The 144,179-nt window shown below is 42.3% G+C and overlaps 1 protein-coding gene across 5 annotated transcripts; it reads left to right on the forward strand.

Annotated features, from left to right (window-relative positions):
* Positions 1 to 10,992: 10,992 nt before the first annotated feature.
* Positions 10,993 to 109,554, forward strand: APBA1 (amyloid beta precursor protein binding family A member 1). Of its 5 annotated transcripts, XM_074855678.1 has the most exons (14): positions 47,636 to 47,652; positions 48,365 to 48,467; positions 68,077 to 69,281; positions 80,091 to 80,192; positions 83,604 to 83,643; positions 87,773 to 87,918; positions 93,177 to 93,209; positions 94,305 to 94,391; positions 94,977 to 95,162; positions 98,631 to 98,810; positions 99,595 to 99,807; positions 103,827 to 103,946; positions 104,611 to 104,751; positions 106,144 to 109,554. In XM_074855678.1, the coding sequence occupies exons 3-14, from the start codon at positions 68,130 to 68,132 to the stop codon at positions 106,213 to 106,215; spliced, it is 2,472 nt and encodes an 823-aa protein (XP_074711779.1). In that variant the 5' UTR covers positions 47,636 to 47,652; positions 48,365 to 48,467; positions 68,077 to 68,129; the 3' UTR covers positions 106,216 to 109,554. The 5 variants fall into 5 exon arrangements, with proteins under 5 accessions (XP_074711778.1, XP_074711782.1, XP_074711780.1 ...); XM_074855677.1 differs by lacking the exons at positions 47,636 to 47,652; positions 48,365 to 48,467 and adding an exon at positions 10,993 to 11,128; XM_074855679.1 differs by lacking the exons at positions 47,636 to 47,652; positions 48,365 to 48,467 and adding an exon at positions 11,022 to 11,180.
* The last annotated feature ends 34,625 nt before the right edge of the window (positions 109,555 to 144,179 follow it).

Consider the following 144,179-nt stretch of genomic DNA (forward strand, 5'->3'; position numbering starts at 1 on the left):
GAGGTGAACAACAGTTCTTCCATGTTAAATTTCTTTCAGGCAACAGACAGCTGGCTGTAGTGTCTAGAGTTGCAGAACTTGGACAGCTGCATGATGCTTATGTTTCTGTAACTTCTTTAAGTTACAGCATGTTGTTCAGTGACATGCTTGCCTTTTTTTAAAATCTGAAATAGCTAGAATAGCTTATGCCAGCCTTTCTAGGGTCCATACAATTTCTGTGCTGTTATAATTGAAGGGAAAACATTTCACAGATCTTAAAAGCAGGTGACTGCCCTCTTATGTTCAAAAAGTATACTTTGTTTGATTCATATTAAAGAGAGATATATTATAGAAGCATGGTACTTTGATCCCAGTTGGTTGCCTTCAGACCATAAATTTTGCTATATAAATTTTATGAGACTACCTGAGGAAGAATCCTCAGGTGACCTGTAATCCAAACTGGATACAAAGATGCTTGAGGTATGCTCATTGTTTTCATAAACTTTCTGATTATGCAAATACATATACATAAACACCTGGATCCAGTGTCCAGGTTTCAGATCTGTAGCTAAGCTCCTCAAATAGCATTCTACTTCTTGTATAGTTTTGTGCTTTCATTTACCGAAAATTGTTCATTGTTTATCAAAAATGACTTACATGTTAAGATGTCTTTCATAGACTTCAGTTAATGCTGCAGTAAATTTGCTGTCAGTCCTTGTGTATCAGGGCAATCAATAGCTCTCTAAAGAGCTTTCATTCCAGGCTGTTACTCAAATAGTTCTGAGGTTTGTACAATTTAAATAAATGTTTAATAACTTATTACATTATTAAATATTGGTATAAAAGAATATTGAATTATTAACAGAATGTGTGGTTGGGCTTGGTTTTTTTATGGCTACATTAGGATATTTAACTGTATGTAAAAATTCTTCAAATAAAGTTAGTTGTGTATTTTAGATATTTTGCAGTGCAGGTAGGTCAAATGAGTTTACTTAAATGTTTCTTGGATTCTCTTGTCATCCTGGTATCTTGTTCATCAGATACACAAGCAGAGTAGTGAGCTAATAACACATATGAAAAGAAATTTAAAATGTCATGTGTCATTCTATTCTACTTGTACTTAGTTATATTTATTTGTTCTCTGGTATAGGGCTTCACATCTTCCACTGTTGTCCAATTCCAATAAATACAAATGTTCCCCAGCTACTAATAAGCATATGAAGACCTCCAGAATTCCTTTGCTGGATGCCAGAAGGCAGTGGTGGCATTGTCTGGTTTTTCAGCAGTATGAAGCATCTGGCTGTTACCCTGCACTCTGTTTGGGGTTGCTACACCTTTGAAAAGCAAGCCAGGGATTCACCGCTTTTTGTAACCAGACCCTTGAAGCGCCTTTGAGAACTACTTTTCTGCAGTATCTGGTAAAGAAGTAAAAAAAGAAAGTGAAAATGTCATGTCAAGAAATACCTCAGCAGAAAGGGGTAAGTTGGTGGGGCACTGCCTGAAAAAAAAGCACAACAGAAGCAGTTTTGTGGTTTGGCTAACTAAGTCTTACTGTCGCCTACATGAGATGTATCTGACGTGTTGACAAGCTGGGAAAGCAGCGTCTAAGGCAAGAAGACAGCCTTTTGAGGGCAAGTGCATTTCAACATTTGAAGTGGAGCATTTGCAAGGGAAGTCTTCTCTTTTACTGTGAGGGCAGCTTTTTCTGTTTCTTTTGCATATATTCTCAACTCAGACATGTCCTGTAGTATCAGTATTTCTTTTGCCAAAGTAACCTTTCCTGGTGGCTTACAGCTCAAAAGACAAGGTAGATAACAAAGATTTGTAGCTGCGGAACCCATGGGGTTTCAGAGGTCTTGCTTGCTTTCTCCATGTAAGCTTACTTGTTTAAACAGAAGTATTAATCTGCCTGGCAGCTCCATCTGATTGGAAAAAGTGACAACATTGAAAATGCACTTAGTGGTTTCCATGGCAATTGGTGATTACCAAGTGGAGTCAAATGGAAGGCAGGAAGAGAAAAATAAGTCCAGCTGTTTACTGTCGTTATCCACCCTAAAGCTAAAAGTATACATGTTTAATTAAACACATACAGGCACAAAGCAAAGTAAAACTATAAGGCATCCCAGTTCTTTAGTGTCACTTCAGGTTAGCATACCTGTGTATGCACGTTTAGCTGTATGGGAGATGACTGTTTTTAGCCAGGGAGATTTATCAAAGCTGCAAACAAATCAGTGGAGCCATGAAAATTTAGTAGCTACTAATAACCTGTTGACCGTAATTTCTTTCCTTGTTGGGGTGGCTTCACCCCCAAAGGCCAAGATGGCTTTTTCTGAGGAAAAGGGAAATAGGAACCTTCCTCTCCATGTGTAACTGCTGTCTTTACAGTGTACTGTCTGGCCCCATTTTGCAGGTGACTGTCACTTTTTGTACCCTTTGCTGTCTACCACTGTTTTGTTCCTCCCCATCCCTGCTCCTGCACACTCCTGCATCAGTCTGCAGAGCTCCACCGACCCCCTCGGGCATCTTGGACCCTCAGGTTTGCATCCTCATCAGTTGTGACTTTCCAACTTCCCGATGTGCCTTTGGTCTCTTAATAACCCATCAATTAGTGTGACTGATGAGGTCTGTTTCTTGCCTTTGTCTGTGTTTGTTTGTCTGTTGGATTTGTGTATCTGTGTGTTCTTGTTTATGGCTTCCCCTTTTACTTATTATCCCCTTTGGTATTGAAAAAGTCCTTGACCAGATACCCTTAAGGGAACAGAGGCTCTCTCCTTGCACAAACAAGTTTGCCTGTTTTCAGGGAACTTGAAAACCTTGTGTTTTTCACCTCTCCAAATAACAGACATCCTTAAACCTGACCCAGCAATCTTTGCAAGAGGAAAAAATGTCAGTGGAGAGGCACTGCATGAAATACATCATCCTTCAAATCTATTGGACCTTACATCTCATTTGTAGCTGCCATCTACCATTTGGTGACCAGTGTTTATGCATAGTCTCCCATTAAGTGAAACTATTCCAAATGGAAGGTATAAAAGGATCTGTCTATACTGAACATAACAGACATACCTGAACTTGATCTAAACAAGCAGGCCTCCTCCTGGGCTAATTTACTTTGACAAGGAGGATGTTCCATTTTCAGCATACAGAGTAACACACTTAACATTTAGAAGTTGATTTATCTCTATGCTTCGCCATCACCTTAAAAATGTGTTATAACAGACTTCAGATACATTAATAGCTCTTATAACTTTAATGAATGCAAATATTAGCATAAACACAAATCCAGATAGACCACTGTTTTTCACGTAGTCTGTTCCTTCTGTGTCCTCAGAGAACGTGAAGACTCTCAATTTTCCACAAGGCTTTGTTATCCAACTCTACTCATCATTAAACCCCACAACTATCCCTGACTACTACTGTGACAGCTTCTCTTGTGTTGGGTCTGCTAACTCTTGTATATTTCGATTGCTTCATATTTCAATAAAATCTGTTTACTTTTTCATTCTTATATTTGCTATCGAGGCTACCACCTCGATGATTTCCTCATTGATTTGGAGTAAGTTAGGCTGGGTTGGATTTTTTGTTTTGTTTTTATGTAGATACTGAGCTTTGGACTTACATTACATTCCTCTGATCAGCAAGGCCTAGGTATCACACATTACCATGGGACTGAAACTTGAAAAGGGTGTCACATACAATTAGTAGATACTTTAAAATGAAAAAAAAAATAAATCAGTTTACTGGCACTTCTCTTTCAAAGAGTGTGTAAAGGAGCACTTCCAGTCCTGCCAGGCAGTGTGGTGAGGCCTAAGATGTAAACAGTTGCAAGGTACTCAAACAACAGGTGTGATGTAATGTGATACACTTTTCGCATGGGATAGCTACCCCTGCAACATTTATGTATGTACTTCAAAGAAGAGAGGTAAAAGATTAAACCTGATATTTGTCACCAGCTTCACCTTGAAAAAACAAGGCTTGCACCATGTTCTGAAAGTCTCCACTTGCAAGTGATCTCCTGGATCCAACAGATTGTTTGCAGGAGGGAGTTTGTGCCTCTGAGGATCCTTCACCAGGAGTGTCGCTTTCGCTCTCTGTTGGACTCCTTGGGGGTACCAGTGGAAGTGCCTCAGACAAGGTTCTTCCAACTTGCCGAAGTCCAATCCCAAAGCTGTCATGAAGGATACCAGCGCCAAGCCATTAATTTGAAACCTGAAATTGCAGGCAGGAGGCTATGGATTAAAAAACTGGAGCTGAGCCTAATTCTAGCCTGGTTTTGCCAAGCAGTTGGGCTGATGCCATGACTGCTTTCTATGGTATCACATGCAGTGCTAGAAGTACCCGACTCCAGGAACCAGCCCACCAATGATGGTACCATTTGGCTTGTTGCTAAAGTGACAAAAAATCCCCACAGAGAAAAAAATCCAGTTACCTGATTAATGTTAGAGTCATTTGGGATTTTTCACATTCTGTAGAGCAAGCATTCCTAACTGCCCACATTCCCTGCAGGTGGCTTTGGCAAGGGGCTTCGCCTGCCTTACCAACAGATGGAACAGGCACTGACCCTGCCAAGTCTTACACTTCCTTCAACCTTGCAAATCACACACCACTGCTGCCTTCTCTAAATTAGGCTTTAAACTCATGTCCCTCTCCTCGAGACACCTCAGAAACTGCACTGTAATGGAATGACAAAATGGAGGTGAAGCTATTAGCAAAATCACACTGCTAGAAGACACAAGTTCCAGAAGGTCTCTAAACTTTTTTCCCCTGTATAGCTGAATCTGAACTGCAGATTGGGACTCTGCAGAGTCACTGTTAGAGAAGGTCATTTGGGTGGACTGACAATGTCCTGTCTCCATCTGCTGCTAGGTCTTAGATGGAGAAGAGCAAGGTAGTATTGAATTGTCCCATCCACTCTGTAGATCTCAAACAGGTAACTTAATGTATAAAATTAGCAGTGGAGCTATTTGGTGCAGTTTGGCAGCGTGCTGGTGGAGATTTCCAAGGGAGGTAATTCAGGTTTGGAAAGAAAGGTCTGGAAAATGGGAAGTCAAAGAAAAAGTGACATTGAAATGTCCTTGCTAATAAGCTTAACACAAAAGATATCCAGAAAGAAAATGCTTGTGTGTCAGGGGTTTTAGGTGAGGGCAAAGAGAAGTCATTTTCAGCAAGACCTTATTTCTTTCTCTTGCCTGAAAAATGCCTTTGTACCATACAGCCCCAGGGAGACAATGGCAATGCTTGTGGTTGTCATCAGGAGTCCCAAACCTCCACTCTTGGTTCCAGCAGCTGCAAACAATCAGGATGCTGCTAACAGGTCAGCCCCTCAAAATCCTACCTATGGAGGTAGCTGAGGAGTGTAAGGTAAGGTAAATCGTCAGTCTTCTCCAGGCTCTCTCTTCCTTTCCTACTGTTTGCATGTGCTAGCTCCTGTAGCTTACTAAAGGTCTATCAGGGTAAAACTACAAGGGCAACTGGAATAATTAATTTATTATAACTTTTTTATTCCTTATCAGAGGTTCCTGATGTGTAAGTTTTGCTAGAGATTCCCTTCTGCACCTATATGAAAAATATGAAAAATCCCCGTTGAGTGTACTAAGTGCAAGATACTCTTTCTGAATTCATTCACTTCAGTAAAAACCACATTCTGTTCAAGGCTGCTCTGAGAAAAAACAGCCAAAGCAGTATGAAGCCGGGTATTTTACATAGATGAATTCTTCAATCTGATTACGAAGTAAGGTGCTTTACACTTAATACACAAATACTACTTCTGACTGTTATACCCGAAAAATACATTTTATTTGCCATCACTGTGGTCACTAAAAGTCCTAGGGTGTTCATGTCATAGTCTGAATATACATTATAATCTATAATACAAAGGAGGTTTTCTCAAATTGTCTTTAAACTGTTACAGCTTTTTAGAAAATGATACAGTTTTGGGTTATTCAGTAGTTCTATATAAAGAACCACTGTCAGCTTTATTGCTTATCTATGCTTATGTCTCAAAAAACTGTAAAAACAGTATGAAAATGTGACTGATTCACTAGTGAAGGGGAAGGGTGAAGCAAAATTCTCTGCAGTGTGTAAAAAAAGTAGATAGTGAGAGTGACCTTCAAGTGGATTATACTCCTTTAGCCTATTTCCAAACTTCCAAAATTGGCTACTTCAGTGTGTTGTTGCTGATTTGCTCAAATACTACCACATATCATGATATTATCCATATGGCTGATTTCTGACTGATCATTTGTTTCCTTTTCTTATACCTTAAGCTGTCAGAATTTTTTTGTATCTTTGGGATTTTATTTATTTTGTGATTAAGTCTAATGCCTAGTATTCTGGAGGGCATGGCAGTTTTACATTGTACTCTGAAGAGCTTTCTCCTTGCCAGCTGTCTTATTTAAAGACTCTTCATAGAGAAGGCTGCATTCTTTATAATTTAAATGAATTAAATATTTAGTATATGGATCCTCAGGCAAAGTAAATGCTTCAAAGCATAACTAGTGATATACTATCCCCTCATTGTTATTACATTAGAAAAGGGACAACCTGTTCTTACAGGCTATGGGTGGGCAGACCCAACAGAAGTGAAGTTTTCTATTCTAATATAGGGAGTGCCTGTTCCAAAGCTTCACCAATGGGATGATGCAGAAGTCTGCATTGATCTTCTGGGGAACAATGACCAATGCTTGAAACAGCACTAGGAGACTTCAAAGGATGTTGAATCCCAGTTAATTAGAGGCTATCTTGCTGGTGTGTCATAAGATATAATCACAGAAAAGGGAGAAAAAGCATTTACAGAATAAAACCTTTGAGATCTTCCAGTACTACCTTAAAGACTACACCTATTCAAGTAATAAAGAAAATGGCAGGCACCCTCCTTGTGCACTTTGTCTAGTGTGCAGGAGTGCTCGAAGATATGTTAAGGTATCATTCCCTGACATGGGAAATTGCTTTATGAAGGAAAACGCCTGTGGAACCTAAATGCTTGTTGTGCTCCTGATGAGTTACAGACTGGATGCAGACACACACGGTGATATTTGACAGGTATGTTATACGGGAAGTCAAAATAGTTGACAATACTGGTGACTTCTAGGCTTGAAAACCATAGATCTGACTCCGTACTCCTGATTTAGCTATTTCAGACCAAGCTAGTCAAGAAGATAAGCTGGTTGAGTCTAGGAGTTTTTATTCATAAAACTGCTTTCCTTCAGTTCATTGGTCCAGTATCAGAATTTGAAAACGTTTCCATTTCTGAAAGCCACCTGCTTCAGTACCAGCAAGCACCTCTGGAATAGTCCACACTCTTCTAGCAACAGGTAGTTCACACACCACTAGAGTCAGAGATTAAAGCTGTCTGACATATGAAAGCTGTAGTCCCGAGCTTTCAGACAGTAAAAAGCATTCATTTCTGTCCCTCGTGGATCTTGAGCTATCTGACCTTAAAACTACGTCAAGTCTGCACTGGTCTTTTCAGCCTGCGAGAACTGTTTTGTCTTTGGCCCATGGCTGAGAACAAAAAGTCACAGACCTAAGATCATTGTAACGTCCAGTTCCTGAAAATACATACAAGCTACCTAGATTAGTAGACTTAATGTAGTAAAAAGCATCTTGAGTTACCATAGCCAAGGCTTTTATCTAGGCTAATGGGTATATAAGTAGAGGCAGAACGTAGACATGCTGAACCCATTGATATGGTGAACTACATTAATATGTAGTTTACAGAGCGTAGGTTTTTTTCTGAAAAGAGAAAACTTCAGTGTAACTTCTTCGCTTTTGAAATATCCAGGCCCAGCTAATGAATGACATGTCTGTATGAAGCCTGGGCCAGGCTCTTCTCTGTGAGATAGATGCTTTGCTGATACTCACATAGCAGCTTGTGCCAAACGACCCTAAAATATTACAAAGAACAAAGGCAGACTGTGGCATTGTGGAGCAGATTGAGAAACCCTGTACAACTCTGTCCATGAAGCCCAGAGGACCTCTGTGTGTACTCAGGAACTAGGGGGAACAAGGGCTCTCTAAAATCTGACAGTTCCGTCTGCCTTTCAACATTCCTAGCAGTGCTGAGCAGCAAGCATAATCACAAGCCGTATGTTGTGGGACTTCTGGGAAGAAAGGCCTGTTTACATCCATTTTCCCCTAAGCTAAGCATCTCTCGGACACTGGGGGTGGGGGGTGCCGGTCCTTAAAAGCCATTGACACATAGGAGGATGCAAATGCTTGTCTTTAAATAGAAATACTGGATGAGGGGAACCCAACTATATACAATGAATAAATGGTTCAGTGTAAATAGCACTGTTTAGATAGCAAGCGTGTCTGAATATGCCAGAAACTGGGTGATTTGCCTTTGTTACATGTTACCACAATGACAGAAGATTGTCACCCTCACAAGGTTATCATTTAATGTCCAGCAAATTATATAGAGTCATCCACAGCATTACTTCATTTTATAAATGTTACAGATTAGTCTTGGTGCTTTTGATACTAGTTTTTCAGTCAGGCTTTACTATATTTAAATGTGAACTGCTCAGTTTTAAAGGGCAGTTTACATTTGTCCAGGAAGTTAATTTCATGTAAATGTGGTTTTACAAAACTCAAAATTGTACATTTTCAGAAAGAGCTAAACCAAAACTGTGTTGCATAAATGAAAGCTTTATGTGGAAAACAAACAGACCATAATTCCCAACATTCAAATTGCAAAAATCGAAAGAGAAAAAAAATTACTAAATAATGATGATCAGATTGAAAGCATTCCTGAAGGTCATCAACACTAATGCAGTATACTAATACTGTTGCATTAGCAGTAGCTTCAGGTTCACAGACAACTTTTGTGCTAGAAGACCTGTCATGATGCGCTGTCAAACACTGGGTAAAGTGGAGCTCTGGAAGAAAAATTCTTTTAGGATATGGAACTTTTCTTGGATATAATTTAGCAGTCATGAAGACTGCTATTATCAGTCTTTTGAAACTGTAAGAATGAAACAGAATAAGGTAGGTCGAGAGAGACCTCTAGAGATCATCTGGTCAAATCTCCCTCTTAGGGCAGATTTAGATCACATTCAGGCCTAACTGCTTCATTATTTTGAGAGGGTGATACAAGGAAATGATCACCTGCTTTGCAACTTATTTACTTATAGCAACTTCTAATGATTTCTGAATATTGCTTAATAATCCTGCTTGCCCTGATTGTTCTGTGGAAACTTACCAAGGACTACTATGTTCGACAAAAATAAGAGACATGTCCTTGGAAAGCAGATGGGTTCTAACAAGTTGAGTCTTTGTAGACTATATATGGACAGTAGAAACTAATAAGCTAGTGCTTTTAGTAAGATAGAGGTGGTAAACCGGCTGGAACTACTCTTGTTCAAGAAATTGGCTAAGAGAATCTGTGCATGCTCCAAGGAAAAGTACAAGGTGAGGAGGACTGTGAGCCTTCCTCCAACAGACCCCCGGAGACGCCCACCAGGAGGCAATGAGCAGGTGCAAAGAGAACATAAACTGCTGACACCAGCCTCTAGAGCTAACCCAGCCTCACTTATGCATATGGATGTTTGTGTTATGTAATCCAATGGATATGTATATCCACACTCTAGAAGTTTTTGGTAAAATGTGCTGGGGGTGTGCAAGCTTTGTGGCGAAATCCCCTTGCACCCCAGCGCTGGAATAAACATACCTGCTTTATAACTCTCTCCGAGTTGTAGAGTTTGTTTCTGTGCATCAAGGGAGGACACAAAGAAGGAACTTAATCACAAGTAAAGGGGTTTACCTAATGCAGCTATCCAAGAATCAATACTTTTGGAAGTCTCTCATGTGCATTCTACTCGCATTCTAGACACCCTAAATTGTTTTTATTTGCAGTAGCAGGGCTATGTATCCGGGGCATAGGGAAGAATCTCCTCCAGCTTTTGTTATTTTCACTGCAAAAGTTGTCCAGGATAGGAGAGAAAAGCATCAATGAATAAAAACTATTACCAAAGGGGGAAAAGAAGTGAAGTGTTGCAATGTCTTAAAAACAGAAGGATATTGGCAGCAGTTATCTAAGCAACAAAAGTCACTCATACTTTCTTGACTTCTTATTTTTCAAAAATATTTTTTTCATACTCATTTTCAAAGTCTTCATTTGCAGAGTACTACAGTATTTTGGCTAGGATATAAAAGTGCAGCTGTGCTTACAGAGTGGCTGAACTATATCGTAATCGGAGAATAGGTGCTACCCTATTATCAAGAACCAGAAAGTCTCTTTCGAATACGTTTTTGGAAGGGGAAAACCAGAATTATATTCCAAACTAGCACCATGTTATCATAGTAATTAATTACAAGCCTTTATATGTATGGATTACTTATGATAGTTTGCAGTGGGGTATGCCTAAACACTTCACAGATGTTTATCATAATCTCTGAAAAGACAAATTTACAATACTGTCAAAATGCACCAATTTAGGTTGCAAATACTACATTAGTAGCCCTCTTTCAGGGAAGAGGCGCTGGTTAAGAGCTTTACAGCGGGGAAATGAGCCGCCCCTCCCCCGAGGCTGCTGGCACACCGTGGTTAGGTGGGCAGCACCAGGGTCCCTGCAGCTTCTCCGCAGCCGTGGAGGATGCCCAAGCCCGGCTGGCCACTGCCAAGGGGACGCGCTGCCTTGGTACAGCCCCCCGCACGCCTCGCCGCTCCGCGGAGGGAGCGCGCTCTTCTCTCCCGGGCGAGCCGCGGCGGCGGGCCCGCGCGGCGGGAAGGTTCGTGCCCGGCGGGGCCTCCCTCGCCCTGCTGTACCCACGCAGGAGCCGGCCTGGCAGCCAGCGCGGAGCCTCCCACCAGGGGACACTTCCGCGCCGCCCGGAGAGCGACGCTGCGCGGCGCGGGGGGCAGCCGGGCCGCCCTCCCCGCGTGGCCGCCCCGCAGCCCGCCCCGGCTGCCCAGGCCTCCGCCCGCCCCCCGCCCCGGCTGCCCGCGGGGCGGGGGCGCGCGCTGGCGCGGGGCGGGGCGGCGGGCGGGGCCGGTGCTGGCGGCGGCGGCGGCGGCGGCGGCGGCCGGAGGAAGATGGTGGCAGCGGGAGGAGCGGCTGGCTGCCGGGCTTCCCGCCCTGCGCTGCGCTGCGGCCCCCCCCGCCGGAGCCGCCCTGCCTGCTGAGGAGGCGGCGCGGACCCGCACCAGGTGCGGAGGGGCCGCGGCCGGGAGCGGGGCCGGGGTCCGTCCCCCCGCGCCGGTGTGTGGCGGGGAGGGAGGCCGGCGGGCCCCCGGGCCCCGGGCGGGGGGGGGGGGGTGGACAGCCCACTGCCGCCCTGGCGGCGCCTCCCGGGGGCGGCGGGGGGCCGCGGCGCTCCGCGGGTGTGCGCCCGTCTCCGAGCGGGGGGGGCGGCGCCGCACCTGCCCCCAGCTGCGGGGAGCGGCCTCACCGCGCACACCGGTGCCTCGGCGCCAGCCTCCGGCCGGCGATTTCGTGCTTGTGCGTTTCACCTATTTATTTATTTTACTTAGTGTTGGTGGGGTAGGCGAGGAATAATGCTGCGGGGAGCTGTGCATGCCCTAATGCACTGGTTTGCTGGCTTTGCTTTTTTAAATTTTTTTTTCCCCCCACCCCGCATCTCTTCTGTGGGGAAAAGGGAGGGGAGGAAGGGGGCGGGGGGGATGTGGCGATTTCGCAGCCGCCGATCGCGTGGTGACAGTCGCGGCAGGACGGGGAGCAAAGCCTTCTCCTGCCGGAGGTGCTGCCGGGCGCTCTGGCCGCGTCCCGGTTTGCAGAAGGGAAGCCAGCAGGGCCTGGAGCTTCCCATCTTCTCTGCGGGGGGGCAGCGAGGTGCCTGTTCAGCTCTCCATCCCTGGGCTGGGGGGGAGGTGACATCTGCTACCATCACGTACCGGCTTCAGGCAAGGGAAGGCGTCTTGATCTCTTCTTTCCGGAAAAGCAGTTTGATGTAACGATTGCCTAAATCACAGTCGTGGTCAGTGCAGCCGTATGTGCTGCATCTGCTTTCTGGAAGGATCAGTGTTAATAGGACCAATGTACCAAGACTTGTTTTATTGCTGTCATCTAGAAATCTGCCCTTTAAGAGAGACGATAACTTGGGCCTAGGCTGGAAAATGCAGTATCTTTTTGCTTTCCCCTGTTGTGGCTTTTTTGGGCTGTGGAATTGCAGTTTGCTGTAGCGAGCGTGTTGCAGATTCGACTGTTTTTGTAGCTGCTGAGGAACGAGAAGGCAGAGGAGATGTTTGCCTGACTCTGCATATATTAAGGGTGAGCTAATGTGGGTGTAGGGCAGATCAGGCATGTAGCATTTTTCTTGTCTATGACGTGCATCATGTTATGCCAACTGATAAGAGTACACCCAGCTGGCTGCAGTTTTGCGTCTGCTCTGTGACTGTGACCCGTGGGGTCCCAACCAACTTGCCCTGGAAAATATTCCAGTCACAGTACTCCAGGTTCTGCTGCATTGCTGTTAAAATTTGGACTGGCTGCACCTGGCTTTGCAGCCTGTGGCTGGAACAAGCACGTGATGCCTGACTCCCCAAACACTGATGGTGACATAGAACCTGTTTATTCTCTGGGTGCTACATTTTAGTGGTATGCAGATTGCCAGAAGTGAGGTGCACTAATGTGGGGAGAGGAGGGGGGGTGTGAAGGGGAAGGATAGGATGCCCAGAAGCGCTGTTCGAGAGTGAAGGACAACAGTTACTGTTGAATTCTGTACATTTGTGTGTATTTATACTGAAAAATTAAGTGTCCAGTAAATAATAATGCAGACCACAAGAAACTCTGCAAAAGCAGAAAATTTAGTGTTCTAATGCACCTTGGGATGGATGTTGTGGATGTCTAATGAGTGAAACATAAATGTGAGTGAAACATAAATGTGAGTGAAACATAAATGTGAGTGAAACATAAATGTGAGTGAAACATAAATGTGAGTGAAAGCTTGCCTTCATTGGAGAAATGTGATCTGAGATTGAGAAATCTATGAACTTTTAGGCCAACCTGATTGCTACAAAGTAATGGCAGTTCAAGGTTGGTTGTGTAGTATGAATCATATAATTCATTGGTCTTAAGTTTTCTTTGATGTTTCTAGTTGTAGCTCAAAGTGATACTTTTATCTTACATTAATGCATTGTCCTCACTTAAAATAGCAAGTTTTCTGGCTGCTATTCTGTCTCCTAACAGATGCAAGGCCAGCCTTTTGGAAGGCTATTAAAATAAAGGTATTCACAGATTATAGCCTTTGGCTATAAAAAGTAAGAATGCTGGGAACATGATTTGGTACATCTAAGAAGATAGATAGTCTTGGTGTGTTGGAAAGGAGGGAGAGACACCAAAGGTTTTTGGTGTAACTCTTTTTGGTTACTTAATATTATATCATTTTCACAATTTCTTGAGTTAATAATTAATTCTCAAAGATTTGGTTTTGATAAATTTGCAGTTCCTTACGTGTTTGGACGAGTGTAAACGCATTTCTAATTTTTTATTTGTTAAACTGTCTTCAGGTGTTTAAACCATAGGAAGTAATGCTTTGGAAGAAATCTTGTGATACTGGATGTGGTGGCGTGGTGGATGCCAGAGGTGAAAATCTTGGTGTAGTCCATCGTGCCTTTATTCTTGTGGGACAGGGAAAGCAGGTGGGGATTTTTGGAGATAAACCTGAACATCTTGTTTATTCTATGTGTATGTAAAGGCTCCATAATGCTTTGAAATCAGGGCCTGCTAATTTTGCAGCTAATGTTTGTGTCATCTGTCTAAAAAGCAACACTAACCAGAAAGCTGAATTCTTTGCTTATGAGATTTGAATGGATTTTAACTGGACCAGGAATTGGCTTCTGACGTCTTTGATAGCATTTTAAGCCACAGTCATATACAATGCTTACATTCTTAAAAAGCCTGCAATATGAGGATTATGTGCATCTTTGAAATGTAGTTAACCTTTTTATAAGCCGTGCCTACTGGCGCTAGACCTGACATGAAAGACATACGGGTGAAAAGAAATGGCATCTCCTGTTCAGCTGCTTATTTTGTATTTTTAACAGCCCAGTGTGGGAAGTCATTTGCAGTGGTTTTGTTGTTTGGCTTTAGGTTGTCTCAGTGCACAGTAGTGTTTATGGCAAACAAAATCAGGAGAAATTAATAGTGAATCCAGAAAAGGTGGCTGGCAAAATACACACTATGTTGGTTCTGTGGTGTTACTGCATGTGTGTGAGTTCAGGGTTCATATCCAAAATTAATGATCATGTTAAAAAAAAGAAATATATAAAATAAACTTCAGAGTCATCAAGTAAACAAAACAAAGGAAAAAAACAGAGATCTAAAACTTTTAACTTGCATCTCATGGCCTAGATACTTCAGACCGGATTCAGCATTTTTTCCTCGGCACATGAATTGTCTGCTATTGATCATAGCTGTTCTGGATTTATATGAGATTATGAATTAGAAGAAACAGATCTTTTGTGCTCAGAAAAAGAAAAAAAAAAAACTTTAAAAAAAATGAGAGGTGCTTTGCATAGTTTGATACATGTTGTCCATAGGCAGTGCAGCTTGATTAATTAAGACCTAACTTTGAACAGGACCTTATTACTGTAGGTTTAAGTCAAGTCTTGATATTCCAGTAATGCATTTTTAAATGTATTTTTCTGGTTTTACAGAAGGTGAGGATTCCTGCTTAATGAGAGATCTAGGAAACAACCCTCTGCTCATTTATTTCTAATAGATTGCATGTCATACATATTGTGTAGGGGTTAAAGGTTTCAGAAAAACAGATTGATTAGGTTTGCTTCATAGTATTGATTGATTTGATGAGCTGCTCAGAGCAGTGTGATAGTATTTTTCTGTTTCCACTGCGTGAGACTGCGTTCTTCTAAAAAAGCCGTATGTTTGTTGCTTTACTGAAGGGGCCGAGGGAAACATCTTTATTTGCTGCTTTCAGATATGCAGGCAAATAATGATGATAATACTTGTCCTAATTCTGAATAAATAAATACAGGAGCAGTGTGATGGGTATGTTACAGCCGTGGATGGCAGGGGACTTGGATAAAGATACTCTAGGACCTTAGGATGGTATTTTTCCACTAGGCCCTTTCTGCTGGACAGGGTCCATCCGTGGGAGGAGGAGTGGAAATGGGAGTGCAAACCCGTTTCCAAGGAGCCAGTAGGGAGATGCCACTGGGAAAGTGGCATCTCACCTGGTCCGTTGTGTTGTCCTTACAGGATCATATCCTGCAAGGTGTTTCCTGTTCTGTGTTCTGTCTAGTTGCAAATAATTCCCAGGAACAGTTTCCATCATCAAGTAAGCCTGTGTAAGCAACTGTTTTGTGGCTGAGCAGTGGGGTTTTGTACATCATCAAGCAAACTAGTGAAAGAAATGGATTATAGAAGTATTTAAAACAATACATAGTCTAGGTGAGGTAGACCACACTGGGAGCCTCTGTTTTTCTTGTTGCCTAGCAAAAGGAGGAAGAGATGTTCAGTGACATTTAGCCATTTATTTCAGACCGTTTAAAAGATTTAGAGTGTTTAAATTTATTTTTTGTTTTTGTTTTAGACATGTACCCTCCCCCCATGCTGTCCAGCATGTTCTTGGATTATCTATTTGGTCCGTCAAATCTTGCTTATAAACCAGCAATTAAGCATTACTTGCTTCTTTCGTTTTAATGAGCACTTCAATAAAAATTACTCTCCCTAAGAAGATGACCACCTTGTCACCCATCTGAGGAAAATGTGAGAGCAGGGAGTGAAGAGACTTCATTAAAAGTCTGTGGGTGAATGTGACAGATGAGCAGCACGTCCTTGGAATCTGGGTTGAATCCTTTTAGTGGTGATTTGTTTTTTCAACTAATTAAACTCTTCTGAACCTCTGTGGCACCCTTTTTGTGCATCAAGACCATCCCTGTTGAATTTGATATTCAAACTTTCAACTCTAAAAGATGAGCACAGAGCAGGAAAACACCAGGAGAGCAGAGCCGTGAAGTCTACAAAACTTGGCCATCTGCTGCCAAGATCGATTGAGCAACTACCGTGCATTAACTCACTGTTTTATTTTTGCCATACTGGGGATGTATGTCAGGGGAAGAACTGCCTTTCTGTGTATGTGTGATTAAGGTACTGGCTTCATACCTAGGAGATACAGGTTTGGTGTCCTATATTGATCTAGATAAATAATTCTGTTCCTCTGCAATTATTTTCATTTTTCTATGTAAGAGAAAAGGTTTCTGATCATTCCTCTTCTGGTCGTCAGAATTTTTTTTTGACAAGAAACATTTTGGTTAAAAATTGGTGGGTATTCAGGTGGGCAAGAGCTCAGGGGCTGGGTAAGAGAAGGTATTTTTAAACAGAAGGAGGAGCAAAAAAAACCAAAGTGGAAGATATAAAACATACATGACAATTTTTTCCTAACATATGCTTAGGTTTTATTAGTGAAATTTATTTATTTATTTATTTATTCTGATATATGAATTGCAATTCTTGCCAACAGTGTTACTGATACTATGTATTTACAGTGTCTGTTATATTGGGACTTTGATCATGTTTGAAATCTTGGTGCTTTGGAAATCTTAATTATAACTCTTCTTTAGACTAAATAAATACAAATTAGAAAAACATTTTTAAAAGAGCAACTGAAAGTAATATCTAAAAAAGCTCCCACCAAAGCAGGGGAAGGCAGTGGAGGGTAAAAGCTCTTGCTCTAGGTCTTCCCCACACTTAGATAAGAAGAATGCTTTAATTAACACTCTTCAGCCCCAAAGAACAGGCAAAACCGGTAGTTTTCTGTATGTTGGCTGTCTCAGGTGAATTTTGGGAGCATGGGTACTGCCTCCACCATTGGAAGGAGAAACTTGTACATTTTGTGTGATGTGTGTGAAGCTGAGGGTTTTTTCCTTCTCTTTTCTTAACAGCTTTCTCGCACCAGCTTTTTTATGATCGCAGAGTAACTTGGGTTGGAAAGGATCCCTAAATGCCATCTGATCTAAGCTCTGCTCAAATCGGGTGACTAAGGCGAGGGCTGCACATGCCACGTTTGTAGCTCTTGGCTTAACTAAAGCAGGAAGCTCTGAAGCCCAGGCGCCGCACCTCTCATGGGTTTCAAACACAAGAGTTTGCAGAAGGTTTTGCTTACCACCCCAGCAGGATGGGTCACAGCTGCTGGAGGCAAGCCTTCCTCCAACCTACCCTCCTTCTCTGCTGGCCAAACCACCATGCAGAGAGCTGCTCGCTCTGCTGCAACTGTTGGGGCGACAGGAGTGTTGGGATGAAGAGTGTCTGCTGTGTGACAGAAACAGCGATTACCTCCTGATGGGTGCTGGTTTTTAAGTCCTGTCTTTCCACGGTCATTCTACTCAGGAAATGGATGAAATATGGGCCTTTTGCTATATTAGCTTATCTAGTGATCTGATCATTTTTAACTCTTTTTTTAATTGTATTTGTAAAGTGGTCAAAACAGAGCAAAGTAACATCCAGAAGTTTAGAAAACTCTTTTACCTAATGAAGAAAATCTCCCCCAGTAACTTTGTGGTGAGCTGACAGAAAGTTGTATTAAAAGAGTCAGTGTAAAACCAGTCTGTAGCTTTGTAATTCCATCACATTTTCAGCGGACATTTTACATACCCTTTCCACAAACTTCACATGTATTTCTGATATCCACAGATATTGTACCTTTTGTTTCAGAGTGATAAATAGGGATGGACTCAGGGTTCTGCTCTTGCTCAAGAATTATCTTCCCTTGCTGATAAATGATTAATGTAATCCACTTATGAGATTGCCATGACATCATTCAGATTTTGGCATGCTTAATTTTATTTCATAACAATGAGAAAGTCCCAAAGTCCTTGAAAGCTTCTTCATGCAGGACCATGCTAAGGCTGCAAGAGAGATGTTTGAGCTCGATGCCTTCTTGGCAAGGAGTTGGGCATTGCTCTGAGGGGACAGCTCTGTAATGCATAATGTTGGTTCTGTGTTAGCTTCAACATCCAGGCTTTAGACTTTTAACTACAGCCTTAGGATAATTAGTCCGATTGCTTGGACAAGACTTTAAACTAGGGCTAAGTCAGGCAGTTTTAATGGGTTGTATTTTGAGTGTGGTACCCTTTGGGCCACACCAATTTTGGAATCAGCAGTTTTAGTTACAGTTAAAGTTTAGTTAGGGACTGAACACACTCTCACATATCTTTTTGTTTCTATACCTAAGAAAACTGTGAAGACTGAATGTCTTTATTTCAGCTTAGGTCAAACTGATTTGGAATGCAAATTTAAAGGTAATTAAGTCTACAGAAAACATATCTATATTTTAGGATTTACACTTAATGCTTTGATATACAATATATTGAAACATGTTCTGGAATCAAATCTAGCTATTAAAAAGAACTAGTATTTCTAGTTAGCTACTCACTTGATCATTTCTGGTTTTGGCGCTGATATCCCAGCCTCTTGAACAAAATTTTTGTCAGGAAAGCCAAATAAGTAAGCTGGAAGGAGAAGAGTAAATTGATTAGGATGTTTATAAACTGCATGTATTGCTGCTTATTTTAGATGAAAAATAGTCTCAGTAGTGTATCAGGTAACTCTTTGAGTTACATGGTTATTGCAGATGACATGGAGCATCACTTCTGCTGCACTGGTAATGCGAGTGCCTGTGTCACTGGGATCCAGTTGTTAGCTGTCTTCGACCACGAATAACAAAACATTTCCTAGAGGACATCTGGTTCTCTGTCAGACTCCCCTCGGGATAAATTCCCCCCTGATAGCCAGTAGAAGCATTTTGAACTGAATGGTAGTATGGAAATACAGTTGCATGAAAAGTGAATATTAAAAGCACAGTCCTAGCTTTTATACAGTTAATATCCATATAATGAATTTTTTAAAAAGCAATAAGTTCTCTACTCCAAAAATAATTCCCTTTTGGTGATTCTCTGGAAATTAAAACTGCAGTGAACAGCCTTTCTGTGCATGGAGCAAAGGCAATTTTCATGTATCACATTTTTGTTATGCAAATTCATATTTTATTGAAGATACTTTTTCTTCAGCATCTTTATCCATGAACATAATGACTTCTTAGGTGGAGGTCCAGAGATATTTTTGATTTTTTTTTTCTTCCAGTATATAACTATGTTGAAACCTGAGCAGATCACAAGTCAATTTTGATCTGCAGTGTTAAACTCTGTGTTATGGTCTGGTAAGCAGTGGCATCCACAAGCACTGTGGTGCAGGTTTATATACATACACTAGATGCTGTCTGGTTAATAGAATAGCACAAATAGCAGTGAGGTAAGAGTTTCTTTTTTATTAAGAAACAGCACTTTGTTTATTTGGAAAAGGAAGATTTTTTTCAAATGGCAGAGTGTGTAGAACAGGAACCTTAGGGCCATTGGGCACTGGAAACACTGAGGGATATGTACTGTGCTTTTGTAGGTGTCTTACACCTGAAACGAGAGGGTGAAATTACTGGGGAGAATTCACAGGGTGGGGTTGAGTAATTCAACGCTTTTTGTGGAGTGAGGAAGAGGAAGATACTTTTTCAGTCAGTTAAAATACTTTTAAAGTCAGTCTGAAGGTTTACTAATCATATGAACTGCAAGGACTCAATGACAGTACATAAAAAAGCTGCTGTTCTTCTGTTCTTACAATATTTGTGTCTTAGTTATTAATGCTTAGCATGTCAGAAAATCAGACACACACCCCTTAAAGACTCACCTGTCCAACTAGGTGCACATCTACCATCACTTTATTTACACTGTCTGTTGAAGACTTTGCTTCTCTCTGATGTCTGACAGGAATCCTGTGGCTTTACAGCCTTTCACAGTATCTCACACAGTTATTACAGTATAGTAGCATACAAACCTTGGTCATATCCTTTTTGTGTTGGCTTTTCAGATGGAGTGAGGTTCTGAATAGTGGACATACCTGATAATCTGGATAAAACTCACTGCTTCAGTGGCTCTGAGAAGAATCCAATGAAGTCTTTTGGTGGATTTCATTGGTCTTCACCTGGCAACTGTGGGGGTTCATGCTAGGGAGAAAAGACACATTTGCAAATACAAAGTCATCAAATCTTTCAAGTATGAAGTGGTGTGCTGTGAAGTCACCTGTAATTATTCATACTGAGTTTGAACAGCATGGGAGATCCAGCTGAAATGCTGGTGGGTTTTAGGAAGGAAGACTCTGCTTGCAGAGAAGAGTCACTCTATGCAAGGCAGTAGTCTGTTGCTGCAGCTTCCCTGGAAACCCACCCATTTTCCACTGGTACCACCTGATGAGGAAGATGCCACTCTTGCGGTCGATCTGTCCCGCAGCAGCAGTTTACAGGTGATGTGTGCTTGTGTAAGGGGGAGAACAGGGGAAAGGGAGGAGTCTAGTTAATTCTTTTTTTCCCCCCTAAGAAGACAAATTGGGATGTTGAAAATGCAAAAAAGTATCAGTCATCTGTTAAGGCAGTGTCAGGGGATCTTGCTTAAGGTTGGTGTCAGGAGTGAATTATTTAGGAAAGAGATAAACTTGCCTGAGACTTCCAGTCTTGCATAATTCTGTGTTCACCGTGGTCAAACTGGCCCTTCTTGAAGCCTCTCAAGAACTATGGCAGTACAGCTTTGTAAAGATCAAGACCAAATTTTACTATTAGTTTTGACAAAAGTAATTGGAGCAGTGATTACATGTCAGCAGGTAAATAGTTACCAGAATAAGATTTTCCACACTGGCGCCTGTTACTGGTTTTTAAAAGTTACATCCTGTTTGGAGGAGAAGAGTGGGGAAGGGAAGAGACTTTGTGTAGTTGGAGCATCCATCTGGTGCAATTCGATGACACAGCATGTTAGTGAGTTCTCTCATACTTGCTGTAACCAAGCCAAATACATGACAAGGACTTAGCATACAGTATAAAAATGTTGTTCCTGAATATTATATATTCAGACTTATAACTTCTGAAGTCTGTTTATTCCTGTACTCTTGTTTATTAACTGAGTCTTTGGAAGATACCCTCAGATCCCATGAGCTGTTTAAGAACAACATTCATGAAATACAAACTTTTTTTACCAAGAGAACGGAATCCCCCTAAAGGTCTCCCATGCTTTTATTATCCAAAGAGCAAATCTTCTGGCTGCAGTCCTGTCTGAAGAGAACGCCTATGCATCAACATGTTAAGTGTCAAGGGTGCAAATCTGGAAGCCATTTTCTGCTGAGGAGAGACTAAAGCCTTAGAAGTTTAGTCTTTTGTTCTGTTGCTTATCAGCTGTGATATGCTTTCCCCACAGGCAGTGGTTTCTGAATTCTCTTTTAGTGGCTCCAAGATCTGTTCTTGCTGATGCTTGTAGCTTACCAAGCACTGACACAGAGAACTGATGAGATTTTTGACACTTTTACTTGAGAGGAGGCGTTTGAGTGTCAGAAGCAAACATGGAGTGAAAATATACCAATTTCAATTTGCATTTTAGGAGATGGCAGTGGTATTGTTGCCAGTTTTTGTCTGGGGACTCAGGATGGTAGCAGTGCTTTTATTTGTATTTCCAAGGTTATCTTTATGACTGTGGATTCTTCAGCTTCAGCCCCATGTACCTCAGAGGAGACTTTCCTGTGTGCTAGTTATAATTTTATTTTTCCTGTCCCTAAGTGTAGCATGTAAAAATTGAATTTCTCTTGTTATCCTTGAGCTCCATCTGCATGTGCACGGTGCTTGTGACAAGGTCTGGAAGGTAATCTCACATACACATTTTATTTTGCGTCTGGTGTGTATCTATTCTGGTTTTGCTGTGGGTACTTTGTATTTTATATGTCTTTGAATTATATGTGGTGAGGATTTAATCCTCTTCTTTTTCTCTTCTCTCCCATCTGTATCTGGTTTGTAAGCCACGTCATCATGTTTTCCACTTGTTCTTTGTTCAGAGGAGGCTAATTCTTCTGCTTCTAAATTTATCCCCATTCATGAGTTCCCAGTATATGTGACATATTCCCCAAGAAAAAGCAGTGATGTAATAGTGGATTTTGCCAGGGGTTGAGGTTAGATAAAACACCTTTGCAAAGGATCTGATGAACCTGTGGAGGACACATGGGGACAGAGTTGAATGAGTTCATGTCTGGATGTGCATTTAATCTAGAAATATATATTTCAGAAAAAAAACTATCTTTTGGAAATTATAGGAGAATCATGGACTGGGTCAGTGGGAAAACCTTAGAGCTTAAAAATTGACAGATGCTTCACCATTTTGATAGAAACAGCTTTGCAGTCCACAGTTTGGAGCCAGTGGCCCACAATGTCTAAATAAATCTTTGTCTCTTCATGATAAAGGCTTGTCAGTGGGTGGTTACCATTTTGCATAGCTCTGATACTCCAGACTCAGGGAGAGTCTTTCCATTTTCTGTGGCCTAGTGAATATATGTTTGGTTTTTTATTAATGCTGAATATATTGTTGGGATGGTATCTGTACATACATGAATAAGATGGCATCTGGTATTCTTCTACCACACTATATTAGATGCTCAGTGAGTTACACAAATAGAAGACCTCCTTGTGACAGCCGTGGACACAGTTTCTGTTATCATCTACATATCAAGTACATGGCACTTCTGTAGCGTTTGGTTAGTAAAGGAAGCTACCCCATTGTTGCTGCTGTGATTGTACGCTGCTTTATATGAAGGTTTGCGTGGGTTTATCGATTCATTAGAGACAAATGCATTCCTGGATTGCAGAAGCAAACTTTCTCCAATTTTCTTGGTAAACCTTGTGCTGTCAAGAAAAGAATTACAGTAATTTTGAGCAGAAATTGGGTTATTAGTCTACCTTGTGGAAATTACATTTTGTTTCTACATCAGTAAATTTTTTTTTTTTTTTGGTTCAATTCTTTGAATTGAGACATGACAGAAGTCCAGGTTCAGTGTTTTTTGATGTCTCTTGGGAGAGAAGGATTTCACTCTGCCAATTTTTGGCCTGTTGAACAGAGACAGTAAGGAATACAGGGACTGAGTTAAGGGTAATGTTAGAATCTTAATAGCAAGTTTCCAGTGTTGGAGTTTAACTTGCCATTAAAACTCTTTGCTTTAAAAGAATTTACGGATCTCTGCCTTGGTTGTGTGTCTTGCAGTGTGGGTTGTTTGTCTTGAAATAAGTAACACAAGTATGTTCAAAGAATGATTCTTAGTAAATGGAGAGGACTGAAATGTTATCTCCCTTCTGTTAATAAAGGGGAATAATTTTACCTCCTAACCGAAAAGCCCTCACAGAAGCATCAGGAAACAAAGCTATAATGGTAAGAAGGACTTAACTGTGAATGATGGGGTGAGGTACAGAAAGGAGAATTAAGCGTTGATGTCTGCTAGACTGTGAAATAGTCTCCCAGGGAGTAAAGGAAGATGCATTTTTGGAGATGTGAATACTCAGTGGTGCAAGGGGTTCAACAATACTGTAGGGAACAATCCTCAACTTGAATAATCTCTTTCTGAGGGATTTAGACATGGCTTGGCTTTTCACGATCTGGGATGACTTCATCATTGAAACTGACATAAGCAGATTTTCTTTTCTTCTTTTGTTTCTCTCCAGATGTAGTTTTATAATACTGTTTTTTTCTATGAGAACAACCATTTGGAGATGTGGTAAATTATTTTCTGTTTTAGTTTTGCCCTTGAAGCAGCATTCCATGACTCTTTGGTGGTCAACTGCTTTAGGTTGATATTTAAAGTTTGATTAAAATATAGTAATGGTTAGGAATGAACATTAGCATATTTGATCCTTGCAGAAGAAGGTCAGAAGTTACTGGTGGGTCAGTATGACCTGTCCTACAGATGACTGGAGTGTAATTGCATACAGTCGTGCTTCGTAGTGATTTTTTTATTTCTTTGCAAGTGAGTGGAATGCTTGTAACAAGTGCACCCTGTACCAATGGGTCTATCTTTGATGTATCACAGAATCACAGAATCGTCTAGGTTGGAAAAGACCTTGAAGATCATCCAGTCCAACCATTAGCCTAACATTGACAGTTCTCAACTACACCATATCCCTAAGCGCTATGTCAACCCGACTCTTAAACACCTCCAGGGATGGGGACTCCACCACCTCCCTGGGCAGCCCATTCCAACGCCTAACAACCCGTTCTGGAAAGAAATACTTCCTAATATCCAGTCTAAACCTTCCCTGGCGCAACTTGAGGCCATTCCCTCTTGTCTTATCGCTTGTTACTTGGTTAAAGAGACTCGTCCCCAGCTCTCTGCAACCTCCTTTCAGGTAGTTGTAGAGGGTGATGAGGTCTCCCCTCAGCCTCCTCTTCTCCAGACTAAACAACCCCAGTTCCCTCAGCCGCTCCTCGTACAACCTGTGCTCCAGACCCTTCACCAGCTTCGTTGCCCTTCTCTGGACACGCTCGAGTCATTCAATGTCCTTTTTGGAGTGAGGGGCCCAAAACTGAACACGGTCATCGAGGTGCGGCCTCACCAGTGCCAATTCAGGGGTAAGATCACTTCCCTGTCCCTGCTGGCCATGCTATTGCTGATACAGGCCAGGATGCCATTGGCCTTCTTGGCCACCTGGGCACACTGCTGGCTCATGTTCAGCTGGCTGTCAGTCAACACCCTCAGGTCCCTCTCTGACTGGCAGCTCTCCAGCCACTCCTCCCCAAGCCTGTAGCGCTGCTGGGGGTTGTTGTGGCCCAAGTGCAGCACCTGGCATTTGGCCTTATTGAACCTCATACAGCTGGCCTCAGCCCATCGCTCCAGCCTGTCCAGGTCTCTCTGCAGAGCCTCCCTACCCTCGAGCAGATCAACACTCCCACCCAACTTGGTGTCATCTGCAAACTTACTGAGGGTGCCCTCGATCCCCTCATCTAGATCATCAATAAAGATGTTAAACAGGAGTGGCCCCAAAACCGAGCCCTGGGGGACACCACTCGTGACTGGCCACCAACTGGATTTAACTCCATTCTCCACAACTCTTTGGGCCCAGCCATCCAGCCAGTTTTTTACCCAGCAAAGCGTGCGATCATTCAATCCTCAATGTTGTTCTACTTGCCTTTCTTCCTTAAAAAATACAAGGAAAGTAAAATTTGTAGAAAAATCGATTTAAAGTGTAAGGATCAGATAGATGCACAGTGAGTGGCAGAGGGAGCACAATACAGGTGCTGGATAAAAAGAGATTAAGAGAAGAATGGTAACACTGTACAAGTACCCTTAACGAAATAATGTCCAGCATGGGTAGGGAGTGTACTCGTTTTGGCTTCAACAGAGGTAATTTTTCTTGAGCTGGGGGAGTAGGACACAGCTGGAGCAATGGACCCAGATTTTGGCTGGGATAGAGTTAATTTCTCTTGAGCTGGGTGGGGGAACAGCTGGACCTGGATTGGCCAGTGGAGTATATCATATCATGTGACACCATGCTCAGTATATAAAGGAGGGGTGGACGGGAAGGAGGGGATTCTCTCTCGCTTCAGGGATTGTGATGGCAGGATCTTGGTTCTTTTGGGATCGTTGACTCGGAGCAGGCTGGGTATCAGTCAGCCGATAGCGTGCAATCTCACTTGTAAAAAAAACCCCACCAAACCCGTTTGTACTTTCTATTATTGTTTTGGTTTATTCCAATTACTAAACTGTTTTTTAATATCAACCTATAAGTCTCCTTTTGTCCCTCCAGTTCGTCCCCCCATTCCCCAGGCTGGGGGAGGGTGAGCAACTGGCTGTGTGGTGTTTGGCTGCTGGCTGGGTTCTGACAGTGGTAAAAGAAAGAAGGATGTTTAGAAGTTAAAGGTGTTAGAAAAATGTTAGGAGAAATTGTGATGATAATGCTGGATTAACTGAAAGACTGCTAGGGAATATGTTTGGAAGTGATTCATAGGATTTGGGAGTTAATATAGATTGACAAAGAGTTTTTTAGGTTCTCATTGTTAGGTTTTCCTTCCAGGGAGAGTATCATTTCTAGCTGAGGTGTCTTTCCTGCCACATCAGTCTATCAAAAGAAGGTACTGTGTGTTTGTACCCAAACTTTTTGCTGGAAAGATGAAGCAGGTACTATGATTGCAAAGTGCCTTGAGCTATTTCAGAAGATCTGTCCTTGCTTCCCCACAAGCGGTCCAAGCAGTGCCACTGTAGCCCTGAGGATTCTCATTGTCACTTCTCTCCAAATCTTGTTTCCCATGCTCTTAAAATCCGGTATTATGGCAAATGCTTGTTAGTACCTGAAGGCTGATTAACATTATTTCTATAGACTATTACTGTCTCGGTAATTGTCCTGAATTTCATGATGTGCTTTATCATGTACCCACATTCACACATTTTACCCATCGCTGTAATACCTTCAAGCATGTGAAGCGGGCAGTGCTGCATGTTGAGCAATAACAACCCGTACTTGCACAGGACCAAAACTCAATAACTAAGCATCAAGCCTGACTCCATTGAGTGTTGAGGTTTTGATTGCAAAATCTATGGTGTGATTGCAGTTGTATAGAACTGGTGTTGTGACTTCAGTGGTACTCAGAACTGAGAAAATTATTGTACTGCATGTCATTGAATTAGCTGATTCCTTGGATGTATTTTCCTTGCAAGTATTTAATGGTCTATTGTACATATTGTTTCTCCTTCCCTTCCTCCCTTAACTTTTTTGCTAAAGAGGAGGCTAATTTTTGAGTCAGAGCTGAAAAACTGTACAATCTCCAATAAAGTAGCTTCCATAAGAGGTATACAGCAGATACTGATATATTTTTGTCTAAGATCTTTTTCCTGCTTTTGAAAGCTGTGTGGAATCCATTAATTTGCCAGACCTTTCCAGATCTTTAGAACTGGAACAGCAGTGAATTTGGGTGGTTCTAGAAGGTAGTGTAGTCCTCATAGCCACGTGCTGTGCGTGGGTTGTTTGGTATGGTGCAGTGACCCAAAAGACTGCTGCAGCAACCGTTTCTTATGTGGAAGCCTGTTCAGTGAAGCAGAGAAGTTACCTGCTGCACTGGCGGTCTGCCTGTCAGTTGTGCTTCACCACTGCTGTGCTTTTTGTGTGTTGTGTTAGTAGTTGGAGGAGTTTGAAGGCACACTGTAAAACCTGCCAGGGAACTGTCAACATTTGGTTTTAGTTTTTGTGTCTAAGTTTGATAATAAATTACTGATGTTGTTGTGTTGTTGCTGTGTATGTAACCCAGATCACAAGTCACTGAGAGTGGTGGAATGGTAGGGCATCTCCAGTGCAGAGTCTGTGACTGCCAGGAACTTACTAAGGTTTAGAATAGCAGTAACTTTTATCTTTTCAATGAATACAAAGCATGTGATTAAACAACTACTGCCTGATGCCTGTGGTTTGTTGTTAAAGGCAGTTGACAGTCTTTCATGTCTTTTGGCTAAATTCACTGAAGCTTGTGCAAAGGTTTAACTTGCATGTGTATTGTGTGAAAAGTGCTACAAATACCTGGAAGTTAAAATACTGCTAGGTGGTGTTCTACTTGTTTCTTTCTGTGCAGAGCAAACAAAAAAAAAATTAAGGTGACATCACTGCTTCAGTGTTGGGGATGTAAGGGTGTAAGTAATGAACTGATAATCCTTTCTAAATGTGGGAGGTGACCCTTTTTGTTTAAAGTAGCACTTAGTTTATTTTGATAGTAGTTATTACCCTGTCTGCTTCTGTTTACTTTTTCACTAACTGCACTAGAATAGCTCTTAGAAATGCCCCATAGAGATAAGCACGCTGGCATTTTCTGAGCAATGAATAGACTAGCAGAGTTCCACATTGTGGAAGCCCTGCATAGCAGCTGAGGCTATGCTTTTGAGCCACAACATCCAAATTCTCTGAGGTGGAGATTAGTGAAAGTGAAGGGTATTAGTGTTCTTTCTCAGTTTAGCTATATCTTCCCTAAATGGGATTTTTTTCCTAGGGATCCCAGGATTGCAAATCCTTGGGAATTTGAAAAAGTACAAGAGCAGAAAATAGAAAATATCTAACAGTCTCAATGATTCTTTGATTTAGCAGGTCTCACTGCTCTGCTTCTAGCATAACTAGCCAAGTCCCAAACAATGATTTTTTTACTTGCTTCAGGAATGTGGAAGAAACAGTATTTTTAATGAGAAAAAAAGCAGTGTAGAGGCATCTGATTTAAATCTCTGTAGTTCTGCTGTGATCTTGTCAGTGCAACAAAGAACAAAGCTGTATTCAATTTTGTAGAGTTATATTTATTTAGAATAAACTGGAGGTCTATAGTATTCAATCCATGTGTTTGTTACTGTCAAAGACTTACTTAGGAACTGAACTGAGGTGGCACTGAGGCGTTGTGGACATCTCTGGAGGATATGCCCGTATTCTATTTGGAAGCAATTTTGCTACATAAGTTGCCACATTTTGGTTTTTTTGTACTGTTTTCAAACAAAATCTGTTTAAGTAGCTCTTTTTTTCTAACTGTAAGCTGTATACCATACTCTTTGTCACGCTTGCACTCTTTTAAATTCAGAATGACTCAGTTGATTTTTCAACTCTTTGATGAGCTCAAAAGCAAAGATAACTTTTTAAAATTTTGTACACTTGCTTGTAGTTGGAGGACAAATACACCCAAAGAAATCTGTAAGAGAAGAAACATGATGAATAAGTGTACTGTTACTTAAATAGTGCTCTTATCCAAATCTTTCTTCAGGCAAAGTTACTTTATTACTCTTCTGTCTCCTCTCCTCATGTTGTGTTCTTGCTGGAAGAATTTGCTTCTTTAGGTTTTTTTCCTTTTGTTTTGTTAGGAGATCTATTGGGCAATATAGTAAAAACAAACAACCAAAACACATCACCACCAAAACAGCCCAAACCCAGAAATTAGTCAGTTTGAACTCTGGACAGCTATTTTAAGGCAATTTTGGTGCTAGTAAGGTATTTTTTTATTATGAGCAACTAAAAATCATTCTCCTCTAATTTACAGATTTATGAAGCTTGAGGGAATTAAAAAAAAAATTGTTTCCTAGCGAGATCATATTTATGGGAATGTAGGTAGGGTGAAAAAAGTATTCTAAATCAATAGTAGTTTCTGAGTAAAAGACTGAGATATTTTATATTGCCTGCCTTTAATAATATGGATACATTTCTTTAGCTGATTTACAGAACCTCCCAAAAGCTTTTAATTATTGTTTTGTTTGTTTATGTCTAAGTTTCCACACAATTTATTAAGTGTTTTTGGCATTAGTAAGCATCATGAGAGTTTCTTGTACAGGATTCTTCAGTAATTTGTCTAGAGTGACAGAATGTATAGCTCAGTACAAAAGCCAGTAATGAAATCCTGTGTATGCTTTTGGGATGGAAGAGGCACCATTTAGCCTTGTTTTTTGGCTATATTTTTATCTGCTTGGAACCATCAGGTGGATGGGAAAATGCCCTTTAAAGGAATTGCCACTACTGGATCTGCATTTCTGTATTTGGGAAGTGCTCTTGTGCAGTTACTCCTGTGCTTAATCTTTTTGCTTTCTGTCATAGTTTCTCCTTATTTGATGGTCTTGTCAGAACCCAGCAAAGTTCAATATGCTAGGCAGGTTGTGAGATTCAGAAGAAATCAGTCCTTGAGTAAAGCCAAGCAGAAGCATCATTTATCAAAGAAATGATTGCAAAGTGGCTAGATTCTGTACACTGGGAAGGAACTAAACTTTTGGGTGGTATAATGTTTGGACATTTTTATAGAATCTCTTATATTAAAACTGCGCTTGATAAGGTTACAACAGACAAACGCAGTATCTTCCCTTGTATGACTTAACTGTTGCATACCTCCTCCACTGCCTTGGCATCAGCACCTGACAAGCAAAGGTGGGATGCCTTCAGATCCCTGTTACACTGGTGTAAAACTGTGTCAGCTCCAGGTGTTTAAAAATTTAAAGCCTTTTCAGTTTCTTGTATAATTCAAAGCAGCAGACCGTCTGGACTACTCACTTTCACAATACAGTTAGTTTATGTTTGGAGATGATTGAAAGTGAATTTGGGAAACCTGGCACAAGAGTGGCTAGCACAGCTTTTCTCAGGGAATGGGCACGATCCCCTCCCCCTTCCCCGCCAGAGACCAAATGGCCTTTTTTTGACCTGCACATGTCCCATGGAGAACCCTTGTGTGTCTCTTGAATATCACTTCCACGTGGCTCTTCCCATGGGATTTTTGGGGTGTGATTTGTAATCTTTGGCAGGTTTATTGTGTAGCATTATGGAGAAGCTGGGGAAGGGATGGGCAGGTCTTCTCGCCAGCATCAGGGCTACCCTATAAGTGTCAGGTGAGTGCTAGTTTTTAAAAATGGACGTGAAAGCACTGCTATGGGGAAAAGCTTCCATGAGAGGATCTGGGAGCTGGGTCTGGTCTGAAGCCACGACTGATTAAATTAAGAGAGTCTGGCATTGGGGATCTTTGTAATGCACTAGACAGCCACAGGACTGTGATTTCCCCTGGTGCTTTGGAGAAGAAAACCCTTAAGGAATTACAGAAGCACAAGGACACCTGGAATCTGATTTTCATAAGATTCATAAGGATTTCATATGTCTGGCTTTCTTTTACTGCTCTGTTGCTTTCTTGTCCCACTCCCTACATCCTTACTACATATCTCCCAAGAAAGCCAGGAAATCCTGTTGAGAAGCAGAAGAGGGTGAGGATAATGTCAGGCTGAAGACCTGCTGAACTGCTGGCCTGGTCATGCCCGCAGGTCGGTCTGCCAGCCACTGCCAGACTTCTGCTCACCTTTCCCCTACTGGGAGGATGAACTGGGATTGCCCATGAAGCTCAAATGAAGTCCATTATTTTGAGACTCTTATAAAATAAATATAAAATTGGCCAGTGGCTGAAAAGTTAAGGATGAGAAATAAAGAAATATTTAATCACTTTAAAGTATTGTTTGTGGATTATCAACCTAATAAAAGAGCCTACCTTCCAGGCTCTTTAATCGTAGAGTGTTTTCTTTCAGCACAATATTATGCTTAGGTTATAAATCTTCTAAACTTGTGTCGTTCTTTTGTTTTCTTTTTGGTAAACAGTAATTGAAAATCAGCAACATAATATATTAAATCTTTAATGAAGCTTTAATTATGTCTGTACATTTTTATTTGAGTGATATCAACTTGTATAAAAACATTAGGCATACTTCACATGTGATACTCCACAAAATGCTCACATATAGATAAAATAACATTCATCTGGTTTTTATTTTATAAAAGTTCTTTTTTGGTAGTGGCTTTGAACATTTGTGTTAGTTTGTTTAGGTTCTGTATGGGTCTTTAAAGTGTTGATGCTATATGAAGTATAGAATTTGGATTAATGTATCAAATAATAGAGTTTAAATGTTTGGCTTTTTTAAAAGAAAATTTCTTTTGCAATTCTGAATACCTATATATCAGACTATGACTACTACTTTTTCCTTTTTTTGCTTCCCTTTTTCTTTCTCACAGACACTTAAGTTATGATTAATTGAATAAACAATTACTGAAGGAGATTATTAGAAATCTTATATGGCTTTTCTTAGTTTCAGCACTTGTAATTTTGCAGTTGCAGTGATCTTTCATAAAAAGTTCATGCAGTTAATAGTAATATTTTTACTTGCACAGTGTTTTACAAATGAATGAGCTCTTCAGGAGAGTATTTTCTGTTACTTTAGAAGAAATATAGAACTTTGTGATAATCAGACTTCTGCTTTTTTAAAGTATTTTCTTTTGACATTTTTCACTAAACATTTGAAATAATTTTGAATCCTTGCCATCAGTAGTGGTTGTGCCACTACTGTTGTACAATGAAAAGTAGTGGTTTGTGGAGAGGAACACTCACCAGTTAGAAGTAGGTTTGCTAGACAGTGGGCTGATTTCACATATGACCTTTTCACTGCAATGAAACAGAATTTAAGCCATCAAAATTAATGTATTAGCATAGCTTAGTAAAAAGGGACAACATTTAGACTTCCTTTTTGTATTTTGTTTTCTATCTTCAATATTATCTGAATTGACAGATGAAAATACAGTGGACATTTTTTATTCTCATCAGTATGATGATAACTGGGTATATCTGTAGCCAGCGTTTTCATCTACCTTATAACAATAAGACAGCATAATTTCTCCATAGTTATCCTTTGCCTTCAAACCATGGTGTTTTTGCTGTATGTCTGATTACTCACGTAGACTATGAAAGAACTCTGACATATCAGGAAGTATGCAGTTGCTATGAAGGCTCTTTACTTTGGGGTGGGGGTGGTGTTGGGGTTTTTTGGTGTTTTGTTGTTGTTTTTGTTAGGAGTTGAATGCTGAACTTTAGATTGAGTACTAAGCTTGTTTGGATCTCAGAAGATTTGGGTTTCTTTAATTTTCTAGTCTGTGCTTTGACCTTCTACTCAATTTCCCATTATTCTTTCCCAGTTGATAAATTTCCATTCAGAAGTTAATCGTTATTAATTCCACTTAAGCAGGAGACATAAGAGCACCAAACAATAGCCACACTCCGTCTTTGTAGGAACAGATAGAGATCTGTCTTCAAAAGTATACCACCTTGTGTAAGTGTTGCAATTCCTGTCTGATTTGAAGAATGACTTGCTGGTTTCTTTGATGCCTCTCTCAGAGGATGCTTTCAGTATTGTTCATGGAGGAGCTCGTACTTCATTACATCTCAGAAGTCAGGAATGCCCCTTGGTGGTATCACACACTAGCGCTCTCTAACTACTGACGTTTTTACTGCTGGAGCACAGAACCAGGTATGTATGCTATGGTGGGGTTTACTGGCTGAACCTGAACTGAGGCATTTTGTCCCTGTTTTCTCACGTCTTTCATGAATGAAAACTTGTTTCTTAGAATGGCAGAAGAAGGGATTTTTAGCCTACTGCTAGTTATTATAAATTAGTGTTTGTTCTGTGAAGTGCCTGTGTACTAAAGTAATGGGAGTTCTGTGTGTTGCTGTAGTGAAAGAGTGTTTCAGTCTGTAGGAGTTTTAAAACAGGATGCATCACATTCTGTTGTATTTAGCATTGGGCAAAACTACATGGGCCTTATGTTGGTACAACACAGTGCTTTCAGAGGTTGTGAACTGTGGAACAAGGTTAAGTAGCTTAAGGAGATGTATGTGTTCTTTGTCAATGCTGAATCAAGAGATTTACTTTGAAAAGCAGGTTAAAGATGTAAGAAAGAATCTAATCATAGTAAGTTACTCTTTTTCCTTTTAAAAGAATTTTAAAGATTGATTTTTATTTTATCAGTGTATGATTTTATTAATCTGTTGCTTTCTACATTTTTAATGCCACTTCCTGAGGGAGAATTTTTCAAAGACTATGATTGTTTTCATGAATGATTATTCTGGCAATGTTTTTAATTTTTTTTTTCTTCATAAGTGTGAGGTGCGAAGGTATCCTTGTCCTACAAGTAGAGTCAACTTGTTTTGGGTGATTTTTTTTTTTTCAAGTTTTAAATTTAGTAATTTTCTTCTCTTTGCAGAACACTTTCTGATATGCTTCTGGTCTAGATTTATTTATTTGGTTCAGTGGCAGTGGGAGGAGGGTGGGTGAATTCCATTTTGTGCTCCCTGCAAGATTCATTTTTCATCAACCATAGAGAGGAATCTAGTAACTCACTGTTGAAATGAAACCCTGCATCAAGGTGGATTTTGCAGGATTTTGTCAGTAGTACTCAACATATTCATTAGAGGTGTGAAAACTAGAGGAAGTCTGAGGGACCCACCAGGGTGTTGGAGGGCAGAAAAACAACCACTATGTGTCTTAATAGGGGTAAGGGAAAGGGAGGTGCTCTTCAGCAGGGACTAGAGCAAGGTGCATGGTACTGCGGTGAGGGAGCACCTGGCTAAGTAGCAAGTCTGCAGAAACTTCTGTGGGGATTGCAGCTAATGTAAGACGATGATGACAGTGTAAGATGGGTTATCAGTGATGTACTGTTACTGAAAGGTGGTTGATGCACTGAGAGAACAGGAATGTAGCCTTAGGAGAGGCACGAAGGATGCTCAGTGAGGGGTCAGATGGTGTATCCTGTTTGGCACGCTGTGTTGGAGAGAGCTGGAGAGAGTTCAGAGGAGAGTACTCGAAGTCTGTAGGTGGGCAGGCAAGACCGTGAAGAGTGAACCCCACTACTGAGTAGGCATTGCGTAGGCCAAAGAAGAGAGGGTATGTACAGGCACTGAAAATAGCTGCAGTAAAGACGTGGTGGACAATCTGTGTTTGGTTTGTCAGGACTGGGAATAGCTAACCAGCTTCCACCAAAACAGTGAAGAGTCAGATGAGATCTTGAGTAAACTTTACCAACAGTAAGAATATTGAAACATTCAAATCTGACCAAGTAACCATGGATGCTTGGAGGCCGTTGAAAATGAGTAAATACACATATTGGAAATGTCGTCAGTGTCACTGATGCTGACTTCAGGGACAGGGACATTGAGATGATTGTGTCAGATGGCATCTCAAGATATGACTCAGTGATTGCAGAGTTTTTGGTATTGCTGTCACATAACTGTGTGGTTTGATTGGTTTTCTAGACGTAGGGGTAAAATCAATCCACTGGAGGGGGTTTAAACATGCCTGCTCTTTTTTTTTTTTTTTCCTTTTCTTCTCACTGACTTGGTATTATAAAGAACTAGACAAATTTACACAAGCCTGCATTTTCCTTTTTTTCTCCAAGCAGTACCTGTGCTGATTAGTTCCAACGAAATTTGGAAGAAGAGTGGAGACCTCAAAAATAAAGCAAGCTATTCATTTTTAATGAAACTGATGATCAGATAATGGGAAAATGCATTCCCTTTCTCCTCTGAGAAGATGACAAGCTGGACTTATTTATATATAAATTTGGCAGTCATCAGTTGACTACACAGCTGTGTGTATTGGACTACCATTGCTTGTGTAGGTCTGGACTCGTAGATGGTTCTGTTTCTTGTCTGATCATGATTTCTTCAGGTGTTAGAATTAACTTCATTACAGTAATAACAGAAGGTGGTTTAGAAGACAATAGAAAGCTATAGGGATTTGAGCTTCTTTTGAGTTGTCTGCACAACAGAATTGTTTTAATTTATCAAATAGTAATCCCAAGTGTTCATGGAAAGAGTACCTCCATCACAATACTCATATAATTTTATGACTACGTTTATAGCTCTTGATTTTGTCCATTATTTTTCCATTTGCACTGGTTAGATTTCACATGTAATCTGTAGCAGGCAAGGTAAGAACCATGTATGAGAATACCAGTGGCTTTGTCAACACTGTAACCGATGATTTCCAATACATAATTTAGACGCTGAGCTGAAATCTACAACATATACCTAGGAGGCATCTGAAAAGCGGGTCTGCTTACAGTTCATGGTTTTAAGTGAGGGCTGTAAACCCAATGTAATGGCTGCTTGTTTACTAGTGTTTTAAACCTGTTAATTTGTATTCTATATTGAACGCTATCTGTCTCCCGTGTTGGTTAGAAATTGTAACACATCTGAACACCCTCTTTACACCGGTAATCTGTAGGTGGAGTGGAGGGAGTCTTGCTTTCTTGCTTTTCAAGTAGATGTGAAATGCCAGAAAGCTCATATTGGCTGAGCTTCTCTGTCAGAATCTGAAGCCTCTACACTTCTCTGACATGGATCTTGTGTGGTTGCTAGTCTGACAAGAAGCTTTGATTTATGGTGGAGCATAGATTAGGTTAGGACACATTTACTCTATGAGCTGTGATTATGGGCTTGTTTCCTGCCTGTTTCCTTGTTTCCTTTGAATGCAAGTTCTGTGATGCAGTTTAAAAGGAGAGTAGATGTTTGCAAATTAATAATGTCAAAGCCACAACTGAAGCTTGAAGTAATCATTCCTGTAGGCTGATGTTGCTGTTGCTCAATTTTCCTGGGTGTTGTCTCTAAAACCAGCTCTGCTCTCTTTTTTTGCTTATTGAGTGATTCGACATTAGGGAAAATGTCCAAGATAATTCCCAGAGGAAATGAAAAACTTTGAAGGAGATTGGTTTGGTGCGAAATACTGTCATATCTCTAAGTAATTGAGAATAGCAATATAATTCGGTTCATGTCACAAATAGAACAGTATGCCTGAGAGAACACAAATGGAAATTGCTTATGCAGGAAGGGGAAGTGAACTGCAGCATGTTGGGTACTATTTTGCAAATATAATCCACAAATCCATTCTGCTCACATTCTTATGCTATGCCTCTTTCTGTAGTATTACAGAGGGCCTCAATATAAACAAATGGGTAACGTAATTAGTTTATCTGAGCATTTCTGTATGTTGAATTTCAATCCAAATTGTACCTTGGCACATCCTGCTGTCTGGTGTGGTATAAAGTTACTAGAGCTTTCAGAGGGAATGGTATAGTTAAATTTATGAAAGTGTTTCAAATTGGAATCAAGCTTCGTTTACAGTACAAAAGCAAAACAATAATATGTCAAATCAAAACAAAGTAAATGACTGCTAAAAATGAGCAATCAGGAATTATTCTGGTTCAAGTACAACTGTTTTCTATCTCTTTTTTTAGTTTTTGGGTGGTTAGTGACTACACAGAAGTAATTCCAGAAATCAAGTTTTAATCTAGAAGGATTTGCATGGCTGTTCTGACATCTTTGAAAGGTCACAGAGTCACAGATTTGTCTAGGTTGGAAAAGACCTTGAAGATCATCCAGTCCAACCATCAACTCAACATTAACAGTTCCCAACTACACCATATCCCTCAGCGCTATGTCAGCCCGACTCTTAAACACCTCCAGGGATGGGGACTCCACCACTGCCCTGGGCAGCCCATTTCAATGCCTAACGACCTGTCCTGTAAAGAAATGCTTCCTAATATCTAGTCTAAACCTTCCCTGGCGCAGCTTGAGGCCATTCCCTCTTGTCCTAACACTTATTACTTGGTTCAAGAGACTCATCCCCAGCTCTCTGCAACCTCCTTTCAGGTAGCTGTAGAGGGCGATGAGGTCTCCCCTCAGCCTCCTCTTCTCCAGACTAAACAACCCCAGTTCCCTCAGCCGCTCCTCGTACGACATGTGCTCCAGACCCTTCACCAGCTTTGTTGCCCTTCTCTGGACACGCTCAAGTAAGTCAATGTCCTTTTTGTAGTGAGGGGCCCAAAACTGAACACAGTCATCGAGGTGCGGCCTCACCAGTGCCAAGTACAGGGGTAAGATCACTTCCCTGTCCCTGCTGGCCATGCTATTGCTGATACAGGCCAGGATGGCATTGGCCTTCTTGGCCACCTGGGCACACTGCTGGCTCATGTTCAGCCGGCTGTCAATCAACACCCTCAGTTCCCTCTCTGACTGGCAGCTCTCCAGCCACTCCTCCCCAAGCCTGTAGCGCTGCTGGGGGTTGTTGTGGCCCAAGTGCAGCACCCGGCATTTGGCCTTATTGAACCTCCTACAGTTGGCCTTAGCCCATCGCTCCAGCCTGTCCAGGTCTCTCTGCAGAGCCTCCCTACCCTCGAGCAGATCAACACTCCCACCCAACTTGGTGTCATCTGCAAACTTACTGAGGGTGCACTCGATCCCCTCGTCTAGATCATCAATAAAGATGTTAAACAGGAGTGGCCCCAAAACCGAGCCCTGGGGGACACCACTCGTGACCGGCCGCCAACTGGATTTAACTCCAATCACCACAACTTTGGGCCCGGCCATCCAGCCAGTTTTTTACCCAGCAAAGCGTGCAAACATCTAAGCCTCGAGCCGCCAGTTTTGCCAGGAGAATGCTGTGGGAAACGGTGTCAAAGGCCTTAATGAAGTCAAGGTAAACTACATCCACAGCCTTTCCCTCATCCAATAAGCAGGTCGCCCTGTCGTAGAAGGAGATCAGGTTTGTCAAGCAGGACCTGCCTTTCATAAACCCATGCTGACTGGGCCTGATCATCTGGTTGTCCTGCATGTGTTGTGTGATGGTACTCAGGATGAGCTGCTCCATCAGCTTCCTGGGTACCGACTTCAAGCTGACAGGCCTCTAATTTCCTGGATCATCCTTCCGACAATCCTTTTTGTCCCTCCCCTATTTTACCAGAGTGGGGCGGGGGAGGTGAACGACCGGCCACGTGGCATCTGGCTGCCGGCTGAGTTCAAACCTCCACAGAGTGGCTTCTGGAAGGGAGGAGAAACAGAGGAGACATGTGGCTGGAGGTGCACTCTTGAGAGGAGATGACCCACACTGGACCAACAACACTCCCAAGGGACAGCAGCTCCCAAGCAACACAGGCTGGGGTAGGTTGCCCCAAGAGATCATAGGTCTTGCAGGACCCACACCAGGGCAGGGACACACCTGACAGACTGCAGCCCATGGAGGAACTCAAGCTGGAGTGGAGGAAGTAAGTTAGAAAGAAGCAGCAGTGGAGGAAGACAAGTAGGAAGCAAGAAGCAGCAGAAACAAACCATACAACACTGATTCCAACATCCCGCGTTGCCTGTTGCTTGACCATAGGAATTGGGAGGGACTAAATGTAAGATGTAGTGAAAACAAGAGCAGTTGATACTGGGAAGGAGAGGAAAAGGTGTTGGACTGAAGTCGAGCCTGGAGAAGGGAGAGGAAAAGTGTTTCCCTAAGTGTTTAATTGTTTATGGTTTTTTCTCCATACCCAAATCAGTAATCAGAGGTTTGTGTTAATTGTCAATAGGTGAAATGAAGTAAAATCCCCCGAGTCAAGATTGTTTTGCCTGTGACAGTGCTGCAGCTGCTGTGTGATGCAACTGCTGAAAAGCCAACTTGTGATACACCTTTTATTACTGGAGAACTAAGTTGCATGTTGTGAAAATGTTGATCACCTAAATATTGGTCAGTTAAGTGTAAGCTATATACAACTACACTGCATTACTCTAGCATTTTTGCAAAAATCTAACAAAACTGCATTGATTAAAAAAAGCCTATGAGAATAGTTCTGCAATGTTAGTAAAGTCGATTATCCATGTGTCCTGTTTATAGCCATGAATGCTTAGGAAAAACTATAAAACCAGAGAGAGTATGTTGTGATGCTTTCTCAGCCTCACAGCATTTCAAGAACTTCCTCATCCAGAAGTACAGATTTATCTTTTCAAAACAAGGAGAGAGGGAAACTTAGGCAGAGATACCATGTTACAGCAATTTGGTGTGTTTTGACCAGTTTCTGATGTCTCAGATGATCCCTTACATAAAATTTTTGTGTTTTAAGAACAGCTAGGGTTGAAGGTTTTTTGTTGCTTCCACTAGAACTCCCATTTGAAAGCTGCTGCAGAATCAACTTGTTATTTCCTGTCTAGATTTTATTTATGCCTATTTGTCCCTTTACCAACATCATTCTTCAGTTTACAAAGGTTGGGCTTTTTTATGTCCAACTTTTCAGGTTTTTGTTTTGTTAAGATCAAGTTTGGCTGTCCTAGACTCTTTTTGTAAGGAACTAGAACGCTTGTCCTAATTCTATCCTTGTGCATTGCCTCTGTGCCTGTTTGTTGTTTCTGACTGTTAGATTCCAGCTGAGGTCTGAACGAGGTCTTGTTGTTTGGTTGTGAGTTTGTTTGTTTTGCTGCTTGAATTCTGATCTTGTTTCCTGGGAACTCCAAACAAAAGCAATCCTAGGCTATGCAGACCAAGAGAGCCCTCTGTATTGAATATATGTAACTATTTTCTCTTGGCCCATGAAGATGTGTTTACAGCATTTAAAACTGATGCCTAGTTCTCAGACAGTAAATCTTAAGATGCACTAGTCTAGAGGGCATTAGAAGTGTTCTAAAATATGCAAAACCCAAGCAGTCTAAATGATGAAATCAATGCAGTTAGATGTTTAATTACTCTAAACTGTATCTTTACCTTGATTTTCCTGGCCTTATAGGTCCTTACAGGTTTTCACATTTCATTAATCTTTTTGCAAATTTTGTACTCCTCTTTGTGCCTAGTAACCTTTATCTGAAATTTAAACTTTGATCCTTTGGGGGCTTTTGTTCAATGCTGAACTTGTACATAAAATATAGAATGGAATGGCAAAACACACTTGCATTCAGAAAAACAGTCTTCAGTGTATTTCTGAAGTTAGAGCCAAGGAGGAGGAAGAAAGAAACTGACATCGTTTTTTGCAATGTTATATTTAAGCTGCTTCATGTTAAAAGTATTTCAGACTAAACCCCTGGTATTAAAGTACCTTTTCAGTTTTCCCAGGACACTGCTGAAAAGTATGTTGTGAAGGCATACTTAAAATTAGATGAAAGAAATCAGAATATTTTTTTTCCAATGTGTTGGTATTTGCCTTGTGTAGAGCTAGATGCTGTGCAGTGTAAGGTTCATACCTTGTTGGACTCTTGAATCAGAGGACTACAAGAACAGATCCTTCCATGCATGCATGGAGATTTGCTTGTTTATAGCATGGGCTGTGGGGTCCACTTGAGTGACTGATGTCATTGGGGCTGGAGTTTGCGGACTGAGGTTATTTTGTCGCTCAGCTTCATTTGAGAAATGTGAAATGGATAGACTTGGCCTTGTAAGTTTTTTGGTAAAGCATGGTTGTCTATACACTGCAGTCATTCAGCCTGCTAGTGCGCCTGCAACTTTTGATCCTAAATAGTTAAAATACAAATTGTTTTATGTATCGCCGCATGCATTCAGTTCTGGGGCTGTCTGCTGAGAAACCAAATGTGTGGGTGACAACCTGTTGTTTGTACCTTAAAAAGTCATATGCCATCACTGGGGACAATGCACAAGTTTGCCTTGTGAAACAGCAGTCTGTGTTTCAGGAAGCCAACTGGTATGCTGCCCATAATGGTTCCACCAACATCCAATCCCTTGGGATTATGTAGTTAACTGAGAAGCTGGGACTGATATCTCTAATTACTGTTTGGAAGGAAAGTTCTGATCCTTTTTTCCAGGAACAAACTCTTAAGCTTGCCTTACTTTTTTTCTGATTACTTTTTTTTTGATTCTCTTCCCCATCCCACTGAGAGGAGGGGAGGAGTGAGCAAGCAGCTGTGTGGCACTTCGCTGCTGGCTGGGGTTAAACCACAACAACTATTTTATAAGCATACATAATTTCAAGTGCTGTCCAGTTTGATTTAAAGGAAATAAAATGATCCTATTCCTAACCTTCTGCATATCTGTCAGGGTGCACAGAGAATTTGGTGATACATTTTACAGTATAATTCACGGTCCCTATTTATAGATATTTAAATCTCAGACAGGTGCAATACACCTGATTTAACTTGCAGTGAAAAATTCACATCACATATAATTAATGTGCTCGATATATGTTTAATTACTGCTGTTGCATGTGCTTATGCACCAAGTACACAATTCTCCCAGATTATTATCTTCAGGAAATTTGTTTCAGGATGACATCGTTTCTGTCTGAGCGTTACACAATAAACTGAGTGTTTAAGTAGGCTGGCCTTGTTTTAAGCTTTATTTTTGTCCCTGCAACAAAAATAAAATAGATGAAGGAAATAGGGTGTAACTGTTCCCTATGTTTATAGAAGTTGTATGTCAAAAAAATTGTTTCTCTTCCTCTTCCTGACTGTTTCATGTTGCCAGTGCTGTGTCATTTTAGAACTCCTCGCTGATGCAAATTGTCCTTTTCACTTTCAGAATTCACAGCAAATGAGCACTAATTAATTTTCACTGAAGTCTAGTATGCTGATAAATTTTTGTGTCATGCTATTTGTGTATTACAGATAGGGAAACTAAAGGAGAGATTTTATGTCACTTGCCCACTCTCAGGAAGGGATTAGATAGAAGTCAAGAATTTCTGACTGCTAGCTGTGTTCTTGGAGCATTCCCTTCTGTCTCAGTACAAATATAACCAAAATACTACAAACCTGAAGCAGTGGCACAAGGTTTATCATAGAAATTGCTTAAGTATTGCAGCTACCTATTTCTTTGTTAGTCTTAATGGAGAAAACTGGACTCTTACAATGTTTCTTCAAAAACACTTTTCTAGTGATGATTGGTAGAACTACTCCGTATTTGTTAACACTATTTTACCCATAAGAAGTCAAACTGATTTCGATTTAGCTTGGTAGGAGTACAGTGTATGGCTTGCATATTGTGTTTATAGAGCAGGTACAGTCTTGTCTAGACTTGGTTTAATACTACACTGTTAGAGAAAATTAGATCATGCTGGATCCAGCAGCCTGAGGAAGGTGAGGCTGCTGCTGCTCTGTGACCCCACATCCATCCAGTAGCAAAGCAGAGTCTGTGTTCCCAGTGGACACATGCATGCCGCACATGTAAACACCACATGTATACACACAGCCGGATCAGATGGACACACACAGCACTCACACAAGCACAGACAGCACCAGGGGCGTCATCCTTCTCTCTCTCTTGCAGCAAAGGACTTACACCTCCATCTTCTTTACTGCTCCAAGTTTCCACACCCGTTCCTCACCAAATCACCTAAATCCATCCCTTTTCCTGTCTTCGATTCCTCCACTAAACTTCCTGTAATGAGTCCTGTGCAAACACCAAATGCTCTTCCTTGCATCCCATAATGTGTCCAACACCCCTGGACAGCAGCCCCACTCAGTCTGAAAGGTGATCCAGAGGGCTGCTCCTGATGACTCATCTTCATGGGTTTCACACCTGGACACAGGGGCTGAGGCTCTCCCAGGTCAGCTCTAGGAGGGACCCAGACAGGTGTTCCTTCCTTAGGAGTCTGTCGTTTGGGTTCCCGTCTGCAGTTGTGTGCCCCTGTGCTCCTCTGGGCTTGTGGACGTGGGTCTTTGATGGGCTGATGGCTCCTGGAATGGGCCTGGGTTCAGCTGGGACAGGGTATTATTTGGGCTTCAACCCTGCTGTTGCTTTGCTGTGCTGCTTCGTGGGTGAGATTTTATCATGTAACATCACTAATACATCCTAAAAGAACTTCAGAAATAATTGCTATGTAGATACATTTCTGTTACTGCCAATCTGTTACGGCTATTCTGTTACTGTTATGAAGAATCCCTTTAGAACTGAGACTTGAGACTTAGCTGATGTGAACTATTAAGATGTTTACTGATTAATGAACACTCTAAGTAGGTAGAACAGCAAAATAATCTATGCAAAATAATCTGTACTCTATGCAAATATACCAATTTACAATTTTATAATGATTCTAAGGAATCATGTGATTACTACTAAATTACACTTTTCTAAGTACTGAGGTTTAAATCTGTTTCCTGCCTCCACCCCACCCTCCCCTGCCCTGCTCAAATCTTAAGAACAGAAAACTGATGGAGAGTCCAGCATGTCATCCAAGGGGATATTCTCCAGCCTCCTCATGGACTGGAATCTTCCTGTCAGCATTACTATCATCTTATGGTGTCCACACATTGAAAGACCCATCTTCCTTTTTTCTCTGCTCGATTTGGCATTTTGTTCTCTATGTGGTATTTTCTTCTTTATATTTTTCTGAGTTTTGGCCCAGCTTTTCATTAGCCTTGCACCTCCTTGTCTTTGCCAAAATGTTTCCCAAGTATACAGCCCTCTCATAATTACTTTTTTGACTTTGGTCCCAGTTTTGCTACATCCATATCCTGATTTCATATTTCATATTGTTATACAGTCAAAGTAAGCCTTACGTAGTGTTATGAACAGGACTGACTCGGTGTGAGTGGCTTGGTAGCCCCAAATTCACCTGTTATTACCAGCTTGGACTGTTCAGATTTGGCTTACACTTTTCAGTTACTAGGTATAATTATTCTATTTTAGCCATAGGACTCTACCTAGATCCAATTCATCATAGAATCACAGAATTGTCTAGGTTGGAAAAGACCTAGAAGATCATCCAGTCCAACCATTGACCTAACACTGACAGTTCCCAACTACAGTATATCTCTAAGCGCTAAGTCAGCTTTACTCTTAAACACCTCCAGGGATGGGGACTCCACCGCTGCCCTGGGCAGCCCATTCCAACGCCTAACCACCGGTTCTGTAAAGAAATGCTTCCTAATATCCAGTCTAAACCTTCCCTGGCACAACTTGAGGCCATTACCTCTTGTCCTATCACTTGTTACTTGGTTAAAGAGACTCATCCCCAGCTCTCTGCAACCTCCTTTCAGGTAGCTGTAGAGGGTGATGAGGTCTCCCCTCAGCCTCCTCTTCTCCAGACTAAACAACCCCAGTTCCCTCAGCCGCTCCTCGTACGACCTGTGCTCCAGACCCTTCACCAGCTTCGTTGCCCTTCTCTGGACACGCTCGAGTCATTCAATGTCCTTTTTGCAGTGAGGGGCCCAAAACTGAACACGGTAATCGAGGCGCGGCCTCACCAGTGCCGAGTACAGGGGCAAGATCACTTCCCTGTCCCTGCTGGCCACGCTATTGCTGATACAAGCCAGGATGGCATTGGCCTTCTTGGCCACCTGGGCACACTGCTGGCTCATGTTCAGCCGGCTGTCAATCAACACCCCCAGGTCCCTCTCTGACTGGCAGCTCTATCATGATTAGCTTCTTACTGTATGTGCTAGAGCACATGCCAGAGCAGCAGGGTAGCATGTTTTTCACACTTCTGCTGTGGGCTCCCACGGTTTCCTACTAGGGCCTTAGCTATTGCGAGGCCTCGTGCTCCAGTTTGACTTCTTACTCACAATTTCCTTTACACACAATCCATTTCTTAATTGTTTCTGTTTAATTTACTTGGAAATAAATTAGTACCTTGGTGAAAGATGTAAAGCTCAATCTCTTGATTTTCTTGTCTTAAAGAAACCTATAAATGTTTTAATAAGCAAGAAAAGCTTACTGCTGTGAAATCTGTGTATCACTAATGTGAAAGTATAGGGCCAGAAGGTTTTTCCAGACGTGAAACTAATTTATTCCTCTCTATATAGGTATGATGAATCACTTAAGTCATCCTTGATTAGATATTTTTCTAATCTCTTCTTAGGTCTCCACATAAGGAGATGAGAGATTTCACAGCCTCCAAAACTAATCAGTTTTAAAACTTCACTGTCCTTTAAAGTTACAATTGTATGTTTTGGGTTTTGCTCTTTTTGTTTTGGTTTGGTTTTTTTCTTCCCTAAAATCTGATCTCAGTAAGTTGCCTTTTTAGGCTGGTTATTTTCTCTCCCAGGGGAATGGAGAAACCCATTTCCTTCAGTCTTTTCTCAGAGGCCTTGTATTCTAAGCATCTTGTAATTATTTGTTCTTCTCTGGTGCCTCTCCCAAGTCCATTGTCGTCATCCTGTCACACTCAGAATCGTGCTGTTTGTACAATGCTAAACTTGTTTTGTGCTTGTGACATCTCAATTTTCAGCACTAATTCTTCCATATTGAGTTAGAATAAAATGTCCTTTCCTAGTAGCCTTCTCTCATTTCTTAAGCAGCAAGGATCCTTCCATACTTCTAGTAACTGTGTTGCATTGCTTTCTCACGCAGTGCCTGAGTTAATGAATTCTTGTATTTTACCCTGTCATATGCAGTCTTTTGAGTAGTTGAGATAACTAGTTAAAAAAAAAGTCAGTATTTGCTTCAAAATTTGAGAACCTGTTTCACCTCAATATTGCCTTTGTTGTTTTCTTCCCTGCCTTTCATCTTAACTTCAGTCCACTCTTCTATATTTTCTTGAATTGCAGAATAAATGCACTGTTCCTGAAGTACAATATTGAATCTTATTATTCTTTTCTTCTTGCCATGGTTGTCCTTCATGAACAAGCTGTCACCTACTATATTACTATTCTAGCTGGTTTTAGTGTCCCACAGAGTTTAATGGTGCTGTGTAGGACATACTGCAGAACTTCTCAGATGATTTGGTATTTTGGGCATTTGTGTTGACATCACTGGTGTTTAGGGAACTGTCTTTTGACATTCTGTCTTTATTTATTCCCTAATCTGCTTGCAATTTCCAACTTCTTCCTAGAGTCTAGTTCTAAGACAAAGTTACTGTTGTCTTAACCTGTAAGGGCTTTTCCCGTTAGTTTCCTCAAAACCTAGTTTATTGCATTTTGCTGTAGCTGAGCTAGTATTCTGAACAGCTCCTCCATCTTTGCAGTTCTGGGCCATCCTTCATTTGCCAAACAGGCGCTCTCTGTTGAAAAAATTAAAAACTTTCTGCTGATGTTGTTTGTGCAGCCGTGTGTTCATTTCCAATTAATGCATCTGCCCATGCTTGGGTCTTTACACCTGACTGGGGCATGGAAGAGGGATCCACCTGTGTCTCTGACTACTTCAGCAGTCTCCTAGAAACTAAATATTTCTGACTTGTTACTGCCATATCTGGCAATGTCATTAGTACCAGTTGACTAGGTAGCATAGGGCAGGAGGGTCCCCAAAGGGGACAGTAGAAAGGTAGTTAAACTGTTTGACACAAATAGTCTTTTAATATCGCAGAACAGAATGCTACAGGTTGGTTTGGAAGCTTTTACTCTCTTAAAGTCATGCAGTATTTAAGCTTCCTATATTGCTTTTGAAACTGAGCCTTAGGCAGTAGTGTTCAGGTGAGTGCTTCTGAGTATGTCTGTGGTCTTAAGCCCTATTTCAGAGCATGAGCGCAGAGGAAGTACTATTACCTTTATGTTCTCAGTCTGCGCTCTGCAGATTAATTGGGTAGTCTGTGTGGTTTCTTTTTTTGTCCACACACTTGAATTGCAGAGACCTGAGACACATTTCTGCAATGAGATATTTGCAGACAGAACCATATGCAGTGATCTGTCATCTATTTCGTGCAAGAGTTACTATTGTGTTACTCTGAGGTGTCCTAGAAACCATATTTTACCAACTGAAGCTTTTTGGAAATGCTGTTGTTTTGTTTTTCCTCTTGCTGAAATAATGTGTAGTCACAGAATAATTAACCTCTTGTTGTTTAAAGAAATACAGAAACATAGAACTGCTTAGGAATGGATTTGAAGGAGAAACTGGTTTCCTCTAGCAAACTGGGTAACATTTATTTCTGAAAATTTAGTATGCTGACTTAACTTCAGTGCACCAGACACCACATACTGGAATAAGGAAAAGTATATAGGTTTTAGTCAAGGAGATTGTTAGTTTGCTCCAGTTGCATGAATATATCAGTGATTTGCAAGTTGCACCAGTGACTCTTTACACAGTTAATGAAAAGGCACTCAAAACATAACAACAATTTACATGAAAAATGTAAATGAAAACATGTTGGTCTTCACAAACAGCAAATTGGTTTGTAAAAAGTATTGTTACAACAAAAGTTGGATATAATACATTATTTAGGTTGAGACATTGTTGAATAATTCATCAGATTTGGACATCAGCTTGGCGTTTTGTATAATCTGATGTTCCTTACAAGAAAAACTGAACTAAAGTTAGGATTTTGGACTTCTGTGGAATTCTGTGCCTTGCTCCAGAGGATGTCGAACTTTTACTCAGTAGAGTCAGTATGTTAACTCTAGCTTGAGTGTAAATTGTTAGTTTTATCAGGATTAACTTCCTGGGACAAAAATAACATCTTTGGTATTCTCAGTAATGCAGTCTATTTTTAGTAAGTCCTACCAGTATGAAACTAATAAGTGACTATATTGCTGATGATGTCTGTTTTTAGCACAGTGTATGATGCTTGCAGTTCAGCAATTTACTTAACTGATACAAAATATTGCAATTCTCATAAAAGGAAAGGATAAATCTGGGCTTAAAATTTTTATTTAATTTTGAATTCTGAAAGTTCTTTCTGACCTTTTCATTTCTTTTTGCAGTTCTATTATGGTAACATTTATGTTGCTGTCCGAGGCAGTTGAAGGTCACCAGTAACATAGAGCAGCCCCAGAAGATTTTGAGAGTACTGAAGATCATGGTATTTGTGTTTTGCTGCATCTGAAATTCAAGAGAAACTTTCTATTAAAAAAACACAAAGCAATCCTGCATGGAAGTATTCCCACCTATGATAAAATGGCCTGGAGGAGAGAGTAGTCATAAAACATGCAGGAACCACGTGAGTTTGTGGCTGCACATCTATGCTGCTTTTGAATATATTATAGTAAGAAAGCACAATGGCTTTCCCTTTTTCATAGTCCTACACTGGATAGAACGGTTTCACACTTTGTGTTTGAGAGTCTTGTGACAGAAACTGTCTTTAGAGCTGAAAGTATACAAATGTATAAGCAAACCATACTCCGTTTAGATTTTAAGACAAGACTTAGCCCTCAAAAAACCAGACAAGAGTGTAGATAAGGATTTTGCGGATTTAAATCACAGATGTTGCTGCTGTATAATAAGCTAGGAGAGGCAGTTTCAGAGGGTTTTTTTAAATTTATTTCTGCAGTGCAGTCTGTAAAATTGGCTTTTCAGTGCCAAAATAGTTGGAGGATTGAAAAAAAAAAAAACAGCACACCTCTCAAATCTCAATGCTGTTGATATTTTTGTATCATTTTTACAAATACCACCTGTGGAAAAAAAAATCTTCAGAGTATTTCTGCACTCTACCACCCTTTCCTGTAATTTTAAATTGTGTACCTGTTAGCAGTCTCTAATCCAGATGTCTGTTTTCTTCTGCATTGAACAAAGAGTTGTGAAGGCTTGGTTTGAGAACACTTCAGAGGAGACCCTGGTTACCTACTCACATGTTATTCTCCTCATACCTGTATTGAATTAAAGAGAATTGAATATATGTTAATACTTTTTTCTTAATTACTCTTTTCTTTCAGTGAGCATGTGGTGGGTTGACGTTGTCTGGCTGCCAACTCCACCCCCAGCCTCACTCCCCCTCCTCAGCAGGACAGCGGGGAGAAAATAACATGGAAGAAGCCTGTAAGTTGAGATAAAAAGATCAGTTGCCAGTTGCCATCATGAGCAAAACAGACTTGGGGAAAATTAGTTTATTGCCAATTAAAATAGAAGCATGGTGAGAAACAAAGACAAAAACTAAAAACACTTTCCCTGCTCTCCCCCCATGCTTCTTCCCAGGCTCAACTCACTCCTTTGTTTCTTACTTTTGTACCTCCTACCCCCACTGTGCGGTGCAGGGGCATAAGGAATGTGGGTTGTGGTCAGTCCATAACAGCTCCTCTGCCACTCCTTCCTTCTCACGCTCTTCTCCTGCCCCAGCATGGGTCCTTCCCACGGGCTGCAGTTCTTCACAAACTGTTCCAGCTCCAGTGTGGGTCCCTCCCTTGGGGTATAGTCCTTCAGGAATGGACTGCTCCAGTGTGGGTCCCCCACAGGCCGCAGCTCCTGCTAGAAAACCTGCTCCTGCGTGGGCTCCTCTCCACGGGCTGCAGGGGAATCTCTGCCCCAGACCCGGAGCACCTCCTCCCCTCCTTCTCCACTGACCTTGGTGTCTGCAGGGCTGTCTCTCAGACATTTTGCCTCACCCCTCCCTGCCGTGCAGTGTTTTTTACCCTGTCCTAAACACGCTTTCTAAACGGCGGTGCTGCCCTCTGTCCTGCGCGGCCCAGCCCTGCCCTGCGCGGGGTGGGTCGGAGCCGGCTGGAACCGTCCGCTCCTCACAGGTGCCCCGCAGCCCGCGCCGGGGCGCTGCACCCCGGACAGAGCAACTGCGGGTAGTTAGCTCAGAGGGGAAAAGTGAGGTGGTCTCTTCTTAAATTATGACTCAGATTTGACAAGTATTTGTACTGGGAAACTGAGAGCCTGGAATTAGTTATGGCAGCGCGTAGCTGAAGAGTTGTGGGTGGCCTTGGGTTCGCTTAGGGAACAGATGGGTGGTTTTGGGGTTTGCCAGGAGAGAGCAGTGCAGCTGCCTGGGACTCTGGATGGGGGCTTTTTGTGCTGTGACAGGAGAAATACAGGTCTTGGGACAAAAAGGATAGAAAGTCTGATTTATTGGAAAAAATTCACAAAACCCCCACCTTTGTAGGAAATCTGGGGAATTTAATGTGCTTGCAGATGGTCCTTTGATACCATCATCAGAGCACTTAGGTTTGTGGTTGGCAGTGCCCCTACACCAGTCAGTGCTGCAGGTGTCAGTCCGGACAGGACTTCTCCTGTCCCTGATGACCCGCTAAGCTGTCACAGAAGGGACCCATATTTCCCCACATGTGTACACGCATAGGAAGAATTGCCTGGCAATTATTTTTTTCAGGGAGGGGGGAACAGAAATAGTTTGTTTCCACATTTCTTTAATACTGTTATTTCCAGGAGTTCAGATTCCTCTGGGCAAAACAGGCAGCAAAGGCTTAGAGCCACAGCTGCATTTTCTAAAATGCAGGAACAAGTCTGAGATCAGGAAAACCCAGGTGGTGATGCTAAAGAGCCTGATACCAGCAAAGCTGACCCCTCTGGGACCTACAGGGAACGTGTGGGGATGGGATTTAGGTGCGCTTGACATGGCTGAAACCAAGGCAGCTGTCATATTGTCACTGCTCAGCAGCCTTTGGCTGCTGTTTTGTAGTCACTCAAATGCTGTTGTTCCCTGTGTGGTCCCAACCAGTGCTTTCTTGCTTATTTTCCTTTAATGTTTTTCAGTGGTTTAGTTCTTCACAGTAGGTATGGATTATTGATCTTGAGCTTGTTGACTCTCCAGTTGACTTTGCTTTGTTATGCCTTGAGTTGGACTAGTGGGTTTGCTGATTTTTTTTTTTTCATTTTTTGTAATATTCAGGTTTCCTGGATGAGCCCTTTAAAATGTTTGTCTGCATGCTGTTGCTCCTATAAGCTGAAAAATAAATCTGTATTTTGGCTTCTCAGCATGTTTGATTACCTGAATTATATTGTTATTGTCATTCCCAAACCTTTTGGATTTAAATACCATAGTACAACAAATTAATTGGGGTTTTTTTGAACCTTCAGGGAGGAAAGGGATTTTCTGTGTTCTTTTTTATAATGTAGCAGTTTTTATGTCACTACAGTGATTTCTTTCTGTTAGGTTTGTGCTGTTAGGTTAGGTTTATCTATTTTGTGTTTTCTCTCAACTTTGCTAGAGCAGATATTTGCATAAGATGTATCTTGCTTTGTTCTGATGTGTTTGGAATCATATTCAGAGTTGGGAATCTTGCTTTGCTGCTGTTATTTAGGTCCATTTCCACACATGATAAAAGGATTGAGGTCATAGCTTATCTGTACAGTTTTCTATTGCTCACCTTTTTCTAGCTTTCAGTGTTTTCATTTATGGTTACACACTATCCCCTTGAGAAAATCATCAGCCTTGTACGTGCTAATTTGCATTCTCCTCAATGACTTTGCACATCAGTATAACTGATGCAGAATGTTTGCTGCTTGCTTCCAGACTGTCTGATTTAAATACTTGGTATTTTTTTTTATATACTCTGGCATCATACCAATGTGTGCAAAAACCTACTGCCAGACTCTCCAGTCCAGTTTGAGCTATGCAAGGAAAAACTATTTTTACGCTTTGGGTTTTTTGTAACCTGCTTTTAAGAGAAAGGTTTTGAATGCTTGCCTCTGCCTTAGAGCTTTGTGGGGGTGTGTTTGCTTCTGTAGTATTTCTCATGTTTGTGGCTGTGAGTAGCTTAAATATGCTGGGTTTGCAAAGACATGCCCAGAGAGCAGCATGGGAGGACATCATGAGATTCATTTTCATGTGAATGTCAGAGGTTTTGTGATGTTGGAGTTCATTCCTCTGTTGCATGTTTGCTCCATGAAATCCCTAGTTAGAAGGTTTGCAGGAAAATCTAAATGGTCTGTTCCATGTCAGTGGAACTGCTTTTGAGGAGTCAGGACATGACATAATTCGATCCATTCCCATTCTCTGACCCATAGTGTCCTGCAACTTTTCCTGTATGTGTCGGAATGCCTGTCTCATTGGATTAAAATAACCTTCTGACGTCAAATTTCACCAGTACCTTCCAAATGCCTGTTATGCACTTGTAGTCTCTTGGTTTGTACATTTATCTTCCAGCCTGATCTGAGGTTTGCACATACATGCTTTGATTAATGTGGATTGGACGCACTGCTTATCTCCACTTTGGAGCTGGTAATCGCTTAGAGTGTGTGAAGTCGTTAGTATAAAGATATTTGAACCAAATTTGATACTGAGCTTTACAATAGCTGAATGTTAGTAAGTGAAATAGTAAACAATTTAGTTTTATATGGAACACCTTACTTTGTTACTGGAGATAATTCTGAAAATATCACTGAGAAGGGAATAGGTCACATAAGTTCTGGAATTTAGTTTTTGTTTTGATAAATATAATTCTACAAACAAATTACATCAGAAATGTCTGTATTTGCGAGGGTCATTCCTACATATTAACAGAAATTATAGGCAAATCTTGTGTTGGCTGTTACTAGTCTGAATACAGATTCATACATCACTCCATTTTTCCTGAAAGAGGTTTACACATTTAACAATCCTCTTGTGATGCAGCTAGCTATAAAAATACATTTCCAGTGGATGCAGGCTTGAAAAAAGGGCTTTTGTCTGGGATAGAGTTATAGAAGCTACATCTTCAGCACTGAGCTTAGTTTCAGCTCATTTTTTGTAGAATCCTAGAATGGTTTGGGTTGGAAGGGACATTTAAAGATCATCTAGTCCAATCTCCCATGTTGTCACAAGGATCATATAATCTGGGGACTTGACCTGTGGACAGCGTTGCCTTGTTCATATTGCCAGATGACACACTACTGTAATCTTAGTTGACAAAAAGTGAGATGTGGTTATATTAAAGCAGCTATCTGTGTGCATTTCTTAGCACAGAACACACAGAAGAGTAAAAGGATTCAAACACCGCTTTAAAAAAGTTAGTACTATTAAAAAAGACATGCATCTTTGTCAAATCTTAAGTAATATTGAAAGACATCACTGTCATTAGCCCTAGTTTGCTTCATAGACAAGTCTTTTCTACTTGTGCCTTTCCTGAGGGTTTTTTTTGTTTGTTTTGTTTTCAAACGTTTGGTCTTTCGGCAAAGCTACTTGGGATAACTTGTGTGGCAAAGTATTCTACTTTTAAGCGTTCATCTAGTGGTGGATGTTTTTCTTTTGGAAAGGTACAGCCTGTCTTTTGATATCCTGTTAGATTATTTTGGTAGAATTTGAAACGGAATCTCTGACTCTTATCTTCCACAGTAAGAGTAAGAGATGCAAAAGTTAAAACTCACAGGAAAATATTTTTGAACATGAAATATTTTTCAAAATCCATTTATGTCCATCAGTGATTGTTAAGCCAGCGTAACAAAGAAGAAAAGAAAGAAGAAAGAGTTTTGAGAAGCAGTTTTGAGTGGCGTGGTTTTCCTCTCATGGCAAAACATCATAAATGGTTTCAAGTTCTGCACAACGAGCCATGCTCCTTCATTCTGCATAAAGGGTTGTGGGGATGCGTGAGAGAGCAACAGAGCAATTGGTGCTGCTGGTTCAGGGGTGAATTTTTTCTGTTGGACACTACTGCATTTCCTTCCTGTGGGACATTACTGTTGGACATTACTGCAGTTTTCTTCCAGCGGTTCAGAGGTAAATTTACTTACAGAAGTGCAGTGTTGAGAGGTGTTAGATCAGACCCTTCTGGCAAATTACAATGCCTTATTAAGGCCTGTAGGTGGGGGTTTTTTGAGAATTACCTCAAGGCTACTCTGAAGGCCATAATTTTGTGCTTGTACAAGTGGAAGAGTCATTAGACTGTGCGCAGCTTCATCTTGCCAGCACCAGTAGTCGTTTTAGGGAGTGGTACGAGTATGCTTAGGAGCCTGTAAACAAACCAACATGTGGACAGAGTTGCTCTAGAATTACAGGGTGAATTTTTTTTGGTCTGTAATATGGATAAGATGGTTTACTGGTCCACTTGGTCCTAATCAAAAATCTGTGTGCATGCATGCAGACTAGTGCTTACCTTTCAGGAACAACAGCATAAGAGAGTTAACTCAGAAAACTATTTTGTTCTTCAAGTAGTGAAAAACGCCCTCTTGACCATAACTGAAGTGTTACATTGGTTACAACTGGTACACTCTACTCTTGTACCCTGTGTGTTTGCATGGCAAGGTTTTTGGCAAACAGGGTGGCTTCTGTGAGAAGCTGCTAGAAGCTTCCCCCATGTCCAACAGAGCCAGTGCCAGCCACGTCAAAGCCGAGCCCATCAGCAATGGTGGTAGTGCCTCTGTGATTGGGTATTTAAGAAGGGGAAATGCTGCACAACAGCAGCTGAAGGAGAGGAGTGAGAATATGTGAGAGAAACCACTCTGCAGACACCAAGGGCAGTGAAGGAGGAGGGGGAGGAGGTGTCCCAGGTGCCGGAGCAGAGATTCCCCTGCAGCCCCTGGTGAAGACCATGGTGAAGCAGGCTGTGCCCCTGCAGCCAAAGGAGGTTAATGGAGGAGCAGATATCCAACTGCAACCCCACACCAGATCAGATGGACATGCCCGAAGGAAGCTGTGATCCCATGGAAGCCCACACTGGAGCAGGCTCCTGGCAGGACCTTTGACCCCATGGTGGAGAGAGGAGCTGTGGTGGTTTAGCCCCTGCCAGGGTCTGAGACCACGCGGCTGCTGCCCCTCTCCCACAAAGGGAGTGAAATACAAAGCCCCGGGGCTGAGATAAGGAGAGGTTTAATACAACAGAGCAACAGCAACACAACAAACAGCAACAATAAGAATAACAGTGATAACAATGAACAGAGCAAAGTATATCTACCAATACAGGAGTGAGAGGAGCAGATGTATAAAACCACGCGCCCCGCGCTCCCGCGCCAGGATGTGACGTCCGCATGGTATCTGAATAACCTGGCTAGAGCTCCCCCCCCCACTGCTGGGGAAACTTAACACTATCCTGGTTAAACCAGAACAGGAGCCCACAATGAAGCAGGTTTGCTGACAAGATTTGTGACCCTGTGGGGACCCACCCTGGAGCAGTCTGTTCCTGAGGGACCCATGTGAGGGACTCACGCTGGAGCAGTTCATGAAGGACTGTAGCCCATGGGAAGGACTCTCGTTGGAGAAGTTCATGGAGAACTGTCTCCTGCAGGAGGGACCCCACGCTGGAGCAGGTAAAGAGAGTGAGGAGGAAGGAGCAGCAGAGACAATGTGTGATAAACTGATGATAACCCCCATTCCCTGTCCCCCTGTGCCCGGGAAGGAGGTAGAGAAGTTGGGAGTAAAGTTAAGCCCGGGAAGAAGGGAGGGGTGGGTAGAAGGTGTTTTTAAGGTTTATTTTATTTCTCATTATCCTACTCTTATTTGATTGGTAATATTAAACTAATTTCCCCAAGTTGAGTCTGTTTTGCCCATGATCACAGAATCATTCAGGTTGGAAAAGACCCTTGGGATCATCAAGTCCAACCACCAGCCCAACTCTACAAAGTTCTCCCCTACACCATATCCCCCAGCATCTCATCTAAACGACCCTTAAACACACCCAGGGGTGGTGACTCCACCCCCTCCCTGGGCAGCCTATTCCACTGTCTGACCACTCTTTCTGTGAAAAATTTTTTCCTAATGTCCAGTCTGAACCTCCCCTGTTGCAGTTTAAAGCCGTTCCCTCTTGTTCTGTCACTAATTACCTGTGAGAAGAGACCAGCACCAACCTCTCTACAATGTCCTTTCAGGTAGTTGTAGAGAGTGATGAGGTCTCCCCTCAGCCTTCTCCTCCTCAAACTAAACAGTCCCAGCTCCTTCAATCTCTCCTCATAGGATCTGTTCTCCAGGCCCTTCACCAGCTTCGTTGCCCTCCTCTGCACTCGCTCCAGCACCTCGATATCTCTCTTGTATTGAGGTGCCCAAAACTGGACACAATACTCCAGGTGTGGCCTCACCAGTGCAGAGTACAGGGGGACTGTCACCTCCCTACTTCTGCTGGTCGCACCATTGCTGATACAAGCCAGGATGCCGTTGCCTTTCTTGGCCACCCGGGCACACTGCTGGCTCATGTTCAGCTGCTTGTCAGTTAGAACCCCCAGACCCTTCTCTTCCAGACAGCTCTCCAGCCACACCTCCCCAAGCCTGTAGCCATGCAGGGGGTTGTTGTGGCCCAAGGGCAGGACCTGGCACTTGGCCTTGTTGAAGCTCATCCTGTTGACATTGGCCCACCGATCCAATCTATCCAAGTCCCTCTGTAGAGCCTCCCTATCCTCATGCAGATCGACACTCCCGCTTAACTTGGTGTCATCTGCGAACTTACTGATGATACACTCTATGTCCTTATCAAGATCATCAATACAGATGTTAAATAGAAATAGTCCCAACATCAAGCCCTGAGGAACACCACTTGTGACTGGCCACCAGCTGGATTTAACCCCATTGACCACCACTCTCTGGGACCATCCAGCCAGCCAGTGCTTGATCCAGCAGACCGTACGCTCATCCAGGCCATGGGCAGCCAGCTTTTCTATGAGAATTCTATGGGGAACTGTGTCGAATGCTTTTCAAAAATATCCACAGCTTTTCCCTTGTCCAATAGTCGGGTCATCTTGTCACAGAAGGAGATCAGGTTTGTCAGACAGGACCTGCCTTTCATAAACCCATGCTGACTGGGCCTGATCCCCTGGTTGTCCATCATACGACTTTTAATGGCACTCGAGATGACCTGCTCCATGACTTTCCCTGGCACCAAGGTCAGACTGACAGGTCTATAGTTTCCTGGATCCTCCTTTCTGCCTCTCTTGTAGGTGGGTGTCACATTTGCCACCCTCCAGTCCAATGGGACCTCCCCAGTTAGCCATGATTTCAGGTAAATCATGGAAAGCAGCTTGGTGAGCACATCTGCCAACTCTTTCAGCACCCTTGGGTGTAACCCTCCCGGTCCCACAGACTTGTGTGCATCCAAGTGGTGTAGCAGGTCTCTGACCACCTCCTCTTCAACTGTGCTGACCTCACTCTGCTTCCCCTCCCCATCTCCCAGCTCATGAGGCTGGGTGTCCAGGGAACAGCCAGTTCCACTGCTAAAGACTGAGGCAAAGTAAGCGTTGAGCACCTCAGCCTTTTCCTCATCCTTTGTTACTCTGTTTCCCTCTGCATCCAATAAAGGAGGGAGAGTTTTCCCTAATCCTCCTGTTGCTGGTAATGAATTTATAGAAACATTTTTTATTATCCTTAACAGCTGTAGCCAGGTTGAGCTCTAGCTGCGCTTTGGCTCTCCTAATGTTCTCCCTGCATAACTTCACTACATCTTTATAGTCTTCATGAGAGACCTGGCCCCTCTTCCAAAGGTCATAGATTCTCCTTTTGTTCTTGAGATCCAGCCAAAGGTCCCTGTTTAGCCAGGCCGGTCTCCTTCCCCTCCTGCTTGTTTTTCGGCACACGGGAATAGCGTGTTCCTGTGCCTTTAAGACCTCTCTTGCAGTATGTCCAGCCTTCCTGGACTCCCATTTCCTTCAGGGCAGCCTCCCACAGGATTTTGTCAACCAGTCTTTTGAACAGGTCAAAGTTAGCACTCCAGAAGTCTAAGGTGACAGTTTTACTAACCCCTCTCTTTGTTTCTCCAAGGATCAAAAATTCAATCATCTCACAATCACTGCACCCTAGACAGCCTCCAACCTTTACCTCCCCCACAAGCTCTTCCCTGTTCACAAGAAGCAGGTCCAGGAGGGCACCTTCCCTGGTCGGCTCACTCACCAGCTGTGTGAGGAAGTTACCCTCCATACATTCCAGGAACCTCCTGGATTGTTCCCTCTCTGCTGTGTTGTGATCCCAGCAGATACCTGGGAGGTTAAAGTCCCCCACAAGAACAACAGCAAGTGACCGCGAGATTTCTCCCAGCTGTTTATAGAAATCTTCATCCACCTCACTGCTTTGGTTGGGAGGTCTATAGCAGACTCCCACAGCAAGATCTGCTTTCTTGGCCCTTAATCTACTCCAAACACTCTCAACCCCATTATCACTATACTTGATTTCTGAGCTCTCATAGCATTCTCTTACATATAGGGCCACTCCACCACCTCTCCTTCCCTGTCTGTCCCTCCTGAAGAGCTTGTAGCCATCGATTGCAGCACTCCAGTCGTGTGAGACATCCCTCCATGTTTCTGTGATATCTACTAGTTCTCGTGCTGCATCATGGCTTCAAGCTCGCCCTGTTTGTTGCTCATACTGTGTGCATTGGTATAGATGCACTTGAGATGAGCTAGTGAATCCAACACCTTTTTGTGAGTGTGGGCCCCATTCCCTACCAGACCCTTCTCAGGTGCTTCCACGGTCCCTAAACATCTTTCCCTTCTCTCAAATGAAGTGGCAGAGGGAGAGCCCTCACCAGTCCACCATCCTTCAAGCTTTGGCATGCTTCCCTTGAGCTTGTTCCTAACAGGCCCAGTTATCTCCCCCTCCCCCCTCATATCTAGTTTAAAGCCCTGTCAATAAGCCCTGCCAACTCCTGCCCCAGAATCCTTTTCCCCCTGTGGGACAGCTGCATCCCACCTGTCTCATTTGTCGCCAGCAGACAAGGTGCCTTATAAGCCTCGCCATGGTCAAAGAACCCAAAATTCCGACGGTGGCACCAGTCTCTGAGCCACATGTTAATCAGATATGTTTTCCACCCTCTATCAGTAGTTTTCCCTTCCACTTGAGGGATTGATGAAAACACGACCTGAGCTTCCGAGCCTTCAATTAGCCACCCCAGTGCCTTGAAGTCCTTTTTGAGTGACTTAAGACTCTACCACCTCATTGTTACCTGCCTGGATAACCAACAAGGGATAGTAATCAGAGGGTCGCACCAGAGCAGTGACCTTCCTTTTAATATCTCTGACCCAAGCCCCAGGGAGGCAGCAGACCTCTCTAAGGTATGGGTCTGGTCGACATATGGGCCCCTCTGTACCCCTCAGAACAGAGTCACCCACTACAATTAACCTCCTTTTCTTCTTACTTGAAGAAGTCGCAAGTCTTGGGGCTGAGGGACAAGCTGTGAATGACTAACTAGATGGGTCCTCATTTCCATCTTCATTTGGCTGGCCGTCTAGTTCCAAAGCCTCATACCTATTGTATAATGACAACTGGAAAGGTGAGGGGGGTCGAGAAGGTTTTCGCTTGCCTTTCCGAGGAAGGACCTGACTCCATTCCCCCCTGTCCCCCACAAGCCCTCCTTCTGCCTGGTGAGAGGAGGGGAGGGAGTCATGTATTTCTTGTAGAGCCTCTACCTGCTGCCTTTGTCTCAGAGTGTGGCTCTACCAGTCAGTCTCATTTTCGCACTCTTTGATCGTTCTCAACCTTTCTACCTCCTCCCTCAGTTCAACCACCTGCCTGAGCAGATCATTTACTTGATCACACTGCACACAGTGTCTCTGACTCCATCCGATTGAAGTGCCAGGCTCAGGCACTCTCAGCAGGCAGAGACCTACACAGCCACCTGTTTGTGCAGGACCTCTGTCTGGGTTCCCACATTCCTCATCACTCTGCCTCTTGGCCCTGTTGTGACCATGTTCTTCTCTCTGGCCGGGAGGGAACCAATCCCTGTGTGCTGTTTCCCACACGCTGTGCTCTCACTTCCCTGCAGTGCCGTTCCTTCCCTCCCCTTTCTCTGGCACTGGTCAATTGCTTGCAGGGATCAAAAGTGCCTTGTCCAGTGGCAGAGACTCAGCCCTGCTCTACAAGCTGCCTCAGGGCACTCACAGTCAAGTACTGTACAGATTTAGTAAAGATTCATTTTTAAAAATTGTACCTATAACAGAGACTGCAGCTAGTCTGACATTGTAATATTGATCTTAAATGTTGTTGTATTTTGAAACTGCTTATATACTGTTTCAGTTTCTCTTTCTCCTTTGGAAATTGATTTTATTATTAAACATGATTTAAATACTAGAATAACAATTCCAGTGGTCAAAATCTTAGATTATCTGGCTGCTAATTAAAGATGCAATCCATAATACACCCAGGAATAAAACCAGCAGTAACTGTCAGAGAATCACAGTAAGGTGGAAGAGAACCCCAAATTTACACAGCTTAGCTGTTACAGGACTTTTACTTACAACACTTAATCTTTCTGGTTGTTGAGACCAGTCAGATTTATTCCCTCAATCAATTACAATCTGGGATTTGTGATTTTTTTTTTAAGCGTCTTCTGTCTAGTGTGTCTAATTTTTATACTTTATGACAGAGGTTGCCTGTGGATCCTTGTCAAGATTTTTCTCTATTGCTTTTGGTTCCTCTCCTCTGTTTAGGCCATAATATCAGTTAATCTTTGTCTGGCAGCAGATGGATGGCTTCAGATATTCCTGGAGTCCATTGCCTCTGTTTCTTGTGTAGGCAGGACTTCAGTGTTAAAAGGTGATGGGAAAGGTCTGTTCCTTTTCTGATCAGAGCACTCTCTTTCTCCAGTGCCCTAAAGCATTATGAGATTTGGCCTGTCTGCACTGGAGATTAGTGAATGGTGTTTCTTGTTCAAGTTTAAATTTTAGTTTTGAATAAGATGGTAATTGTAAAGGGAGAAGAGTGGTTTTTGAGAGCTCATTAACTCTGGTAATTCTAGATCTGTTTACTATTAACAGAAGTTTGGGGTTCTTTTATGTCAGGTACAGATTTCTCTCAGCTCCCCTCTCTTTTCATGGGGGCATGCATGGGCCTGGTGGAAGGAGAGCCATGGGAAGGAAGTGAAGGAGCTGGGTTTTTTTTATCCTGTGTCTATTATGTTGGCTTCATTGTTGACTGCATACTGGTCATCAGCTGTTCAGTGTGCTCAGGTTCAATGGAACTGGAAACTGATTTTTTTTTTCCCCCAGATGCTCAGTTTAATAATTTGCATGCCTAAAGCTGATTATTACTTTTCTAAAAAAAATTCTCATTAATTGAATACTTGCAAAATACTGCTTCTTATCTGTTTTAAGCCCATATTAAAAACAGGTAGAGGTGATTTGTATAGGCAGTAAGTAATTTCTGGTTTTGATAAGCTGTTAAATCTGTAAATACAATAATTTATCATTTTATTCCTAAAGTACTTTTCAGATCTTATGAAAAGATTTATCAGATATATTGCAATTTTTTTAAACTGGCCCTTTGTAGTTTCACTAGTTTATGGGCTGCAGTAGATGAAATGGAAAAGTGCTTCTGAAGACTTGAAGCAAGGGTGAAGTTGTGTTATCAAAACAAAAAGTTCAAGAACAAAAGTAGGTACATAGAATTTTAAAATGAAGAGTTAAAAATACTGTTGAGCAAGAACATGGTATGGTCCTAGTACTCTATTACCTGGTGAGTGATGATACTTCCAGACTCCACAGGAGAATTGTGTGACTTGTTCAGGTTTCTTTAGTTATGATGTCAATTCAATTTAAAGAGATATTTGGGGGCTGATATAAACAATTTTGAAATTGGAAGCAGAAATTCAAATTAATTCCCTGTAATCACAGAGTTAGTCTGAGATGATGTGGTTTAGGAAGTCTACTGCTGACACATGTTCACCCTTTCCACCACAGAATTTTATACCTTGGTGAGAGCCAAAGTAGATTTAGAAACAGCACAAAGCTGGAATTTGATGCATGATTTGGCTTTAAGTTAGTCAGGTACACACTGCAACTTAATCCAATTCACTTCCTTTGCAGTGTGGCTTGTATACTCTCTTCATTATTGTTCCATATGGATCTCTGGTGTTAATAACATAATGTTTAATTGAGTTATATATGGGGAAGTTTGTAGCTACTCATATCTAAACAATAGATGTAATTATGTCTTCCCAAGACATAGGTTTTGTTTATTTTTCTGCTGCTGACTTAAATCCTGTGATGGTCCTGTTCTAGTAGCTCAGTGGTTCTTTAGTCATAAATTCATAGGTTTGCTTTTTTTTCCTCTGTTGTGCCCAAAATTTGACTCCTTGTGTGCTTTCAGTTGTGGGGAAATGTGAATGTTAAGCTAGAGTCTTGTGCCACAGCGCTTGATCTTTGGCTAGTTGTAGCTCTTGTTAGACATGGGACTTCTTTTAGGTGCCATGGCTGAGATGATGTTATAAGCTTGGGCCAACTCTTTTTTAATAGCAGTATTTCCTTATTTTTTGTTAGGAATTTGTGTACTCTTTTAGGCTAGTTATGGTCAGAAAGGAGTGATACTGGTAGAAGCTAGCCCCTTTTGAAATTTACAAAATTTACTAGAAAACAAAAGGCTTTTCAGTTGAACACGAAGTAGTTTGTGTTTTAAAATTTGCTCCTGCTGAGTTCAGAAGCAGAACTGGGTCTCAGAAATGGAAGCTTCCAAGGTTATTATGAACAAAATTGGAATAAAAGACTTTGCAGAAGATATTAAAGGCAGATTGTAATGTCGAAACTAATGTGTTTAACTTGTTTAAAATATTACAGCGATACAAGGGTTCCACAAGCACTTGTAGAAAATACTGTGTGCAGATCAATATTGTGCATGCAGCTTTTCTACTTGACAGTTGCAATATTATGAGGGTTCGTAGTTGTTCAGCTTCATCAGTATAAACCATTGTGTGTATGAGTGTGCACGTGGTGGGGTGTTAGTGTCACTTTCCAGGTGCTGCTTTCACTGACTGGCAAGAAACATACCTTTCACAACTTTTTTTGTTTAAAGGTGTTTTGCATGAGCTTATATAGCACGTGGCAGCAGAAGCAGCCAGGTTTCCCAGTTCAGAAAAGAGAGAGTCATCTAACATAGGAGAGGTGGGGAATTCTCACTAAGGGGGCACTGCATATGCTGTTAAATTCTCAGCTATTTTATACCATAGTGTTATCAAAACTTGGTAAATGAAGAACTTTCTAACACTCAGTTTAGCATTAGAAAGCAGGCATTACTTTGTGGGGTGCCGGGTGCATGGGGGATGGTTCCTCCTAACACGCACACTGAAAGACAAAGGCACAGTCGTTATATACATTAAAAGAAATAAATATTCATGTAATTTCTGAGAAATACTTGCCTATTTCCAGGAAATCTAGTGCATATGTTAATACATTGGGCAAGCCTGCTGAAATTGGGGAAGGGTCTCTGGTGGTCATTTTGAGGTAAAGACCCTGGCTGAGTTTACCCATATATGGTAACTCCAGGTTTGGATCACTCTTTGGCACGCAGCCTCACTTATCTTCAAAGTTTATACAAAGGGGCCTGTTATGGTTTGGTTTGCTTCTTGACACTTACCTTGTCTGTTTGGCATGCAGACTCCCTTACCTTCAAAGTTTATACAGTTATACAAAGGGGCTTGTTGTTTGTATACTAAGTTTTTGGTATCAGTAGGGGTTCTTAAAAAAAAGTATCTTGAAGATGTGTCTCAGAGACATATGTTTGCTAAAAGACTATGCTGGTCTTTTGAAAAGTAGCTTGTGTTCGTATGTCTTGTTGAGTGTCCTGGTTTCGGCTGGGACAGAGTTAATTTTTGTTCTTAGTAGCTAGAATAGTGCTGTGTTTCGGATTCTGTATCAGCGAGCAGCAACAGCAGCAAGCAGCTTTGTGGTGTTTGGCTGCCCCTCAGGTTTAAACCACAACATCGGGATAACTGTATCTGTACCAGTGAAACATTGGTGTATTGCTGGAGTCTGGCAAAACATAGGTGCTTTGTGAAATTCCTCAGAGAATGTGCCAAGACAGCTTGCACTTGGGATGGGATGCCTTTGCAAATTCAGTCAGAGGTCTCTCTGCTTCCAGTGTGATTTGGAGTTATGGGTAAATATGTTTGAAGAATAGCTATTTTTTTTATGGAAGACATTGTTAAATATGTCTGAAATTTTTAAGGGAAGACAAAACTGGTTTTGCTTACATGGTTAACTAGTATACCAACTTTTCTCTTGCAAAAGTTCTACAAAATAAGAGGAAACAGTTATACTTCCCATAAATGCAAATAATAATTAAAAAAAAAGTATGTAGGTAAATACCCCTCGCAGTGATACAAGCTGGGGCTGGTGGGGCCAAGGACCAGCTCTGGGGCACGGCCCAGGCAGCAAAAAAAGGGACAGCAGTGCCTGGAGCGGTGTGAATAGTACACAGCCCTGAGAGCAAGGGGAGGACAGGGACTGTCCCCTCTGCTCAGTGCCTTTCAGACCCCACCTGAGTACTGCCTCTGCTTTGCATCCCCAATACAGGAATGACACTGACAAACTGGTGGAAAGTGAGGGGAGGCCACAGAGATGGTGGGGCTGGAGCCTTTGCCCTGTGAGGAGAGTCTGCAAGGACCAGGGCTGGTTCAGCTGGGAGGATCAATAGCTTCCAGGTCATCCCAACAACAGCCCAGGGAATGGAGGAGATGCAGTTGTGGTCTTCACAGTAGTGTGTGACAGGAGAGTGGATTAGAGACAGCTGGCACGTGCTGAAACAGGGGAAATTCGAACTGACTATAAGGAATAAACATTTTCCTCAGAAGGACTGCCCAGCAGTGGCACTGAGGCCCAGACGGGTTGTGCCATCTCCAGCCTTGGAGGTTATCAAGCCCCAACTGGGTAAGGCCCTGAGTAGCCTGATCTGAGCTCCGACCTGGCTGTGCTTTGGGCAGGGCTTGTAGTGGAGACCTCCTATGGTCCCTTCCTAACTGAGTTATCCTGTTATCCTATATGTGACAAAACCCAGCATGTGTGTGTGTGTGTAGGTGTAGCTGGCACACAGCTTTGTTCTAAGACAGTAACAGTAGTATGCATACCTATCAAAGAGTGTGATCTTTTATTCCAAAAAGTCAGGGTTAGACTGTGGAAATATGATGCATAGTGCTCTTACAAAGTAAACACTAAAAGGCATATTTGGAATAATAATGATTTTTTTTAAAAAGCTTCATTTCGGCCTCCATGCATAAGAAAGCAAACAATTATACAACTGGACTTGGGAAACAACAAATCTGAACACTCACATTTTAACCTTTTCTTATTGCATGTCTTTTCCTGAGTGGCACTGGGGCATGGGTGTTGTGGTCTTGCTCCAAGGTGATAGTATGCCCTTTGGTAGTGTTTTAAATACTTCATTTTTTAATAAAAAGTAGCACAGGAAAATCCTTAAACTTGAAACTTTTTCTTTATGTTGCTTGAGAAATATGTGCAGAAGTTTAATTTTTCTTCTTTACAGGCAGGAAGGTAGTTTAACCTTCAGCAAAGAGCTAGTTGCAGTAGTAATACAACCTCTGATTTCTCTGTTTTGGAGACAGATTCATCCATCAAGTCCTGACTGCAAAGCTAAGAGTGCTTACAGAGCACTTTCCGATATATGTTTGATTACTGGAGCACAGCTGCTGTTCTGGGTAATTAATGTGAGAGTATAATATCTTTCAGATGGGTGCTGTGTCTTTATTTCCAAGGTCAGATGACCTCTCTTGCTTATATTCTCTTCTGCCTATGGCATTTTATGTAGGTTATTGATTTTTGTTTGCTTGCTGGAAATAAAGTGCTGTTTGAAGGCCTGGTGAGAAAAATCAGGCAGACCTTGTATTTGCTTGAGGGAGATGCTACTAAGAATTAAAAAAATGTGTGTTTTAGTAGTCTTCCAGCTACCATGTATGAAAAGGGTTTTAGTGCTTCTAACCCCCAACCTTAATAGGTGGTTCTTTAAATTACTGTCCTAAAGACTGATTGTTAAATAGTCAAATAAATGTAGTGGATTTAGAAGCTTACCTTTCATTGAAGGTTATTTGGGCTTAGGTGACCTAAGGGCATTTATTCAGATCTACAGTTTTGTAAGTAAACTTATCTTTTAACAATTAAAATGTCTCTTTTTTTGAAAATTTCAAAATACATTTGAAAATAATATTTTATTGTTTACAAAATTAAAAACTGAAATTGAAATTATTGGAGTAAGGGCAAACAGAAGAGGACATTTTTTCAGCAAAAAGCTTTAAGTTTCCTTCTTACCCCTCAAAAGACACAACCTTGAAAATTTCAGGATATCAATATTTGAAATTAACCTGAGATCATTCTTGAAATGAGGTCAGTTTTACAAGTGGACCTTTAGAAACTCAGCTTTCAAAACTTTCAGTTTCCAAAAGGAAGATGTTTGGGCTCTCAGGTGGGTTTTAGCAATATTTTGTATGGTTTGTAATCTCCGTAACTTGTTTCTCACAGCTAGACATGTCAGTGATGCTGTTTGTCCATAGGATGCATTATGTTGCAAGCCTGTATTGAGAATTCTGAAACACGATTGCATTTTTTCAGATACTACCAGAACTTATTTGTCACAAATATTGTGGCATTTGGTACCTTATTTGACTTGAGGTATAGGTAGTTTTCATACAGTTGAATTTTGTCTTCTTTTCTAACAACATAATTCAGTTAAAGATGTGTCAAGATACATGTGATAAAGATTTAAGAAAGTTGGTCATCATCTTGTGTTTATGTATAACTTAATTTTCTTTCAACTAGTAGTGCCCTTTTTCCTGTGGGTGCGAGTCAGGGGCTACTCTGAATGCAACAGATTTAAGGTTGAATTTTTAAACAGTCCTCTATTTTAGCCTAATGTCTATGTGCAAAGCAATGGAAATTTTATAAATTACTTCAATGGAAGCAGGAAATCCTGCTTGGGATGGACTTTTCAAAGGACTGTTATGCCTTGGCATCTTCACCCTTCTTTTTATGGGCTTAAAATGGAAGGCTCTCTGATATTATTGTTCTTGTTTACTTAAATAATATATCATATGCTGTGGAGAGTGTTTAGTTTGTTAGTTCTGGCACACACCTGCATACACACCTGTATTCTGCCCACTTTTTCCTGATTTCTTGGAAGTCTTAACTGGAAAAGACTGTACCTTGTCACTGAAGGCTTCTTACTAACATACCTTCTTTAGCTGGAAAAAACAGTTTTTTCATAGTTATTTTGAAAGAGGGTTAGTTTGTGTAAAACATCTTTATCTGTTCAGTTAATGTGATTTATTAGCTATTATTGTACAAGTGTATTTTTTATATACTGTATGATATACTATACATTTTTCTCCCTTGTGATGGGGGTGGGAAAGGCAACTGAGTGGGTATATCACATCCCCTGTCATGCACCAGCCTCTAGGAAGACTGAGTGGCTGTGTGATGCTTAATTGCCATCTGGGATGAAACCACAAGAAAAGAGGTTAAACAGTTTGCAAAAGCTATGTATGAACTTTTTCTGAAAATGAAAAGATCTGTCTGGAACAAGGACCAAGATGTATTTTGTTTCCTTTTTTTTTTTTTTTTTTTTCCAAGGACTCCTAAGTTTTAAAGGCTAGAACATTAGGTATGACAAAGACAAGGAGCGTTCGCTGAGCTGGAAGCTGCACCCACTAGATTTCCCATGGAAGTATAGCGCAAGTAACTCCCACCTAGCCTTGTCTGCCTGTCAGCTTTTCTAATAGTGGGCAACTGAAATTACTGTTGCTTTCTTGTCACAGGAAGTTATTCCAACCGCACTTTAGCACAGAGCTCATTTAGTCAGCAAAGTGTCAGCTGAGCCTCCTTGCCTCAGTTCCATTGATCTTGTTCAAATTCTACTTTACATTCATGTTAATTTTTCTAATTGGTAATTGACGCATTCTTTTATAGATCCTTAAAGTTAGAAGTCTTCCAACAGGTACCTTTTCTTTTAGAACTTATTAATAAGTAACAGGCGAGAACTGTCTTTTACTTATGGATATGTGGCTTGATTTGGGGACCTAAAAGGGTGTAAAATGTCCTTTTTATGATACTACATTTTAAAACCATAGAGCAAGGTTCAAAATAGCTGAAGCTGTTACATAAAAATGAAACCTTCTGAGCTAGATAGGCCTGTTTGCTCTATGAAACTTGTAGAAGCTGTGCTCTATTCTTACGGACTTTTGCCATTTCTGTGGCCTGCATATTTATTACTGTTGGCAGATCTCTCTAGTAATTGTATCATCTTTTGAGAAAGTCAGCAAGGCTAAGATGCTTCACTAGTCTCAATGGTGGTCATGGTTATGAATATTAGTAATGTCTTTTCCATGTTTTAGGAAAGATGTTTGGTGCAGAAGCCATCCTAAGTGATTATAGATACATTCCACAAAGGTAACTATGTTGGATCTAGCTGTCATGTGCTTCTGTAGGGAGAAGGAACAGGTGCTTTGGACACCCGGAGAGTGCAGTTTTATTTCTAATTTTTTTTTTATAAGTGCATAGGGTGGCTAGCTCAGCTGAAGATACCATACTGAAGAAGTGTAGTATGCATAGCTGTCATGTTTGTGAGCAATTGCAGATGAGACTAAATCTGTCATTTTACATTACGGCATCCTTCCTTTGCACCGAGTTGGTGAGCTGTAGAGAGAGGGGTGGAGCAAAGGTGGAATATTTCTGTCATATCTCTACCCTGGCAAAAGTTAGCTTTTCTAACATGTACCTGCCAACATCGTTGAAATGCCACAGCAGTCCACAGAAGCATCTCCAAAGAGTTGCTTGGAAATGGTTCTTCCACAAAGAAATTGTTGTAGAAATGAGAATGACAATCCCCAAGGGGATCGTTGTTGGTTGCTGCTGTTGGAGGTCATTTGCATGGGAGATAATACTGTTGTGCTGGCTGTCGTCTGACTTCAGAGCTGATGAAGTCAAACGTTTGTCCACTGGGGAAGGAAGGGTACCTTTGTTGCTTCTGCTTATTGACTCCACTGTTTTTTTAAGAGTAACGTCAGAGGTTTTTTTTATTTCTTTCCAGCTGTGATAGACAAAATGTCAGTAGAATAAGTGACCTACCCACCAGAACTTGCCATGAACCATTTGGTTGGACCACCTGAGGGGGAGGTAAGTGAAGAGCCAGCAAATGGAGCAGTGAATGAGTCAGTGGAGGCTGACCTGGAGCACTCAGAGGTGGAAGAGGAACAGCGGTATGCAACTCGCTACCCAAGGCATACAAACAGCAGCCAAGGGGTCCTGTCTGGGCAGGAGGAGGAAGGGATGTTAGCTCGGTCAGCCAGCACTGAGAGTGGTTTCCACAATCACACAGATACTGCAGAAGGGGATGTGATAGCCACAGTGGAGGACAGTTATGACACAGAGAGAATTCAGGAAAATGAGGATGAGAGCGCATATGCGGTGCAGTACAGGCCTGAGTCTGAGGAGTACACAGAGAATGCTGAGGCTGAGCATGGTGAGGCCATTCATAATCGAACATTGCCCAATCACTTACATTTCCATTCCATCGAACACGAGGAAGCCATGAACGCAGCCTATTCGGGTTATGTCTATACACATCGGCTCTTCCACCGAGGAGAGGATGAACAGTATGCTGAGCCTTACGCTGACTATGGACTGCAAGAGCATGTGTATGAGGAGATAGGAGATACACCAGACCTCGATGTTAGGGAGGGGATCCAACAGTATGAGCGGGAAAGAGAGGAAGCCGACAATTACCGCAAGGAGGCACTCGGTGCCCGCCTTCACCATTATGATGAACGATCTGATGGAGAGTCTGACAGCCCTGAGAAGGAGGCAGAGTTTGCACCCTACCCAAGAATGGATAGTTATGAACAAGAGGAGGACATTGATCAGATTGTAGCAGAGGTGAAGCAGAGCATGAGCTCCCAGAGCTTAGACAAGGCAGCTGAAGACATGCCAGAGGCGGAGCAGAGTTTGGAGCATGGTCATGCTCTTGCTGGTGGTGGACATGAAAGTAATGGCCAGCTCCCAGCTGGTGCTCGAGTTACATCCAGCTCAGGAGAATCTGTACAGAGATACAGCAAGGAAAAGAGAGATGCAATTTCACTGGCCATCAAGGATATTAAAGAGGCTATTGAGGAAGTGAAGACAAGAACCATCCGTTCTCCTTATACCCCTGATGAACCTAAGGAGCCGATCTGGGTGATGAGGCAGGACATCAGTCCAACCAGGGACTCTGACGACCAGAGGCCACTAGATGGAGATGTGAGTATATAAAATTTTCAGCTCTCAGGTTTTGTCTCCTTCCTTTAATTATTACATACATGACAGTGAAGGAGGGTGCACTTTTTTCTTGTTCTGTGAGTCATCCTTCAGTAAAGTATGTAGTGCTTTGTGTGTTTTAAATTTGTACTCTAGAAAGCATGTAAGAGGTAAGTACGTGTGTTATCAGTGGGCCAAATTTTTCTTTATGAAGCGCTGCTCACCCCAGTTATACTGTACGAGAATTTGTCACATGAAGCTCTTGTTTTTTCTGAAACAAATGCTGTTACATTTTTTACTGCCATGGAATATTTTAGAATAGCTACGGAACACTTCATCTTGTGTTATCTATCTTTGTGTGTTTCTGTTAATTCTGGGTTTCTAAGTTTCATTTTCTGTCACATAACGATCATAACAGTTCCATCAGAAATCTGTTAATATTCTTTATGATGGTATCATAGATCAGATTCATATTCCATAAAATTTGCAAGTTTTTTGTCCACTTGCAGGCTCTAGAAGTGTGTTATGAACCTCAGTATATTATTACTGTAAAGTGTATTTACTTTCCATCACCTAAGTATCAAAGGCCATCATTCAGATTTACAGCATCAGCATTTCTGAAATTCTGTACTTCTGGCATGAGGCTTAACTTGTATCAGAATCAGTTCCCAGTTTGTGGTTCCAGCTGCCTGTATGATAATCTTCACTTGAAGTTTTATGGGTTTTATGGGTTTTCTGCATTTCTAATAAAACAAACTCACAAACAACTGTTAACTGCATTAAATTTATGCCCGATATGAAAAGAACTGGTAGACTAAATTTACTGGCCAAAAATAGTCTATCATATGGACCCATGCTATTATTACAAGGATAACTATACTGCAAACATCTGCTCCATCGTCTTTTTGCTGTGGAATGTTTTTTGTGACCTTTGTTTTTTTGGGAGAACACCAAAAATAGAACTTTCTGTGTGTTGTTTGGTATTTTAAACTGAATTACTGTAATGTTCTAGGAATGCATCAGAACTATCCAAAACACCTCAGCCTCTGCAAAGGGATTTCAGATGGTGAAAAAAGATCATGTCATGTAGATCTATGACAGGCTTCTGATTTTTTTATCTGCCTTCAAAATGATGAAGGCTAATATACTACAAATGGGGAGAGATTTTTGGAGCATGGTGTTTGAGTTGCTGCAAAAACCTGCAAGCTGATTGAGACATATAGCTTCCAGATTTTATTTTTCCTTGAAAACTCTTGAATCACAGTGATGAGTATGTTTGGGTTGGTTTTTTGTTTCTTCATAATTTTACTGAAACTTTTTTTAAAAAAAACCTGTATTTCAAAACATTCTACAAATATTTAAAAAATAATGTCTGTTACAGAGTGGATTAGCAGTCCCATGGATGGCTAAAGCAGTCTTCCCAGATTATTCTATATAGGAGAACAATTATTTTTAACTTAACTTCTTTAAAGATTTCCAAAAGCTCTAATTATTTCTCTCCTCTTTTTCAAATAGATCACATTACTCTTTTGTAGTACATTTTGTTCACCATTTTGTCTGTGTTTCTAAGTGCTGTCTTTGAGAGGATCAAAGAACTTCCTGTTGCTTCACGATGGTCTGATTGTAACACCCAGTACCATGATGGTCTCAGGAACATTAGGTTGAGGATCCTGAGAGCACTGAGTCCTTCCTGAAGGTGCTCCAGCTGCTCTCCAAAATCTTGCCGCACCTTGAAGAATTTAACTTTTCTAAGGTATGCTGGTAGGACTCAGCCTGGTATGTCATATAGTAAACAAAAAAGATGTTTCTGTCAGTCTGTAGTTAGGTATTGAAGTTCACAGGGGTTTCTGGTTTGCATCAAAAATTAATTTCTCATTCAATATTTTTCATAGCCTGTCAGATAAGAACCTGACTGAGATTTTCAGTGCTGGCTGTAATCAAAACAGTGATGTATAATAATAGTATAGTTCAGTGCAAAGATAAATGAGGGATGTAGATGTGCAGACAGTCTGTGTTCTTGGAAAGAGGAAGGAAATTAAGCAAATAGTTTAGAAGATCTGCAGCAGATTGAGGGGAATAGATGCTGTAGAAGAAGGGACTTGGGACTGTATAGGAATTCTGTTTTTCACTGAAGATGAGGTATGTATTTGCTTTACTCGATTCTTTAATTCAGATACCAACTCATGAACAGCCTGCTTTCTTTAACAAAGCATTCCTAGAATTGCTTAGCCATAAACCGGGAAAAATTAGGTTGTGTTGACTAAGTGACCATGAGTGATCAATTGTAATAAAAATACGGTTGAAGCCCATTCATCTAAATGTAGATTTTTCTTCTCTTTCCCTTGGGAAAGAACTAGGATCTCAGACAGGAGCTTTTCAGTGTAACCAGTATATGCCAGAGATGTTATTCAGTCTAATTTGTAACATTGGCCTGGAAATAAGAAGGAATTACATAAATAGAGTGTTTTATCTTTAGGCAGACATAATTTTCTTCCCCCAGAAGTCTCAAGAAGCTACAGATAAGTGATGCAAATTGTGTGCTTTTATTACCTTCAGCTATTTTGCAGTCTACTTTGAAAATTGTCCCCACATTGTTTTATAACAAAACCAGTTTGCTTTTACAGATTGAACTTACTTGAAAATATTTGTAATCATTTTGTGTTGTTCATCATATCATATTGAAACTGGTAAGACTTCTTCAGATCCAAACAGCAGTCACTTTTTATTCAGCTAGGAGCTATCCATGAGAGAGCCATGAAGCCAGGGAGTCAGAAGAATGATTTCCAGTTGAGACTCATTAAATATGACAATCTCCTTCGCCTTTTTTCACAAGAAAGTGACTGTTACTCCTCAGTGCTGAGCATTTGGATGATACATTCACAGCAGAACATTTGGTAGAATATCAGTTGGAAGTGTCCAGAGACTATTTTGAGAAGCTAACAATCCAGAGGTGTTCAGCTAGCATGTGGCTGGGTATAGTCTGGGACTGTTAGGAAAGACATGCAATGACTGATGGTAAGAAAGCTACTGATCACTGTATATGTTTGTTTTTAAGATGCCCTATTTTCAGGTTTATTCACAGTTTACCCAGAATTTCAGTCATCGTTATGTATTTCTCCTCCAAAGAAATGTTTGGTAGGTGTATGAAAAGAAAATTGCTCACAGCCCATGGACAATTCTACTGTAATAAACTCTGGTAGTCCTGTGATGTAGGAGACAGGTAGCAGACTTATATGAAAAAATAAATAGTGTACTGAAGTACCTACTTAATATTTAACAATGGAGAGTATTTGCTGTTGTGTGCCTTGTGTACCCTGATCTAGTGATGCATGCTTTCATTTGAATAAGAGATGGTCTGGACATCTAGTTTGTGGAGAAGGTGGTGTACTTGTGTATTTGATAAAAGCTGAAAAATTCTCTCACTGTCCTTTGAATAAATGCAGTAAGATTTTTTTTTTAAGTTTGCTACACGTATGAGATATAAACAATTGACATATATTTCCAAAACCTGTTTATCAGAAAACTTTTTAAACCAAACCAGACCATCACTTGGATATGCCCTTATGAGGATATCTCGTTCAAATACAATAGCAGTTAGAGCTGCACAGCTGCAAGAAATGTGACATCAGGAAACTGACCCACAAAGGAAAAGACTGTGGAATTGCAGTTAGGTTGTGTTTTCTGAGCATGAAACAGGAGAGAATCTGTTCACATCATACTGAATAATGTTCATAGCTGGAGACCAGCAAAGAGCTTATGGTGTGCACGTGTCTGAGAGTGGTGGAGGAGGATGCCCTTTAGGAAAAGGGGATGTTCTAGATGCACACAGTTATCTCACTGGAAGGGAAGACCCATATCCCATTTAGGAGGCTCTTGCCCATCATTCTTCTCTGTCAGATTCTCCACCAGAAATGTGCTCCACCAGAAGTGTGTTCACATTCCATGAATGTGCCTAGCCAGGCACAGAAATAGTGGTATTTAAAGGTCTAAATAGAAGACATCTGCAGTGCATGGATCTGGACTTGGGGATAAACACATGTGCAAGTGGAAGAGGGAATAGGTTTGTGTAGTAGATATCTCACACTACAATTAAATATTCTGGTGTTTAAACTGTACATAAGGTCTAAAAAAGCATGTTTAAAATGTTATAGAGCTTTGAGAATAGTGGCTTGCTTAGTTGTGGAAGTACAGAGACCTGCTGAGAAAAGCACTCAAAGGCACAAAAGCTCAAGTAGATTTAAAGAGCATGTCTGTCTTACCATGTCCAGAGAAGAGAAGCAGGCTGCCTGCTTCACCTCCGCCATAATCAGGAGAAAACAGTGGTTTGGAGGGAGAAATTCTCCATTTCAGAACAAAACACCATGACCTTCTTGTGAGATCCATTCACTTTTCCATGAGGTTATAGACCTGAAGGCCAAGTTTTGTTGACCTGCAGGTCACAGTTTGTTGCTGTGTGCCAAGACTTTGGTTTTACAAAGCCCTCTCACCAGTGTTCACAGTCTCTGTTCCTCTCCAGACACTTGAGGTGCTGCAATGTTAGAATAAATGCTAATATAATGTAAAACCACATACATGGATGGTTTGGATCTGTGAAGCAGAAATTCAGAGCTGAAGACAAACCTTTCAGGTAAAACAGAACTGAGCTGCATTGTTTTGCTTCTCTGTTCTTTTTCGTTACATACATTTTATTTCAACCTTTGAGTTCTCAGTTGCAGGATTTTCTCAATTCCGATAACTCCAGAAGTGTTTTCATGGAGATGGGTTTGCTTCACTTTTTCCACAGCAGGAGTAATGTATTATTAACAAGGCAATAGAGAAGTCTGTTTTAAATAATTAAGCAGGTTTTAGTAATAGATGAACTAAGGGGGAAAAAAGAGAAAGAAAATAAATGAAATAAAGATGAGTTTGTTTTGATAGGATATTGTTTTCTTTTTCTGAGCAGACCTTTTAAAACTGTTGGTTGAGCACACAGAATACAGGTAATCTTTCCATCACCTATGCAAGTCTTAAAATTATACAGAATAAAAATGTCCCAAAAGCCCCAAACCAAAAATAATTTAAAAAAAATATCCAGGGCGGAAAACTTTATGCTGATTCATCAATCACACAGAAGAAACCTTAAATTTATCAATTAGTCTGCTTGAAGACAGATACTCTCCAGATGAGTTACAGGTTTTTAAATTACCATGAGCACTGGATACATAACCCCTTGAATATTTTTTTGCTTTGTTATGTTTTTTAATTATTGAAAGATGACAGCAATTTCAAGTACTTTTTCAGTGCTGTTGAAAACTAGAACAGTGCTAGTTAAAGTCTTTTGAAAACACAGGAGGGATCTGTACTAATTTTTTCAGACTGATAAATTAAGCTGCAATCGAAGTACAAGTTCAAGTGAAAGTACAGCTGAGGAAATCCATACTTGCAAGAGAGAAGGAGCCAGCACTGAACCAGCTTCCAGGAGCCCTGCTGTGCTGGCAACCTTCTATCCAGTATGCATGCTGCTGGACAGACCCTACCCACACAGCATGTGTGTGTGATCTGACGGACAGTCAGAGTCTGTACAGGCTAAGATTTTATTCAAAGAGAAGTTACCAGCTCACGAAGTGTGACTGTGGTACTGCATGGTTACTGCTACTGGCTCATGTGACCAAGAGACTCTTTGAAATGGGCAAAATAAAGGGCCATCTTGCCCTAACAGCCTCAGTTACGTTTATGGTTTGCTCACTCGGACTTTTTTGTGTCAGATCTAAACTTCTGTGTGTTCTTAGGTATACTTTTATTTTGTATTTGAGACTTTGTAACATAACAGTAACAAGTGGGGATTTTTGTCAAAGACTTCGACAGAGTTACAGTTATTGCTTAGGTCAAAATCTCTATTTTTGTAATTTCAATGAATATTACTGAAAAATTGCAACTTGGTGTTGTGCAGACACTCGTGGACAGTGTGTTTGTTTTTTAAAAAAAGCTAGTTTATTCAGAGCTTTTGAATAGTGTGATGTGTGAACAGTCAGATCTCTTAAGTGGGATTGTCAATCATTATCCAAATAGTGGTAAGTGGCAGCGCAGGGCATCATCAGCTGGATCAGGGGAGATTCCCCAAACTGCATCTGTTCTCAGGTCTTACATACAACTGGTCTGTGATCCCACATGACCACTCTAGCACATGTGATCCATTGCTGTAGTTTACCTTAAGCTACAGACTAAACACGTCCTATGCTAACTGTATACATAACACTGTTAAATATGACCTTATCTGCATCTGCAGGAAGAGTTCCTGTTGACCACCTGCAAGTATCTTATCCATGTACTGTTTGATCATTTTTGCAGCAGAAACTGCATGAGGAAGCTGTTGGGTCAGCCAGAGTTCCTACCCAGGATGGTAGGTAGCACCCTGAAGCGATAAATTGTGCTTCTCACTTGTCATATGCACAGGAGGAGCCTGCTGGGGGAATCTCTGAGGCTACCTGAAATTCCTGTACGGAGTGGTCCTGTAGCAATTAGTCAAACGCATTGTTCTGAAGTGAGTAGCTCAGTCCTTTACCTTGTCATAAGTCAACTCATTGTATTATCTGTGCACAAACTGGACCACCCAGCAAACTGATGGGAAGTGCACTGAGAAGCGATGGGAAGTGCAGAGGCAGTTACACCACAATTACACCACAACTGCAATAGAAACTTAAGTTTCATCCTTATGTCACAGTTATAAATTAAATTGCATAGATTGTGCCACAGTATGCATATATGTACATGTACAATAGTTCTGAGTTTGTTTTATTTTTTCAAACCCTCACATTTTTGACACTATAGTTGAAGCAAATTCAGAGACACCCAATAATGATGATTAGTTTGATTGGAAGGAAATTTAGCTTTCAGCTCCATTCTTTATGGGTACTTTATGCCATCTAAAAGCTATGAATATATGTTGATGGTCTCCGTTTTAGTGAATAGAATTTGAACTTTTCAAATCACAGTAGGTATTCTGCCACAGCATAGCTGTGCTAAGAGATTTACTGCCATAGTTGTGCTGTACTGGGCGATGCTTGTGAAATTGTGCATCTGACTGACTGTACTCGCATGTTGGACCTGAATATTTCATAGTTCTTTCCGCCTTTGCCTAATGGGTATGGGTACCTCTCAGAAGACTTTTTATAAATAAAATCAAATAAATTTAAAAGCCTTGCTTTATCCAGTTGTCTACTCAGAACTGATGTACAAGACTGTATTTGCTATTCCTCTGCCAAGAAGCCTGTAGGTGGACATTAGTGTCATATATAAATAATGGCCTTGTGTTTAAGTGAATCTTACTGAAGTATTTGTTGATTTCACCCCCTCTGTCCCAGCCTTGTATGTGATGATATGACCCCCTAGTTTATACTCTTTTCAGATAAGCTGCTGCTAAAAGCAGGTAAAACAACACTTTTTATAAAGCAAGAGCAGGTAGTTGTATTTGAAAATGTTTCAGTGTCAATTCAATCATGTTTGTCTTCATGAGCTAATTGGTAGCCAGCTGAGTTGACCTGGATAGGTTGGATGCAACACAATCCTCTTCTGTCACAAGTTCTGTTACTAAATCCCTCTGTATAATAGCAAGGAAGGTTTCTCAGGTGGAGGGGGTTGCATGTTAGTTAGAGTCGAACAACACCAAAATTGAGATGGAGAATTTTTGGATGTACCAGGTTGAGTATCGTAAGAAAAATGTAAGTAGATATTCAAGAGGAGAAATGGGGTAAACTAGTACTTTTTTGTGCCGCACTCAACACTTTAAAATTCCACTAATGGACCTCTCTATTGTAGTAACAGCATACTTACATGAACTTATGTTTGTTCTGACAGCATTTTTGTTAGGCTTCTAAAACTTGTTTTTTAACAGACAGTGAAGCAGTCACTAAACATTTATTTTAGACTTCAGTTGTAGTGTTTTGAGCAGCTATGCATGTTGTCTATCAAAATATTTCTTGTTATTGCTGTGACTGCATTCTTTCCTTTTGCATTATATATGGTACCTCTAAAAATGCATTTTGATGCAGAAGACAATTGAGTGTTTATTCTTCAAAGACAACCTTTTTGTACAAATGTTTTTGGGGACAGCTGTCATGTCATGTCATGTAGCAAACTTTGTAGGATGTTTGATATTTGGGTTTGGTGGTTTTAGTTTGGGGGGGGATTTCCCAGAAAAATTGAAGCAGATATTCAAACAGAGCATATGGAAAACTGTGTGATCATTTTGATGGTTGCTTAATTCTGATACTTTGTAGATGAAAATAGCTGAGTAAAGGTATTTGTAGTGCTACTGGAGTAACTGTTAATACATTTTAAATTGTTCAAAATTTCTTAATGTCAGCAACAAACTAGTTTAAATCATTTATTGTTATCACTTTAGTGTGTGAATATGAGAGCTTTCAGGCATTTTAAATTTTTTTCTGTGGAAACATTTAATGCTAAAATATTCTATGCTTTACTTTGTTCTTTGTTTACTATTTAAAGCTCAATCCTGAAACATTCTGATGTCATTATTAGGTTGATAGTATTGTGCATCTTTTGTTTTTAATCCTAATACAGAAATACTATGTAACTGTTGGGAATGTGAGCACTATGAGGACTCTTCCTTAAGTAAACAGGAGTTGCCATTTGTGCAGTTGAGTCACTGTGACACTGTAACTCTGGTAGTTACACAGCAAATCAGGGGAGCCTGTACCTCTCCTAGAGCCCCTGTGTGAATGCTGGCAGCGCAAGCATGTGCCAGCTTCAGTCTGATGTCACAATCCCATGACAGCATTCTAGGGACCATTTCACAGCTACATCTGGTCAGGGACTGTTTCACAGCTGCACCTCCTTTTTCCCCTACGGTTGTAATTCAAAATATAGGGAGATACAAAGTCTGCTCTTTTACCCAGGAGACACCTGTATAAGAAATTGCTTCTTAACTCTTTGGAAACCTTTATTAGTTAACTATAATTCTAATATTTAGTAATTATCCATGATAGACCTTTTAAAGAAATGAGGGTAAAGAGAAAAGGAGGAGAAGGGAATTTTATTTTCTTGGTTTGTTCCATATCTGTGAAGCTAAGCTTGCAAAATGTGGGGGGTTTTGCACACTATTTCATAGAACTCAATGTTTCAGCTGGAGTGGAGACATAGAAGGAGGGCACTCCTTGACTGGAGCTACTGCCACCTCAGAGCACTGAAAGTGTTGCCCTTTTCTGATGTGACTCATTGGCTTATAGAAAAGCCATGTCATTTAATTGTTTATGAAACCAGAAGAAGAGTATTTGACTGTTTTGCCATCAGTGATGAACTGTTGAGCTGGCAAATCTCAGGCCAAACTCCCTGTGCCAAAGGACAGTGTAGAATGCCAGGGCTGCTGGGCTAAACACCCAGCTTGTATAGCTAAATGGTAAACTTTCTTTTGAGAATTAACATTTTGGCATGCACACTGACATGTTTTTCCTGTATCTCCTTAAGATCTGCCTTTAAAAATGCCTGCTGCGTTGAAGCTTTGTACTCTCTTTCATTTTGGTCATCTTCATTAATATTGCACTCTGTGTTCTTGTGTCATAGCCACATACCAGTGCCCCCTGCTCTGGACTTTAGTTACCTCGCTACAGCTCTTTAGTGTCACCAGCATTCATTAGGAATTGCATATGATTAGAATATCCTTTCCCAAGGCATTCTTTCCCTTTACTGAGATACTTGCTGACATATTGCATAGATGTAGATATTCCATGGTGTTGCTTTTCTATACCGTTCCCTTTATTTTTCTGCTATGACATTCTTGATGATCATGAATGACTAGGACATTATTGGAAAGACAGGTTCTTCACTAAATTGTTCACAGTGAAGGGAGAAAAATGAAGAAATCTGTTTTAGAGAGCATGTATAGTACTGGGTTCATAGCATGAACTATGAAATATTTTCCAAGTTTGTGCTGTATCTAGGATGAAGAATTACAGTCTTTGATTATGCTGGTATTGAATAGTCCTTGAACATATTCAGAAGTCCTTGAATACATTAACATTACCTGTACAATTTATAAAAGTTGTTTTCTAGGATGGTGGAATAACACTTAGGGACAACCACTGCAGCCTACCTCTGCTCAGATTAGATTAGTTTAGCACTTCAGGTTAATTATACCTGAGAGCATGTGTGCTTATGGGGAAATTGCAGTCTTTTCTTCACTCTTCCTGATTTGACAACTAAGTAATCTTTAGTGGAATCTCTGTGTTCTGGTCATGGTCAGTTCACCTGTCTACCATCGCAGCTTATTTCTTTGTGACTATCTTTTCTTTCCTAGAATGTCAGTGCTTAGGACATCGGTCTGCATTGCCTGCAGCCTTCAGTAAGTTCACAGTCATTTGGCTGCATGCAATAGGCTCATACTTATGCAACTGAAAGTCCTGTAACTGCAACTTAGTTGAGTGCTGACAGTAAGTAGTTGGCCCAATACCAATATCGACGATCCCCCATTCACCTTGCAAAAATACAGTTTTATGACACACTTTTTGGCTGAGCGTTGCTTGCCACTGAGGACAGCTTTTAATTTTTCCAACTGCTTAATTTCATACATTACTGACAAATAAACACGGGTGTTTTTAAAAAATTTAGCTGTTCAGAGTAAGTCCACTGAGGTATTGATATGTGATCATTATGATTAAAAGCAAGGGTTGCAATGTTTTAAAAGTGCTTCTCTTGTTTTTTCTTTTTTTTTTTTTTCCCCCTCTCATCTCTTATTTCCACTGATGAGTTACAGGAAAATGTGAAAGAATTTCCACATCGGTCACTCAGACTATTATTTAATTTTCTTGCCATGTCTAGTCTCCATCTCCAGATTCCTCTTCACCTCGGGGTGCTGAATCGTCAAGTAGGCAACATCACCAGGATGTCTGCAGTACCGCAGAGACCTCCACTAATAAAGAGGTAGAGTGAAATCTTTCTAAAAGCCATAGTCTTGTTCATGCTGCTTATGCCTCTTTATTTTCCTTGCACCTTTGTACCTGTGCGATCCTTCCTCATCTTCCAAAATCGCAACAAACTTGAAAAGCTGATTTGTAGCTCCGTTCCTTAGCCTGGATGTCTGACTGAATTTCTGACATACTTAAAACTGTCTATCATGGCATTTCTGAGTCTGTGTTCAGCTGCCACTAAATTTATTTAGCAGCCTGGGTGGTGTTGATTTACCAAACAGCCAACATCATCTCGGTGTTAGAGGCAAAAGGAAACAGCCCTTTTCTTTCTTCCATGCAGAATGTCTTCCCAAAAAAAAAAAGATTATTTCTCAGCCAGATGAAAAAGCTTGCTTAAATGAAATTAATTAGGTCATAATTTATGCTGTTTAATATTTTGTCATTGTAGAAACTGGTCTGCCAGTGATTCACAGTTAGAAATCAGTTCCTGACTCCAGGCTCCTCAAAGTAAAACTAAATACATACCTTTCTTTTTTCTGTTTTCCTTTTTTTTTTTTCCTCAACTGGCAGCTTTTTACATTGCAGTAGTTCCACCAACACAAAATGAGTAGAACTTCTCACAATGTGAAAAGAAAATTGTTGGCATAAATAGTATTTGAATTAGTATAGAATGGCTGGCTCTGTAAGCAGAAAAATCTACAAATATTTGGTTTATTTGTTTTTTGTTTTTTATACTTCAAAAAACCCTAGAAACTGTAGTCTTAACAAAATACCGTATTGTTACTGACAGTAATGCATGAGTTGTCTTCTTGAGTGAAAAACCTGATCTCCTTTAACTGGAAATAATGATTAAAAATTAAATTCTAATTAGTAATCTGTTCTTTTCTTTTTTCTTTTGTTATTATCAAGGGATAATAAAGCTTGTAATGTGTGTATTTGTGCCAGGCTGTATTTGCATTTAGCAAATAATGAAAGGTTTCAAAAGATATAAGAAACTCATAAAATCTCATGTTCTAAAGCCTTCGACAATAGGTTGTGCCATTGAATTTTCATCTGCTATATTGTTAGCTTGTTAAAGCCTTTAGCTTTCTTCAGTACAGATTTTGTCACTTCATACGTATCCCAACTTTTAGCAATTTTTAGATATCAATAAACTTACCCAAAGGAAGAAAACAAACAAGACACTACTTATTTCAGTTTTTAGGATGTGCTCACGAGTAGTGTCTATCAGAGATGGTAAACCAGGTTTCACAGTAGGATGTGTCAGGCTGTTTGTTTCCCTCAGATGACTAATAATGCCTGCTTTAGTACTTCCAATGCAAGAACAACAGTGATAAAGCGGCCTCATAATTTTTGTGAATGGCTTTAGGTCTTAGCAAAACCTTTTTTAAAATATAAATTTTATAATACTAGATGGCAATGAGATTAACAAGAGTAATGAAACATTAGTGACCTTGATATTTCATTATTCATGGATGTGTAAAATTAAGAGGTGTAGGTTTCCTCCCATTGGTAACTTTACCTGTTACTTTATTATTCCTGTGGTCTTAGCAGAATGTCTTTCAACCTGGGTAATGAACAAAAAAACCTTAATTTTGTGTGTGAGTTTTTGCAATAAAAGCATATATGCTGACAATTTACACTGTTCTATTCTGAAAAGAAGTTGCATCAGCTAGTCAGATTGCTGAATAGTTGCCAAATCTGTGATTACAGATTTTGTTCACTCTGTTTAAAAAAAAAAGTATTTTGGAAAGGGCATTTATATGCATGTGCCGTCTCTGGTGTGTAGGGTATTTGTCCTCTGGGCCTGTTAGAGTCCAGTGGTTGAATCTCCCTCTTAGCACTAAACCAACAGCCATTACAAACAACTGTTGAAATATGTATGGGTAGGTGGTCCAGTAAAAACATTCATCTGAAGAGATGAAAGAGACGCAGATCTGAAAAGGCATGTCAATGTCCTCACAGCAGCTTAAACACTTTGGCAGCGGGAGATGGTTGTTTATTGACATCTTTATTTATGCTAGTACAATCTCTGATGGAGAGATTTCTTGGTTTTGCAATAAAGCTTGGTCATTTTCATGAGCAACAGCAAGCACGACCGCGCAGGCTCTGCTGTCTGTGTCTTTTGTTTTTGTTTCACAGGTTGTTTTATTTTATAGCAAGATGAGCATCATCCATTGAAAAACATTACTTGTTACATCCATTCTCTATTTGTTACAATGGAAAAAACTCCTTGGGGTTAGTCACTCAACCTGTCACATAAACCTTCCTAGTTTACCTGTTTTTTCCACTAATACAAAAAGCCTACTAAGTTGCCTGTCATAAAGGAAAATATTATGGCATATGTTTCAATGTATAGCATCTGGAAGTTTACTGGAAATTGTTTAATATATTATACATTATTCTGATCCTATATAGATTTTCTTTTAATAAAACGATATTAAGCACTCATTGGAGGAGTTACTGCTAATACAATCAGTTGCAGATTCATTAAAGTGTTGTAATCCATGGACTATCCTAAATTTTTATCATACAATAGCAGCAGTTATTTCAATATACTTATTAACATCTGTATATTGCCACACAGAATTTTCTTTGATAAATTTTCCTATGTGGTTTACGTTACTAACAAAATGGTGAGTCTTACTGTCTGAAAGTTGTAGCTTTCAGGTGTTTGGAGTGTTAGCCACAGTCTTTCACATAAAATTGCAGTTGAAAGTAAGGTCTTACTTTAGACTGTGTATTTACATATGCAAGTCAGAAATTTTTTTATATGTTCACTTTTTACATAATTGAAGCTACCAGATGTGGTTTTGTGCTTGATACAGTGTAAATATAGTTGGTGGTAAGGTGTTAGTGAATTCAGTTACCCCGCAGAATACAGGTTGCTATGTAACCTGTTAAAATTGAGAAAGCTTTTTGTAGGCTGTATTAATTTGAGGGATACATCTAAGAACAGTCCTAATGAATAACGGGATTTGGTTAATGAGTAACTGACTGGGCTGATGGTTTCAGTCATGAATAATAACGGTCTAGTGTAATTTTATATATTCCTGCATGTATTTATTTGTCGTTGGAAGATCCAGTGTCTTTGAGATATGATGTTATTTTCCTGCATACTTCTTGATTAGTAGAAGTAGAGCACCTATTGGTAAACAGTTAATATACTATTTAACACCAAGTAACTGAAAACTAGGCCTAGCATGTGGCCTGATAGGTAGACAAATGAAGTACATTGAATTTAACTCTACTAGGTGCTTAGAGTTTGAAAATACTAAATGTAATAATAAATCTTAGTAAGTGGTGATCTTTCTTTGCTAATAACTATGATTGATTTACCTTTTCTTTTTTGGCATGGAGAAATTTTTAATGCATATTTGTGCATGCTCTGTTCTGTTTGAAATCCTTTTTGTCTTAATTACAGTCCAGAAAAAGCTTGGCTTCATTTCCAACCTATGTTGAAGGTAAGCTAGTTCTACAATTTCTAAATGTTTTTTCATATCCAAAAAACTCCAGTATTTATAATGCATAAAATTTTATTTTTATTTGCTGAATAGAAAAGCTGCTGAAGTTGGGTATGCTGGTTTAGATTAAATTGTATCCAATCTGGAACTTGAACTAAATCCTATTCTCTTTCAGAAGTTCAGAAACATGGAGCTTTTATTTTTTTAGTGTTTCATTCATAGTTTCTGTGTCAGTTCTGCTGGCTTTTTATCAGTATCACTTAAAACACTACTAATTTTTTAATGGTATTTATACAACACATATGAATATGTGTGGACAAGGAAAATAGGCTAGGCAAGAAGACTGTAGTGCTCTCTCCAGCACTGATTTCTATTAGCCAGCTCAATCCAATCTCAGTTGGATTAATTAGCAGAATTGGATTAATTGGAATAATTGACAGGCTTGCCAGAGGAAATCTGCACTGCTTTACAGCTACTTGTCCTCTAATTAAATAGTGCTGCTTGTCTTAGAGTTAAGGTTGCACTTCTAGTAGCACTGAATTTATTCAGAAAAATGTGAAAAAGCAAGTTAACAGCTACATGAACTGCTGTTACCTTTTGTATGAGTCAGCACCCTGAATATACAGGAAGACTGCATGCTGTAAAGCCCAGCTATTTCATTATGAGAGCATGACAGAAGCAGAATATTCAAAGTTGCATTTGACTTTTTTTCGGCTAACAGCAGTTGTTCCATATGCTTGATGAAATGCCAGAAATACAGTTGATGTGATACATCATTTGGACTGTCTTGGAACTCATTTACAGTATGCTGTCTTTAAACAATTACGTGATCATGCTCTTTAGACTACAAGTTAATCATTGATGTAGTCTTCAGTGTATGAGCTGCATATTTTGGAGTCTGTGGCCAGAATGTCAACTAATGTAAATTTCGTATATTGTTTTGAAACTAGCTGAGCTTTGGAATTTTGCAGCAATGAAGGGTCTCTCTTAGAATTGAAATTCATCTCCTAGTGATAGCCCTGTCTATCAAGGGCTATCTTAAATAATCCTCCCCTCCTTAAAAGAAAAAAAAAAATTGTAAACTAAAGTTTTCTTAGATCTTGGTCTAGTGCAAGATTCCTTAAAAACCCAAGTTTTCCATTTTTATGCATAGCAGTCCAAGAAAAAATTGCCAGCACCTATGCTACGCTTCTATTCAGATAATGATTTCATTGACAGAGGTAATAAATGGAGGGAGCTTACAGAAAGCATTGCTGTCTATGTGTTCACCTCTGATGAAAATAGAGCACATACCTTTTTTTGGTTTTAATATGCTTCCTTCTGGGAGTCTTATCTATACCTTTGTCAGTCTATATTTATGTTTTTTGTATTTTGATCAGAAATTGTACTATAAAGGGTTTTGTGCCTTTTGTAGTGAACTGATGGAAGTGGTGAAAAGGCCTTGACATGTAGAATAACAAACACTAACACTTAAAATGCTGTATGTTTTCAGGACTGGAATAGTGTGCAAATATGTAGTATTTCCAGATGCATAAATTTTCCTAAGGCAAAAATTCCATTTCTTCGAGTCATGTACTTGAAAGTGACTTGTTAATTTTGAGAGTTCTCTGGATAATAGTATCTGAACAAATTCTGCACACTGGAGATGAGCATCTTAAAATTACTTGTCATAAATTTTCATATTTAAAGAAACCATAAAGGAGACAAACTTGCTCATAAGATTTATCCATCTACTTCTGTCTGTGTATATAGTTTCAGTGAGATATTTATCTCCAGCTTTCTTTTGTTATTTTAATCTTAATAATGACTTGCATTTATTTGGGGCGAAAATTACCCATGCTTTTTCTGAAGGATTGTTAATCTCTTCTGTTATAATTAGAACAAAACTGGCATTCTCAGTAATGTTAAACTTTAGGCCCCATCACCTTATATCTCAAGGTACCCCTTAAACTAAGAAAAACACCAGTCTGCTATTGTAGGGTTTTTGCTTTCTCCTTAGAGGAAAAAAAGGCAAACCTAAAACCATTTTTTTTTTGGTGATAAAATGTGGACACTTACCATTAGTATTCTTTAAGATGATTTTCATTTTTGCATGTCTTGAACATCAGTTGTTTTTCCTTACTTGTAAAAAACCAAGAAACTTCTTAGGTTAACCAGCCTCACTTTTGGATCATGACAACTTTAACATGTAGCAAAGTGTTAAAATAGAACATTTTTATGTATAGGATTTTTAGATATAATTGCCAAACACCAAAACAATCACAGATCACAAATGCTGCTTTGTAAGGATTTGCATTGTTAGGCACTGAACACTTCACCACTGAACACTAACTTTCCACAGAAGCTGATGCAAGTCAGATCATTAAGAATCTGTGGGACTAAGAGAGTTGTTTTGCCATCAGGAGAGCCCGTGCTCTATGTATTTAACAACATTTTTATTTAACTCTTGTACTTTACCTCAATATCACTGTTGAGACTAAGAGTGACTTTTAAAGGTCTGTGGCATAAAAGTACTTGGCTTAATTGGTCAATCAGTCTCCTTAGTGAGAGGAAACATGTTGTACCTGTAAAGCATTCCTGGGGAGGTTCCTCTGCCTGTTGTACTAACTGCAACTAACACACAACTGAGCCAGTGGCTGATGACTGTTGTTAAATTGCATCCTTCATCTTTCTGTTTGTGACTGTTGGTCTTAGAATTGCAAGGCTGGTTTTGGTGAGTACTGTGTCTGTCCCTTTATAACAGTGAAAACTCACAGAGATTATTTTGTTCCGGCGTGATCCCTGCTCACAAAAGAATGAGCTGTTGTAAGAGACAGGCTGGATTAGCAATTACAGCTTTTGCTGGAGAGATGGTGTGTTGGGTTTGCATGGCAAGGTTTTGGTAGCAGGGAGGGCTACAGGGGTGGCTTCTGTGAGAAGCTGCTAGATGCTTCCCCCATGTCCAACAGAGCCAGTGCCAGAGGGCTCCAAGACAGACCCGCCGCTGGCCAAGGTCAAGCCCATCAGTGATGGTGGTAGTGGCTCTGTGATAACATATTTATGAAGGGGGAAAACTGCTGTGGAGCAGTAGCTGAAAGAGAAGTGAGAATATCTGAGAGAAACCACTCTGCAGACACCAAGGTCAGTGAAGAAGGAGGGGGAGGAGGTGCTCCCGGTGCCAGAGCAGAGATTCCATGGTGCAGCAGATACCCACCTGCAGCCCGTGGAGGAGCCCATGCCAGAGCAGGTGGATGCACGCAAGGGAAGCTGTGACCCCTGAGAAGCTGGGAAGCCTGCACTCAAGTAGGCTTCTGGCAGGACGTGTGACCCTGTGGAGGAGAGGGGAGCCCACGCTGGAGCAGGTTTGCTGACAGGACTTGTGACCCTGTGGGGGACCCACACTGTAGCAGTCTGTTTCTGAAAGACTGCACCCCATGGAAGGGACTCACACTGGAGCAGTTCATGAAGGACTGTAGCCCATGGGAAGGACTCATGTTGGAGACATTGGTGGAGGACTGTCTCCTGTGGGAGGGACCCCACGCTGGAGCATGGGAAGAGTGTAAGGAGTCCTCCCCCTGAGGAGGAAGGAGTGGCAGAAACAATGTATGATGAACTGACAGCAACCCCCATTCCCCATCCCCCTGCACTGCTGTGGGGAGGAAGTAGAGAAAATCAGCACTAACGTTGAGCCCAAGAAGAAGGGAGAGGTGGGGGCAATGTGTCTTTAAGATTTGGTTTTATTTCTCATTATCCTACTTTTATTTGATTGGTAATAAATTAAACTAATTTCCCCAAGTTGAATCTGTTTTGCCCATGATGGTAATTGCTGAGTGATCTCTCCCTGTCCTTATCTTGACCCACAAGCCTTTTGTTATATTTTCTCTCCCCTGTCCAGTTGAGGAGGGGGAATGATAGGGCAGTTTTGGTGGGTACCTGGTGCCCAGCCAGGGTCAACCTACCAGAGACGTTGAGAGCATTTTCTTGATGTTTTGTGCCTTTGAAAGTATTGGTTGGCACATCATCATGCTAAACTGAAGTATTTCAGAGGAACATTTGCAGCCATCAGGTGCAGGCTCAAGTTGTCAGAGTGCTACTGTTTTGCTGTGGTTCAGTATGATTTTCTTCAGTGATTTTTTTTCCTGTGTTACAGTTCCTGGACCTTGCGATCCTGAAGACTTAATAGATGGAATCATTTTTGCTGCCAATTACCTTGGCTCCACTCAACTTCTTTCTGACAAAACTCCCTCCAAGAATGTGAGAATGATGCAGGCTCAGGAAGCTGTCAGCAGGATCAAGGTGAGGAATAATTCCTGCTGCTTCTCATATGGGTGCCTTAAGGTTGTGGATATGATCTTCTTACATATGCACTATTTTCTTCATGTGGGGTTATCTGTGGTTTCAGAAAGGTTAAGTGCCTCATCTTTCTTTCAGGAAAATAAATCACATGTTTAATGCTGCTTTTGGAACAAGACTGATAAGGAAAAGTTACCAGGTCATTTTAATTCCCTGTAGTAATACTTGTGCTGTGTACTCTAAGCCAGAATCTGAAGTGAATGGTGGTCTAAGTTATATATTACCTGGGTTTTCAGGGAAAACAGATTTAGGGTAAAACTAGTAAGTACTGCAGCTGCTTCTGGCTTGGCACTTGATGGAACTGGCACTGTGGTAATGTCTGCAGTTATTTTTGCCCCTGCTGTGGTTACTAGTTTTCCCACTACATAATAGCTATGAGCTGATTTTAAAAGAAAAAGAAAAGCCTGTGATGGTACAGAGATGTATGGGGAAAAAAAAAATTTCCTAGATTCTGGTATATTTGCTTTGTTTGGAAAACAGAGATGCCCACTGATTGCTGTACGAGCTGTGACAAGCAATGGGCATGCTGCTGTGTTGTAAGTTACAATGATGACATTGTCAATTGAAATTAAGGTGTGTGGATGAAGTATTGCATGGTTGTAGAGGATGCTGCAATACTCCCACTACCCATACATGACTGGGTGGTAGGGACACGGCTTCGTTTTCTGCTAATTCAGCTAACCAACACAATCTCACCTGAAAGTTTTCTTTAGTTTAATGTTTGTGTGTTGTTCTTTTGTATAGTTTATTTTGGATTTCAACTCAGGCTCTGCATGCAATTGTATAAAAGAGAGAGGATGAGAGACAGCATGTTATCAGTAAGGCCAATAGCACTGTTTATTAAGGTCAACTGATGCTTCCTGCTGTTGTTATTTATTCCAATGTTTTCCATGCCAGGTGTTCAATTCGGTCTGTGTATGAAACTTTCACAGGGAAGCTTCAACTAGAACCATTGAAACTTTGACAGGAAAGCTCCAGCTAGAACCATTGAAACACTTCCAGAAATTGTAATTTTGCTGATGCTGAAATACATAAGTTCTTGTAACCTTGTCTTTGAAAATCACTCTAGTATTTTAGAGGAGGCAGGGATGTAGCCTTCCTGATACAGATAAGTCATCTTCTGTCATCTCTGTAGAAGTTTCCACAAACTTAAGCAACTACTGAGCCTTTTGAAAAAGAAGGATTCATCTGTGTTCATGGGAGATGCTGGTTTCGGTGACTTTCTTTTAAAAGATTTTTCACTCAGCTTTCTCAACCCTGGCAGGTCTTGGTGGGTTCTTCCCAAAGCTACAGTGGAGACTTTCCCTTACAGAGTCTACTTCTTTCCTGCTCTGGGTGCAAGTAAGGCTGTGCCTCTCTGTTTGGTAGTCCCCGTGTGTTCTTTCCTGATGCTTGGCCACATGGTAGAAAAGCTGTCTGATTTGAATGCACAGGAAACTAAAGGTAGGGTAGAGAAGGGAGAGAAATAAGAGCTTCAGTGGGGCTGGATCTAGGAGGGATGCATCACTGGAGGTTGAAAGGAAAGATTAGCATCAGCTGTCACAGGAAACTGATATTGTGAGTAGAATTTGAACCTGGGGCTGGACAGGAAGTTTGCACCTAGGAGGTAAAGCTTGTGTGGGAGGACCAATAGGCGAAGATTGAGGGGATGTGTTAGAGAAACTTGGAACAGAATTGATTCAAAGCAGGCCTATGACGTATGAGAGTGTCGAATCTTCCTCTGATACTAAATGTATTTCTTAGAAATTCATTAACAAAATAAAGTTCTTTCTGAGGATTCTGTTATGCCTCAGCACTGCTGTGCCTCGGAACAGAAGAAATCTGTTTAACTCATTTCACTCATAAACCCCATGATTTGTACATCCATATAAATCAGCAGGCATGCATGTTCTTGGTTGTAGTAAATTTGTCTCAGGATGGAGGCCTAAGTAGTTGCATTGTTGACCTGGTAAAATCCTATCAGGTGTGCATAATTTTCTGAAACTGTAAGTGTATTTCAGAAAATTATTGCCTTAGTGCACGGCATACAATACCATTGTACACTTCTTTGACAGTTCCTGCTTTTCTGCTTCTAGATGAAACTCAGGCAATGAAAATATACCTCCCTGCACCTTAGGGTTTTTGGTTTATTAGGGTTGGTTTTTGGCTGGTTTTGTTGCTGATTGCCTTTAAACTTTTTTAGTGAGAAATTCATTACGACTATTGGAGTTCCTGCTGCCAGATTCATTATTGCATAAGATAGCCTTTAGCCCAAATGTGTAAAATATTGCTTGCACAATGACTATGATACTTGTGCCACACTCATGTTTGTTTACGGAGTGTGTTAGGTGTTACATGTGAAACATTTCTCTGTAGTTAAAGAAAATAAAGGTTATGAATTAAGAATGAGCTTTTAAAACTTTGCAAGCTTGAAGTTAAGAGCCTTAAAAAGGGGGGAAGAGCTTTGTTTAACGCCTGTTGTACCTTACCTTCCATATGAGTGTGTTCCTTTTAAACCTAATAATTCCTATAATGCTTTCTTTAGCAGAACCTTCAGACCACATATTCATTCATTTAGAATATGAACAGATTTTGAAAACAATTCTCCATGCTGCTTGTTTAAATAAGCATCTCTTCCATTAAAAGTACAAGAGTTGGGGGTTTTCTTGCTTGGGCGTTCCTCTCTGTGAAGTCTACCTAAGTTCAAACAGATACACAGCTTTGAAGGCATTTGTCAAAGTTGTTGTTTCATATTTCCACTGGGAGTCACTTTTAGTAATAGAAAAGGTATTTCACCATTTTCAGACTGTAGTATAATTTCTTCAGATAGCACAGAAAAAAAATATTTTCACATTTTACTTGGAGTGGATCCATAATACTTGTAACAGTGAAAAAGTTGATGTTCATGGTTAAAATTCACAGCTGATTTGTGCTGTTATGTTTCACATGTGAACTAACAATTAACTTTCATTTTTATTTTTCATCAGCAGATTTTGAGCTATGTGGCAGGTTTGAACATTTTTAGATAACTGATTTAATTACTGAATGTAATGTAAGAAAACACATATGTGGAAATAGTTTAGTATTCTGCACATTTTTGTTTACTGAGTGTCATCTAGGTGTTCACTGAGTTGCAGTACATTTTTTGTAGAGGCGAAATGGGTTGACTATATTTAAGACATCCCTGTAGCAAAAGTGGAAGCTTGCTGGTTTTTAACAATTTGTAATTTTGGAAATTGCTACTAGGTACATAATTACATTTCATTTACCTTAAATAAAAAGCCTGGACTCTGTATATTTAAGAAAAAAAAAAAAAAAAAGGCTTATATTAGGTAGTTTCTGGTTTTTCTAAGAATATAGAAAGAATCTTTCAATCTAAATTAGCAAAATAATGTGGTCATAAAGAGGATTTGTTTGATGAAGTGTCTTGCATAGAATTATCCTAATTTATTTTTTCATGGACCATAGCTTCTTTTATGACATTTCTGTGCAATGTTAAATCACTTATTAAAATTGGTTGTTCCATGTCATTACCTTAGTTTTATGAAATATTTGAAAGTCATTCTTCAAAAAACTAAAATACTACTAAGACCAGATGCTTCCATTGCAAGAGCAGAAGATACAATAAATTGAATGGTAGTGTATTTTGATTAATCTTTGATTCTGCATTGTAAACCTCTAGCTCAAGGATTTTTTTTCCCCCTTTTTCTTCTTTTTGGCCTGTGCTTTTCTTCTTTTGTGAGGTCCCTCACTCTGTAAAGCTTGGGGAGAGGGGGAAATTGTCTAAAGGGGAGCTTGATTTTGGAAAGCAGTTTAAATGCTCTGTCTCATTAGTGTCTCCCCCTTGCCCAGTGTGTGGCAGGCAGCTGTTATTCAAGATGAGTATATTATTTCTGAGTATCAATGTAAATTAATATAATGAAGAGCCTGCAGCATGAGGCAGTTCTAATTGCTTTTGCAATAGTTTGCAGTCACCAGGTTATCAAATATTTCTTAATTTGAAAAAGGTGACTAAAAGCTAGTGTGAGAATGTTTATATTTGTAAATAAGCAGCACAGTCTGAAGTTTCAGTAGCTGCTTTCAGGTTTGTTTAGATGAAACCTGACAGATGTAAGTTGTGAGCATCAGTATAAAACGTTTGATGTGTCTTGTGATTGAGGCCTCCTGTTTGTTCTTCGTAAAAGTAATTAGCCATAAATCTCTATGAAGCCTGTAATAATAAGCTTCCTACCTACCACAAGAACACCTGTTAATTTAATTAGTTAAGAGGCTGTTACTGTTGGAAGTAAAAGGATATCTGCCAGCCTGGTGAGTATTGCATTTCTTCAGTAAGCAAGTCTGTAAGTTCAGGTTCACCTTGGTTTGAATTAATGGTTGCAAGACTGTAAGAATGATGCTTATTTGTGGTTTTATTGTTGCCACAGTAGTAGCACATAAGGAATCAGATTGTTGCAATGAGTTGGATGTAAATCAGTTAAACTACTCAGTGACAAGAGACCTATTTGTGGAACTGAAGTACATGCTCCACTGCTGCCTTCAAAAAATGTGGACATGTCTTTGTGCAGGAGTCACAGGAAAAACTGTTGTCCAGATATGCAATGCTAACAGTGGTATGGGTATATTTGCACAGAAGGAGGAGAAAATGGAGGTGAAATTTACCGTCTGTCATACTGTTTTTCCAGGAAAAAATAACATCGTTTTAGGGAGGTTATTTTTTTGAAGACTGGTTAAATATGAGAGCATTAGGAAACTTGCATCTAAATTCTTTAGATCTGAAAAATCTGTAATGGTTAAGATTATTCTCCCACCTTTTACACTGATGTTGCTTCAAAAGCAGTAACATCATGGTTTACACCGCTGTAAATGAGCAGAAGCTCAATTTTTTTTTCGTTAAAAAAAGCCCCAAGAAACAAACCCACACTAAAAAACAATTATTTTTTTCAAGTGACATTTTAAATGAAAGAAAAAGAAATTCCTCTTGTGTTCTTCCTGACTGTTTTGGTGCGGTTTCTTTTCATTTTTTAAAGTACTTGTGCTAAACGTGATTTTTTTTTTTTTTAAGCCAAAAAGAAAAGGAGGAAACTAATCTAAGCAGGGGCTAATTTAGAACAGCTAGTAGTCTGTGAGCCCTGGCATTAGCAGGCAGATTTCTTCTTGACTTGGAGTCTCTGTAAGTTCTTCTCTAACTATTCTCCTGTCTCTGTTTGTTCCATGCTAAGCAGATGGCCCAGAAATTAGCCAAAAGCAGGAAGAAGGTGCAGTACAAACTCCATCAGCTTGATGTTATGCCTGTTCTTTTGTTTTCTGGGATGTTTTTTTGCCTTTCTTTTTATTTCGAGTTTTTATTTTCTGCATCCAGCAAGTTTTTTTTAGATTTATTTCTGAGCCACCATACAAGTTGACATTTGTCAGAAATCAGTCACCTGATTGGCCATTTTCTGTTGCTTATCATTAGCCATCTCATGTTAGAAATAGAATAAAGATTGGATTTATCAAATGGTTACAGGCAGTACCCAAAATGCATACTAAAGAAACAGGACCAACATGGCAAAGGTTTTAACTATGTAAAATGATAGACTAAAATTAAGTTTGGAGGGTTTTTTAATCTTTTTATAAGAGTACCTTGTTTGATTCACAGACGTGTCAAATTGCTGGATGCAAAAAAGAAAAAAAGTTTATGTATATACACACAGTAATATGCTGAGATTGACGCATTTTAGTAATAAGTTTTGTTTATGAAGTTTTTAAGTACTTTTAACAAATCTAATTTATTAAAAAATTGCAAGTGTTTGCTTTCTGTTAACAAAATGTGACTTCTACAGTGGGTTAGTGCTTGAAGAGTATGTTGTTTGACTATGACAGTGTTCTTACCAGGACTGCATTATGAATTGCTTAAGCTGTACCCACCTGTGGCACAGGTTTTTCCACAGGTCTTTGTGGTCACTGTTAGCTCATATAGAAAGTCCTCAGGCAAGAGATGCTATTAGGCCTTTCTATGGCTTGTGTGAAAAACCTTCCTTAAAGTGGGATTCATAGTGTGGAGAAAATGAGAGAATCATTTTGATTTTCATGAAGTCTTTGTATAGTTCATGTTGCAGTCAGGTATAATTTTACTGAATCAGGAAAAAAACCAAGGGAAGCTTTTATGGGGTTAAGAATTTTTCAGATAATATCCAATTCACTTTCACATATATGTATATAGTTTCCATATCTTTGTGTTTAGCTTCTGCAGTCTATCTTGCATTGCTGTTCTGGTGACTGTGTCTTAGTGCACCCCTGTTTGTGAGCTAACGTCATTGGTAAGTATGTTACCTGATGTGTTTGTTTGACTCTAGTCCATTTATTTGCAGGCTCCAGAAGGTGAATCTCAACCCATGACTGAAGTGGATCTCTTCATTTCTACACAGAGGATAAAAGTACTGAATGCAGACACACAGGTATAGACAAAGACACCTTTGTCAGTATTGTGGTAGTAGGCTACTGAAATAAACTTTCACCTACCTGCAAAAATTTGTCCCTCAAAAAGTGCTTGCTCTTGTATTTCCCAACAGGATTTCCTAGTAAAAAATCCATGTTCAAGAACCATGTCATACATACAATTACTCTGCTGTGTGTTTGACTGTAGAAATTATTAGAATGTGCAGGTAGTCTAATTGCAGTCATCTATTTCTTAGAAGCCATGATGCATTGAGTATGGTGCCCAGAGTAGCCCAGAATGTTTGGTTGTGATAATTTGAAGTTCATAGTCCTTTGCACATACATGCCCAGCATATTCAGGTTCTGATATTGAGGTCTTTATGTGCTTTGCCACAGAAAGTGCAACTTTAATTTGTAAAACTTGCTCTTTGCTTTACTTTTGGAAAGTGAAGCTCTTGTTTTCTATTGGCATCTCCCTTCATGCATGACAGGTATTACAGACTTCACTTAACAAAAATCTTACATTGTTGTTTGTCTGCATAATACTAGGTGTGCAATAAGAACTTTATTGAAACAGCTGCTCACGTTGTTTTTTGTATTCCCAGGAAACCATGATGGATCATCCGCTGCGGACCATTTCTTACATTGCAGATATAGGAAATATAGTTGTTTTGATGGCTCGTAGGCGAATGCCACGGTCTAACTCCCAGGATAATGTGGAAGCATCTCACCCTTCCCAAGACGGAAAGAGGCAGTACAAAATGATTTGTCATGTCTTTGAGTCTGAGGATGTGAGCAATTACTCTGTCTTGTAATTTTCTAGGGGTAGAAATGTCAGCATATTTTGGTAGGCTTGAAGTCCATTGCAAGTGGTCCTGTTTGTTCTTTAACTGCAACCAAATATTTAATCTAAGCAGAGGAACTTGCCTTCTGCTTGCATGTTTGGACCTGACATTTTACTCACAAAATCGGTGTTTATAGAAATGCCTCACATTTTTAAGCTCCTTCAGTGCCTTCCAGTAACAATGAGAGGAGGATCCAGTTGCCACATCTTACAAATAGCAGCTTAGATTCTGCATGTCAGAGTGGAAATCTATCAGAGATGCTTATTTTCCTAGGGAAATTCTAATCCCAAATTTTGCATCAAGGATCAATCATTGATACATACTAGAAAGGTAAAGGTGTGGGGTTTTTTTTTTTCCCTTTGAGGAGTAGAGTTGTGTTGGGGAGTAGTTGCTGCCATCATATCAAAAAGCCAGCAAAATTGATAATTCCAGCAAACCAAAAGTATGCTGAATAGAGGCAGATCTGAGTAAATTTTAGTCTATGCAGGTTACTAATTTACCTTATATAGGACTTGATATCCTGTTTTCACAATCAATATGCATAACTTGCTGATTTTATGCACTTTTTTAAGCTCAGTAACTGAAAGGTAAAATCAAACATCTCAGATGAAGTGGCTAGATATGTAGTTGTCAAGATCATAATCAAGTTAGCCCTAGTAATTTGGGAAAATAAGAAAATCTCAGTTCTAAGCCCTCCGAATAGCAGAGCATTACTTAAGAGAAGTAAGGGGAAAATACCAGTGTCTTATAAAATACTCATATCTCTTCCACTCTACAGTATATCAGCAAGGACTTTGACATGGGAAGGTTTTCTTGAATAAGCAGCTGATTTTATGTAGTGATGAATCTATTCTAAACCCATGTCTGGATAAATTATCTGGTTGAAGATGCATGTACATATATGACCCACTGCTGAGGTTGAGGTTAAAAAGTAGGGGCAAGAGTACTGATAGAAGTAATCCTCTACCAAAATTTTGACAGAGAGCATAAAAAATTGGACTTTTTTTCCCCAAAACTAACATGTAAGCCAGTTATGCAAAGCCTTTCAAGAAACTGGTGTTAAGTAGAGAGTAGTGGTCTTTTGGCTTAATATCATTTGATATGCTGCCCACTTTGAGGCTGCTGTTCCTGTATTTCTAGTCACAAGTTTGGACACTGCTAGCTCTCTTACTGCCCAGCTGAAAAAGCAAAAATCAAACTGTCAGAGGCCAGAGATGGGGCTTACTTTCCTTCAGCATGTGGAGGTCTGACTATGATCCAGACTTCCTAGATCTGTTTCACAGGCTACTATTAATACTTTGGCTAGCTGGAATCTGTTCTTTTGGGGATCACTGACATTACTTTCTGTGGTTTGTTTGGATCAGCCCATATTGGTGTCAGATGTGATCCTCCCTATGCAACTAGATGTTGGCCTGAAAAGTAGATGCCTGTAGATCCAATAAAAGCATTACTCAGTGATGTGAAAATATGCTGAGAAATTGCAGGAGATTACATCAGCTCTCCTTAGTCATGGTATAGTTCACAAATAGCTTGCAAAATTTATCTCAAATACCCAAATGACTAAAAGAGTTAGAATGGAAACACTGTAGCACCTATTAGCAGCAAGGAGATGTCAGCTTCAAAGATCTTTTACATCCAGTTGGGTACTACAGCCTGTTTATATTATAAAAGTCATGTCTATATCATTGTCACCTTTTCTTCTGGGACAGCTGGCTATTTAGAAGAATTTACTTAGTAACTGACAAAGAAGCTGTAAGCCCTCAAGCAGGTGTTGGCCAGAACGTGTTTCTGCTTGGAAGAGTCCTTTTCTAAGGAGGACGGCACCAGATTTTCAACTGTATTTAGAGCTGGATCTTCAAATGAGCTGAACCCCAGTGACGTGTCCAAATGCTGGGTCTCTAAATGGGAGTTGGTCTCTTCCTGGAGAGAAGATACATGTGTATGAATGTAAAGTTGACGTTTATCTCCTCACTTAGGTTGCTGAGCTATGGAGGTGTAGTTTTCCCATTTTCTTGTTTTCTTGTTCTTGCTGTCAAAACTAGGTTGATCTGAGCATTGGTAAAATACTGCCAATCTAGATATTGGCCTTTTCAGCACCAGCAATCACGCTGTTCTCATCAGCAGGTTTAGCGCTAGTTTGAGTTGCTTTTAAGGTACAATCAACTTTTTATTTCAGGGTTGGGAACCTTTCCTTTATTAGGGACTAAAATGGACTTTAAATACAGCTGATAGGCTGTATAAAAATACACCTCAGCAGTATTCATTCACCATCAGCACTCCCTCAGGCCTACCTTGTCAGCTGTGGAACTCTCCTCTTCTCTCTGCTCCCTTCACCACAGCCCACACTGTGCTCCAAGGGACTGTTCCAGTACATATCATGGGCAACTCCTGTGCGCTACACAGTGCTTACTGCACATATCGCTCCAGTTATGCACAGCAGTACTCTGCATCATGCTGTGCTGCTTTCCTCTCCTGTCCGTTACCTGTCTCATACTACCTCAAAGGGAGGCATCCCTCTGGTCTGCTGTTTCCAGCGGCATTCACCACTATGCATGACACAGAGCTTTCTCCATGTCTGCCTTGGGCCCAGTCTCTCTCCCACTGCTGCATATGTAGAACAGCTCAAGAATGGGAGCAATGCACTGTAGTGAGTGGTGCATTTGGTGGCCTTAGGTGCAGAGAAGGCTATGGGAAGCTGCAGATGCAAGAGAGTGCACACAAAGGACAGGCTGAGAAGGAAAAGGGCAGGAAACTGGAAAAGTCATGGGAGTTGGAGGGAGGGAAACAAGCAGTGTAGGGGAGAGAGATTGAAGGAGGTAGGACAGTGGAGAAGGAGATGTGTGTGACCACTTCCAATTGCTTCAAGGCCTGGATCCAGTCACTAGTTTCTGCCTTTTTCATGTTTCATCTGAGACTGAGGTAGAAGCAGCCAATATGGACATGATGTTTTTAAAGGAGTGTAAGAAAAGGAGTGGTTGTGTGTTTTCTAGTAGACATTTTCATTTTCACTGCTGGCTTGTCAGAGAATGGCATTGCCTCTGCTAGAAGGGAGAGCCATCTGGGATCTGCACATGTAGGAAGAATTGTAGGTGCAAGCTACAGTCACTGCAGTGGGTATACCTTTACATTTATATTATCAGTTCTTACCTGTGAAAGGATGGCTTTATTTGTATCTCTCATTTATAATTGCTTACCAAGCTGTATTCATGGCACAGCTGAATGTGTTGACATTTTGTGGGTCTTCTAAATTAATTTTTAATGCACAAATATTTTTTAAACTGGTTTGCAGTAAATTGTAGGTTCATCAACTTGATGATTCATTTTACACTGTGATTGTAACAGAGAAAGTGTCAGTGGACAAGACCATCAGAATGTTTCACTTTTTTTTTTTCTCTTCTCTGGGAACTGCTACAGGCACAGCTGATTGCACAGTCCATAGGTCAAGCATTTAGTGTGGCCTACCAGGAATTTCTGAGGGCAAATGGAATCAACCCAGAAGACCTTAGCCAGAAGGAATATAGTGACTTGCTCAATACCCAGGACATGTACAATGATGACCTGATTCACTTCTCCAAATCTGAAAACTGCAAAGATGTATGTCTCATTTTTTTTCTGTAACAACATTAAGCTGCTCTGTACCAGTTGCAGGCCCATGCTGGCAGAAATCAGGAAACCATTAATACTTCCTATAAATTACCTCAGTGAGACTAGAATATCCTCCGAAGTAGGACACCCTGTCATCAGTTCTGATTCAAAGGCAAACAGTGAACCCAAATTTGTCAGCAGTGAAATGATTTACCATCTATTTGTGTTTACCAAACAATTTTCACACATGTTTGAAAATGAATTTAGGTTAATATAATTCAACAGATTACAGTAAAGAATGTAAAATTTATAGAGGCACGGGTGTTTGTGAAAATGGCTGATTCCAGATTTTAAAGAATTGTATTTGCTGAAAGAATTTGCAGCTTGCTTAATAAAGATGAAACTGCACCACTGGAACACACAGTTAGTGGTTTTCCAATCCACAGTCATAATCTCTTGCAATCTCTTCCTGTTGAGCTTTGTCACTGAAGCCCATGGCACCAGTGTTTCTTCAACTCCAATTTCCTCTGCTCATATGCAGAAATAAGTTGTGAGGGGTGTTTCGAGCTAAGTAAAATATCTGTTATGTAGTGCTGATTATTTCGTGTTTGAGTACAAATGAAATATAGCAAAATCTGTGCCCTGGTTTGTTTTGCCTTTGAATTGGGAAGGCAGGTTGCAAGTAAGGAGAGATATGTTTTTGTTGGTTATATAAATGTTTGGGGCTGGGGGCATGTTAGTTCCATAGCTGTGAAGAAGTTTTTTTTTTGAAACACTTTTTGTTATGTTACAGGTTTACATTGAAAAGCAAAAGGGAGAAATCCTAGGTGTAGTCATTGTGGAGTCTGGCTGGGGATCCATTTTGCCTACAGTTATCATAGCCAACATGATGCATGGAGGACCAGCAGAGAAGTCTGGGAAGCTGAATATAGGGGACCAGATCATGTCAATCAATGGGACCAGTTTGGTTGGTTTACCACTCTCAACATGTCAGAGCATTATAAAGGTATGAAGAATGTTTCTGAAAGTTACACATTTTAAAAGGGTTACATAACAGGAGAGCAGAAAGTATAGAACTCTTAAGTGAATTCTTACCAGATGTTTGTATAGCACTTTCCGTTTCATGGTCTTTAAATTACAGTGGGAATTATGCTACACCAATTTTCTGCCTCCATGCTTACATAGACAAGGACCCTGTGCAGAACTTCACAAGAGAATATTTTGTTCGGAAGGAAGATATTACCAGATACACACTTAAAATTTTATGTGACTAATGTTGTCTTAGGCCGTATTAGCTGTTTAAATGCCTCCTAGTATCTGACTGAACTAGAGCTGATGCTTTGCATTTTGTTTATAACGGTTTTTAAAACTTTTAAACTTTGAATTAAAGATGTACTTATCCTCTGTAGAAACTTTGCCTGAGTTATTTGAGAGTGTGATGCTTCTCTTCACTTGGCTAAATGGGAGATTTTAATTAGAAGAGCTTTATTCTGTTTGTCAGAAAAGTATGTGACTGCAAAAAGCACGCAGGTCAACTGGAACTGAACAGTGTCTGAAGTAGCTGTAGCATACAAGGGAATAGGTATTTTAACATCAGAGTTTCAAGAGCTGTAAAGATGCATCACTAGGGAATGTTTGAGATGAAGTTATATGGACTTTATTATTTATCAAAATAGCCCCACAGAGCTCCTGCAGATCAAAAAATGTAGACACATAATGTAATGCTGGTGGTGCGCTATACAGAAATCCTTCTCTGATTTCTGGGAATATGCCTGTTAAACTTATTTATTTAGGCAACTTTCTGGTAACAAGTTGTATTATGTAATATGGGTTTTTTTGCATTTTGTACTTTTTTAAATTGTAAAGTAAATTTTGCATTTACAAAGTAAATTTACAAAGTAAAGTAAATTTTTTTTTTTTTTTTTTTTTTTGTCCACAGATTAGTTTCTTATTTGAACTAAGACGTTTGCTATAAAGACTTACTATTCTGGTTTCCAAAAATGTTTTATACTGAGTTGTGATGAGTAATAGATGCATAAGTTACTGAACCAGCCATTTTAGATTCAGTGAGTAGAAATGATAGCCTGGAAGTGTAGCATACTAAAAACAGTCTTAGATTTGTGAGGGAAGGAAAAAAGTAATCATATTAAATATCTTTGTGCCAGCTTCAGTGGAACAAAACTCCCTGCAAATTTAGGCTTTTCATGTTAGCCATACTTGTTTCCTATCCCATGTCAATTTTATTTCTAAAACTGTGATTAGTTATTATGAGTCCGGGATTGTAGTGATGGGACAAGAGGTAACAGTTTTAAACTGGAAGAGGGTAGATTTAAATTAGATATAAGGAAGAAATCCTTTCCTGTGAGGGTGGGAGACACTGGGACAGGTTGCCCAGAGAAGTTGTGGATGCCCCCTCCCTGGAAGTGTACAAGGCCAGGTTGGACAGGGCTTTGAAAAACCTGACCTAGTGGAAGGTGTCCCTGCCCATGGCAGAAGGGTTGGAGCTAGATGATCTTTAGGATCCTTTCCAGCCCAAACCATTCTGTGATTCTTTGATTCAGAGCCTTTTCAGGTGGAGTTTTGTTGTGCTCATCTGTACTTTCTCAAGACAACCAACCAGCTTCACTATTTCCAGCTTTGGCAGATCTTTCCCTTCCTCACTGATACTTATTGCTGTTGCCATAGGAACTGCTAGCCATTTATTTTGTCTTTCTAAAGAGAAGATAATCTGTATGTTTGCAGGTCTTCATAACCATACATCTGGAGCTCTTCATATAGCACTTCTGGTAACAAGTATATATACCACTGAATTAAATGTGGCAGAAATATCTCAGGATTTCAGATTTCTTTAGTATGCTGTAAGGACTCCTATAAAAAGATGACAATATTATGTAGCTAAGAAGAATATTTTGCAAGCACTTCAAGGTAATTTCAGTTATGGATGTAATGTCTGCTACTAATTGACCATAAACCAGTTGCAGACTGACAGAGCTTGGAAGAAGCTTTCCATATGTGGTGGTTATTCCCTAATTGTATATTCTTCAGAAGCATCTAGTACTAGCTACTATCAGAAGCTGACTCAGGGAATAGATAAGCAAATAAATTGGTCAAATGATAGAATTGTTTTGTTTCTGATCAGCAGATATTACCAGTCTGCATAATACTGGGTATTAGCCACTTTTGAAATATATGCATTTTCTGTAAAATTTGAAAACTATTTGTTGGGGACCATATTACTTTTTTTTCAAGGAATACATATAAATAACTTGCATATTTGTCAGGGAAGTAAGAGCACAGTAATATCAACTCTGTTGAGGGCGTGTAACTTGAGTGAACTCAGGTCACTGAAGTTAGACACCTAAATTCCTCATAGAAATGGGCATCTCCAGTACTCTGCATAACTCCTACCGTTCTGGATTTAGAAGGCTGAGGCAAAAGCCCCTCAGACTTTTGAGTAAACATTGTACCCACAGCTTAGTACAGGTTGACTAGTTGCTGTCTTCTACAGTGTGTGTTGTTGTGAAGACCTGCATATAGAAGATGAATGACCCTTGAGCATGTGTGGAGTGCTGCTCACTCCTCACCAGAGTGCAGGAGTCCACAGTCATGGAAGAGATGGAGTTCAGACCTTCTTTCTGCTGGGAGTAGAGGTGGTTCCCACAGCCACGTGCTTTGTCATTTTGTGTTCACATGCCCATTCTCTTGGAGTCACTTTCAACAATGAGCCAAGCTGAGCTCAGCACTGTGTGGAAGTGACAGCAGCTGTTTCCCATGTGATGATTGCATCCAGTTTAAGGCACTGACAAGAAAACAGACTCTAAGGCAGTTCACCCTGGCAGGATGCCAGTATAGCTATTAAAGCCGCTGCTGAATCTACACTTTAGCTCAACAGAATCAACAGCAGTAAACTAGATGTAGAGACTTCAGTGTATTACCTTAGGCGTAGTAGGAAATATTTTTCAGAATTAACCTTTTGAAGTCAGTGCAGACACCTGTTAGTTGCAGTGGGACCCAGATTTCAATTGTACGTATAACAGGAATTCAGAAATAGGTACTGGAATTGATAGGTGTTGTATTGAGTAAGGTGGAAGTTGCTGTATTCTTTATAAAGCATTTCTTTCTTGATATGGATTTTATTTATCTATTTATTTATGACTAATCCTTGATGTGAATGAAGCATTTCAGAAAAATATCTTAACAATCTCCAAGAGCTCTGGATGCTTGAAGTTGTACAAGGGGTCGGATTGAAGTTATCTGCATTTTTACATTTGAGTTTTCATGGATCCATACAATCAGTCTCTGAGACTGGCAGTCACTGCTGAAACTGGTCTAGACCAACACTTTCGTTCAAAGTAGAGCAGGTTGCTTAGTGCCCACTAGGGTTTAAATAACTCCAAAGCTGGATACTCCACAATCTCTCTCAGTAATCTGTTGCAGTGTTTTACCACCCTGACAGTAAAAATAAATTTTCCTCCTTCAATTTTCTCCTGGTAGCAAGGAGTTCATGACAAATGTGATATAACTCATTTAGAAGGGAGGAGGAACAGAATTTAGGACCACTGCTTATGCAAGCATGATATGAGCAGGACCTGCCATTTGCTTGACAGAATTTAATATATCGCATTAGGGAAGCCACTTATTTGTAACTATCATAGTAAGTTACTCTAAAATTTTATTTCCCATCCACAGTCTTTGGCTTTTTTGGTGAGCTGTATAGACCTGTTCAACATTCTTTTTGTACATGATTTGTGTTATCAAATGAAGAAATTGCAGACAGGAAGCTAGTTTTCTTAAAATAACTGTGTCAGCTTCTTGGTAAGAAAAAAATGATATTTTATCACTCGTTTCAGTGAATATTATGCTTGTGTCTGGCATTCAGTGATCAGATACTGTTACAATGCATACAAAGAGCAGTTTGTTCAGGGCTGTTCCCATGTCAATACTTTAACACTTTTTTCCCCACACAGTGCTTATGTTAAATATTTTGTCTTTGACAGCATTTTTAATGGTGATTTCTTTTCGCAGGGTTTGAAAAACCAGGCCCGGATTAAACTGAACATTGTTAGGTGTCCTCCGGTAACCACAGTCTTGATCAGGAGACCAGACCTCAGATATCAGTTGGGCTTCAGTGTGCAGAATGGGATTGTAAGTAGCTTTCACACTATCTTGTTAAGCTTTAATATACATGAAACTTCTTACTCATTTGTGGGTAAGTTTCAGTGTGGGAAGAGGGAAGCTGCCATTTTCTCTCCCTTAGAGCAAACAGGACTTTGCATATGTGTTAAGTCTAAGATATAAAAGCTGAGTTAATCAGAGTTATTTTTTGTCTTTGACTCTGCTTACTTCACAACTTTAGAGTCAGCCAGAGGAGTAGAAAAGCTGGTTTAGGTTAGAGAAACAAAAATGTGTAGCAGAGGCTGCTTTCAATCAGGATCTTTAATGTCTCTAACCAAGCCATTGTACGATCTCAAAAGAAAAAACTGTTGTTGATCCTGTCTTGTTGTAAGGCATCTGCATCCTGAACATTGCTAAACTGTGGTCTTTCATACGTTCTTAAATTTCCAAACCACAGCACATGTGATGTACAACAGACAGCCTTTTCTGACAGTTTGTTCTGCTCTTGGAATAGAATATCCAGTAGTTACTTGTCACTAACAAATTTTACTTTGAATCAGTGATCGATTACATTTTAGAATTTGTTGCAAGCCTCTGTGTTTAAATGTTGATTTATAGTTTACAGGCAAAAATGGATAACCTAAAGCCTCTGTTCCTTATCCAGACCCTGATAAATTTGTCCTTTCTGTTCCAGATCTGCAGCCTTATGAGAGGAGGTATAGCAGAGCGAGGAGGTGTGCGTGTCGGCCATCGGATCATTGAAATCAATGGACAGAGTGTTGTAGCAACACCCCATGAGAAAATTGTTCACATTCTCTCAAATGCTGTTGGTGAGGTAAGAGCAGGCAATGTGTCTAGGCGATACAACATAGTTCGTTGCTGTTACCATTAACAAACCAGTGGAAAATCAGTAACAAGTGGTGACCCTCAAGGGACCATAATGGGACCAATACTTTTTAATATCTTCATCAATGACAGAGACAGTGGGATTGAGAGCACCTGCAGCAGGTTTGTGGATAACACCAAACTCAGTGGTGCAGTTGATTCGCTTGAGGAAAGGGATGCCATTAGAGGAACTTTGACAGGCTTGAGGAATGAGCCCATGTGACCCTCATGAAGTTCCACAAGGCTTAAATGCAAGGTCCTGCACTTCGGTCGGCGCAATCTCCAACAGCAGTACAGATTGGGTGGTGAAGGGATTGAGAGCAGCCCTGTGGAGAAGGGCTTGTGGATACTGGTGGATGAAAAATTGGGCATGAGCCAGCAATGTGCACTTGCGGCCCTGAAATCCAGCTGTATCCTGGGCTTCATAAAAAGAAGCATGGCCAGCAGGTTGAGGGAGGTGACTCTCCCCCTCTACTCCACTCTCATGAGACCCCACCCAGAGTACTGTGTCTAGCTCTGGGGTCCCCAGCACAAGAAAGGCATCGACCTGTTAGAGTGAGTCCAGAGGAGGGCCACAAAAATGATCAGAGGGCTGGAACACCTTTCCTGTGACGAAAGACTGAGAGAGTTGTGGTTGTTCAGCCTGGAGAAGAGAAGAATCTGGGGGAGCCTTACTGCAGCCTTTCAATATATAAAGAGGACTTCTAAGAAAGATGGAGAGAGACCTTTTACCAGTGCCTCCAGTGACAGGACAATGGGCAGCAGTTTTAATCTGAAAGAGGGTAGATTTAGATTGAACATAAGGAAGAAATTTTTTATGGTGAGGGTGGTGAGACACAGGATCAAGTTGCCCAGAGAAGTTGTGGGTGCCTCATTCTTGGAAGTGTTCAAAGTTGGATGGGGCTTTCATCAACCTGATCTAGTGAAAGATGTCCCCTGCCCACAGCAGGGGGATTGGACTAAATGATCTTCAAAGGTCCCTTCCAACTCGAACTATTCCGTAATTCTGTGATTCTACCTCTATTAGCCTGTTACTATTCAAATCTAAAAAGTGGAAGTGAGAGCGAGCCAGCACACCTTTGTTTATTATTTACCCGTAGTTCTTTATGTTTTAGAAGAACCCTAATTTGAAAATACAAAGCGTCCACAACTTTAGGTCATTCACTGATACTAAACATACTGTTTCATAAAACTACCACCTGCAATACTTTAATAGGGGTGTGAAAACTCTCAGGTTTTACCTTTCCCTTCTGTCCTTCATGACCTTAGCTAGTTCCTTCACCAGTGCTCTGTTGTAGTATGCATGTTAGGAACATTGATTAACTTGCTGTATTTCTTCTAGATTCATATGAAGACTATGCCAGCTGCCATGTACAGACTGTTGACTGCGCAAGAGCAACCAGTTTACATCTAAAGCTGACACCTCAGCATCACGATGTGCATGGAGGATGTTTTTCCTCGTTAGTGCTTGTCTCTCTAGTGCTGCATTTCTGTGTCTGCAGAGACATTTCTCTCTCTCCCTCTCCCCTTCACAGGCACAAACACACTGTCTCTCTCTTCTCTCTCCCTTTTTCCTCTTCTCCCCACCATTTCCCTCTATTTTGGGAAGCGGCGAAATATATCTATGGGACTATTTTGGTTGCATCTTTTTAGAAGTGAAACTTCATGCAGTTCCACATGCAAAACAGGAAATAACAGCAGCATTGTTCACAGCAGGATTCTCAAAGAAGGTTGACTCTGCTTCATGCTACATAATCAGTTTTATTTTTGTGGCTATAATTTGACAAACTGAGTAAATTAAATGTTACTGAATGAAAGATGTCTTTACCAAACAGATAAAAGTACAGGATGCAAAGTGTTCTTTTGGATATCCTACATGTGACTTTGCTTTTCTTGCCCTATTTTCCCATAGGCACTGAGCTCAATATTAAAAGTTTATGTCTGTAGGGATATAAAGGTTTATGTCCAAAAGGATAGTTTTGCCCTCAGGAAGAATTACCTGCTTATGAAGACTCAGTAAATGCTGCTGTTGTAGAATGGACTTTGCTACTACACATGTTTTAATTCCCCTCTGTTGTCAGTTCTTCATGGTAGTAGGACCCCAAAAGGTACTCCGTGAGTTGCTGAAACATGTTACACTTGCATTACTTACACTAGGTAATTTGGGAGGTTTTTTTTACAGCTGCCTCACCCTCTCTGCCCCCAGGTTTCTAAGTCTTTGCTTTCTTCTACTTTGTTTTTAAATGCAACATGTCTTTTGTAGTCCCTTGCCTATTTTAGAGGTTAAAGGAGGGGGGCAGGATCTTTAAATATCTACAATACAGAAATAGTGAGGGGCTTTCCTGAATAGCTACACTTTTTCTAGGCTCTTAATTCTGAATTTGGTGCACACAGCCATGTGTGCCGGTGTATATAGACATTTTTAAAATTGTGCTTGCTATTTATGAAGTTTGAATATAAGAGATCTGCAGACTATTCTAAGTAATTTTGTTCTCTGAGCCAGTTTTAACATATATTTTTGTCCAAAGACATGTCTCATTTTATTGACTTTCTCTTTAGTTCATGATATAGATAATGGTGGGAGTGTTGAGGTGGGAATAAACTTATTTATTTTGTTATATAATTTAACTTGTGATTTTTTTTCAATATGTGTGGCACTTAAAGGGGATATGCGTGTACTATATGCACTTATATGAAGATGATAAAACTTTAGGGATGTATGAAATCTAGGATATGATTGGCCTCTAACTTGCATGCTAGAGACAAAAGGGGAAAAGGGGGTTGGGTTGGTTGTTTTTTTTGAAGAAGGGAAAAAAAAAAGAAGCAGCAGTGTTTTTTCTTCCTAGTGAAAGGAAAATTCTCCATTCTCTGTAGTTATTTTTTACCAGGACTGTATACTGGTGTTTATGCTGAAATTGAGCCATGCATTTAGTCTGGGCTAGTATGTTGATTTCTTTTAAAAAAATAGTTTGTGCTGTGTTTTACTGTGATAGAAGGGCTCAGTGAGATGAAAACAAGAGCAGGCCACACACCACTTCTGCTTTGCAAATGTGCTGCTGGTCATAGTCACTTATTTCTCCATTATTGTGGGGTGGACTGTGCGATGGAAGCATTGTTTGCAGTCTAGTAATGATACCTAGACATTGCTACAGAGATTCATGGAAGTGGATGCGTGTGTGTGTAGAAAGTGTACATGCAGACACTGCTGAGAGCTGTTGAGCCCTCTTGCCAGAGGTCCATTTTTGGCTTTCATAAATCATGGATGTCCATGGGCTGATCAGAGGTAGACAATAAGCTTTGTATTTCAGTGGGCAGTAAATATTTAAGGGAGATAATGAAGTGGTGCATAAACTATTGTAGTAAGTGAGTATGTTTTAGTGTTGAGATTAATGTATGATGACTTGATTTTATGGCAGTTCTTGTTGTTATATAATTTAATCCAAATCTCCATAATAGCAGATTGCACAAGAGAGCGGTGTTAGTATTCCAGGTTAGTACTTATCTCTGCTGCCTGACTAATGCAACTAGATAGTGAATGACTTGTGGGTATATTGTTTAACTCTAGACATCTGATTTATGATCATTTGAACTTTTTTTTCAGAACTTTCCATATATATAGTAATATATGTAAATATGATATATAACCATGTACAATTTAGAAGATTATATACAGTGCAGCCTTTCCATAAATTGCCTGAGGAAACATAGTGAACTCTTGAAGACACAGTTACACTTCTGGTTCCTGTCATGTTTACTCTCTCAGCTTCACTTGTTTCTGTGGTTCTGTCCAGCTTATGTGGTGGGGTCTTTAACTCGCTTCACTGGGAAATGATGAAGACCTGAACATGCAGATGTATTTAGAGATGAAACAACTCTCTTTGAAAATCTTGAAGCCAAGATTCTGTGAAGTTACTGGTGCCTGAGTGCTTGAACAGTTCATGGTAGATAGGTCCTTAACATTAAGCAAGTGAATGCTTGCAGGATCAGAGTCTACAAAAAAATCTCATTTTTTCCAATTACAGTGTGTGCGTAAGATTTCTGAAGTGGGAGGTCCATAGAATGTGCACACTTCTGGTAACAGTCTTGTAAACAATCCCATTTTACTTTGTGAAGGGAAAGAGTTTCAAGAAAAAGGAGCTTGAAATGGAAAGCTGGCAGTTCTCTAAACCATTGCAGCAAGTTGTTAGATTACATATGTGAATTTTTAACAGATTCAGAGGAACAGACTGCTGGTTCACATTCCTTCTTCAGTGACAGACCTGAATTCTTTTTCATCCTTGCTGCTTCATACAGTCTAATTAATTCTAAAGTGTTTACATTAAGGATGAAATATCCCTTGTAATTTTTTTATTAGCAAGTTTCACACATTTGTTTTGAATCTAGTTTTAATTTGAGATTCAGTTGGGATTTCCAGGTTTGCTTGCTTTCCTTGTTTTCTAAATGAAATGTGTTTCTGAAGACAACAATGTGGTTGAGAACTCTTGTATATATTTAGCACAGTACCTAGACTATGAAGTTGTACTATTGTTCTGTAAAGAGGGTGAATAGAAATTATTGTAAAGCGTTGGGAAAAGTATAGTATTGTATTTGTAACAATATTGTTCTTTGTAAACATTTAATGATCTCTATATATAAATATAAATATATATATATAAATATATGTGAGCCTGGAATGTTGATACTGCACATCTACTGAATGTAATTCCTCTGATGTTTTTTGCCACAGGTCTCTGACCTCTGATGAAACTGCAGTGGTTTGATTTGATTGGGCGGGGGGGGGGGGGGGGGGGGGGGCGGGGCAGGGGAGAGTGGAGTGGACTTTTTGTCTTGGGTAGGGCAGGTTGGGGGGTTTCTGGCCAGCTATTTTGTTGTGATGTATTTATTGTGCTACATTCCTTTATTTAACAGAGCGCTAATGTCTGTAAGATTTGCAACAATAAAATACAAAACCAAATACCTCAGACAAGGCTGAAAGTTTGCTCATACTGATCTAGAGGTTGGCTTGCCAATAACTGAATGCATGAAGGTGTCTGAACTGCTCTTTTGCCACTTAGTCTGGAGTAATACTACATGTGGTTCTGCAGATGTGAAGCAATGCTATTAACTTTGTTTTAAGAACAGCATCATTTTCAGGTAATAACTGACATGTGCTCCTAAATGAAGCTGATTCCTTATCTAAGGTTGCATCCCAGTTTCTACCATGTGAAACATCACCATGTCTGCATCTTCCAAAAATATGTTATTTCATGATGTCTTTAATGTGACAAATATTATTTAGTTATCTGAATATCTTTAAACATGCTTGTTTCATAAATGAGGCCTTGCTAAAAATTCTTTACAGTTACTGTCACTTCTGAAACCACTGTTTTTCTTCAAAGGTCATCAGCATGGATAATTCTTAAAGACCTAATACCATTTGAATAAATAAAAAGTAGAATTGTAATATGTTTGTACTTAGAATAAATCCTGGGACTGCCTGTGCTAAGGTTAAAAAATATTTGTATAACAAGAGATTGATTGTGAAAAACATGATGGTACTTGAAAGTCAACCAGCAAAAGCCAACAAAGGAGTATTTCTTCAGATGAGGCTTCATAGGTTTTTTCTGGGCTTCATAGGTTGTCATGATGTCCTGGTTTGAGTGAGTGGCAGGGGTTTTTGGTAGCAGGGGAGGGGGCCACAGTGGCCCCATGTGAGAAGCTTCTCTAAGCCCCCCAGCTCCAAGTCAGACCTGTGTTTGCACGAAGGCTGGGCCAATTAGCAACAGTGGCTGCGCCTCTGTGATAACTTATTTAAGAAGGGGAAACTGGGAGGAGTGGTGGGAGTTGCAAGGAGAACATCTGTGTGAACACCGAGGTCAGTGGAAGAACGGAGGAGAAGGGGGGGAGGTGCGCCGGAGCAGAGACTCCCCTGTATCCCGTGGTGAGATGGCAGGGCCGCCCCTCTGCCACCCATGGGGGTCTATGGTGGAGCAGATGCTGATTTGCGGCCTGTGAGGGGCCTCACACCAGGACAGGTGACTGCACCTGAAGAAGGCCGGGACCCTGTGGGAAGAAGCCCCTGCTGTTGTAGTTCAGTGCTGGGAGGATTGCAACACGTGGGGGTGACCCACACGCCCGTGGGAGTGACTCATGTTGGAGTTGGTTTGTGGAGGACTGTCTCCTGTGAGGGGGGGACTGCGCTGGAACAGGGGAGGAATGCCAGGAGATTCCCTCCCCCGAGGTGGATGAAGCAGTAGGACTGACCGCACCCCCATTCACAGAATCACAGAATCATCTAGGTTGGAAAGGACCTTGAAGATCATCCAGTCCAACCTTTAACCTAGCATTGGCAGTTTCCAACTACACCATATCCCTCAGCGCTATGTCAACCCACCTCTTAAACACCTCCAGGGATGGGGATGCCACCACCTCCCTGGGCAGCCCATTCCAACACCTAACAACTCCTTCTGGAAAGAAAAACTTCCTAATATCCAGTCTAAACCTTCCCTGGCGCAGCTTGAGGCCATTCCCTCTTGTCTTATCGTTTGTTACTTGGTTCAAGAGACTCATCCCCAGCTCTCTGCAACCTTCTTTCAGGTAGCTGTAGAGGGCGATGAGGTCTCCCCTCAGCCTCCTCTTCTCCAGACTAAACAACCCCAGTTCCCTCAGCCGCTCTTCGTACGACCTGTGCTCCAGACCCTTCACCAGCTTCGTTGCCCTTCTCTGGACACGCTCGAGTCATTCAATGTCCTTTTTGCAGTGAGGGGCCCAAAACTGAACACAGTCATCGAGGTGCGGCCTCACCAGTGCTGAGTACAGGGGTAAGATCACTTCCCTGTCCCTGATGGCCACGCTATTTCTGACACAAGCCAGAATGCCATTGGCCTTCTTGGCCACCTGGGCACACTGCTGGCTCCTGTTCAGCCAGCTGTCAATCAACACCCCCAGGTCCCTCTCTGACTGGCAGCTCTCCAGCCACTCCTCCCCAAGCCTGTAGCGCTGCTGGGGGTTGTTGTGGCCCAAGTGCAGCACCTGGCATTTGGCCTTATTGAAACTCCTACATTTGGCCTCAGCCCATCGCTCCAGCCTGTCCAGGTCTCTCTGCAGAGCCTCCCTACCCTCGAGCAGATCAACACTCCCACCCAACTTGGTGTCATCTGCAAACTTACTGAGGGTGCACTCGATCCCCTCGTCTAGATCATCAATAAAGATGTTAAACAGGAGTGGCCCCAAAACCGAGCCCTGGGGGACACCACTCGTGATCGGCCGCCAACTGGATTTAACTCCATTCACCACAACTCTTTGGGCCCGGCCATCCAGCCAGTTTTTTACCCAGCAAAGCGTGTGCCCATCCAAGCCACGAGCAGCCAGTTTCGCCAGGAGAATGCTGTGGGAAACGGTGTCAAAGGCCTTGCTAAAGTCAAGGTAAACTACATCCACAGCCTTTCCCTCATCCAATAAGCAGGTCACCCTGTCGTAGAAGGAGATCAGGTTTGTTAAGCGTGACCTGCCTTTCATAAACCCATGCTGACTGGGCCTGATCATCTGGTTGTCCCACATGTGTTGTGTGATGGTACTCAGGATGAGCTGCTCCATCAGCTTCCCGGGCACCGACGTCAAGCTGACAGGCCTGTAATTTCCTGGATCATCCTTCCGACCCTTCTTATAGATGGGCGTCACATTGGCCAGTTTCCAATCTGTCGGGACCTCCCCGGTCAGCCAGGACTGCTGGTAAATGATGGAAAGCAGCTTGGCGAGCACCCCAGCCAGCTCCTTCAGCACCCTCGGGTGTATCCCATGTGGTCCCATAGACTTGTGTATGTCTATGTGATGCAGTAGGTCACTGACTGTCTCCTCCTGGAATGCGAGGGGGGTCGTTCTCCCAGTCTCTGTCTTCTGGCTGAGGAGGCTGGATTCCCTCAGTACAACTAGTCTTGCTATTAAAGACTGAGGCAAAGAAGGCATTAAGTACCTCAGCCTTCTCCTCATCACTTGTCACCATGTTTCCTCCTGCATGTAGCAGGGGATGGAGGCTCTCCCTGGTCTTTCTTTTGCTGTTGACATACTTACAGAAACATTTCTTGTTGTCCTTGATTGCTGAAGCCAGATTAATTTCCAGCTGGGCTTTAGACCTCCTGATTTCTGCCCTGCATAGCCTCACAGCCTCTTTGTAATCACTGTGAGTGGCTAGCCCCTTCTTCCAAAGGCTGTAAACTTTCCTTTTTTCCCTGAATTGCAACCAAATCTCCCTGTTCAGCCAAGGGGGTCTTCTCTGTCACTGGCTTCTCTTATAGCACCTGGGGACAGCCTGCTCCTGAGCCATTAAGACTTTCTTCTTAAAGAGTGTCCAGCCTTCCTGGACCCCTATACCCTTCAGGATTGTCTCCCAAGGGATGCTGTCAAGCAGGTGCCTAAACAAGACAAAGTCAGCCCTTTGGAAGTCCAGGATGGCAGTTCTGCTTCCCCCTCTCCTGGCCTCTCTAAGAATAGACAACTCTATTATTTCATGATCGCTGTGCCCTAGTCGTCCTCCAACCGCCACATCATCCACCAGTCCTTCTCTGTTCACAAAGAGGAGATCCAGCAGGGCACCTTCTCTGGTCGGTTCTCTCACCAGTTGTGTCAGGAAGTTATCTCCCACATATTCCAGGAATCTCCGGGACTGGTCTCGCTCTGCTGTGCTGTATTTCCAGCAGATGTCTGGGAAGTTAAAGTCTCCCACAAGAACAAGGGCAAGTGATCATGAGATTTCTCCTGAATGCCTGTAGAATATTTCATGCCCCTCTCTGTCCTGGGTGGGTGCCTATAGTAGACTCCTACTACAACATCTGCCCTGTTGGCCTTCCCCCTGATTCTAACACAAAGACACTCCACCCTGTCTTCACTACACTTGTGCTCAAAGCAATCGTAACAGTCCCTAACATACAGCGCCACCCCACCACCTCTCCTTCCTTGTCTATCCCTCCTAAAGAGCTTGTAGCCATCAACAGGTGCACTCCAGTCATGGGAGACATCCCACCATGTTTCTGTAATAGCCACAACATCATAATTTTCCTGTTTCATCATGGCTTCAAGCTCCTCCTGTTTGTTACCCATGCTGTGTGCATTGGTATACATGCACTTCAGATGGGCTGATGTTTTGCCCCCTTCCCCCTTCAAATCTAGTTTAAAGCTCTGTCAATGAGCCCAGCTAACTCCTGCCCCAAGATCCTCTTTCCCCTCTGGGACAGGTGCATTCCATCTCATGCCAAAAGGTCTGGTGCCCTGTATACCAACCCATGATTGAAAAATCCAAAGCCCTGACGGTAACACCAGTCTTGGAGCCACAAGTTCATCTGTTGAGTTCTCCTGTATTCTTTTTCATCCATCCCCACAACTGAAGGGATGGAGGAGAACACAATTTGTGCCCCCAACCCCTTAATCACTTTCCCCAAGGACCTGAAATCTCTCTTAATTGCTTTAGGACTTCTCCTAGTAATGTCATCACTACCTACTTGAAAGACCAGGAGAGGGTAGTAGTCCTTGGGTCTCACTAGAGCGGGGAGTTTTGCCTTGAGGTCCTTGACACGGGCCCCAGGGAGGCAGCAGACTTCCCTATGAAACGGGTCCGGTCTGCATATGGGGCCTTCGGTACCCCTCAGAATGGAGTCACCCACTACAATGACTCTTCTGGGTTTTTTTTTAGAACTGGGTTTAATACCTGGTCTAGAGTGACCCAGCCTTGGTGGACCTTGGTCTTCCTCCTTGTTTGACTCATTCTCTTCTTCCTTCTCTACTTCATTCAAAAGTTCCAGGGCCCCGTATCTATTGTGAAGGGACACCATGGAAGGTGAGGGAGATCGGGAGAGGATTTTCCTGCCTCCCCGAGCAGGGACCTGTTTCCAGCCTCCCCCATCTCTTAGGTCCCCTCCTTCTGCCTGGTAGCAAGAGGTTGAGGGATTACCTTCCTCCTTTGGAGCCTCCATTTGCTCCTGTTGCTTTAGGGGTGCTAGGGTGTTATCCACCAATCAAGTTCCCTTTCACACTCCCTAATACTTCTTAATCTTGTGACCTCTCCTTTGAGTTCCACCACCAGGCTGAGCAGGTCATCCAGCTGATCACAGCGCACACAGGTGTTATCACTGGTGCCTTCCGACAGGACTGACAGTCTCAGACACTCCCTGAGCCCTGAACCTGGACCGCTGCATGTTTGCATGGCAGTTCCGTCTGGGTCGCCACGTTCTTTCTGGTGGTGGTTTTGACCCGAGTGGAGACCATGGTTCAGTCTACTCGTGGAGGACAATAAGAGAAACTAGCTCAGATAGGCTCTAGAGCCCGGAGATAGACTGCGCCCTGTCCGCTTGCCCTGCCTGCACGAACTGCCGCGCAAACTGATGCGCCTCACCCTTCTGATGCGCCATGCCCTGTTTGCCCGCCCTGTTCACCGTGCTCCTGGTCGCTCGAGCTCCCAGGGGGCTGCTCTTGTACGTGAGGGGCGTGGGGTGTCACTCCAGTCTCCGCCCACTCTGACTCACCACCGCCCTCGTTAGTGGCAGCTCACTCACATTTCCTGCCCTCTGTGCTGCTGGTGGGGAGGAGGTAGAGATATGGGGAGAAAAGCTGAGCCCGGGAAGAAGGGAGGGGTGGGGGAAGGTGTTTTCAAGATGCGGTAATGCTTCTCATGGTCCTACTCTGTTAAGTGGTGGTGGTGTTAGGGTCTGTATTAAATTTTGTGTTCTTTTTTTCTTCCCCTAATGAGTCTGTCTTTTGCTTGTGCCATAATGGATGAGGTCATCCCTCATCAATTTCCTGGGGCTTTTGCTTTATTCTTTCCTCTCCAGTGCTGGGGGGAAGGGGGGCAGTGAGCGGCTGCGTGCTGCTCAGTTACCCTCTGAGCTCAAATCATGACGTGAGTACTTTGAAATGACAGAAATGAAAACATACGCCACAGCTGATTCAGAAGAAAACTAAATGTGGGCCTTCAATCACTGAGTGCCTATTCATAACATGAGATACAAATATTGCCAACATGGGAGATTTAAGTATTTTATCTTATTTGCTTAATAAGCAAATTGGAGAAATTGTGAAGTCTCTGGTAAATGGTGTAGCAGACAGGCTGACCTTGCTTTCCATGTTTCCCAGCGTGCCACCCTCCATCCTCCTATTTATTACCATTCTTGTTAAAGCTTTACATTCTGATTTCTATATTACAAACTTTTCTGCATTTCGGTGAATAAACCTAAGTCTGACTTTTCCTTCAGCAGTACAGCTATAAATCTCACAGATGTGCTGTCTTCACAGGTGACATTTTTCTTGTCCTCACCACCAGTGTTTTAATGGTTTAGGTCCATGCTGGGAGGACAAGCAGATTCCACCCCAGTTCTACCACCTTGTAGTGCCTTGCAGGCTGGAGAGGTGCTGTTGATACTCTGTGGGGACTGACAGTGTCTGAGAACAGGACTGGGACTGTGATGTAAATAAATGTCCAGTGCAGGAGCATATGGTAGCAATCCTGACCCAAAGAATGTTTTACATGGAGGGGTCAGTGATCCACGTGTCAGTTAACCTGAGTCAGGGCAGGCTTGTGCTGTGCAGGTCCATGCTGCTTGTACAGGGATGTCCCTCGGCCACAGCATAAATTTAGCTAGTTGTTATCAGAGAGGAGCCTGCAGGCAGCCCCCGCTTGGTACTGTGGTGACACCACTTGGGGGTCCTTGCCTTTGTCTAGAAGTGCAGCAGTAAGTTCTCATGTGAACATCATTTTTGTTTGACAGTCAAAGTGAATGAGTTGTTCTAAGAAAATCTTGTAATAGAAAAAATGACAAAAATGGGGTAACCCTTGCATTGATGGGATCCGCACAACTTGTTGCACCCTGATCATACAACTGTTCAATACTGCACAACTTGGGGCTTCCAGCATCTGAAGGGATATAAAATTAGCTATACTATCCTCTTTCTTTATAGCAGTAGCTCTAATAAATTGCATTTTAAATGAGGCTTTACAGAGTCTGAGCACCTTTCTTACTGGGATGATAACGAACCAGCACTTCCTGGAATTTTGGATTTGGTTCCATCAGTAAGGCGAGAATAATGTCCTACAGTTAAGTGAGAGGGTCACTGACCCAAAAGAGCACTTCTTTTAAGTAGTTTGTATTTTAATCACAGTTTACAAATTAACCTCCTTTTATAAAGAAAAGTTTTAGAACTCTGAACAACCAGTTTTTATTGAAAGCCTACATTGTATCTGAAGGTCTGCATTTTGTGACTGGAGCTTTTAATTTAAACCATAGTACTGATAATTTGCTATTTTGACAGTACTGCTTTTGACAGCTCCTTCCACAAGAATGGTGTATCATCATACCCCATAACTGCATAGGTTACCAAACTTCAGAGCCAAGAAAATGCTTCCAGTTTGTAATTCAACCAAGATGGCACATAAAATGCCAAGACTCTGAATGTACATCCTGGTAGATTTTCTTCCTGGCTTTTCAGCAATGTAACAACCACTGAACAGTGATTTCATTGGCCTCTACAATGAAGTGTGACTGTAGGTCGTAAGTTCTATATAATAGTCATAGCTCATTAGGGAAACTGTTAGATACTGATGTGCTTACTGTACAAGAATAAGATGTATATATATGTTTAGCAAACAGTTTGTATAAAAGGACATTATCTGTTAATCTGCATGCTACTTTTTTGAGGGAGGGCAGCAGCAATTCTTAGAAAAACAGCTTAGTTTTAACAGCATGTTAATTAACAGAGATTCTTGTCAGACCTAGTGCAAGATAAGTAACTGCAGTACATATGGGAAGGGAGCTGTGGTTCTCTTAAAGACATTAATTGTTGCTATAAATATCAATCCTAACTAGTTCTGTTTCTGTAAAACACTCTAGAAGGGACAAAATGGACAACCTCATTTTCTTTGCCACTGACCACCTGGTATGACTGCTCTCATGGAAGATTCCCCTCCCTTGAAACCTAGTGTCTATTTAAAATGTTTGTATTCCAGATCAGCTAGGCAACATATCTATAATTTATGCTAATTCTCATGCTTTCACAGCAGTAATTTTGTGCAGAATTTTTCCCCACTGGATGATTTTACCAATGAGCCAACTAACTTTGCAGAAAAATGTCTCTCTGGATCCTAAGCAACTGGCTAACAGGCTTGTGCCCTCTCCCTCCAGTCTGTGTGCACGTGTGTAACAGTAGCAGGAACAGGGAGAAGACATAAGAATGATTTACTTTCAGCAAAGTAAACTGAAATCAGGTACAATTTTTTTCCACTTTTAAGTCCATCTTTCATGCTTATCCCTATGATAAGCATTCGCTTACCACTTACCCACTGATGTGTCTTCCTACCATCTTTATCCTGCTGGAGCCTGCATGTACTCTGCCTTTCCTCCCTGTTCTATCCCATACAACATCTTCTAGGGCTTCTGTGAATTTCCCCACGGAGTGAGGAAATGTGTATGCTGCTCCTCCAGAAAGGCATCTTCAAGCAAGACCATGGAGGTTCAGATGTACTCAGGCAGCAGTAGGAAGAGAGACAGTATGACAGATTGCAGAGTTGTGTGCCCCCCTGTTTTAGAATTAGAAGGTCTGGGGCTAAGGGGGCGGCATCTCACCCAGTAATAAATTCACATTGCTCTAACTTCTGGCTTTTCCACTGGGTGAGAGTTGCAGGAGGAGTGGTGAACGCATCTGTGTTTGAGAGTGCTGTTGATGAAGGGAAGACTTTTTCATTAGTTCTGAAGGCAGCCTGGATGGGAAATGGGAGGACGGGGGGGGAGTGTTTCTGACGAAACAGATTTGCATAAAAACTTTTTCTTGACTGATAAAAAACACTTTAGTAAATTAAAATTGTTCTTTTGTTGCTAAACACTGCACTGTCACTGGAACTGTGTTGATTGAAGTTAGCCAATAGACACCTTGTAGCTCTTGAAATCGTTGCATGGTTTGAACTTGTTGAAATAGCATTAAGTGTGGTAAACTTCCTTTACATTATCTCTTGCTGAGATTCTAAGGAAAAAAAAGTGGCTATGGTAATGTGTCTCTCAGTGCATGAAGATAATTAAATTAAAACTTGCTACATTGTTTGGGTATATGGGCAACTCATTTTTTTTTAAACTTGCAATGTTACTGTTCTAATACCTGTAGAGAACACAACTTGTATCTTGGAAAACTACACAGTTTGCAAGAACATTATTTTGCAGATTTGCTTCCTATCTAGAAAGTATTTCATCTTCTCTGGATCAGTGGGTCACAGTCAGAGAGGTGTGTGGGGCTGGCTGTAAATTCATGGCGGTCAAGGTGCAATATTGGGTGTAGTGGCTGAAGGAGCTGAGCATTAGTGGACAAGAGACCTAGGTGGTACATAATCCTCACAATTAGCAAGGACCTGCCTGTCCAGTTCATAGCTAGTACGGTTGTCATGTCCTGGTGCAGAACAGAGCGCAGCCTGGCTACAGAAACTGTCCTGCTTGGTGTTCAGGCCAGTCTCCAAGAAGTATCAGAAGTTCAGTATTTTTTACACACTGATTCAGCTACAAAATTTGCAGGTATGTTACATGAGGTACATGGAGAACAGATAGGCTCCTACCCTGACAAAGTGCCTCAGCTTGTGCATTCTCCATATGAAGAAAGACCCATAGTGTACCCTGGGCATAGATCTGGCTGCCAGCTCTCTAAAACACCCATCTGGGACAGGGAACAGGTCTCCCAGAGAAGCCTGGGATAACAGAAAGGTGAATATTGTTCAGAAAAGTTGATGACTCTGTATATATATTTTTTTTATTCTTTTCCTCTGGTGAAACAGCTGCTGTTGCCACATCATTTCTCTTACTGTGTGTTAAAGCATGACCTGCTAAAAAACAGGTCATGTTTTGTGCAGGTCACTAAGGAAACAGCTTACCTGGGTAATGACTTGATTGATAGATTTTCTAAATAATTGTGGCACTCATCCTGGAGTAATTGCCTGGTCAATTAGAAATAAGCAGCAATGGTAAGCAGATAATGTATTGACATCAGTTTTTTTCTCTCCTGTTACCTGAAACATACCTGCCTTTTGAAGCACTGTCCAATGGCTGGTAACTTTAGCTCAGATTAGCCCTGTTCCACTGGCATAATGAGCCATTAACTGAATTGTGATCAAGTCTTCCAAAGAGTAAGATTATGTTTCATCCTGATTTGGAGTCCAGGGATCTTTGCAGACTTTTCTCCCAGTAGGGTTGCAGGGAGTTGATATGCAGAGTGTGACAGCAAGGTAAGAGCTGTCAAGAGCTACTGGAAGTACAGTTTGCAGTGATAGGGGACATATAGCTTTCCTCTTCCACAACCTAGTTTTGGAAGGGCAATGATTGACAGGGAAAAGGAGGCTAATACTGAAGATCTGAAAAAACTCCCACTTAAGATGATGCATGGAGTTTTAAATGTGATAGAATTGCAAAATATTTAAGACCTGAAGTAAAAGCTAGTGTAACAAAGCAGTGTATTCTTCTGGTGTTTTCTTTCCTCTCCAAGACAAAAACCCTTCAATTTTTACTTGCTATACTCTTACTTCTGAGAGCAAAATGTACCAATATGCCAATGCTTCAGCAAGCTCACCTATCCCTAATGTATTTCCTCTACTAAAGAGGAAAAAACCCTACAATACCTGTATAGAGTTACACATTTTATTTTATTAAAGTTATCATCTTTAGTGAATCAATCCATATTGCACAGTTTCAACTTCTGAACAAGCTTACTTAAAACTCACTTTTTTTTCAGTGGGAAAGCTGTTTAATAGTTTCAAAATGAAGCTTTATCATTAAAATAGCAGCAGGAATATTTAGCCATTCTGCTGAGACACAGAAGGCTATAACCAATCTTCCAAATAAAATTTGTGTGCCTGATCTCAGCCTCTGGAAATACTTAGTGTGTTCTGTTCTGCATCATCAGCATACATACGGAACAGAGCCTAACAAACTATCTGCAGTCAACAGCTTGAGCCAACTGGCATATACATTCATTTATTAGATAGTGTCAACTCATGGGTCACTGTAGCCTGTAGTTAAGACTGCCAAAACAATGTTAGGTAGCCACTTGCATATCTGCAGAGGATTCTGTGTACATGCTGTCAGCAGGGATGCCAGCAGATGCATAACAAGAGCCTCTACAAGGAAGTAAATTGATATGTGCCAGCAAAAAAATAAAATCAGTAGAGCTACAGTAACACACAGCAGATGAACCCAGGCATTGCCACTGGCCCTGGTTCTCCAGTATGATACAAAGTGCACACGTGCATTAACTGTCCTTGCTGCATCCTGGGAAACCAAGGCACAGAGCCATTCTGCCACCTCTCTTGTAAACTGAGTGAAAAAAGCAAATCCATCCTAAGTGGTGAAGGCTAGAGAGATGCAACAGGGCAGTACAGTTATCACAGACTAGTTGCACCTGAGAGCCCAATCAAGGCAAGCTTGCAATCTGATTTGTAGACTTTGTAGGACAAGCTTCCCCTTTTGAGTCTGTGAGGGTATTAAAGAAATTGGTTATTGACACACTCTTCCACCCACTTGTCAGAGATGATTTTCCTGTGCAGCATGTATGTCTGACAAAAGTTCTCTACTGAGGAATACACAGAAACCAGCTCAAAGACAGAAAGACAGAAAGAAACCAGCTCAAAGTAGTTTCCCTGACAATGCCAGTTAAGACTGTGAGGCCATTCATGCTTTGCTCTCTGAATGCTTCTCTACCAGTTGATCTTCATCTCTGGTGAAAGTACTCAGGTCACCATGGGTCTCCAGATGCAGCAATCCAGAATGCCATCTGAAAGGTAACACATGGGCATTCAATGACATAGCTTGCTGGGCAGGTGTCATCACCTTTAAAAGGAAAAAAAAAAAAAAAAAAGTAAATCAGATATGTTTTCACACTCTTGTTCCATTAAAATAGTTTGTTACCCAACTAGGAAGAAGCTAGATGTAGTGCTAACTTATTTTTAAAGAATAATAAAAAAGCTGAGACTAAAACTGCTATTTGTCAAAAGGAAGCATGGGAAAAGCAATCCCAATTGGGAAAAGGAATGAGCGTTGGTTTGGTTTTGTTTTTTTTTTAAAGCTGCACAAGAATCAGTTCACCCCAAACCATAGCATGTCAGGTTTTGCTTAACGGGAATCTAAATGTTGCTTCCTGCAGAAGCCACTGGACTGTAATAGTGCTGGATAGACTGAAGTGCATGTATACCAATGCACACAGGTAACAAACAGGAGGAGCTTGAAGCCATGATGAAACAGGAAAATTATGATGTTGTGGCTATTACAGAAACATGGTGGGATGTTTCCCATGACTGGAGTGCGCCTGTTGAGGTCTACAAGCTCTTTAGGAGGGATAGACAAGGAAGGAGAGGTGGTGGGGTGGCGCTGTATGTTAGGGACTGTTACGATTGCTTTGAGCACAAGTGTAGTGAAGACAGGGTGGTGTGTCTGCGTTAGAATTAGGGGGAAGGCCAACAGGGCAGATGTTGTAGTAGGAGTCTACTATAGGCCACCCACCCAGGACAGAGAGGTGGATGAAATATTCTATAGGCATTTAGGAGAAATCTCATGATCACTTGCCCTTGTTCTTGTGGGAGACTTTAACTTCCCAGACATCTGCTGGAAATACAGCACAGCAGAGCAGGACCAGGCCTGGAGATTCCTGGAATATGTGGGAGATAACTTCCTGACACAACTGGTGAGAGAACCGACCAGAGAAGGTGCCCTGCTGGATCTCCTCTTTGTGAACAGAGAAGGACTGGTGGATGATGTGGCGGTTGGAGGACGACTAGGGCACAGCGATCATGAAATAATAGAGTTCTCTATTCTTAGAGAGGCCAGGAGAGGGGGAAGCAGAACTGCCATCCTGGACTTCCAAAGGGCTGACTTTGTCATATTTGGACACCTGCTTGACAGGATCCCTTGGGAGACAATCCTGAAGGGTATAGGGGTCCAGGAAGGCTGGACACTCTTTAAGAAGAAAGTCTTAATGGCTCAGGAGCAGGCTGTCCCCAGGTGCTGTAAGAAAAGCTGGAGACAGAGAAGACCACCCTGTCTGAACAGGTAGCTTTGGCTGCAATTCAAGGAGAAAAGGAGAGTTTACAGCCTTTGGAAGAAGGGGCTAGCCACTCACAGTGATTACAAAGATGCTGTGAGGCTATGCAGGGCAGAAATCAGGAGGTCTAAAGCCCAGAGTAAAAGGAACAAGCTTTAGAAAACTCTTTTCTCTTAGGATATTATTAGGAATAATTAATAAATAGATATTGTTTTACAGGTTTAATTAATAGAGCACAGGCACTCTAAGAACAATATTGACAGTTCAATGCAGTATGCACAGGTGCTCTAGGAACACTACTGACAGTTTAAGCAACTTAGAAACGCTAGGTAATGAAAAGCTGGACGTAGATTAAGTATATGTTAAATAGAACATTTTGAGTCTTTTCTCAGAAGTCTAAAAGTGAATTATGATGAAGATTGTTCAGAAGGTAAGTACCTATGATGACCGAAGACTGCATCAGCGAACAGTGGTGTCCGAAGAGGAATCAGAACAGCACAATAAGAACTAGCCAAGACTGTGGAATACAATGGACTTTTGAAATTGATGATGAATTAAGAGGTGAAAGTTCCTGGAAAATCACCCAAGACTCTTTGTATTATATGTTAGTTCATGTGTAGAGAAGGTGCTTTTTGTTAGCTGTTGCCACTCACTGAGGTGATGGCCCAACTCAGAGATGTTAATAAAGACAGCCTAGAGATACTCACAGTGTGGTGAAAGCCTTTAACACCCAGCTAGAAGTTGATCTGGCTTCAGCAATCAAGGACAAAAAGAAATGTTTCTATAAGTATGTGAGCAGCAAAAGAAAGACCAGGGAGAGTCTCCATCCCCTGCTAGATGCAGGAGGAAACACGGTGACAAGTGATGAGGAGAAGGCTGAGGTGCTTAATGCCTTCTTTGCCTCAGTCTTTAATAGCAAGACTAGTTGTATTGAGGGAATCCAGCCTCCTCAGCCAGAGGACAGAGACTGGGAGAACGACCCCCCCGCATTCCAGGAGGAGACAGTCAGTGACCTACTGCATCACATAGACATACACAAGTCTATGGGACCGGATGGGATACACCCGAGGGTGCTGGAGGAGTTGGCTGGGGTGCTCGCCAACCACGGATGGGGCACTGGGCTCTTTACTCCCAGCTCTGGGGCAGTTCTCTGGCCACCGCCACTGGAAGGCGGCTCCTCGGCCACAGAACTGTCCTCCTGCCTCTCCTGCAGGAGCTGCTGGCTGTGCTGAAGCAGGAAGGACCAGCGACCGAGGGGATATTCCGCAGAGCCACCGGTGGGACAGAGCTTTGGGAGCTGCGGGAGGCCTTGGACTGCAGCGCAGACGTCGACCTGGGAAGCCAGCCCGCGCTGCTGCTGGCCGCCATCCTGAAGGTGAGCGCTTCTGCCCTGCGGCTGGAGGAGCTCCTGGCTGGCCCCGAGTGCTCAAAGGCTCACCTGGAGCCCTGGGCCTTGCAGGACTTCCTCCGGAGCATCCCCTGCAAGCTCCTTGTGACTGACCTCTACGAGGACTGGATGGCGGCGATGCAGAAGGCCAGCAGGGAGGAGAAGATCAGGGAGCTGAGAGCGTAAGTGTGGGCAGCAGCCTGCCTGTTGAGCAGGAGCACTGACCGCTGGCCCAGAGCACCTGGAAAGCTGCGCTGGCTCCCACCAGCCTCGGGCGAGTCTGGGGAACGCTGTGGGCAACATCTGCTTTATTAGCGCCATGTTCCTGTTCCCCCAGGGTGGCCGAGAAGTTGCCTGCAGCCAACCTCCTCCTCCTGAAGCGGCTGCTGTCCCTCCTCCAGCACATCGGCCACCACGCAGCCACCAGCAGGATGGGCTGCAGCAACCTGGCTGTCTGCGTTGGGCCAAACCTGCTGAGCCCAGCCCACGCAGACCTGCTCCCACTGGAGGCCATGCTGGAGGTGACCCACAAGGTACACGTCCCCACCCGCCGGGGCAGCCTTCCCGGCCCACCAGCACTTGGCTGCGCAGAGAGCTCTGCAGGCCTCCTCCCACCAGCAAATGCTGTCGGGGTGGCTGCCTGGAGGAGCAGCCCCACAGCCACAGCGTCTGGGCAGGAGCAGGGGGCAGGGGTGGGAAAGGCTGCTTGGTCCCTTGTCAGGCAGTGGGATTGAGACCCACCGTTTGATGTGTGCAGGTGAACGTGCTGGTGGAGTTTCTGATGGAGAACTGCAGGGATCTCTTTGAGGAGGAAGCGGGCAGCCTTTCCAGCCCAGCAGACAAGGAGCTGCCAGTCCCCCTGGAGAGCTTCAGAGGTGAGAGGGGGGACTGAGGGTTGGCACCGGCTGGGCCTTGGGACACCAGAAACCTCCGTGTTGCTTCTGACAGGGCTGGGCATTGAGTGTTGTCCTCTCAGCCCCGCTTGTCCTGTGGCCTCTCTTTGGCCACTGCTCTCCAAACATGAACGTTTTCCTCTGCAGGATGAGCTGAAGCCTGCAGACAGGGCATCGGAGGGCTGACCACAGAAGTGTAGGGCTTTGGGTGGGGGTTGCTTTAGCTCTGTTTGCTTCCAAGAAGTCACCATGTTGCACATGCTTTTGCTTTCTAGACCTGAGTTTGGAAGAGAAAAGTGTCCCTGCAGGCAAAGTGGACACCGAGCACCGAGCAGAAGCTTTGCCGTATGCACCCCTCTCTCTGCTTGGTGTCCTCATGGAAGCTGGGGGAGATACGGCGGTGGAGTCTGAAATGGGAGAGGTACGTCAGCTTCCCAAACACAGTGACAGCGTGTCTGGGGTAGGAGGGGAGTCGCTGCTGTGCCTCTGCCTGGCAGTAGAGCTGGTGTGGGTTTGGGTTATTCCTCCACCCCTTGGGATGATACATAGCAAGGGAAATTGGCAAGGTTGTGTCTCAAATGCACTCGGCAGGTGCTTAATCAAACCAAAGGCCCACAAAATGCCTACAAAGAGGCAGAGGGGAGCAGCTGTCAACTTCAGGGGGGTTTTGCTCAGGCCCTACTTTGTCAGAGCTTCCTCAGGTCTATTTGGGGGTCAGCAGGGGGACTGTGTGAACTGTGGCTGATGCAAACCAGCCCAAGGCATCTCCTCTGGAGATCTCAGGTACCAATTTAGCAAAGAGTCGTTTACCACTCCAGGTCACCCCTTGCCACATGCCAACTGTGACATTTCTGGTTTAGGCACCGCCAGCTTTGCCTCCAGCCACCCCCGAGAGCATGGCAGACTCCCTGGGGCACCCAGAACAACTGGCCAGGTTTCCAGAAGAAAGAAGGTAAAATGAGCTCGCTTTGGTTAAAATCAGAACTGACTCCAGTGGGTCGTGTCTTTCCCTATCTAATCCCGCTGTGGGATGGAAAGATTTGCAGGCTCTGCCCACGACGAGGAGAAGAAGAGGAGCCGGAAGAGAAGAGAAGCCTGGGGAGAAGAGAGCGAAAGCTGCGTGGAAAAGAAGAGGAGGAAGAGAGAAGGTGCTTCTGGCGACGGACCAGCGAAAAGACGCAGGAAGGCGCAGCAGGTCGGGCAGCCCAGGTGCGTGCCGGGCTCTCTGCCCAACTTTCACACCTCTCCACACTCCTCTGCGTCAGCCCAACGCGCTGGCAAGGGACAGCGAGGGACGGTGCTGCGCGGGGTCTGGAAATAACTCCCTGGCAGGGCCCAGGGGCTCCCGGCCGAGCCCTGCGGCGTGGCACAGGGGCACTGCGCGTCTCTGCGCGCGCTCGGGGCTCGAAGGGCATTGCCCGGGGGACGAGGTGCCAGAGCCACCCCGTAGCCAGCGCCAGCAACAGCTCTCTGCTCTGGGCCGTCAGCAATTCCTCACACACGGTGTTCCCCGGAGAGGGCAGCACAACCCTGCCTCTTCCTGCCGCCAGGGACTCACCAGAGCTTTCTGACTCTCTCCTTGCAGGTGCCGATTCATTGTCACCGCCTGATCCGCTGACTTTGGGGCCCCCAGCATTGCTGTTTGCAATAAAAAGTTGTTTTCTCTCTTGTGACCGAGTCTGCCACAAGACATTCTGGAGTGGGGGCTGTTGTTCTGTGATGGATCCTGGGGGAGGAGTTTGGGCTGGTCCCTTGTCCCAGCACCCTTTCCAGTGGGCGTCAGGGCTGAGTCGAGGTGCTGTAGGAGGGAAACCCAAGCCCAGAGTCACGCGGGAGGGTGGAGGTTGGACAGAGCAAGTGACAAGAACAGTGACAAGTTGGTATCACTCAGAATCTAAACGTAGCTGCCCCCAGCCCCCCTGACACCTGAGGATGAACTGGGACACAAGGGGGTTTATTTTCTGTCAAATTACCCTTTAATGTGACAGGTATCAATGTTGGGGACACTCCAGGCACAGAGACGTCACTACAGACACCCTGGGGACATCCTGGTCCCCTCCCAGTTGTGGGCCATCAAAGTGGGATGCACCCCAGGGATAGGGATGTCCCCAAGAGCCAGCCTGGGGTCTCCTGTGTCCCCTCAAAGTCATGGGGTGTCAACGTGGGGGACACCTCAAGGACGGGAGTATCACTAAGAGCCACCTTGGGGTCCCTCAGCATAATGAGCCATCAATGTGGGGGACACCTCATGGATGGGAATGTCCCCAAGAGCCACCTTGGTGTCCCCATGTCCCCTCCCATGCCCAGGGCGATGATCTGGGGACCTCCAGGAGACCCTGAGTGGTGTGTGTGGGGTGTCCCTATGGCCCCCCAGGGTGTCCCTGTGTCCCCCATCCTGGCTGATGCCGTGGATGTACAAGTGGAGGCTGTTGGTGGCTTTCCTCATCAGCCTGGTGTTGTCCCCTTCCTGGGGGATGGGGGGGTAACAGATGGGTGACAACAGGCTCCCCAAATCTGAGGGGAGTGGTTTTGTGGGTCACTGGTACACCCCCCCTTCCCAGGTGTCCTCAAGAGTTTGGGGGTGCAGGGATAGGGGTGTGGCATTGGTGGGACCCCCCCCAAAAATCCTGCAGGGGATGGTGGGGACAGCAGGGACACAGTGTGTGGGGCAACGGGGGGGTGTGTGGGGGGAGACAGTGCTGGGACCCCCCAAAGCTCCTGCAGGGGAAAGTAGGGACGTGGAGGAGGGGTTGGGGGTCCCAGTGGGGAAACTGGGGGTGCAGGAGGAGGGGTGGCATCACTGGGACCTCCCCCAGACCCCTGCAGGGGACAGTAGGGATGGGGGGGATCCCAAATGGGGAACTGAGGGTCTCTGGGGGGTTAAGGTGGAGTCCTCCTAATTTTGGGGGGTCCTGGGGAGGTTTTGGTGGTCCCACAGGGGCTTAGGGGTCCCAGGGGGGTTTAGGGGGGTCCCCCTGATTTTGGGGAGCCTCGGGGATTTTGGGGGTCCTAGTGGGAGCTTGAGGGGGTCCCCAGCGATTTTGGGGGGCTTGGGGGGGAGTTGGTGGTTCCAAGGGGGCAAGACTGCTAGAGAAGAAAAAAGAAGCTCTTCTCTTCAGCACCAACCCTCTGCGCACCACCCACCGCCCCCAAAAAAGCGCCCTCCTTCACTGTCCCCCTTTAATGCTTCATTCTGCAAAGCTGCGTGGCAGCGACGTTATGATGAAGTGATAAAGAGCTTACTTTGGAGCTGGAGGAGGAAAAAAACCACTGAGTCCTCTCAGGTCTCATTTCAAGGACTCAGAAACCTTAAAACATGCAGAGGGAATCTACTTGCTGCATCCTGAGTTTGTCAGCAACCTCCTGCTATTTCTTCACCAAACACTCCTGCAACTAACCTGTGGCAAATTTCCTTAGGTGTATGTCTTTAATAACCATTGCCTCTTTTTACCTTTCCTGATTTTTTCTTATCTTTTCTTATCAATTTCTTGAGCTTTCTGATTCACACAATACGAGACAGAAAACACAGAAGCGAGCTCTCTGCTGTACTGACCAACCAAGTCAATTTCCAGTGACCTGACATGGCTTGTAATATACAACACACCTAATTAAAGGCACACCAAGCCAGGTCTCTTTCTATCCTATGTTGTTTATTGTTTGAAATCATGTCTTAATATTTTTTACATTTAATAAATATATTACTAAATTGTATTACTAAAAATAAAATCATTATAATAAGCTCAGTTGAGTTAGAATTCAACAGCACTGCCAAAGTCAGGAGCAGGGGCAGGAAGAACGTGATCTTCCCTCACACTGGGTGTGTGAACTTCTAGATGGAGACTTGGACCTTAAAAGAAAACACAACACAAAAATAAAATAAGTAAAGTTAATTCTAAGCAGTCACTCTCCCCATTTATTTCCTCCAAATTTGTTTTGGTTTTTGACTCTCCGTATGCTCATGTCAAAGCTTCTTTCAGCTGCTGACATACTACTACTGCAAACTGAAGAACTTGCCAACATGTAACAGTTTCTGCTTACAAGACAGAACAGCCACTGCTTTGTTAGTGCAAAAACACAGAGGAAGGGAACCTCCATTTCCACGGACTTCTATCACATGTACCACCACAGCTATTGATTGATTTCAGGGGGCGTATGCTGGCCTCTACAGGTACGGGAACATTCTTCACTACTCCACAACTATTTTGTTGCAGTAAGATGCAGAAAGAGCAAGTCTTAATGGCTACAGTGCAGTATCAAAGGGCAAGAAAACCCCGTTTAGCCTGAAGACAGTAAAGGTCAGCTTGACAATGCCAGCTTCATCTACTCAACGTCACTACTTATTCGGCAGTTTGTACAGGATGCAAAATACTGGTACTGCAATCTTACCTACAGGACCATTTAACCCACACTTCTAGCCCAGACGTCTGGGGCTAGACCCAGTGACCCCCAAAACCACTCCCCTCAGATTTGGGGAGCCTGTTGTCAGCCATGTGTGTCCCCCCCCATCCCCCAGGAAGGGGACATCACCAGGCTGATGAGGAAAGCCACCAACAGCCTCCACTTGTGCTCTCGGGGACATTCTCATCCATGAGGTGTCCCCCACGTTGATGCCTCATTATCCTGAGGGACACCAAGGTGGCTCTTAGTGATGTCCCCATCCTCAGGGTGTCTCCCCATGTTGAAACCCCTTTGAGGGGACACAGGAGACCCCAGGCTGGCTCTTGGGGACATCCCTCTCCCTGGGGTGCACCCCACTTTGATGTCCCACAACTAGGAGGGGACCAGGGTGTCCCCATGGTGTCTGTGGTGATGTCTCCATCCCTGGAGTGTCCCCAACATTGGCACCTGTTTTCTTACAGGGTAATTTGGCAGAAAATAAACCCCTTTGCATCCCTGTTTATCCTCAGGTGTCAGGGGGGCTGGGGGCAGCTATGTTTAGATTCTGAGTGATACCAACTTGTCACTATACTTGTCACTTGCTCCTGCGTGACTCTGGGCTTGGGTTTCCCTCCTACAGCACCTCGACTCAGCCCTGACGCCCACTGGAAAGGGTGCTGGGACAAGGGACGATCCCAAACCCCTCCCTGAGGATTCATCTCAGAACAGCTCCCCGCTCCAGAATATCTCGTGGCAGACTGTGGGGACGGATTCCCGTGCAGGTCACAGGAGACAAGACCACAGACAATCAATATGATTGGAAGTCAAGCTCAAACTTTTATTAGCAAGCAAGCCCTTATAGACTCTTGTGCCTTCTAAAAATAGCAGCAAGCCCTTATATACTGTTGTGCACGTTTATTTCTAAAAATAGCTCCCCTCGGTACTTTCCACAAACACTGCTACCCGCACGTAGCCAGTAGGTAAGTTCCTGATTTTGCAATTCCAAAAGGTCCCTTCTTTATCAGCTTCTTCCTTAACGAGCACCTTCTTTTCTTCTGGCCGTCTTGTAACTATTTCTTGCTTTTAGACATCGTTAATCTTCTGACCCGAGTGCTGGTTGTACTTTTCCATTGTCAGTGTGGGCGGAAAGTTCAGTAAAGCAGCATACACACCCACAGCAGACTCAGTCGCAAGAGAGAAAAGATCTTTTTATTGTAGACAGCAACTGCGGGGGCCCCGGAGTCACAGCGGTTCAGGCAGGGAGAAGGAATCAGCACCTGCAATGACAGAGTCAGAAAGCTCTGGTGAATCCCTGACGGCAGGAAGAGGCAGGGTTTTGTTGCCCTCTCTTTGGGGAACACCGTTTATGAGGAATTGCTGATGGCCCAGAGCAGAGAGACGTTGCTGGGGCTGGCTATGGGCACGCACCTGGGCTGCCTGACCTGCTGCACCTTCCTGCATCTTTGCGCTGCCCCTCTGGTGCCTGTGGAGGGAGGGCTGGGGCCCCCTGGCCAGGCTGGCTGACCTGGGTGGGCCGGGGCAGCGTGCCATCCTCCTCCTCCTCCTCCTCCTCCTGATGCTGCTGCTGCTCCCTCCTCCTGCAAAGGAAAAGAGAGAACAGCCCATCAGTGGATGCTGCCAGGCCAGCGCTCCCGGAGCCTGCCCTGCCCTGCCCTGCCCTTCCTGCAGCACGGTGCTGAGCATTGCGGCAGGATGGGCAGGGACCGGCAGCTGGAACCGTGGCTCTGGCTCAACAGCTCCGGCTTGGGGGCTTCTGAGAGCCAGTGTGTCCCCGGGACAGCCTGGCCCAGTCCTGGCCTGTCCTCCTCCAAGCTGTGGGCAGCACCAGAGGCTGCGTGTCCCCGCAGAACCACGTCCAGCGGCCACTGCCAGCGCTGTCCTTCCTCCTCCGGCTGACGTCCTCCCTCAGGCTGCCCAACCTGTATGGGGACACTCAAGGGACAAGGGAGCACAGCCCAGCCGCTTGCAGGAGGGGTCTTTCTTTCCCAAACTCACCTGGTGATTGGCAAAGTCCCCCTTTGCTGCTCAACGGGACCATCGGAGGCCCTTGCTTGAGATCAGCCTGCAAGAGCCAGGCTGCGCTTAGAGAGCAACCTCACAGCAGAAAGGGCCACCGGCCAACCATCCCACTGCTCGCCCATCCCTGCACCCCGGCACAGCCAGAGGAGAAAGACAGCCGTTCTCCCCTCTGCCTGGCCCTCCACCAGCCTCTCCAGGCTGCTGGTGCTGAACGGCCTCCACTGGGCAAGAGAGAAGCACTGGCAGAAGGGGAGCAGTGATGCCTGTGCTGCTTGGTGGGAGGAGCAGTGCTGGGGACAGCGCCCGGACCAGAGGAACACTCACGGCATGGCGGCAGCTCCGCTTCTTCTCCAGGAGTTGGAGTGATGGGACGAAGGTCACTCGGGGTTTCTTGGCTCCTTCTGGTGTCCTGTGCACAGGGAAGGGACAGGGAGAGAGCTGGGTGAGCCCCAAGCTGCCTCAGCATAGAAAGCTGGTCATCCATGGTGCTGTCACCACTTTGACCGTCCTCCCCGTTCCTTCTCCCTCCCCCAGATTCCTGTGCCGAGCATGACCTCGTACGGTACGGAGTGTCCCCGTGCTCAGCTGGGGTCAGCTCTCCTGGCAGCCCTGCGCCCTCCCAGCTTCCTGTGCACCTGCTCGCGTGCAGAGCCTGGGAAAATGAAAAATCCTTGACTTAGGACGAGCACTACTTAGCACCGACTATAGCATCAGCATGTTATCAGCATCATTCTCGTACTAAATCCAAAGTACAGCACTGGACCAGCTCCTAGGAAGAAAACTAACTCTGTCCCAGCCAGAACCAGCACAGGCATCTGCCTTCTTTGGTGCTCTGCTGCTCTTCTCTGTGCACTGCCAGGGCGGGTCTGGCTTCCCCTTCACGCACCCGTTGGGGAGCTGAGGTGAGAGCTGGGTGAGGACAGCCACCCCCCATGGGCTTCCTCATCCTCAGATTGAAAAAATGCCACCTCCAGGCCCCAGTTACCTCGATGGCCTCCAGGGGTGCCCAGTAGCCTCTAGTGGTACTCGATTGTCCTCGGGGTCCTCGGTGGTCCTTGGCAGTCCTCAGTGATCCTTGGGGTTCTCTGGTGGTCCTCGGGGTTCCTCGGCAGTCCTCAGTGGTCCTCGACATTCCTTGGTGGTCCTCAGTGGTCCTTAGGGGGCTCCGACAGTCCTCGGTGGTCCTCATAGGTCTCCAGCACTCCTTGATTGTCCTTGGCGGACTCCAGCAGGCTCCAAGGGACTCCTCCCAGCGCTATGGCGCTGCCAGACAGAAAATGGCAGCCCCTCTCCTCACCTCTTTGGGCTCAGGGCAGAGGAGGTGGCCCCCATCATGAGGGGAGGGGGTGAGGGTGGGAAAGCTGGGCTCATCTGCGGCTTGACATGAGGAGCTTACCGGGTGTCGGAATGGCTGGTCCCCTCGGGGCTAGCACCACTTGTTGGGGGGGGGGGGGGGGGGAGGGGCGCTACTGGGAGGCCGGCTGAGAGCCCCCCCAGGCCCTGCGGCGCTTCAGGCACCCGGGCATGGTGCTGCAGTGCCCCATCAGCCCCGCAGGAGATGGATCCACCTCCATGGGCTCCTCCTCTTCTCGAGGTGGATCCACCTCCATGGGCTTCTCCACATCTCCAGGTGGATCCACCTCCATGGGCTCCTCCACATTGCCACATGGATCCACCTCCATGGGATCCTCCATATCACGAGGAGGATCCACCTCCATGGGCTTATGGCCCTGCTGTGTCAGGTCAACCTCCATTGGCTCGACTGACCTGCCAGAGCTGCTGCTCCCATCAGCCCTCTTGCGTTTTTGGGGCTGGGGAGGCATCCTCAGGGGTTCAAAGAACCACTCTTTTTGCTCGTCCCACTGTCTGTGGGCTCCTCTACTAATCACACCCGGTGCCACGAGCTCAATTGCTCAGCAAGCTGTGGGCCAGCCGCAGGGGTTGTGTAATGGGCGGCTGCTGATGTCACCAACGGTCGCTGCTGGGATTGGCCCCTGAGGGCCTGAAGGCCCCTGATGCCCAGGTGGCCCATGAGGGCCTGAAGGCCCCTGACGCCCAGGTGGCCCCATGCTGGGCACCATTTTCTTGCCAGAGAGCAGGGCTGCCCCTCAGGCACCAGGACAGCCTCCAGCTCCCCTAGTGTGCCCTGGGCTCCAGCCCCCTCCTCAGGCCAGGCCTGGGGTCCCCTCAACGGGCCAGTGGCCACAGTGTCACTGCAGGGCCGGGCAATCTCCATCACCCTCCGACTGCTCAGCTGCTGCGAGTGGCACCATCCCCACAGCTGACAGGAGCAGAGAGGGGCAGAGATGCAGGAGAGGGCCTGGAGGCCTCCGGGCTGCTGCGCAGGGGTGACGGGAGGTGTCTGCTGTAGGGCCACCGAGGTCCTTGGGGCCTGGAGGAGGGGTTTGGCTCTGGGGCTGGGAAGGCCCATGGGGGATGGCTGTCCCCAGCTCATTCTGGCCTCAGCTGTCAAAGGGGCGGGTGAAGGTGAAGCCGGAGCCGCCCTGGCCCTGCACAAAGAGCAGTTGCAGGTCAGCTGTGAGTCCAGACAAGCATATGGGACTGATTTGATCTCGGCTACGGGTTCTTCAGGGGAGTGCTCAGGGCGAAGGCTGTGGTGGCGGGTTTGTGTGTGGCGGGGTTTGGTAGCAGGAGAGGGGCTACAGGGGTGGCTGCTGTGAGAAGCTTCTAGAAGTCAGACCTGCCTCTGGCCAAGGCCAAGCCAATTAGCAACAGTGGCTGCACCTCTGGGATAAGATATTTAAGAAGGGGAACCTGAGAGGAGGAGAGGAGTGAGGGAAATACCTCTGCAAACACCGAGGTCAGAGCAACAAAAGGAGGAGCAGGAGGGTGAGGGGGAGGTGCGCTGGGGCAGTGATCCCCCTCAGCCTGTGGGGAGAGGGCAGGCTGTGCCCTGCAGCCCATGGCGGTCAGTGGTGCAGCAGGTGCCCTCCTGCAGCCCGGGGAGCACCCCATGCCGGAGCAGGGGCCGTGACCGAAGAAGGCCGGGACTCTGAGGGCAGCCGGCGCTGCAGCAGTCTGTCGCTGGGAGGAGTGGAGCCCATGGCAGGGACCCCCACTAGAGCAGTTTGTGAAGAGCTGCAGCCCTGTAGGAAGGACCCACATTGGAGAAGTTTGTGGAGGACTGTCTCCATGGGGAGGGACCCCACGCTGGAGCAGGGTAAGAGTGTGAGGAGTCCTCCCCCTGAGGAGGAAGGAGCAGCAGAAACAAGGGGTGATGAACTGACCGCAACCCCCATCCCCTGCCCCCCCAACCCACGCCGCAGGGGGGAAGGCAGAGGAGAAATCGGGAGCAAAGCTGAACCCAGGAAGAAGGGAGAGGTGGGGGGAAGGTGTTTTTAAGATGTCGTTGTATTTCTCACTGTCCCTCTGTTTGACTGGTAAACTAGTGGTGGTGGTGGTGGTAGCGGTGAAATTAAACTGATGTTCTTTTTCTTCTCCAATCAAGTCTGTCTTTTCCCATGACCATAACGGGTGGGCCATCCCTCATTGTCCTTGTCTCGATCCGTGAGCCTTTTGTTTTATCTTCTTCTCCCCATCCCTGAGGGGGAAGGAGTGAGGGAGCCAGGGGCTGCATGGTGCCCAGTTGCCCTCTGGGCCCAAACCAGGACAGGTGTGTAGGTACTTCTCTCCCATCACTTGATTCCCATGGACCTCCAGCAGGGTAAAAGCTGTTGAGAGCACAACACCAGTTAAGGAGGAATGGGAGGTGTTTTTCTTTCCTCCCCAGTGACTGAATGGCAAATAGTCTGCAAACAGAACTCTTGCTGACTGTGGTTGAGAGAAGGGAAACTAAGCTGGCTGTGCAGGTGTTGCTGGTGACGGCTTGCTGTGCCTGTGCTGCCACGGTGACAGCAGATGCCAGCGTGCCCCTTTGTCCTGTGTCCTTCCAGCCCTCTTCTTTCATGGCTCGTCTAGGGCAGAAGGCAACACCGACTTTGAAACTGTTACTGGTGTTGTGGGGGAAGGTGTCACCTTTCTGCTGTTTCCTAGTTTCTTTCTCCCTTTGTCTCGTGCTGTTTTGTCAATGCCGCTGTGCAGAGCAGATCTTTAGAGGATTGTTTGTCTTTTCTTTGGGTTAGATTTTTACTAGCTTAATGAGAGTACAGGAAAAAGTGATGAATATAATCCCGACAGAGGCAGTGCCGGTGGTGGTAGTAATATCAACCCTTTGTGTGGATTTGTTACAAATTTTGCAAGCGCTTCTGTCCGTGGTGTGGCCATGGTCTAGTTGTGGCTTACTGGCAGCTGGGTAGGCGGTGAGGGAGTGGAGGTAATGCGCTAGTAAGGACAACAAATCAGCACTGGGCCAGGGAGGCTTTTAAGGCCGTGCTGCTACCTGTGGAAATGCTCATACAACTTAGGTCTCGCAGGCACAGTGTTGAGGACAGCCCAGTGCGGTGGAAGTTGGTATGTTGATGTGTTAGAAGGAAAAATAATACTGGAGTTGAATTATGTGTTGCGATCCCAGCACCTGACAGTGGAAATAACCAGTGCTGGGCCAGGATGCTCCATCAGTCAAAAAAATGTTCTGATGTGCAGTTACGTCAGTCATGGCTTGTACTGGCAAAGAGAAGAACTATTACAATTTTTCCTTATTTTCAGAGCCATGCACATTGTCTCCCTCTTTTTGGAGGCACAGGATTGCTCTCCCTTCACACGTGCTTGTTTCCCCTGTGTAGTCTGTGGGTTACTTGTTCAAAAAAACAAAGAATCCTCAAAGTTTTATGATTCAGAAGCATTCAAAGTTAAACATGTACTGGAGTGATACAAGTATAAGATTGTCTGCAAATCAAAGTGTTTGAAGTGCTTCTTTCTGATGGATTTGCATTTCTGTTAGACTAGCCCAGGCAAAATAAACATTGTGGTTGTCAAGTGAATTCAATTTAGTTCATCAAACTGCCACTTGAACATTAATTTTTAAGACAACAAAAATAGAACAAAAGCTTTGCATTTAAAATTCAGTCATAATTACAATGAAATTAATGAAAAAAGTTTCCAGGGCATGAGCTCTGTGTATGTGTGAATAATGGGCAGAATTAAATTTTATTTGTAATAAAAAACTGAATTGAAGGCAATAGGAATCACATGCAAAGTTGCAAGTGATTGCTATTGCCCAGGTTTTCACAACCCTAAATAATTTATTATAATTCTATATACTGGGGTGTTACATTAAACAACCACCCTTCTTTCCAGCTCCTTCTTTCCTTCTGAAAACTAGAGGGGAGCTTGTTCCAATGGATTGTTTGTTTCTGTAAAATTCAGCAACTGGTTGCAAAATGAAGCCTCATTTGAAATGAGAATTTGTGTTACTGTGAGGATGCTGTTATCTTATTTTCAAGAAATCTGAATTTATAAAGCAGATGCACATTTTGTGTCCGAAAGTCAAATCTAATATCATACTTTCAATTGTATCCAAATGTCTAGTATTTCTTTAGTGTCTTGATATGAGTTGGTTGATATAATCAGACACTCAGAAATCTAATTTTTTTAAAATTAATTACATATACATACTGTTAATGACACTGCAGCCCAGGCTGCATTGCCCAGAACTTTGGACATTTCCATCTCACATTTGGTGGGTGTAACTCTGGTACATCCATACTTGTTACTTTTTGCTAGAATGATGTAGGCTTATTTTCTTCAGCAATGAGATATACTATTAATTGCCCTCTAACTTTACAGACACGATATTCTGACGATATTACAGGGTGTTAAGGTAAATGGAATAGCTTCATGCAGAGATTATCAGGTGTGTTTTTATTTGGACTCCTGTGCATATAGAAGTTAGATGACACAAGCTTGCTCACATCGTTGTGTGCATAACTTCTGAAATCGGATCTAGTTTGCCAGAGTAATACACACTCCAGGATTATTTTTTGTTTTGTTTTGTTTCATAGAAATGTTTGCCATAAATTCTGCTCTGAATGTTTTGCATGCTTGAACAGCCAGAAAAGTGTAACTGCAGTTCTGTATGAAATCATATGTCTCAGAAGAGCAAAGTCAACATAGTCTGTGAGTCTTAAGCAAAACACCCATGTATTTGCTTAGTGCTCATGTACTTGACTAAATTGAAGCATTAGCAGTTACCAATTACTTATGTACTGAGTGACTTAGGGTATGTGGCAGGATGGTCCCCTACAAAGTGACTTAGGGTATGTGGCAGGATGGTCCCCTACAAAGACAAGTACAGCTAAAAACAAGGTGCAAATTTATTCAAATCTCAATGAAAGATTTGGGTGTGATACCACTGGGTTCAGAAACTTTGCTAACAGAAGCTGTAGAGTTTGTATTTTAGGTTACCAGAAAGTGTTTTAACTCATTACTTCTGCAAGTTCATTTTGGACACCTCTACAAGGCATTTCTGTTAAAAATTTGCAGGCATTAGAGTATGTCATTGAAGGATAAAGATAACAAAATCCTTTTTTTCCTAGTAAACTGACTGGCTTTTAAAGGCTTCAGATCAAAAGCACTGAAATACAGGAGGGAATTTTATGTGAAATACACATCTTGGTGATTAGCAACAGCATATACAACTATTTGCTGAACTCTGCTTTCTCCCAATGCATTGGGTGTTGATTATTTTTAAAACTGACTTTTTAATTGTAAGCCTCAAGGGCCACTTCATCAGCTCCCTGAGATGACCCTCTACTGAACAGTGAACTCAGTCATCTCATTTTGATTAATTAACCTGTTATTGCATCCATGCACACAGCCACTGGGCCACCTTGGTTCATTCGTTTAACACGCACAGGCTGTTGTTTTTGGAGGTTACAGACAGTGCTTCAGGGAGCTGATAATTTATGCCAGCTGAGTCATGTGCGTTCACAATCCAGTGTCTGTTCAGTATATTGACTTCTCGAAAGTAGTCTGTAATTTTTCCGTTAAAAAAAAAAATCTTTGACATGTTTTGGGGTTATTTAACTGCAATGCCAGAATTGTACAGAATTACAGAGATTTTAGTCTAATAAATTATGTTATTTATCAGTGGAGTTTCTTCTTATTCATCAGTACTGAAGCTGTGAGCATTGTTTAATTCATTAGCGTGTAAATTTTTGTTTTACTGCTGAAGACAGCACAATCTCTTTGGTCAGTTACATCCTTGGTAAAGAGCCTTTTTTCCCTACTTCAATCTGACCGGATACTCAGGTGATCCATGAATGATCTTGTTCCCTGGCTGATGAGCTCCACTTGCTCATCAACCTTCTGAACTAACCTGAATTTGTCTGGCTGATGAAACGAGGTTGCAATAACGAGGTTGCATCAACAAAAATAACTAAGTGGATTGTGTTGCTGTTAGTGCTGTAATTCAGCAGAAACACTTTTGAGTTGTTTGAAACAATGCGTCAGATTTGATTTGTGTGGGAAAAATGAGTATTTCAAAACACTTCTAACCCTCTCCCAACTGCTGCTCAGATGCAAAATACAGTTGTCCCTCTCTGTCTCTGCACTCCCCTTACAGGAGCTGCATCCAGTAACTTCTGACTTGATGTTGCACCACACACATCTTCAGTGGGTCCTGGAAGTTACACACTGGGTATATGGAAGTTAGCATATTATCCTAAAGTTTTCATAATCCAATACATCTCTGAGATCAAAGACATGAGCTACTTTCAAATGGAAAGTTAGAAGAAGGTGATAATGGAAGCACCATTTAGAAACTGTTCCATTCTCTGCAAACAGACCCTGCCACTCATTTGTGAAAGCTGACCTATGACTAGCTAAAGGTTTAACAGGATGAGGTACTGCAAGCAAAATGAACTACCTTTTTTTTTTTTTTTTTTCCCCCTCTTCATTTTGTTTTCTCCTTTCAGTGGGCAAGTTTGTGAGTGATGCCCTTCTGGTACCAGACAAGTGCAAGTTCCTTCACCAGGAAAGGATGGATGTGTGTGAAACTCACCTGCACTGGCATACTGTTGCTAAAGAGGTATATTCATCTGTCTTAAAATTTCCTGCCTCCCTTCTTTAGAGCTGTATCACTCTTCTGAGGATGAGTTTAAATATAACAGTGACATGGAAAACAAAAAGCAGTAGTTATGAATATTTGAGTGAATGGCTTTTTGTTCTGTTTTGTAAGGTAGGAAATAGGAGTCACTCTGTTGAGCACATCAGAGTCCACTATTGAATAATTAATGTTGACCTTAGAACATTGACCCTGTTTCATAGCACTTTGTTTTTTTTCTTCACATCCACTTACACACCCACCATATTTTCTGCCTCTTCCAGCTTCCTGTGTTAGTGCTGCTCCGGAACTAAAGACTGATCACTAATGCCTAGGCTTTGCTTTTATCATCATCCTCAATATGGGTATTGGTATACCAGGTGCTTCACAACAATCAAACAGGCCTCAAAGAATGCAATATATGAAGTTTGGCATAAAAGGTTAGGAGAGCTGATAGGACACAGGACTAGCCAAAGACATTTTGGAGTCAAGCACAGAGTTTTAATAATTTACCAGTGCTTTACTGAAAACAGAAATAAACCTAATATTATAATTGCTAATGCGTTTTGGACATTTTTGTCCTTATGTAGAGAGGTTCTAGGAATAAAAACCGAGATGAGCTTCAAGAAGCTTTCTGGCTGCTATTTGGTTTGGAAGCTCTTAGCTTGTATGTTATCCCACCTTCTGGAGATCAAAATTGAAATGTGCTCAGCAGCTTTTCAAATTTTCAGTTCTTGCTTGAATCATACTGTTGCCCCTCAAATGAAGGCAGCAACCTTCATGCAGGCAAATTTTAGTCTATTTTAGTACTTGCAAGCTTGGAACGGCATAACCGAGAACAACATCGTCGCTGTGCACCAATGAACTATTTTCCTTTTTTCATCTGCCTACATCACTATATCTTTCTGTCCTACATCACTATATCTTCAAGGTATAATTATGCACAACTGACTCTTTTCTCAACAAGGCTAGAAGGTGCTGTACTGGCAGAGGTGTCAGACCAGATATAGTGTGTTTCCAGTATAACAGGTATTTTAAATGTTAATCCATCTTGCAATGAACTTTTCAATAGCATTAGTACATCAGGATCAGGATTAATGCATCACATTACTGTTCTGTCTTAAGGTTTTCTGCTTATGAGGCAGAGCCTGTGAGGATCTTAGACAAGAGGATATGGAGTTGTCACATATATGGGAGAGAGAAATGTTTGTATGCTGGGAAAGATCAAGGGCAGGGGAAGGGAGAGCTTGCCACTTACAATGGTCATGCAGACACAGATAGGGAGCTGCCTACAATGCAAATAGTGAATGCACACTTGACCACTCTAAATCATGTTTCAAAATTCAGAGATCATGCAGTTCACCAGCTTCAACCTCCTAAGGCAGTATGCAGCCCATTATGTTTTTTCAAGGTCTGTGATTTTTTTTTGTTTGTTTGTTTCCTCCATGGCAATATTGTTACTGCTTTCTTTCTATTTTCTGTAGTCCTGTAGTGAGAAGAGTATGAATTTGCATGACTACGGCATGCTGCTGCCCTGTGGAATCGACGAATTTCGTGGTGTGGAGTTTGTTTGCTGCCCGTTAGCGGAGGAAAATGACAATCTTGACTCAGCTGATGCCGAAGATGATGATTCAGACGTCTGGTGGGGAGTTGCAGATGCAGACTATGCAGATGGAAGTTAAGAGTGACTTTTTACCCTTCAACTTGTTATTATCATTTTAAAGATGCCAGAAATCTATCTAAAAGACGTCAGTGTGGAAGTCACTGCTCCTTATAAGTGAACTTGCACATACAGTGGTTGAAAACATGTTCTACTCATTTATTTTTAACTTTCAATAGAAAAGCTTATTGTTAGGACAGTTATTTTGCTTTTGATGCCTTCATCTTTTCTTCAATGAGGAGTATTGCCATATTTATTACAAAAATGCTTAAATACATACTTTTTGACAACTAAATTATAAATACTGTACTCTAAGATGCTCAATGTTCAGTTTGGGGTACTGCAGCAGATACTCAGCCGACATAACCATTGGAGGTTTTGAAATGTCTTCATTCATAATAGGCATTAGCTGTATGCCATTATTACTGTAAGAATATTTTTCTGCTGACAATTACTTTCTAAATGTGATCTAAAAGAAAATCTGTTTTAATATCTAGCCTTTGACAGATTTGTTAATATGCTGCTGCTAAGATGGAGTACTGAGGTTTCATCTGCAAGACAGCAGTGGATGGGAAAATACCATGCTTGTCTTTACCCTTTAACATCCCCTGTGCATGTAGGCTAATTCTGAGCCAAATATGGCTTATGACTGTTGCAACTGAGAGGTCTGGTGCAGTCAAAGCCCTTTCATATCCCTCTCTTGAGCGTGCTAGCAGCCCTGAGAACAATGTTGCATCCTTGCAACTGCACTGAAACAACCCTCTAAGATGGCTTTCTGCATAAAACACTAAAATCTGTGTTCGAATTCTGTTTGTGCTCCCTAGACTTCCATCACTTCATACTGTGCTAATGCAGTCTTTCTACTTCTTAGGTGATGATACGGCACCTTTTACAAATACTATACAAAATCCAATTGGGGCAGATTACAAGTGGTTTCAAGGAGAACCCTGAAAATAAATGGGGACCGAACAAAGTGAATAATGCTGGAAGTTAATAGTTCTGAATTGCGTTATGTCTGGGCTTTTTAATAATCCAAATGGAAACAAGTTCAGGAACAGTGCCGAGATGAAGGACAGAGATTGAATTGCTGTAATGTGGTGCAAAGAGATGCATTAAGACAATGGAAAATTAGAAATCATGGTGGGCATCTAAATCTTTCCCAACAAAGCATCAGTAAGTGTTGAAGGGAGGGGTTATTTTGTGAATAATGGAATAAACTTAATTAAAATAAACACTTTCCCATTGTGGTTTCCAGTTTTCTCTCATAAATGGGAATTAATGGTCACGACTGTTTGATGCAGGAAACCTGCATCAAGCAACATTGCATCTTCCACCTTGATACCTTCAGGCTTTTATCTGACTTGTACTCCCAACAGCTGTCGAAGTGTCACAACTTATAACCCTTTCAGTGGGATTTGTAAACCAGTCTTTGGACTGTTGCTGTGTTCACTTCTGTATATTTCTTTTAGGTTTGATTGGAATATGTTCTCTTAGAATAAGAAATTAGTGTAGACCTTGTTCCAATTGAGACAAATTTGCTTTTTTTCATCATATATATATATACACTCACAAGATATACATAGATCTATCTTTCATACCTATTACCTGTCTTATCTATATATCTTACATTTATTATATATATGAAATACATAGATATAAAACTTTTCTTTCATATATCTGATCAGAGATTCCTAAAATATTTTAAATAAAAGAGTTCACAGGGGTGTACACAGTTCTGTTTGTAAATCAGATATCCCATTTATTTCTGTCTTTTTCATGTTTGTCACTGAACATTTAATTTTCTAGTCTGTTTTGTTCCTCATAAAGCAGTTTACTATCTGAAGAGATGAGTTCAAGAATAACTTTATAAATTTTGTATCCTCTAGGAATAGGAGCTGTAACTGCATTTGGATCCATTTCTGAAGTTCCAAGCAAGTACTGATAGGTTTTTTCCTCCCCTCCCATAGAAGTGCATAGAAAAGGACAATGAAAGGATCCTTTTATGGGGCACTTGCACTTCAGCTGCAGATGAAGAGACAAGCAATTTGTTGTTCTTTTACACTGACTCACTCATTTCTTGCTGCTTCTTCATCTTCCCGAGTGCGTTTAAACCATGTGTACTGGAGCCAGAAATACTCTTGAAATTTAGTCATATTAAAAAAAAAATACATTACTTGGTTCATATACAGCAGTACGTGGTAGTTCAAATTTTTTGTGTGTGTATTCATACATAAATCAACATATGTTTGTATGTATATAAATATATATATCTTAGTCCTAAGCTGATTGTGAGGGAGGAAGGAGGAGAACGGAAGTGAAATATAGGGGGACACTTTTCTAATGCTAAATTCCCAATACTCTCTGCTGTTAAAGCATCTCTGAAGTGCTTACTAAAGTCTATGTTTTTCACCTTAGATGAGTGATCTCACACTGGCAATGTTTGCTTAATCTTGAAGCCTTCCAAAGAGTTTAACATCCCCCTGTGTGTAAGTCCATCTTCGGTGTGACACTGTGTGAAAGGAACAGAAGGTGCTGGTAGCTCGTGCACCAGCTACCACCAACCCTACTGCTCAGCAGCGCTGAAGCAAAGCCCTGTGTCAGAGGAGTTTTAGGTTCATGGAGCCCCTCTCTGGGCAGGGAGGGAGTATGGTGTTGGGAAAAGTGTCCATCAAAGTATTTTGATCTGGAATCATGATAGCTTTTACTTGGGTCAGGTCAACTGAGTGCAAGTTGTTGGTGTCTTCCAGTTGATGGCTTTTAATGCACACAGGGTGCACTCCAGATCATGAGACACATGCTGTTCTTTTCAAGGGGGGGCACTTGCTCGTTCTGGAGAATTCCTGTGTTTGGTTTGCCAGTTGTTTTTGAGCCCACTGCAGCTTGGGCTGCGGTGCTGTCACAGATGGACGTTCTTCCTACCCAGCATCTGACCACCACCTGGGTCTGGGCATAAAAGGATGTGGCTTGCCTCGTGCTGTGGCTTGTTGGCTGTACTTGGGAAAAGGAGGAAGGCTGTATTTTGGTGACGGGTGTG

Source organism: Strix uralensis, chromosome Z, assembly GCF_047716275.1.
Source record: "Strix uralensis isolate ZFMK-TIS-50842 chromosome Z, bStrUra1, whole genome shotgun sequence".
In the NCBI taxonomy this organism is placed as follows: Eukaryota; Metazoa; Chordata; class Aves; order Strigiformes; family Strigidae; genus Strix; species Strix uralensis.

Excerpts from the sequence above, each read along its gene's own strand:
- APBA1 (XM_074855677.1), top strand. The coding sequence starts at position 68,130 with ATGAACCATTTGGTTGGACCACCTGAGGGGGAGGTAAGTGAAGAGCCA. Across the intron at positions 80,193-83,603 it reads AGACCTCCACTAATAAAGAG|TCCAGAAAAAGCTTGGCTTC; the intron begins GTAGAGTGAAAT and ends TCTTAATTACAG. Across the intron at positions 83,644-87,772 it reads ATTTCCAACCTATGTTGAAG|TTCCTGGACCTTGCGATCCT; the intron begins GTAAGCTAGTTC and ends CCTGTGTTACAG.